The 143,055-nt window shown below is 42.2% G+C and overlaps 9 protein-coding genes and 5 non-coding genes across 16 annotated transcripts; 5 read left to right on the forward strand and 9 right to left on the reverse strand.

The window, feature by feature from the left end:
* Window positions 1-1,898: 1,898 nt before the first annotated feature.
* On the reverse strand, window positions 1,899-7,295 carry LOC128460162 (terminal nucleotidyltransferase 5A). The gene is made up of 3 exons (XM_053445227.1): window positions 7,105-7,295; window positions 6,245-6,709; window positions 1,899-5,218 (listed from the first exon to the last, which is right to left on the reverse strand). The coding sequence occupies exons 2-3, from the start codon at window positions 6,659-6,661 to the stop codon at window positions 4,400-4,402; spliced, it is 1,236 nt and encodes a 411-aa protein (XP_053301202.1). The 5' UTR covers window positions 6,662-6,709; window positions 7,105-7,295; the 3' UTR covers window positions 1,899-4,399.
* A 19,591-nt stretch (window positions 7,296-26,886) lies between these two features.
* On the forward strand, window positions 26,887-29,867 carry LOC128460158 (serine protease 23). The gene is made up of 2 exons (XM_053445219.1): window positions 26,887-27,154; window positions 27,680-29,867. Exon 2 carries the CDS (start codon window positions 27,684-27,686, stop codon window positions 29,073-29,075), a length of 1,392 nt encoding a protein of 463 aa, XP_053301194.1. The 5' UTR covers window positions 26,887-27,154; window positions 27,680-27,683; the 3' UTR covers window positions 29,076-29,867.
* Window positions 29,868-30,238: 371 nt separating this feature from the next.
* Window positions 30,239-53,920, reverse strand: LOC128459707 (clathrin coat assembly protein AP180). The gene is made up of 21 exons (XM_053444523.1): window positions 53,529-53,920; window positions 47,660-47,802; window positions 46,808-46,883; window positions 46,361-46,463; window positions 46,174-46,267; window positions 45,962-46,073; window positions 45,768-45,874; window positions 45,638-45,679; window positions 45,000-45,073; window positions 44,232-44,244; window positions 44,008-44,138; window positions 41,702-41,775; window positions 41,489-41,503; window positions 40,761-40,931; window positions 39,240-39,338; window positions 36,374-36,439; window positions 34,250-34,336; window positions 33,698-33,759; window positions 32,569-32,652; window positions 32,348-32,459; window positions 30,239-31,406 (listed from the first exon to the last, which is right to left on the reverse strand). The coding sequence occupies exons 1-20, from the start codon at window positions 53,656-53,658 to the stop codon at window positions 32,373-32,375; spliced, it is 1,770 nt and encodes a 589-aa protein (XP_053300498.1). The 5' UTR covers window positions 53,659-53,920; the 3' UTR covers window positions 30,239-31,406; window positions 32,348-32,372.
* A 1,188-nt stretch (window positions 53,921-55,108) lies between these two features.
* pgm3 (phosphoglucomutase 3) lies at window positions 55,109-60,684 on the forward strand. 2 transcript variants are annotated; one of them, XM_053445086.1, is made up of 13 exons: window positions 55,109-55,224; window positions 56,155-56,363; window positions 56,517-56,701; window positions 57,072-57,139; window positions 57,283-57,416; window positions 57,535-57,730; window positions 58,224-58,381; window positions 58,471-58,554; window positions 58,655-58,753; window positions 58,849-58,968; window positions 59,113-59,235; window positions 59,833-60,006; window positions 60,115-60,684. In XM_053445086.1, exons 2-13 carry the CDS (start codon window positions 56,157-56,159, stop codon window positions 60,202-60,204), a joined length of 1,638 nt encoding a protein of 545 aa, XP_053301061.1. In that variant the 5' UTR covers window positions 55,109-55,224; window positions 56,155-56,156; the 3' UTR covers window positions 60,205-60,684. The 2 variants fall into 2 exon arrangements, with proteins under 2 accessions (XP_053301061.1, XP_053301062.1); XM_053445087.1 differs by having other exon boundaries at window positions 55,121-55,220.
* A 377-nt stretch (window positions 60,685-61,061) lies between these two features.
* On the reverse strand, window positions 61,062-65,889 carry ngs (notochord granular surface). Its single transcript, XM_053445088.1, is given in 12 exon segments — window positions 61,062-61,305; window positions 61,439-61,732; window positions 61,833-61,957; window positions 62,076-62,186; window positions 62,273-62,383; window positions 62,594-62,728; window positions 63,464-63,559; window positions 63,650-63,769; window positions 63,887-64,036; window positions 64,296-64,461; window positions 64,868-65,114; window positions 65,117-65,889. Coding segments are annotated over 12 exon segments (1,758 nt in total). The 5' UTR covers window positions 65,226-65,889; the 3' UTR covers window positions 61,062-61,211.
* Window positions 65,890-66,211: 322 nt separating this feature from the next.
* ccnc (cyclin C) lies at window positions 66,212-72,739 on the forward strand. The gene is made up of 12 exons (XM_053445089.1): window positions 66,212-66,349; window positions 66,710-66,816; window positions 66,972-67,056; window positions 67,882-67,951; window positions 68,031-68,082; window positions 68,196-68,251; window positions 69,823-69,858; window positions 69,936-70,027; window positions 70,135-70,202; window positions 70,314-70,393; window positions 70,697-70,815; window positions 71,189-72,739. Exons 1-12 carry the CDS (start codon window positions 66,318-66,320, stop codon window positions 71,241-71,243), a joined length of 852 nt encoding a protein of 283 aa, XP_053301064.1. The 5' UTR covers window positions 66,212-66,317; the 3' UTR covers window positions 71,244-72,739.
* Window positions 72,740-73,530: 791 nt separating this feature from the next.
* Window positions 73,531-73,604, reverse strand: trnat-agu (transfer RNA threonine (anticodon AGU)). Its single transcript has one exon. It is a non-coding gene; the product is annotated as a tRNA-Thr (tRNA).
* Window positions 73,605-74,030: 426 nt separating this feature from the next.
* On the reverse strand, window positions 74,031-74,104 carry trnat-agu (transfer RNA threonine (anticodon AGU)). The gene has a single exon. It is a non-coding gene; the product is annotated as a tRNA-Thr (tRNA).
* Window positions 74,105-74,543: 439 nt separating this feature from the next.
* trnat-agu (transfer RNA threonine (anticodon AGU)) lies at window positions 74,544-74,617 on the reverse strand. The gene has a single exon. It is a non-coding gene; the product is annotated as a tRNA-Thr (tRNA).
* Window positions 74,618-74,997: 380 nt separating this feature from the next.
* Window positions 74,998-75,071, reverse strand: trnat-agu (transfer RNA threonine (anticodon AGU)). Its single transcript has one exon. It is a non-coding gene; the product is annotated as a tRNA-Thr (tRNA).
* Window positions 75,072-75,538: 467 nt separating this feature from the next.
* On the reverse strand, window positions 75,539-75,612 carry trnat-agu (transfer RNA threonine (anticodon AGU)). The gene has a single exon. It is a non-coding gene; the product is annotated as a tRNA-Thr (tRNA).
* Window positions 75,613-76,168: 556 nt separating this feature from the next.
* Window positions 76,169-85,036, forward strand: faxca (failed axon connections homolog, metaxin like GST domain containing a). The gene is made up of 6 exons (XM_053445129.1): window positions 76,169-76,428; window positions 79,193-79,328; window positions 79,580-79,776; window positions 79,941-80,158; window positions 80,754-80,870; window positions 81,461-85,036. The coding sequence occupies exons 1-6, from the start codon at window positions 76,169-76,171 to the stop codon at window positions 81,769-81,771; spliced, it is 1,239 nt and encodes a 412-aa protein (XP_053301104.1). The 3' UTR covers window positions 81,772-85,036.
* A 4,567-nt stretch (window positions 85,037-89,603) lies between these two features.
* pou3f2a (POU class 3 homeobox 2a) lies at window positions 89,604-90,980 on the reverse strand. Its single transcript, XM_053445542.1, has one exon. It carries the CDS (start codon window positions 90,978-90,980, stop codon window positions 89,604-89,606), a length of 1,377 nt encoding a protein of 458 aa, XP_053301517.1.
* A 28,997-nt stretch (window positions 90,981-119,977) lies between these two features.
* tmem63a (transmembrane protein 63A) lies at window positions 119,978-130,438 on the forward strand. 2 transcript variants are annotated; one of them, XM_053445299.1, is made up of 23 exons: window positions 119,978-120,148; window positions 121,488-121,668; window positions 121,838-121,917; window positions 122,000-122,066; window positions 122,487-122,524; window positions 122,662-122,804; window positions 123,089-123,140; window positions 123,268-123,376; window positions 123,779-123,849; window positions 124,007-124,087; window positions 124,537-124,654; window positions 124,898-125,031; window positions 125,329-125,472; window positions 126,012-126,165; window positions 126,261-126,367; window positions 126,469-126,555; window positions 126,787-126,852; window positions 127,211-127,373; window positions 127,694-127,799; window positions 127,898-128,065; window positions 128,183-128,298; window positions 128,385-128,429; window positions 128,940-130,438. In XM_053445299.1, exons 2-23 carry the CDS (start codon window positions 121,513-121,515, stop codon window positions 129,129-129,131), a joined length of 2,397 nt encoding a protein of 798 aa, XP_053301274.1. In that variant the 5' UTR covers window positions 119,978-120,148; window positions 121,488-121,512; the 3' UTR covers window positions 129,132-130,438. The 2 variants fall into 2 exon arrangements, with proteins under 2 accessions (XP_053301274.1, XP_053301275.1); XM_053445300.1 differs by having other exon boundaries at window positions 119,978-120,144.
* The last annotated feature ends 12,617 nt before the right edge of the window (window positions 130,439-143,055 follow it).

Here is a 143,055-nt window from a genome sequence, read left to right on the forward strand (position 1 = left end):
GACCTCGTTTCAAGTCGAAATTTTGAATGTTGGGGATTCTGGACACTCGAATGACACCACAAGAGCAGTATTGGGGTATGTTATGTTTTCTTTCTGTTGTTTTTTTGAGTCTGAAGATAGTTCACTCATTTCTTCAATTGTATTGAATTGAATTAATTGGATTTGGCTGCAACACTGTTTACCCCTGAAACTCCAAAAGTCTTTTGTTAATTTTCAATTTAGGGTGAACTATCCCTTTACGCCTTCTTGCTGAGCTTTAGATGACAAGATAGGAGAGGTTAAAACTAAAGCAACAAGATCATTGTTGTGCTGATGCATTTAACTGTTAAGAAATAAAGGGGTTCTGTCTAGGAAGCTCATAGCTGGAGTTCCCGTTTTCACTCGTGTGAAAAGCTAAGCTTGTGTTATGTTATACGTTTGTTATATTTAGGATGAATTAATACTGAAAACAGTCAAATACACTAAAACATGCATAACATACAATTATCTTGTATTTTAAGTCCTTTTGAGAATCACGTTGTTCCAGGACCTTTTAATTGAATTAGATGGTTCTGTTTCTAAGATGTTCTCTGTCTGGGACACCCGTAAAAACTGCAGTGACACACTTCCCCGACTCATCCCACCTGGTCAGACATTATTACTTTAAAGCACCATAGTAGCACACGTCCTAAGCTGCCGGAGTTATTGGGTTAGCTCTTCACCTTGTTGTGCAACACAACTCAATCCCTTGCTCTCAGTTCCCTTCCTAAGCCCTTGATACGGAAGTGGACTGAATTTTCTTCTTTTTTTTGTGTCCTTTCCAGCGAGACTGACCTAAAAGGGAGATGGGGGAGGTATGTGTTACAGTACAATAGCCGGTAAATCTCTCGACAGTAGACACACCAGAGCACTGAGTACATGCTTATAGAGGGAGGCTAATCAGCTTTCTGCAGATGGGTTAATGTCCTTACAGTGGCCTGGGGGGGGGGGGGGGGGGGGGGCTATATTTAGTGTCCACTCTCTCCCTCTTAACAGGGGATAACACTGGCCCTGTTCTCCTCTCTGTCGCATATATCTCTCTCTCTCTCGCTCTCTCTCTCGCTCTCTCTCTCTCTCTCTCTCTCTCTCTCTCTCTCTCTCTCTCTCTCTCTCTCTCTCTCTTTCTCTCTCTCTTTCTCTCTGCTTTAATTCACCATGTGGGCAGAGACAAAAGGAAATCAAAAAGTCAAAGAACGTAGATGTTATGAACCAGTGTATTCACTGTCAGCACAGATACGAGTGACAAAAAAAACCTCTTCACTCATCAATAAGTTTATTAAAATCTGTTTTTTTTGGAATGAGGTTAAAGATGAAGAGAAGGGTGATGGAGCGAAGAAAGAGATGAAAGAGATTATGAGAGAGAGAGACTGAGTAAAATATTTATTCTCAGTGTCGGCAGGGAAAGTGACATCTGGAGGCTGAGGCCTGCGGGGGTTAAGAGTGATCCAGACCGGCAGTCAGTCTGCTCAGCCCATTACCATGAGTCCCTGGAGACCAGTGCTCAACTGGTAGTAAGGTGTGTGCATTTATGCACAATATACCTGTTGTCCAAGTTCACTTTTGGTTAATGAGGTCTGGCAAAGCACGCGATGACGGTCTCTGGCGGATGTTGACGTCTCTTAGAGGGGAAATCCGTCACGTTCAGCTGTCACTCGCTGGCAGCAGCTCTCCTGCCCTCTGGGATTGCGCGGGCACCTCAGGACGTTGACCCGATAAAACTTCCGTCTGTCTGCCAGCGACCGGCGACCTGATCTAAATGCCAGAGCTCTTTACATCATATAGACCGAGATCCAGTGAGGTGAAGCATCCAGGAAACAGCATGTAGGGTGAGTGTGACAATGATGAGGAAAAAGAAAACAATAAAGGGAAGAACAGCTGTCTGAAGGTCTTTTTTGTTTTTAATTATCAAGTCAAAAAACTTTGCAACACAATAATCAGATCATTATTTCCATGTCCAAACAGGATGGCAGTTAAAAACACACGTATACAACTGTGACACAATCTCTTTGGAGCAACAGAAAAACAAAAACATATGAAACAGTTCAGAGCACAAAGTCAAATCTGCATCTCAATTTAAACACAGTGTCCACTGCGCTGCTCCGCCTCACACAGAGAAAAACACAAATGTTCCCCACACCACGAAGAAAAGAAAAATAATATTTTACTCAATGACACAGCTTTTGAATCTGCCTGCTACAACCAGCCAAACACAAACTGTACAAGAATAGAGATCGATAGAAAAATAGGAGCTGTGATTGAACATGCTTTGTCTCTTGCACTTTTAAAGCTGAGAAAAATCCTGGCTCAATTTATTGCCACTCAATTATCAATGTGATTGTGCTTCCTTACACATGTGAAGCTTTTGTATCTGCTGGGTCTTGGACAGGTTTAATACTTGTACATTGCTGAAACGCACACAATCCAACCTCCACCCCTTAACCACTAATGTGTGTTTGACAAACAAACATTAGCATAACTTCCCAACTCTGCAGATATTTGCAAACGCCAGTACAGGAGATCCATGTCCCAAAACAGCTTGTATACATGGAAAGCAATCATTTTTTTTCTATTACAGTGAATATCAAAATGCCTTTGTACACAGAGTATCGAGAAATTTACCATTCTATATATTTGATTTAAAAAGATGGGACAATATTTGTATTGTTTCGATTTTATTAAACCTTTCCTCTGTAAACTACTTAGCACTGTTTCAATATGCATTTCAAATAAGTTGCACGTCTAATTTACTTTCTGTTCAAGATGCATTTGAAAATGTTAAGGTGTCCTGTAGAGCTTTTGACCACTAGTAGCGCTATGGAGCAATGTTTTTGACAAGTGCGTTCCCATTTCATTTGTATTGTGCCATTCTCCAAATACGCACATGCACATATTGAATCAAACAGGGCGTATTTACGCAAAAGTGGGTTTGTAAAACAATGCATGTTTTAAAATATCAAAGTTTTGTCTGACGTTGAGGCTAAAACATAACTTGATGTGGTTCTCTACTCATCTGAACTCCACAGGGCACCTTTAATAAAGGCTGAGTTGCATATTTCAAAGGGATTTATTAATTAGCATTTTAACCTTCTGTATGTCAACATTTCAGCATGTAGCGTGTGTATGTGCATGCTGATTTACACCTTTTAAGAATGACTTAAAACTTCTCTCTGGGATAAGTTGCATGATTGGCTGTCAGGCTGTGCACGGGTCCGTTTCATGTTGCAACAGAAAAGGGCAGTTTATTCTCTCCGGTGACGAAACTGTTTCTCCCACAAGTACGATCTAATTTACTTTAACAAGCACTTTTCATCCCTCCCCCCCTTCCCCGCACTAAACATCCCCCTCCACCCTCCCGCCCCTTCTTTCTACAGATGATGAGATTACATTGTGACTTCCTCTTTGGTAATCAGGATGTGCGTTCGTCCAGCAGGACCGCAGATAAGAGCAGGCTTTAGCGAAAACGTTGTCAAAAAAGAAAATAAAGTTGAGGAAGATACATTTCTCAGTGTAAGAGACCCTTAGGCTACTCAGCTATTGGTAAACTCTCACGATACATTCATCTTTATCAGGTGTCATCGCCGCTCGTCACTGAGACAACTCGGCAACCACAAAAAATATCCCTTCCCTTTAGGCTTTGTCGAGGCACTTAAAGAAACTTATCCCTGTACAGGAATGAAGCATGCATTGTTTTGTTGTTGTTTTTTTTCGGTTCAGACAGAACTCGAGTGTCGAAGTAGATCTTTGGATTTGTAAACAGTATCGTTCCTCTTTTTTGCATGGTCCGCCCTCCTCCCCCATCCCACATACACCCACACACAGAGCAGGGCACATGTCAAAAGGTCAAATGGTCGCTGTTGTTGGATCAAGAATCAATATCTTCATTGCATCATGTTCAATATCTTCAATGCCTCGTGTGCGTGTCTGTTCCTCTCCATGGCTGCCGCCTGTAAAAGTGAGGGTCTGGTTTGTGTTTCTGTCTATTTTGAGTTCGCAGGAGGAAAATATCTTTATATCCAGGGTGTCGATGACTCTGAGGCTGAGCTCGACTTGCGGCCTTTTCCACCAAATCGATCTTAGCCCTGATGAAAGAACCATGAAGCTGATGGTCAGCCTCTGTCATCTCTCATTGTGTGCTCAGCTCCTTCATGCTGTTGCAGCGTACTCCAGGGAAAAAGCCTTTCTCTGGCCCGCTGCCTTCCCTTCTTCCCTTTATTCTCTTCTTTTAACTGCGCCCTAATGTCTGTTTAAATTTGTCTCCAGCATTCCCTCTCTCATTTCCCTTAGTTTCCCATCTTAAGGAAGAGATACAAACATAATTTATCCCTTTTGATTGGGCATGTGGTCCACCAGCTACACAATAAAGGATAGATGCTCACGAGGTTTAGTTACAGGGCAACCAGCTGGCGTACATGGGATGCTGTGAAGGGGTAAGATACGGATGATGCGTAGGCGAGGGTGGACAGGCGTAGACAGGCTGAATCTGAGCTACATAATAGTTGCTGAAGTTGCCATCGCAGACGTAAGGGGCAGGCTGATAGAAGCAGGTGACGTTGGCGGCGTTGGGAATGGCATTCTGCTCGGCCAGGACCCGCAGCGCCAATGACGAGATGAGGCTGAGCGTCTGGCGCCTCTCGTGGCCCATCAGGCACACGGTGCTCTCCTGCACCACGTCGTACAGCGTGGCCAGGTAGTCATACTTCCTGTCCTCCAGGTCCACAAAGTGGTTCTGCAGGTAGGACTCCAGCTTCCTCCTCTGCTCGCTCACGTCGGGAAAGTCTATGAAGAAGCGCGAGCACATGTAGCGCTGCAGCAGTTTCATCTCGCTCTCTGAGGCTGCACGGAAACCCCGCACCAGGAGGTGGCAGTACTTCAGCAAGCCCCCTCCTCGGATCTCCTCGGGACTCCGCGTGCAGATGAGGCGCTTACGCAGGTGATCGAGGGCGGTGGGGAAGTCGCCGTAGACACTCTCCCCGAGGATTGTGGGGTGGAAGGTGGCGGCCATTGGGTGCTCTGAGCACTCGTAGAAGAGGAGGAGCGAGTCCAGCCGGATCTGGAAGGAGTCCACGCTGAACTCAAACTGCCGTCGAAGGGAGTCCACAAACTTGAGCTCCACGTTCTTGCCACGGTTGTTGGAGAGGGAGATGAGACTCCAGCGGTCTGAGTCATTGCACACCTTCACCATCTTTTGCACATAGGCCTCCTGAAAACCCCAAAATGAAGAGTCAGATTCAAATCACCGATATGTGCATCTCATGGTTTTGAATGTTTAAATATGTGAATCAATGAGGGGAAATTTTGCACAAAAGATACTTGAATCCCTGGTAAAACAAGATTTACTCTTCTTATGTAGTTTTGTTCTACTCTCTATACTAATATATCACTTAATTTCCATGAAGTCACTGCAGCATAATAAGAGCAAATAACAAGCAAAACCGAACCTGAATTATTTCATTTCTTGACTTAGCCATGTTTCTGCAAAGAACACCCAACTCAGTCACCCACTCCTTTCTCTGTGTCTGTTAACTCCACCCCCCTGTTTTCCTTCCTCTCAGCACTTCTGCCTATTTCCTCTGAAAATTACACTAAACGTGCTCATTAGACCTGTTTGCTTTCATGGTAATAGGTTAACAAATATTGGGTCTTACAAGCAGATCATCTGGACACTTACATCTGGAAAAGCTTTCTTAGTTTGAGTGGGATCAACAACTGGACATAAGTGTTTTTTTCACCATGATAAAATGTTGGTATAATGGATGGGTAAGGATTTGGTCGGTAGCTCATGATGTTTTGCTGATCACATCTGCTGGTGGGCCATTAGTAGCCTGGGTAGTCTGTTGTATCCAGGTAACTGAGGGCCGGCTGATTAATGTGGATCCGACTCCAATTGGATTAGACAGAATCCTCTTTGAAACTAACCTTTTTACTATTGTACGGCTCATATCTGTGTTGGTTGGGGTGTATTTGTGGAAGATATAAATCTTGTCAAATCGCAAAGGAGAGAATATGCAAACAGTAAATGTGACCATTAAGTGGGAGGTGCACATAACTTCAGCAGTGAAAGATCTGTAATTACATGAGTGTGGATGGAAATGAGAGAAATTTGGAAAACTTAAGTATACAGCAAACTTTCCTGGAAGGTTTGAAAGCCTGGAAAGGTTAGAGGCAAAATGTAAAATTCTGCTATGCAAGTAATACGATCAGTACAGGTAACAACCTAATACGTTACCTTTAAGGTCACTGGTGTGATCTTCTCCTTATTCACTCCCTCTGGCAAGAAGTCTAGAAGAGAGTCCAGGACTATATCTTTCACTATCTGAAACTCCATCTCTCCTTTCAGGTCAGCGCAGAATATCAAGTCCAGATCTTTCCAGCCCAGCCCGCTGTCCTCATGCAGGACGTAGCTGGCAGCGGAGCCGTTGAGGCGCACCTCCCGGACATGGATCCGCCTCTCCTCCATGCGGCTCCGGACCACCTTGACGATATCTCTCGGCTTCACCTCCAGCGTCGGGAAGCTCCAGCGGCCGTGGATGGGGATGGAGCCGGTCAGGATGTTGTCCAGCCGCTGCACTTGCTCCCAGTTGAGCACACTGAGGCTGACGCTGTCCCCGTCCGAGCCGCTGTTGGCCGCAGCGGGCTCGTCCATGCTGATCGAGAGGGATGCGAACCACAGAACTTTGCACTACCTGCCGTCCTGTAGAAAAGAATCGTTGAGACTGAACTGGATCATAACATCAATATGTTGGGCGAGGAGAGTGTCTCTTTACGCATGACGAAGGAGAAGTATCTGGGCGGCGTTATGCTTGTCCTACTTCTCCTACGCACAATACAAAGTAAATTCTCGAGCTTAGCCCAGCATCTGCCGCCCCGCTGCGCGCTGCGCTCCGTTCTATGTCCACCCTCAAGCGATTGTTCACCACAACATCAGCTTTTCACAACATGCCAAAGACTCACTGACCCATCCATCACATCAGAAGGAAAGCGTTTCGAATATTTACTTCTTTCCTCTTTGGCTCACTTTTACGCACGTACCACACAGCCAAGGGCAACTTTTACGCAACGCCGACTGGCTGTCAGCTGCACACCTACTTCCAGAAAGCGGTGGACGGCTGCAGCTCCTTCACATTTTTGCCGTTTCTCCTCTTGTAATAGCTGCGCGATGTCACAGAGATCCAACTCCGCAGCTGCTAGAGAAGTCGTGGTGCGTGCAGTCTGCGAGGCGCACGGGGGCGGGTCGGTGTGACTGACAGTCCACACCTCCTAATAGCTTCTGCCACTTCCTATGCAGACTTTGAGTGGCTGCGAGCCCGGAGACTGAGGCGTGTCTGGAGAATGGGCGGCGCAGGAGAACAGACAGAAAACTCACAGAGAACAGTTGTGTTCAAGGCTGACACTTGACCAAAAAGCCCCCCCTTCGCCCGGAGTTGACTTCTCCTGCACCCCCTTGTTCTCCAACACCACTTGAGTCAACACCTCTATTACTCCAGATATGCAGCCAGCCTCTAAACCCCCTTGTATCCTGTGGGATCAATACGGAAACCTACTAAACAACTGATCCAACAGTTTGCAGCTTATTTGAGTCGACTTTAGAGGCCTGAATCAACAAGTTTCCAATAGTATGGAGTGAAGAAGTGTTTTTACTAGGCAGAGTCATGGTTTAACACTAGGAATGGTATGATGTAGGTGTTGTGTTATGAATACTGAGAACTAAGATACATACAATTCACTCTGGATAACATTAAAATAAATGCTACAAAGACCAATAATTACTTAAATCTTATATTTAAGATTCTCGGGAGCCTCATAATTCACAAGTGAGTCTGAGGAAGGCTCTGCACATAACCCCAACGCCCTCTAGGGGTGGTTTTTCACCCGCTCATCATTTGGCCCTGCAGGCATATATGACTGTTGCATCTCTTCAGTCTGTATAACACTGCAGCAAAATTCCAATAAACCTTTGTTCTGAGTACACAACTGGTATGTATAGCTCTTTAAAAGCTCATGTGTGCTTAATGATCAATTTAAGGGTGGGATTTTACAGCTCACTTAACGCCTCTGATATGCAGCCTGCACAGTAAGCTGTCTGTCAATATGTAGGGTATAGGCCACAGGTTCTGCTCGGGTTAGCTGCCGCGTAGGATCTATATGTGTAGTGCTTGGCACGTACATGCATATCTGCGTCACTGCAGACGAGCCCATAAACCAGCTTACCGCAGATTACCCTGTATATGCAGTGACACACGTTCCTGCAGACACACACACAGACATGAGGGAAGGGACTCATGCATGCACATTCGCATCTCTGTCGACTATGCACTGCCTCTGCCATTTGGAGGTAGTGTTATATGCAACTCACAAGGAAACAGTCAAACGTATGTGCGTGAAACAAGTACAGATGTTGCGATATTTCTTTTCTGAAACTGGACTTTGCGGATCTGCCTGGTACCCTGTGTGGAAGTGATGATTGCTATCATTGTTGTGGCTTATCGTTAGTGGTGTAATTGGCAACAATGGGGCCACTGCCACCTATATCAACTGACATCTTGCATATAGTAAATGTCACCATTTTACTTGAGGTAAATGCTACACTTTGGAAATCACTTCTTCTATTTCGAGGGGAGAAGACAAAGGGATTTCCGGTGTCAGAAAATGACAGTTTTTTGTTGGTGAAAGTAAAACTTGGATGGATAGATAGATTTGCGTATACTTGATGACGCCAGACCCAGGATTTTCCTCCGTGTCCGATGCTGGTCTCTATATCAGAACTTTTCTAGTAACAGACTAAGCTTTTTTAACTTTATAAAACACAAGCCTCAAACAAATGTCTTATAAATATTTGAGTAAGCTGGTGACTGAATTGCAGTGCAACCAAACGGAAGAGTTATTCCTGAAGAAGCCTTCACAAATTATCATGTTTTTTAACCTGTGATGTCTGGCTATAGGTGAAAACATATGTGCTGTATCTCATGACTATATCTGTCAAGCACTTGAACATGTGCGCGCAGACATCACATGCTTTTCCATACATTTACTGTGTCATTTCATTATATGTCATGAGGCCTTCAGCTTCACTGTAAATAATCAGTATAGATGGGATATATATGTAGTGCGTGGGAGCTGTTTTCACATGGTCTTGCTTCATATCTGTGAAACATTGGGTTAACATAGCCACATAGTTTTAGCAATAAGCAAAATTTAAAGGATAATATCTCGGCAATGATTTCGACTTTGAGAGCGTTGAACTGCCAATGAAGATGTTGTGTAAGGATTCATAAAGAGTTACAAAATGGATTCGTGCCAACATCCGGGACGTAACCTGATAACAGTTGGACGACCTTTGACATCCTGCAGATAAATATGTGTTTACCATGAAGCATCTATTCTCCTGAAGTTCATATGCACAGTGTACTTTCAGCATGTTATCACATCCTGAGTCCAGATCAATGATCTATTATTCCACATGTTCTAAACTTACGTCAAGTTTGACTCAAATGTCTGTTAAACGTCTTAATAATGTGAGGATTGCAATGAGAACTTGAAACTTTCATTCGAGTTACAGACATCATTTTTGACATTTCCTGATCGCAGACCATGCAGCTCCAGAGGTTCATACAAGGCAGCAGGTCAGCCACACCTGTCACTTTCCCCATTCACCAAACGGCTCAGTGTCAGGCTTACGGCCGTGGATACTTACCATGAAGCAGTGACTTACCTGATCTCTGACCTGTGAAGTGGATGACACCGGCCTGGTATCAAATGAGTGACGACATCAGAGGGCTGGCGAGGGGATTGTCCGACAGACCTTTTGTCAGGCTGCCGCACCAATCGTCACATATAGACGCAAATTTGTGTGTTAGAATACGTCCATCACTTCATTTTTTTGCATTAACGTGCACAATGCCCATGACTGTTGCGTATTTTTATTTAGCATGGAGCTCTTGTGTGTTTTCTTTGTGGCCATCTCCCTCCATTTATAGAGCAAGCAAAAACCACGGGCTTCATTCAGAAAGTCAGACGTATTTGGGCAGCCTGCAAACTTCACTATCAATCATGCATTCATCTGCACTTCCCCTTTTTTGCTCATCCTCTCTACAATCCCCCTTACCGCCATTCCTACATGTGGAAGTTGATTAAGAGATTACAGTGAGTCCGTTAGCTGAACGGGCCTCCACTCTCCTCCTCTGTACCTTTATCCGCCTCACTCTCTTAACGTGGTTTACAATTTTTATTCTTTGGATTTATATTAGTAGGAAAAAATCCACCTTTGATATTGGGTTGTCCCAACATGCACCTCTCATTTGGCCCTTCTACCATTTAACGCCTCTGGTTTAGACCGGGGAGCAAAGGAGATGTTCATTGTAAACTGAGAATGTAAACCCTCTTTTTGACAAAAATGACACATATTAACACATATTTACACACAATGTTGCTGTAGGGGAGAATATACCATGACAATTTTAATTAAAATCATATGAGTTGTTTTTTGGTGCAATGGACAGTTACCATAAACACACCATGTCTAACAACATTCATGCTAACATGAGCTAATTTGTGTTTTCACAGTCTATCTGATACATTTGGAAGATGCTGATTTTACCTGGTTAAACAATTAGTCACAGCCACTTTATGGAAAATATATCATTGGTGTCGTCATCAGGTTGCTACGACTTGTAAATGAAGACGCGGTCGACATTAGCATCAGCTGTTTGGCAAGCGGAAGTTTGGGCCTTGTTCACTGTGTTTGGTTTTGTTTGTCATGTCCAACCACAATCCAGCTAAATTACGTTTTTAAAGTCCATGTGATGTGTGAGGAAGATGCTTACATTAGCTGGTTAAATTTGGCAATATGGCTTTAAGATTTAGCCTGAGTCATAGCATTTTGTTGTAAGAAGTATTGGGTCGCTTTATGGAAAAAACTATATTGCTCTTCACCAGGTTGCTATGACTTGTGAATAAAGCAGCTAGGTAGACTTAGCATTGAATGCTTGCCTAGCTGGATTGAAAATTGTGCCTTGATTGTTGCCGCTTGTTCGACCTGGTGGTTGCACGGACAGTTTTGATATTGGCATGACTAGATATCTCTATTTTCTAACTCCTGAATAACAGAACACTGAAGTCTGTTTAATACATCTTCTGTATTCCCTTTAAAGCAAACAGAAAAAAATATATAATTTTCATGCATATATATATATATATATATATATACATGTCATAATCAGGGTCTGTCGGGAACACATTGTCCTCAGTTGTTTTGTGTTGTTGTCTGTCTGCTGAGAACCAACATGTGTAGCATCTCAGAAATAATTGTATTTATTCGTCATGCCCACAATAAACTGTTGAACTCGTGATCTTGCACAATCACTCTGGAATCAGCTGCAAGAAATTACCATCCTTCTTTTCCCGGTTCTGTGCAGGAAATTCACATTGTCTGCATGACTCCAGCCCGTGGAGCTTTGACACATAGCCTGCAATCAATACATGCAGTTGTGAAGCTCAAGGTGGAGCCGGCGGCGCTGTATCCAGGCAGAGTAAAACTTCAACTGTGTCTTCAATCAACCTTCCCAGTCAACCTTGACGAGTGCAATAGTGTAAGCCCCCACTAAACTCTTGCACAGCCACTAATGAGATCCGCTGACGTGCCCTGCACTGTAAGCCATGCTGCAGCGCTCCTAGAACCTCTTCCTGGTATCAGTATGTTCATGGCAAATATAAATTATAAAGGACTGTTGTTATGAAATGAATACAGAACAGTGGAATTGAGATCAAACATGTGCAGGGTTGTGGTAACAGGAAAAAACTCATCGTTGGTTATAACTCAAACATGAACCACACGTGCAGACACACACTGTCAATATGAAATGTTTATCAAAGGTTCCATGCAAATATCATAAACCTATAATTGATGTTTACAAGTCGTCGATCATTGACCAACACAGACATTTTTATAAGAACCCTCCGTGGACTGAACTGAACTCAGTCTGTTAATGAAGTCCCAGAGATTCATCCAGTCCTCCTGTTCTGTAAGTCAACACGTTCCTTGTTATTTTAACAAACTGTTCTACCTTCCTGACCTGTCATGACTGAGAGCAACACACTGTTCTAACAAAATAAACAGGAAGTTAATCACCCGATCTGTGACTCAGCTTCCTATCTGATACCGTGGTCAGAGATGTCGAGGCCACATTGATATGCATGTGTGGTGTGACAACAGACATGCAGATGCAAACATCCACAATCATGTCTCCTCTGTACAAAAACTGAAATAAGCCTGAAACAGAGACCGAGTTTGATAAACCCAACAAACCATTGATTACCAACTTGCAGTTTAAGGCCCTTACAAAGTTTAATTTGCAGGGATCAACATTGATCTGCATAACAAAGTAACTAGGGGATTTCCAGCAACTGCTTTGGGTCCTGCACCTCAGTTGGGCCCAAAATCTGAGCCACGTGTTCTGATTTAATTAAAAGTGTTAGGAAAAATACAAGTTAAGCACAATATTAGTAACTGATCTGATAATCTGCTTCATTACTCGTCTGAGGCTCTGTTTCACTTGGTTGTCCAGAATCAACATTTCATTACACACCAAAAAAGTCATTCGGTCAAAGTTGACCCAGTGTGAGTCAGAATAACAACACACCAGTTAGTCAACTTTACACAACATCAACAGGTTAGAGGCTATTTAGTTAATTTGACATTTTGCTAAATAATATGATATGTATTATATGCATATATAATAGATATACATGTTCCTTATCTATGAGTAATGTGTAGTGTTGTAATATGTTAAAAAAAGGTTATTGTTTAGAATACATATATGTTGTTTTCAAATAATTTACCGAAAACAGAGACAATATTTAGGAAAAAGTTGTTGTGCTTATTGTGTCCATCACAGAGTCAAAACCTTTTTATTTTATTATTTATTTATAACAGTTTTAAGATAGCCGTAATAACAAAAGGGTCAAAATACGTATGACAACTATTTACATTTGTCAGAGTAATAAAATAAAAAATAAGCAGTTTACAACCCATACTCGGTAAAGTTAACATTATATTATGAAATAAGCCCAAACTGGGTAATTTGTGACCCTGTTATTTCTAAAGTGTAAATACATTATTTCAGTTTGGTGTCTACGTGTTGCATTTATTATAATGAAATTACCACAAAACAAATAGAGGAGTTCAATCCGGGCCTTCATGTTCACCTTGCAAATGGTTAAAGACAAGTGCACATTGCTTTGATTTAAAGGATCTCAAGCCCACGAGGCTGGGAACCACAGCGCAAACACCAAAGAAACTTACTTCATGTCTCTGGAGCCTGTTTTTTTATATTTTTTGAATTCCTCCTTCCTTGTCAAAAGCCTTTCTTCCAGTTTCATAGAGAACATGGAAAACCCCTCAGTAGTTCCAACTAAGGTCACATTCACACGGCAAGGAACACCACGGTGCCCCCTGCTGGTTGAGAGCAAACAGCCCACGTTCTACTGGTACTGACCTGAAACTTATCAGTGACTCCGTTGAAACATATTTTGACATCTCGCTAGATGGCGCTCTTTTCATGCTGCTCAAACCGAACTTGCACACACTCAATTTCGCCTCTCTCTCATTTCCCACACGCTAGTCAATGTCAACACATATTTGTACAGCTGTGACGTAAAAGCAGTGTCACCCCAGAGCCAACTGAGGTTATCTTATCCTTTAATGCGATGGGTTATGATCCTGTTTTCAAAAGCTGAAGGATATAGAAGGCGTTTATTACACAAATGCACAATGACAAAATCTGCCATATTGGTCATCAATCATTCAAAGCATTTCTCCACACGTTACACTTGAAGGGTGATTCATGGTGAGACTGAGCCCCTGTTCTGTTTGAGATAAAGCTGACATTACATATATTAGACATATTTATGTGCTATGGGAAATCAAAGTCATTACAGTTGCAAGACGGATGAAGTTTGTGTCAGAGCAAATTAACACTCTTAACAATATTTGTATCCTTTATTGTAGCTCTTTGTCAGCACCACCATTTCGCCCTGGCACCAGTTCAGTTCTGTTTCTTGTCTGTTAGGCAGATGGCAGGTGTGACTGTAGTTGCAAATGCTCCATTTCAGCTTTGTTTTGACTCTGCACGTGATTTATGATCTTAAAGGAAACTAAAGTAGGAACTTCTGCTCTGTGTTTGTGTGTGTGTGTGAGTGTGTGTGTGTGTGAGAGTGTGTATTTGATCATATACCCTCCTCAGAAACACGTAAACAACAGAGTAGACCACATACATTTCCGCTGCACTTCCTTTTTAAAGCATCTGCAACATCTTATCTACTTTCACAAGTGAGATAACACACTCTGCCGCCTCAGTAACACCACGATAAAGAATTCAACGCACAACAAACACACACATGCAGCCACACCTTCTTTGTAACTGCAGTGAATCTGCAGGATCAACATGTTACAGCGTAGTGCTCAGATCAGTTGATTTTAGGGAGATGTGTCGTGCTCCAAAATATTTCAATGGCGAGATCTTGTAGGAGATCCATCCACTGTGCGAGCTGCAGGCTGCAGGTGATGTGGCAGTCATTTTGCATGATGATCAGTCATTTGGCACTTTGATCTATCATGAAAGCTTCAGGGTGGAGCTGCTCTCCTCTGCTTGTCTGTCTCGGCGTCTTTTCTTCTTCTTTTGAGCACGACCCCAGTGAGAGGTGATTTGGGGGGAGGTGTTCTTCCCTCGCTCCCACCGCGCAGAACAGCAGTGCAGAGGGAAATGAAGGAGAGATGAAAGATAAAAATACTGTCTGGTGTATAATTGAGGTTCTGCAGGAGGAAGGGAGTGAAGACTGCACGGAGCGATGATGAGTTAGGGAGGGTGAGTAAGAAGGGGGTTGGAGAGCATAAACAAAACATTTGGAGCAGATGTGGACAGATGATGAAGAATCCTTAAATAAAATTGCTAACTCAAGTCTAAGAGGAGGACCACGTCAGCACCTCACATGCAGCATCCAGCCAGCTGCTCCCATCCAAGCCTGATGTCACATACCACAGCTTTCCCCATTTACCTCACAGGAAAGGGCTCTCCTTCCACAGCTCTCAACTTTGCTTGCCATTTTGCACTTTGTCTAACTTTTTCTCTTTGGCCAACTTGCTTGTGTCTTTCATTCCAGACAGTAAATCAGTAAATAGTGTAAATTTAAAAAAGCATCCAAAACACGGCCTCATTCGACCTCATCTCCTATAGACCCAGGTATTCCCAAAACTCCAGGGTCAGAGTTCAGGAATTTGTCCCTACTCTTACCTCCATATGCAAATATGGAAATGAACAGTATTAGGCCAAATGGGGGCAATAACCAACAGGTGTGTGATGGTGTTCTGGGCTTACTGGTGGCTGCAGGCCTTTTGAAGGGAGGCTTCAGAGCAGTTGATGATACCAGTTGTGTCTGGGTACTGTTCTTCAAAGCACTGGGGCATGGTGACACAGATAGTACCCGTGGACGCCACTGAATGTATTGCCTCAGATTTTCTTCCATTAGGTCAATCCTGTAGCTCAACGACGCTCTGAGACCCAGTAAACCTCTTAGCCAAGTCGTCCTGGGGCAGATTAAGCGCTAACTTCATCAAAGTCAACAGGAGCTGGTCTGATGGATCAAGCCGAAAGGTTCCATTGTAGAAAGGTTCACGGTGGTCAGCCACTGAGTGAAAAGCAGGAAGTGACGAGCCAGTACACAGCAAAGCGAAAGCTGTGGTCCTTAGAAGAGTCTCGGTGAGAGGTTCGGCACATTGAGTTCCCAACATCTCTCTGGGAGTACTGCACATCCTGTTCAGCCATGGTCTTGTGCTCCACTCTGGGTGTTGCATTGTCATCTGGAAAAACAGTCAATTGTGTTTCTTTACTTATATGTAGCCTATAAACAAATGAAAAAAAAATCCTGACTGTAAATAAGACAACGAAATTATAGACAAATTTTAAGTGGCAAATGAGTTTATGTGTACTTCAAGATTATGTATTCATGCCCATACTTGGTCCCGCAGACAGCCATAGATGTGCAACCTGTTTCAAAAGAATATACTGTATAAGGGTTAGATCGGCAGGCAGAGGCAGGAAGTAACAGTTATTCAATTGAATCTATTCAATGCACAATATTCACATGAGTTTTTACAGCATATCTGTTCAATTTAAACTATGCATGTTAACAGAATCTGTTCAATGTACAATATTTAGCTTTTAAGTTCAGGAATATGTTCTGCAGCAGGGCAGCTACTGCCAGCATTATGCTTTGAAAATGGCCCTAAAAATGACTTTTCTAGTATAAAAGTAGTCCTATGTACTAAAATAAATACCAGTACTTTAAATACCAGAACATGAAGCTCATTTTCTGCTCCCGACAAATATTTCAAAATAAAAACATTATTTAAACGAATGGATTCAGTCAATAGAAACGCTGGATTGTTTTTATTTTGAAATGGGTTTCAGGAAGTGTTGCAAGCATTTATGATGAAAACGTGGTGAACGATTATTTTCTCTGTTTATTTTGCTTTCAACCACATGCAGCCGCAGTTTCGAGGTTTATGAGGACATAACCGAATTCTCTCTGAGGAAATACAGGCCCTAGGAGAACCTGGGGTGAAAGGACGCTTTCAGTCGCCACCCCCTCTCTGTCAAACTCATTACCACCCAACATCAAAAATGCCACTACACAGCTCACCACCAAAAAGGCCCTCAAAACTCACCTCTTCAGACTTGCCTTCCCCAGATAACCCCCCCATCCCCCACTACATATTTGTATTCATTTTTTTTCTTAGTATACCTCATTCTTATCCTATTCGTTGTTTTAGAGAATATATTGATTTGTTTCCTTATGTTATCCTTCACTATGAAAAGCGTCTTTGAGAGCTTTGAAAATGCCATGTATTATTAGTATTATTAGATGACACGAGCCGTAACTAGCTAACATGACACACATTCTATCAGCTATCGTAGCAGTGATAATGCTAATCCAGAATGGCAGAACTATTGCTTGAATATAATAATAACAAATTTACCTCAGCTCTTGATCAGCTCTGCAGCTTCTCATGCTTGCATGTTTGAAACATTATTTTGCATTTCAAAGTGTGTATTGTACAATTGTAATTTTCAGTCATATTCAATTCAATTCATGTGGCTTCCACTGATCGCATGGATTCCCTGATGAGATTTTCAAATGTGTCTTTCTCCGTTGCTCCAAACATTCCTTGCTGGAATGTGTTTTATCAAAAGAATTTATGGAACAGGATTCCAACGGGCATCAACTTCGCTGTTGCCTCATAGATAATTGCTATGTGTTTATAATCACGTCCTTTCCTGTTTGGAGACACATAAGGTCGATTTTAAGTGTTTGCACTGGTGTCTACACATCTCTGTGGTGGGCTAAAGTTCCATCAGATGTAATATCTTTCATCAACAGTAAGTACTTGATGACCTCAGCATGTTGCCTCTATGTGCAGGAGCTGATTGAATGCAACTCAATGACCCCCCCCCCCCCCTGATTTTTAACTCTTAGTCTGGTCATCACTCACAGAGTAATTGGGTCATCTCTGAGGCTCCAGAACAATTAAAGCAGAGACAGCTCATCAATATGTGCGATACTGGGTCACTCTGAGGCAGAACAGAGTTGCAGAAACTCCGGCCAACTGGCTAAGGGGGCTCTTGTGAAACCCAATCATGGGAATGAGCAAAAAGCCAGATTAGGATCAGCAGCTGCATGTTATTCCTATTCAGTGTTATTCTTCCCAAGAATCTTCGTGCCGGCTACAGTTTAGGTGTCAGCAGAGTGAAGCACACGGAAAATTGTTCTCTCCTCCTACTTTGATTCTGCCTCGTTAAATTTGTCCGATCTCATTTGAACTGATTCATCAGTCTTCTCAATTGACTTTGGCCATGTTGTCGTGGTTTAATTTCAAGCTGAATATAATGGTAAAGTTGACAATAGCTAAAAAAGCTGGTAAGCTAAAAACCATTCAATATTGCGATTTTCAGTCCAAGGGAAAAGGTTAAGCTTGAACATCTGCATTGTCTTGGGCGGCTGTGCCCATGGAGAGGGTCATCCACGAACCAGAAGATCAGCAGTTCGATACCCGGTAACTCCAGTGTGCTTTCCGAAATGTCCTTGGGCAAGAGGCTTAACCCCAATTAGCTCTCCATGGCTTTGTAGAGAGTGTATGAATTACTGTGACAGTAACAACACTGGGAATAGAAGTGCTGCATGGATATGTGGGTGAATGAGTAAATGTGACTTGTGCTCTAAAGCGCCTTGAATGGTCAATGAGACTGGAAAAATTCCCTTACCATTTCGATGGCATCATTTTGTGTTTGGTAATCAGAAGATGTATTTGTATTTAAAAAAGCCAAAGTCAACCAAAGTGCTGAACTGGTGTTAAAATATAAACTAAAATCAAATTAAAAACAGAGAATAAATGGAAAATGCAAAAGTTCTAATACATTAAAGATTACAGATCAGTGGAAATTGCACTGCAAAGGCCTTTATTTCTGTGACTAGATATCTGGACATCTAGAAGCATCAGGTTGGTTGACTTCAGTGCCCAGAATAGAGTATGAATATGCAATAGTCCAATTAAATAAAGTGGTGCCTGCCATTTAAATCTTAAATCTTTTTAATGGGTCCATTATAAACTTAAGAGTTCTGAGACATGGCAAGGATAGAGATTTAGCTAATAAACATGAAATAAAAGTCAAAGAAGACATAATCCTGGGCTGTACCACGAGTTGTACGTGTGTTGTGAAACTTGGCTTCAAACCAAACCTTTCTTTTTCCATATTTGCATGGATCCAGATGTGAGGACGGATGATAAAGATAGAAAAGAAAAACATATAGTGGAGAGAAGGATGATTTATTACTGTGCCATTATGGATTCAGCTTGACATCCTCACCTTGCCAAACTGTCTTCCACTATCTCACATGACTGAGTGCGGTCCCAGAACAGTGGATAGCTCTTATTTAAAGAGGCTGTCAGGGCCCGGCACAGTCGGACAATAGCGCAGAACACAAAGAGTGGAGGGGATGCCAAAAAGGACAAAAAATGAGAAAAGAGGATCACTTTTCACTCAAATTGGATTTATTTATTTATTTACTTGCAAGTTAATGTGATCGTGCAGCACTCAAAGTATGCATAATCACCACAATGGAGTCTTGCTGGTAAACACGTCATTGTTACTTCTACGTGTGCCAGTTCTACAACAACCCAGTTGATTAAATATGCATGAAAACACAAAATGACTGTCGATAAATCTTAACGTTTCCACAGCATTTCACTGAAATAGTTCATTGCAACATGAGTGTCATCCTCCTTGCTCTGGAAAAGAAACAGAAGTAACTTCAGTGTGTGTGTGTTTCTTCAACTACCACCACCCTTCCACTTAGGGCTTCACCAGCTCCAGGGGCGTTGTGTCTGAACTGAGATTATTGTGCAGCAAAGGGAGCTCTAATTCAACCTGATGCTAGTTTACCCTGTGATCACTTTTCAGGTACTGATTCCTCATAATCAAGCTTATAATCACATCTTATACTGCACTCCACCCTGGAGAAGATATTTAGTTTCGCAAAAGTTCAAGTCCAAGAGAAACACTGGCCTGTATCCTGTGTCCAAAAAGCCAAGAACCAAAAGCAACTGGTTTTTATCCCAGATGTCAGGAGCAAGTCAAGCCTGTACCAGTTAATTTTTTCCCCATTATATTCAACTTATTGAACACATTCACTACAGATCCCAATATAATACACATATTTTATTTTCCAAGATGTAAAATGTTGTAATTGCACCAGAACGGGAAAATATGGTTTCAATTATTTTAGAATGTTACCAGGGCAGGAGTTAGTAGATCATCCATCACTCCAGTCCTCATTCATTACATACTGGTCATCGCTCACAGAGCAGTAACACAAGGTGGAGGAGAGAGATATACCACACATGGCCAAAAGTATGCAGACACATTAATATTACTGCTGTGTTTGATTCTATAACAACCTCCTCTCCTTAATATTTCATAACTAGGTCACAGAGGTTCAACCCCTTTCAGTCATAACACTCGTATAACAGCGAGGTCCACCACCGATGGTGTGATCTTCTGCTTTCCAGTTCATCCCAATGGTGCTTGATGGGGTTGAAGACAGAGCTCTGTGCATGCCAGTTGAGAAAATCTATGCTTATGGATCTGCGGCATTGACATATTGACTAGGATTAACCTTTATTAAATATTAACATATTAACATATTACAACAAAACATGGAAAACTACCCCAGTCTGAAAATCTATAAAAGTTTGTTACTGTACATACTTATACCACCACATAACAGAGTGTAGATTAAAATAGTCTTAGAAGTCATATGATGGATGGAAGGATGAAAGATTATAGATAAAGCTGATATAATTCGGTTTTGTTTAATGCTGCTGCAGTGCCATAGATGGTTTCGACTGGAGTCAGTGTTCTGATCTGTGCAGGCAGCAGTTTACAGCTAATGAAAATCCTTCTGTAGCAATTAATCAAACAATCTCCAATACATTAATAGTTTCATGGCTCTGCTGTTGACTGAAGAGCTCCCCGCTTTAATGACAAGCAAGAGTCACAGTATAGCTTACGTGCTAAAAAGGGAAAGTGTTAATCAGATTAAAAAACGTGTAAGTTGGTAAATTCTTTAGATAAAGATCAAAGATTCACAGATCTTGCTCACTTCAGTCTTAAACCTTCTTTTTTTCTGAAGGAACTGTGGACCCAGCTATCAGTGTCCAGGTTCAGGCAAGAATTACAGGTCTCCAACACATGGTGGTCTAAGTCAGACTGGTGATGTGGAGTGTTCAGTGACAGAGGAGTAAACATAACAACAGCACAAGCAAGTGTCTCTTATCACAGCAGAGGATCTGTAAACAGAAAAGTACGCTGGACCACACACACGCACTGGAAAAGAGGACAGAAACATGCACATTAAGCAACAGGACAGATATCCACGTCCCACGAACACAGACTTCCACAGACACACACACACACACATTTGTTTTGATTTGGACTAACAGCAGAGCAGTTATGTTGGAGGGATGGCTGATGACAATCGGCACAAGCGTTTAAGATTAAGATTAAGATTAAGATGCATTTGTTTGTCCCAAACACATGCACAGGCACACTCATGCAAGTAGGGAAATTTAACCTCTGCTTTTGACCCACCTGGTGCAGGACACACAGAGCAGTGAGCGACCATGTATGGCTCCCAGGGAGCAGATGTTGGGGTAGTAAGGTGCCTTGCTCAGGGGCACTAGACAGGATAGGGGGAATCCTCTTGGATTTTTGGACAGATCAATCCAGGTTCGTCTTTTTGTTGTTTCTCCGTGGAGTCGAACCAGAGATGAACCAGAGACCATTTCTGCCCATAGTCCAAGTTTCACTAGTCCACCGCCTCTCCGCCTGTGGCGTGCGGTGTTTATCAGAACTTTTTTTATTATTGTGTTGACTTATGGCTCTGCACATTAAACCTCATCACATGTAATCACAGTCTGTAGTTTTGACTTAAAGGTTCCTGAAATAATTCCGGTGTGAGTTTCACTGTCACATTAGATTCATTATCACGGTGAAAGTGGACAAATATACATAAAGACCACTGGATTGTGTACAAGGTTTACAAAACGTATTGTAAATGTGTACACGTTATTAAGTCATTCAAGTAACTGTAAGTTTACTTAGATTTTACTGTACATTAGAACATGTTGCTATATCCCTGCTGGATAAAGCAGACAACATAATTCAATGAAGTCATCAATCCTTTAATATCTGTTTATATGTAACACACATTCTTTTCACATCAGCCATTGACTAAGTTGCCATTAACTGCAGGCTTTGTTTTTATTATTACAGTATTATTAAATATCATACATATTGATATAATGCTTTTTCATAATGATCAGCATTTTTTACATATGAAGACAAATAATTGGTTGCTTATTGGTTTTCTCTAATCCTATTGGTTGCTAAAGTTAATGTATTGCCACACGCTATGATGTCATAGTGATGTCACAATGATGACATTCCTAGGATTATGAATTATTTACCTTCACACAAACATTTTGTACATGCACAGCACAGACAGGAGCAAAAGCATAATCCTGCTTCCTGCTAACAATGGTAATAATATGTGGTTTGTTATTACATTGTTGTTGTAACACCCTTCAATCTACAATATATAGAACTGGTATAGAGGATTTCCAGTCCCCATCAGAGAACTGTTCCACCCCAGTTTGTACCGAAACACAACTGTACTCTGACAATTGGGATCTTTACTTGCCAAAACACATAGACCTATTTCTAGAGCACAGCCCTTCCCTTGGCATGAAGAGTAAATCCTCCACTGAGGCTGCAGAAGGCAGAAAAACACAGTCAGCTCAAATTATCCATAACGCTGATGTTCTTAATTCATTTCAGAGCTTTGGTTGATTTGTTTGTATCAGTCTGAAATGAATGAGGTAAGTCTGTTTTGTATCACTGAGGAACTCAACCTGGATATCACTGAACAGAGACATTTCAGCTTTCACAGGGAGTTGGCAAGTTTCTGTTATCTGGACTATTTCAGACTAATGCAAACTTTAACTCAGGCCTTTTTCTGTTTCTTTTCTTTCTTTAAGCCTGTCAGACATTTAAATATGCATCTTTTTACAGTCTACTATAAAAATAAGAGGGTTCATCAGCGGATTTAGTCTTAGCCACTGAACTTTCAGTTACAGAATAGTTGGACATTTATACTTTAGTTTCCATAACAAATGAACAGGTGTAATAGTCTTAGTTAGATGGAGCATGCATGTACTGTAGCTCTAAAGGAAGCCCACATGCACAGGTATAAATTCATGTACATGTGCACTGTGCATCACATTCAAAAACACTAGACTATGTCCTGAGTGGAGGAACTTAGAGATTGTGTATGCAGATTGAAGATGCATCTCCACTTCCTCCCCTTTTTCCGAAATTAGGCCGAAAAAGGAGTTGGTTTTGGTGTTACGTTCCAATGCAAGAGATGGTGGATGGATATGGCGAATAAAGAAAATAGGTTTGACACTGAATTTGCAGATTCTAGATGGGTAAATATTCATATGTTAATACCAATCAACGCCAGGTAACAATAGCAAAAACTTACATATGTCCCCATTAATCATATGTCATATGTGTCATCTTTTAGTGGCACCTGCTTGAAGCCAACACAACATGTTGTAATCGTATTTTGTGACTTTGTGGTATATTTTGTAGGGCACTGACATACCTGGCTGTTGCTAGGACTCTTGAGCAAATCGCTCCGAGTCTGAATATCAACAACGAACCAAACAAGTATACAGGAAAAGTCTCAAGAAGCCAGTGGGTGTGTACTCACTGGCTTCTTGAGACTTTTCCTAATCGCTTCATCTCACAAATATTTCTCTCCAAATAAACCTTGGAAATGAAGCCGAATTTCAATCATGATCTAAAGGCCTCTGATTTACAGCAGCTCAAGCTGTATTTACATGCGTTCGGTGATTCATTGCTGCAGCTAGAGGTACCGGAGCGTCCCAAGGCCACGTTATCAGAAAGGTCACAAGGCAGCGGGTTGAGGATGAATATTCTCATTAGTTCAGTGCTGAGGGAGAAGCTTTCCACTCAGTATTATGGTTGGAAAGGAACGAATCAAGCTCTATGACACAGTGAAGTACAAAGCCAAGATAAAAACTGTCCGTCTTTTTATTTACTCTCTGTTGCCTCCTCGCTCATGTCTCTGCACCTGGCCACTCGTCGTGTGCCGCCAGCTGGAAGAAAGTTTGTCGAGCATAGAGACAGAATACGTGAAGTTAAGAGACGGAGAGAAAGTGTAGAAGTTTAGGATGGAGTGACGGAAAGAGCAGGATTATGAGGAGGGGGAAAGGGCAATAAATCTGAGATGTGTGAGAAGAGAAAAAGGAGCAGGGGAAAATGAGTCATACCATCTTTCTAATAATGCTGCTGTTATCTTTACTTCTCCTTTGACTTGGCTGAGATTATTGAAAAAAATCAGGTTTTCTTTCCACTCGTTTCTGATATTTTAAGAGCTAATGGGCCACGTCTTTGCATAAAGGAACTGTTTGCTGTGTTTGGGGATAGGCTTATTTGATTTCTCACTGAGATAAGATTGATACAGCTGTGATGCTAAGCAAAAAACTTAAGCTAAGCAGTGTTGTCACAGTTAATCGGCTGTTTCAACAAAGTGTGCTCAGCTAAGCCGACTTGATATTTACTGAATAAACAAAATATGGGCAAAGTGCTGTAAGACACTATTATAGGTGAGTAAGCGAGTCTTACTTAAAGTAGCTAGTTAGTGTGCAGACTATCCCTTTATCATTGCTGTTGCTGAGTGTCAGTGTTAACGGCTACTCCCTTAGACGGATGGAATTCATCATGGTGCAGTCTGAGTGACTAAAATCTTGCACAGGGCGCTGGATGTGATTTAAAGACAGACATCACAACCACAATTACACCGTGTGACTTTACACTGCATCTTTTCCCCAAGCTACATCTGGTGCACTGGAACGATAAAGGTCGGACATTAGGGTCATTTTATGATCACAAACACACCAACCCACAAGCATTACATGTAGTTAAAGTGATCAAGCTTCATATTGATTCTTCCTATATCATAATAACCCCCTGATGATTAAATGTGCGTGTTACAGATAATAAAAAACTGTCAGCGAGCGTCTTGGCAGGAATGCATACGCTGAAGTTACAGGAGAGTTCATCCTTTCTTTGTTGAGAACTGGCCAAAGAAAACTCTGCCTGGGCCCAAAGGACCAGCTGGGGGAAATGAGTCACACACACAAGAAAGCACACACTCTCCCAGCAGCAGAGTAGATATCAGAAACATGCCTAAAAGTGGTGTCTAGACGGAGTTCAGTCCGTACAGGCACACAAGCTGACCCATGCTGCTGACCACGCAGCTGGATAAAGAAAAAAGGCCCTAACACAGAGAGGAGGAAGACCCCCCCCCCCCCCCTTCGGACCTCCTGGTCCATATTGAGCTGGTGTCAGCTCCAGTGCTGCAGGAAATTAATGAAATGAAAGCTCAAAAGATGAAGACTTGAGAGAGCATAAGGTAAATAAAAAAAGATGCTGCGATGGATGAACCGACTATCAGGAGACACATCAGCAGAAGAACAACACAGAGCTTTATTGTTATTTACACAGTGACTAAGTTTATTCATAGAGGCTGTGAAGTAAATGATTTAACAATAACTGAGAAGTTCTCGAGAAGTTATCTAGTTATCTAGAAGCTGCTGCAGGAGCAGCTGCACATCTGCCATGGGAATGAGATTATGATATGAAAACACAAACATAGATCAGACTGTGTATAAAGACCGTCTGTCCACTTCCTATAACTATCCTGAAGCATGTAGCTAAATTATCACAGACACTAAAGCTTTTGCATTTGGAGTCTGTGCAGTAGTGATCAGGGGGTTGAGCCTCTGTAAAGGTTCCGTCAATACACCTGCACAACCAATCAGAAGTCAGTCCCACTGTTGTGGTGTTTCACCTCGTTTGTATATCAACAAATAACTCGTCAAAATCAAACTTGTCAATCAAACTTAATTTATGTGCATTTTTCAGATAGGTTAATGCTACTTGAAGGAATATTTAAACTTTTTGGGAAACGTGTTTGCGTGACCACTTTCATTTCTGGATGCCAAATATGATTTACTGCGAGAAGCTAATTAGCTTAGCTTAGCATAACGGCCACAAACATGGGTGCGAAAACAGCTTTCCTGGATGATTCAAAGAAAATCTGCCTCCAAAAACCTCTTCAGATCCCGGATATTCAAATTGAATCTGAAATCTGTCCATAGGAGAAAAAGATTCCCTCCTCTTCATCTCTCCTTTCCCTCAACGTCTCTTCGTCTGTTGTTAAACAGTGGAGACAGATGCTGACTCCTCTCTCTGGCTGAACACCAACACAAACATTTATGCATTCTTATCCTGGATAGACCGGATCCTTCCTTTGACTGAATCTCACAGAACCTAAGATGCATATAGAGACAGTTTCATCATCAGTGAGGATAAATTACAAACAGGACGTAACAGTTTGTTAAACATGTCAAAATAAAAACTGGATTTTTCACTGTTTCTTCTCCATCCAGCATCACACTGAAATAATAACAACTTTAAGAACCATCAATCAACAGCTTAAATGTTAAGAATCACGACTTTCTGAATTAAATCTCCAAAAAGCTCTGACTGTTGTTTACAAGACCAACTATGACCTTAACATCTCTATTGTCATATTTTCTCAGCTGCAGAAGCTTTAAGATGCTTTACTCAAACAAAATCCTGCAACATCACAAATACACAGAAACTACCTGTCAGGATGAGAACTATTGTGCCTTTGATTCATGAACCTTTGATTCATGTGTATGTGTGTGTGTGTAGGTGCATGTATGTGTGTTTTCTGTTAAAGCATCTAATCAAGGAGAGAGGAGGCATTGCTGCACTGAATTAACTCTTGTTGCACCGAGCAGAGAGACACACACACTCAAAATAAACCAACATTGGCCAAATACTGGTTCCTTAGATATGAGATGTGTGTGTGTGTGTGTGTGTGGGGGGGGGGGGGGGGGGGGGGGGGGGGGTGGACACACTTCAAACATCACTTGACATAAATCTAAAAGCACCAGATAAACACAAACTCAAAGGCAACATTTTTCTCTGTAAATAGCTTTACATCTAAATTAATGTCTTTTAACTCCCTGTGTTGTAAAAATATTTGCAGAGTCCAGAGGGGGGGGGGGGGGGGGTGGGGGACCAGGATTCATATCCACAAGGCTCCACTTTTGACCTGAACTGTTGTCACATGATAAAAACCCTCCTTCATGCTCGCAGCCTCCAGCCTGACTCCCACCTCACACACTCCCCTCCCTGTCTGCCCGGCCGTCTCCTCTCCCGGCCTCACAGTGGGATGATGTCGATTTCTCTGAGGATCTTGCAGCTTCTACTTGTTCTCCATATTGTTATTCTTGAGCCGAGGGAATGATGGAAGCCCGTCTGCTGGAAGCTGTTTGGACTGAGGGGATTTCTTATTGTTGAGGAGAAGAAGAATATTGACCGGAAGTTGCAGGGTTGTTTTGCAGGTAGGAAAGTTCGTTTAATTCATATTTCTTGCTTCATTTTTCTTTTTTGTGTCATTAATGCACAGAAGTGAGAATCCTTACAAAATACAATCATACACCAGCAGGCTCTAATGTTCTAGATCTATTTTTTTCTGCACTATGATCTAAATTATCTTTGACTTCTGGCTGTCTTTTCCTAGATTAACTTCTAATAATAGCATTATACTTACAGTCATATTAGTTATACTTACATTACAATCATAATTATCTGATGTCAGCTGTTTAAATAGGCTGTTGCATGCAATAATGTTACCGTTTCGTGTTTTATTCAGTTGCAGACACATTGTCAATTTATAATCAACTGTTTTGCCAGGAGATTTGCTCAGAAACTGAGCTTGTGCGCCCTCTGCTGGCTTTATTAGTTATCATAAAGAGCCTGCTAGAACTGAGGGAGTCTGTGTGCTGTTTGTATTTTTATTTGTTTAAAACACTTAACTCTTTTTAACAACAAGTAATATTTCCTCTTCTTTGTATCATTCTCTCCAGTGGAATGGACCTCCTATACTGTCAGTATGTGCTGCTCTGCACGGCCGCCCTCACAGTTTCTGTGGCATTTACCAAAGATGGAGGCAGCGAGGCCGACAGGTGGCCCAGGCAGAGCCTCCCGGTGCTTCTGGACACGCACACACAGCTGTTAAACACCCTGTCGTTCAGAGGGCAGGAGGAGGATGAGGAGGAAACAAGTGCAAAGACACTCTGTGGGATCGAGTGTCAAGAAAAGTTACCAGCTGTTGACCGGACGGAGCAAGAGAGGATTCTGGGATACGAGACAATGTATGAGAACGGTACACGCACGCATACCGATATCAGCTTGCAAGGTTTTGACAACACGTCTGCAGGAAGGCCAGCCCACTCAGAGATCCACACGAGAAGGAAACGACAGGTTTACGGAGCAGATGGACGCTTCGTGATCTCCGACTCACATTTTATCACCAACTACCCGTTCTCCACCGCAGTTCGCCTCTCCACCGGATGCTCTGGAGTCCTGGTGTCCCCCAAGCACGTGCTGACGGCGGCACACTGCATCCACGACGGCGCCGGCTACCTGGAGAGTGCCAAGAGGCTCAGAGTAGGAGTGCTGCAGCTCAAAGCCAAAAGAAGAAGAGGAGGAAGGAGGAGAGGGGGCCGACAGAGGGGTGGGAGGAGAGGAGAGGAGAAGACCTTGGAGGAAGGTGACGAGCAGAACGGTTTAGATGGAGATGTGGCAAGAGGCAGAAATGGGAGACGAAGAGGAAGAAGGATGGAAGGTCAAGTGGAAGCTGGGGCTGGAATAACTGGAAGAGGAAGGAAACGAAAAGGCCCCAGCCGCGTTGGACGCAGCGTCGAACCCAGAAAGCAGCCCGTCTTCCGTTGGACTCGGGTCAAACAAACCCAAATCCCTCAAGGATGGCTCCACGGCAAGGACTCCACCAACTCGGCCTCTTCTGACTACGACTACGCTCTTCTGGAGCTGAAACGACAAGTCAAGCAGAAGCCCATGGCGCTGGGAGTGGCTCCATCCACTGCTCCACTGGCGCGGATCCACTTCTCAGGCTACGACGCCGACAAAAGCCTGCTGGACGGGCACGGAGACGAAAAGGTGGTTTACCGTTTTTGCTCAGTGACAAAGGAGTCCGACAACCTGATGTACCAGCGGTGCGACTCACAGCCCGGGGCGTCCGGCGCTGGCGTTTATGTACGTCTGAGGCAGGAGGCGGGGGATGAGGGCGGGAAAGGGAAGTGGGAGAGGAGGGTGATCGGGGTGTTCTCGGGCCATCGGTGGGTGGAGGTGGAGGGAGGTGAGCTGAGGGACTTTAACGTTGCCGTGAGGATCACTCCGGCCAAATACGCCCAGATCTGCCACTGGATCCACGGGGACCCAAGTCTCTGTAAAGAGGTCTGAACTTCCAGAGCAATGGAGCTACAGCGAGAAAAAGATTTGACGTCACTTTTAAAAAGACTCTAAGATCAAAGAACTGCTCTTAAGAAAGTTCTGCAGGTATTTTTCTTTGGTGCTGACTGCAGCGTTTTTTTCTAATTGTTGTAAAATTAGGACATGGATAGGACATCATCAAAATGGAAACAGCCAATAGAGACGCCTCCAAACCAAACCTTGTCGTATCTCAGCCTACCCATCATTTACTTAAATCAACATTTCATCTCTCTCATTATGTTGCAAAATACAGGAAGAAAAAGATTTTCAAATATATACCTCCTGTACAGTTACACTAAATAATATCAGTAAGTGCTTTTTGGGATATGCATAAATATCGTAGTAAATGTTGACCTGAAAATAAAACCGTTTTCTCCCTTGTCCAAATCATTACCCACAATTCCTCTCAACCAGCGACAAATACACAGGTCAGATTGTTTGGGTGTTATTGGTGGACTACGGAGGTCTGGTTCTTTGTGACTCAGCGAACCAAGAGATTATTTCTCTTCGTCTCTTTAAGAAGTTTACTGGCAACTTTGTTCCTTTACAATAAGTTTAATTTATATTTTCTAAGTTGTGGCATTCATTATCTTCCATCTTTTTTACCTACAAAATGCAAATAAGGGTAAAAACCTCTAAACACCAACATCCGAACAACGAATTGTACTATGTTGATAGGACAAAGATAACAACTTCCATAATTTCAGTTTATGTAAAAAAAAAAAGACAAATTCTTATTGTTGTGTGTGTGTTTTTGTGTCATGTCTTATGTTTGATAATTCAAAAAAAAACAAATAAAAGTGTTGAATCTGAAAGACCAAGCAGACCAGAGATAAGTGATGAGCCGTGAGGATGGTTTGGATCAGTGTATTTCTCTTTTATTGCATCTCATTTGGACTCACATGCAGGTGGGGGCGAGGGAGGGAGAGAGGGCGATACCATCCATAATAACCCAAAATAAAATAAAACTTAAAAAAAAAAACACAAAAAAAACATCACAGCCTTCATATGAATACTCCTCAAACATTATTTACCCACATTCTTTTTGATTTCATGTGTCAGAGTCGTCTTTATTTTTCTTTCAACACGTCGTCAATGCCACAATGGATTAAGATACAGTCACTTTTGGAAAGAAACAACACACAGAACAGCCAGCGTATACTTGAGTACCCAAGACTTCCAGTGACAGTGTATGAACAGATGCACCAGGGAGGACTGAGGCCACGTTCCAATCAGATGCTTCCTTGTCTCTCTTTCGTCGTTTCATAAGGAGACTGAGAAGAGGAAAGCAGCTCTTAGAGAGCACTTTGCAGGATGCATCCCAGATTGACCAGTGCTGCACGCTACAATGCAAAATCACTCCACACCAGCAGAGGGCGGAACAGTAAACACTCAAAAGTTTCCATTCAATACTGACTCTGACTACAGATTTAGAGATATGTACAAAGAAGGAGGGAAGGTTTATTGAGTCTACTTGCCTTTTTTTCTCAACCATATAATTTGACATAACTAAAAATATATGATACGCTTTTGTATCTTCTCAAAATAAAGAAAATATGTATAATCTATCATTTAAAACATGTCGATTTGAACACATTTGACAAACCTTTGCGTGTTCGTGCGATCCCTACAAAACGATAAAGTCAAAACGAAACCAGATGTGTTCAACGAGAAGTCCGGAATTAGATTGCAAGTTGTGTTCAGGTACATTTTGGATTAATAACAGGTGGGAGGATGGATGGCCGAGCAGGAACAACCAAGTCTTCAATGACATCAACATAGCTCAGTATTAGTTTGGGTGACATGGGTAAAGTAGTGGGAGTGGGGGGAGGAGGGGGGTTGGCCAGTGAAGTTACACACACTGAACACAGTCCACATTTAACAACACAGTCCTCTTCTGGGAGATGCGCAAAGAAACCAACATATATCCACCATTCCAAGTCAGCTGATATGCAGATATCCAGAATGAATCTAAATACACATCTATTAATTTTTTTTGTTCGTTTTTTTCCAGTGGTATATTAAGTAAAGGTTAACACTGAATAACACGCACACCCACACACACATAAACTGAATTTTGTTTTCTGTATCTAGGGTTCACATTCACAGTTGTGCTACAACATTAGATAAGGAGGGGAGGGATTTTGTTTTTTTTCAGGGGGGGTCGCGGCTGGTGGGAGTTCAGTGGGCAAAGGTTCTTGATGTGATGGCTGGTTGGCTGAAGGGGCCGGGGCGTGATGGACGGGGAGGCAGTGGGGAAGTGCAGACGACCACATCCACGGAGCTCCAGATACAATAAACCTGCAGAGACAGAGAGAGAAGCAGAGAGATGGAGGATGGAGAGTTCATTAAAAACGAGGGGTCTCAATAGAAACAGGTGAGCTCTAAGAAAGTTGGGGTCCAAACAGGAGCACGCCCACCCAACAGATCAAATATTAGATTATAACAATTCAAAAACATTTCCCTTTGGATCTCTAAAGTTCCGATGGTTCTATTCTTTATCTTGTACACGCAAGATATCAATTGTTCGAACACGATAAATATATTGTGCGCACAAGACGATTTACTAAATTAAATTACGACTCCAGAAGCATGCAGACAGCCACAGTGATGGAGACAACAGCTAGTCAAGATTTATTTTCAACTTTGAATGTCAAATAATGAAATCTTTGCTGCTCTTTAAAAGCTATAAAAGCAGCTTACTCCATGAGCCAATTATGCCTTAGCTATGCAAATATTGACGTGTTCCCACAGGGTTATAATTTTGTGCAAACAAGATACTTGTTCATTTAGCAGAATGTGAAAAGAAATATCACTTGTCGGGGAAAGAGAGGGCTCTGTAATAACACAATCAAAATAATGTGTTTTCATTCTCCCTCTTCTGGAGTTGTGTGTCAGTCCAGTCACTCAAATATCCAGTCTTCTGCATCAGGTGCACCACAACATATAACACTAACACAATGATCTCTACAGTAATTTATTGTTTCACTTTCAAGAGACAGGGCTGAAGATAATCTTACTTTAACTTGGGTGAAGTTTTTTTCGTGATGTAGCGAAAAGGAAAAGGCCCCTCTTAGATCGTTTCATAACAAGTATTTATAGAGGCAATTGCATCCAGTATTTCACTTTAAACATATTCTCCTTTTATTCATTTAGTGAAACATGTTAATTGTAGGAACGACATTAAACCTGTTAGCTCAGCATGATACAATTTACTACATGTAGGGAGATGCATTGTGTACCTTGGGGGGTTTCGGGTCAGTCCGTCTACATGAAGTCTTTAATATTGAGGTCATCCAGAGCGTTCCTCTGAGGTGGAGGCTTTCTGGGGCTCTGGCCTGCTCCAGGAGACATCTGCAGACACAATTACTTTCAGCACTTCAATTTCTTTGGTTACAGCAGCTGCCTAGATATGAACGGGTCATTTATGTGTGTTTAACCCATTCAAGAGTGACTGTGTTACCGGTGCTCCGGGTGTCGCTCCGGTGGCTGGGAAACTTGGCCTCGCCATGGGCATCATGGGAGCTCCGCCACCCGGTGCTCCGGACTTATACACAGATACGGACAAAAGGAGAAAGAGAAAATGAGACACAGGGTCCGCCTTCAGAGGAGAGGGAGGGACACCTAAGGGTTGGGGGGGTCATTGTCCATCAGTGTCCAGTAATGTCCATGTAACTGGTGTAGGAACATTACTGGACTGGACTGGTGGTCTTACCATGCTGTAGCAGGGGTGAGTCCCCATAAAAGTAGGGACACCCATGGGTATAGTCTAAAGGTGGGGAGGGAGGGGAGGAGAGGGGAGGGAGGGGAGGAGTTGGGATGTTACAACACTACATATAAGACAGACACACACTGCAAGGCAATGTATACACACACTTAAAACCAAAGAGTACACAATTGACAACATATAAAGGTAAAGCTGAAAACGGACGAGCACACCAAATGAAGACAAACACGGCACAACACAAACCCTATTTGACCTATGAGCTCTCATCTTCTATTTACACATGCATGGAGTTGAAGTGCAGAAAGGAAGCTGGCTGCAGGAAGCCTTCACACGAGTGCACTGTGGCCAAAAAGACGATGGAAATTTAGAGAAGAAGCAAATCTGTAGATGGAAGACTGAGTTCAGCGATGAGGGGAGAACCAGACGGTGTCTTTCCTGGACGCTGTCAGGCTTCGGCGAAAGTACTAACTCAAGAGAAGAAGAAGCTGTTTCCAAGCAACAGCTTCTTAATTTGCCACTTCATCACTCTCCAGTAGATATTCCAGAAATATTAAAGATTTTTTTGGGGAGCAGACTGACTGTGATTACTCAAACTAAATATCTGCCCCTGCTTTTAATTTTCTACCAACCCATGTGATCTGTTAGAGATTCAATGAGATCTGTCATTTAGATAAACTCCTCCAGAGTTTTGCTACACGTCTCGTTTCAACTCCACACCTCTCAGTGTCCTAGAGCTCTCTGATAAGGCACTGGAACCTGGAGAGCCAGATGAAGGCAATGCTTTTCGACTGCTGCTACAGGCTACGCCCTGTCTGTCGCTGCCATGCGGCTCCACTCCATGCTATAAGACACAGACAACATTTACCATGGGAGCACCCCAACTGGGGGGAGCTACCTGAGGGGCCGCTGCGGATCCCATTGAGAGATCTGAGACAAAGAGAGAGAGAGAGAGAGAGAGAGGGAGAGAAGAAGAGCGGTACTGCAAAATCACTGTTTCATTTACTGACATTATTATTAACACACAGGAATTGATGCTCAAGTTAGAAGTGAATTAAAGAAGTCGTTCAACATTCGAATTGTTTACTCATGTTGTATCTGAGAGTGAGAGCAGAAGATCAATACCAGTCACGTGTAAGTTTAGTGCAGAGCTCGAGCCAGGAGACATTAAGTTTACTGTAGCTTAGCATAAAGTCTTCATTAGTCTGACTCTTTCTCCAAAGTCTGACTTATTTCGCAACCACTCCAAAGCGGATAAATAAACATATTGTATCTCTCCATTTAATTCATTCAAAAATTCCACATTTAAGAAGAGACTGGCTTTTATTGATCTCCTACCTTGCTCTCAAAAACAAAACTTTCTACTTTCTTTCAATCAGTATCTATGATATAGACTCAGGTCATCTAAATGACTACTTACTACTCGCCATGTTAGCCATTGAGGTGTCAACATCGCCTGCTTGAGGGGTCAGAGTGGGCTTCATTACATCCCCTAGGCCATCAAACACTACGGGAGGGAAGAGGGTGGGGGGGAGGGAGACGGAGGGAGATATTAGGATCCTTCAATGCAGGCTATCCTCACACTCAGCAGCACACTACTTGGCATTGCCATGACAACCAATAGGTGTCTCCATGACAACAGCGAGAGGAGAGGAGCACTGGAATGTGAACTGCTGTGAGGAGTAAGTGATAAAACGTGAAGTATCTTCGAAAGAAATCTGTGAAATTGCCAATTTAACCCTAACCCTAACCCAAAAAACACCATTTGAGTACAGATTCTGTACAAAGACTGAGAGTCAAATGGTTGTAATATTTCAAATGGTTGGATTTGCTGCTGGAGACAAGTGTCAGCTCCTTGCTACTATTGTAATTTCCAATCAAAAAATATGAACAGATCTAACTCTAAAAGTGTCTGGTATGAATATAAAGTAGAATATGTTACCACGTGTGACAAACAGATCTATGAGTCACAATCCTAACATCATGCTCATGATTTTCAGTGGCTGTGGATAAATATTAATATTTTCATTGTCTGTGTATGAGTGCAGGCGGAATTGGGGCAAAAGCACTGCAGCTGAAATGAAGCTAGAGAGGTGCTAAATATCGCTGCTACTTCACAGTCACTTTGTTACCATCACGCATCCGATGGTGGAAGGGACAGTGCAGCTGAGCTTGCCGTGCTGCAATGCAGCAGTGCACTGTGGGAATTTAGCGTGTTAAAGAGCAAGGGAAACTCACCCAATCAAATGGCAGGAAGCAAGCAATGAGCCAGCCCAATAGCCAGATGGAGAAAGAGAGGAAGAGGGTGAGAGGGAGAGGAAAGTAAAAAGCAGAGATGCCAGAGAGAGAGAGAGAGAAAAAAAAATGCAATGAAGTTTTAAAGGAGCGGGTGATAATGAAACAATGAGATGTTATTGCACCAGTGACAGAGAAAGGGGGGGAAAGAAAGAGTTACGCCTCAGAGCAGTAGTATCGCAGACCATCAGTTACACAACATGGAGGCCGGTGGCACAGGACAGGAGATGACCAGGAACCAGGTGAGCGGGGCGCATGTTGCAAAGGTAACTGTTACCATGGTTACCGGTGGAACAGTCCCGTAATGTGGGGAAGACCGGACGGAGTTCCCCAAAGACTAACAACAGTGGGACGATGATGCAATGATGATGCTGAAACAACCATGTATGGACAAAGATCCATGGGACTTTAACAACATAACACAGAACTAGCAACAAGCAGTCGTTCTCAAGTTTACTATTGAAAAAATATGGAATACAATTTAATTAGGGGTTAATGAGGGTTAATTAACCACAAACTATTCGATTACCAAATATAATAGAAACAATAACTACATGACAACCAACTTGTTTACAATCAAATTCATGATTGTCAAGAAACTGGCTGTAAAAACTATACCTCATAAGAATGTAAAGACAGACGCACAACCACGCCGCATGCGATTACTATTAATATCTGCAGTGGTGTGTTTCAGTGAAATGGAAATATGCAACATGGACACCAATATTGCGACATTTAACCTTATTCAGAGAAAGCCCTTATTTGGATTTTGCTGTTAACATGAGGTGGTAATATAACTTCATACATAATATTCATAGTCCTGTTTACATGCTACAGAGCATACAGTCTATGACTGATTACACCAGTATGCCCAAACTGAAATAGTTATGTTCCATGCGTACACCATTTTGGGTGTGTTCTTTCTAATTTTTCAAAAACTCCAAGTCCTTCTTGCTGCCAAGCTGTTGGTTACTGTCGTATGTCGATGTGGCTCCGAAACTCCAATGTGACCAATGTCAGAACTCTCCACGTCTTACTTTGATTATTGCTTATCTCGAGTATGACTTCTTTCAGCTTAAGGTAATGAGAAAAGTCTGTTTACAGGGCATTGATACATTCCGACTTGTAAGTTAATTTAGTTAGTATGGGAATATTGGTTTCCATGTTAACATAGTCATGTTGATATGACCTCAGATGTGCACTTATACATGCAGGCTGGCACTTTAAAGCTGAGGTGGGTTTTTTTTACCTGACATGAGCTCAGCACCGGGGGCAGCAGGAGCGGCAGCAGCTGAGGCGTCTCCTCCTGTGGACTCTGGCAGGTCAAAAACCAAACCAGAACCGTGGCAGGGCAAAGTGCAGTTTCCATCGCAGCATGAGGGCAAAGAAGGGGTATTAATCAGCCTCCAGCTTCACACTGGTAATGCCAAACAAAAGTGTGTAGAATTAGAGAGGAAGGCAAAAAGGATAAATATATGAAGCATCACATTTATTTTCAACACATAATATTGCTTTTGGAATTGTACACACTCTTTCAACAGGCACAAAAGCTTTTACAAACATACATCTCTGCTCCTAGTTTTTTTTTTATCATCATAACACTTTAAGGGAGGGAAGAAAGAACTCCTGAGTCATTACTTGCATCTCATAAATAATTCAACTATGTCAACATGACCAAGCTCCATCTGCTTGTTATACTTCCATGATCCACAGAGAAGGCAATCTACAAGTTAGTCTACACTAAGACACAACTATGGTTTTAATCTCAAATGTCAAGTCCTCTTCTCCTTTGATGATGCGTTCATGAACAGGGGGAGTATGGCATGGAGCGGACAGTCATGAGAGTTACCCACCACCAAACAGGTTCATGATGGCTCCCGTGTCAGGTTTGGATGAGGGAGCGGAGGAAAAGAAGGGGTCAGGGGAGGTGAACACATCTGCTGGGGAGGGCAAGGTGGAGATGATGTTTAAAACTCTGACAAACACTCACACAACCTCACACAAATGTACACACACATTATGATGCACATTCATCAACCGCAAATGCAGTGCACGCGTCTCATGCTGGAGAAAGGGAGAGGAGGTCGGAGTGATTTAGTGAACGTTTCAGACAGCTCAATAGCTTTTAGCTGACCCATACGAGGGTAGACTCATTTTCCTGATCACAGCCAAGGACAAAGCTGGAGAAAACACACAAACACACACACACACACACCAGACACACACACTGCAAGACAGGATATGAGAGCGGGAACAAACATGAGATGTTCAGACTGGGTGCAATACCTGCTGTAAACAAGTCAACACTAGGAGCGGGGTCAGCTTTGGTGAAACTTGTGTTTGGCATGGAATCAAAGAGATCTACAAACCCATGCGCGCCCGGAGACAGGGATATTAAAATTCACAGACACTTTCAGATGAAGGTGATGATCACACACAGCAGCAACGGTGAAATGAAAGAGGCCTTCAAGATGTGCACATTAGTCGGATGAAATCAATAAAGAAGAACCAAAGAGGGGGAATGAGAGGGGAGAGGGTGGCAGGCAGGCTAGAGAGCCAGGGAGATGCCAGTCAAGGTGTCCAGACAGTGAGATCAGAACCATACACACGTCGCTAACATTTACCGCTTAAGAGGTCAGCCGTAGGGTTGGCGGCGCTGGGGGCTACGGGAGCTGAAATGGTGGCGATGGTGGTGATGGTGCTGGATGTGGAGGTGAAGCGCGGTGATGGAGAAGGGGAGGGGGAGGGGGAGGGCTGGGGCACCACCGAGCTAAAGCAGGCCTCCAGCGAGCTACCCAGGTTATTACTCTCCACTGTCATCATGCCGAAAAGGTCTACACCCGCAGACCCTGCGCTGATGTTACCGTCTGAGGGAGCGAAGGGGTCTTTGGGGAAGAAGGGGGATGGGGTGGCACATGAAGAGGGAGGGTGGAAAGGTTAGACAGTCTGTTGAATAAAAAGTCAATGTGTCATATGATGATGATGAAATACTGCTCTAATCATGAAAGCTGAGGAGAGAGGAATGAAAAAGCAAATGAGGGGACTGAGAGGAGGAGAAGATGTGCAGAGCTCCAACAAGCTGCTGTCAGTTGGAACGGTTGAAGCTAAAGGGGCTAAAAGATTTAACGAAAGACCAAAAAACTGAAGCAAGTCCTTCACAGTCCATGAAGCTAAGAAACAAACCACAACCTAATAACAACTACAACCACCAACTGCCCTTGGCAAAGTTCTCCGTTAGAGAAAAAGCACAAATCTTCTGAGGCTGAAAGATAAGAGGCAAGAGCCCTTTCCAGACAACACCAGCAGTAATGAAGAGTGGATCTTGAGCCACAAGCACACAAACACACACACACACACACACACACAAACTGTTCTGTAAGTTATTAAGCATATTTTTGTTCATGGTTGTGATACTAGTTAAATAAGTCCCACATTTAAGTCTTGCTCAAGTGAGCTTAAGCTAAAGCTAAATGTATTTTAAGGAATTGTAAGAACAATCATATTCTTATTTTTTATTTGTGTTATAACTTTAAAATGTTTACATGCTCTAGTGTTCAGTACACTTCACTGTCCTCATAGTGTCCTTCGCTGCAGCTCCTCTGTTCAGCCTCTGTCTGAAACACTTGGTTTTAGCTCCCCTCTTGATAAAGCCCAGTCTTCTGTGATTGGCCAGCTGGCTCAGGCCAACATGTGTGTGTCTAGAAAATGTCAGCCTTCGCTCTTTACCTGGCATTTAAAGGGGTCGTGCCAGACTAGCCGCTAGGTGTGCATAATGCTAATTTTGGGTATTGTCACGAAATATCACGGGAGTATCGGCCACAGCTGAGGAGGCATATCAGTAGCAGAGCTTTCTGTGGGGGAGAGGAGCTTTTTTACTTTGCAGATCTTTTCCATTCAAAAAAAACTTAACTAACACTCTAGAGGAAAGAGAGACTGAGAAAGTCACCTTTATATAAAAAGATACCACCAGCTGCTGGTTAGCTTAATTTGCACAAGAGGAAGCAGTTTTTATGTTATCGCTGGAGATAACCACGTCCATGACAGCAACTCGACTTTCCACCACTGACTCAAACACAAAGTCTCTCACACACACAAACAGATTCTCAGTCACCCACCAGCTCCGGCGTTGGTGGCTGGGGCAGACGTAGCTGCAGCCCCACCTTCGGCTGCTGCTGCAGAGGCCTCAGATGCAGGAGCAGGTGTGGAAAAGGCGTCTGAGGTTCACACCAAACCCGAGCAGAGGACAGAGATGCCCAGATAGATAGAGACAGAAGAGAAGATAAAGAGAAAACGGGGAGCAAAAGAGAACATCAGGAAAATAAAGGTAAGATTTCAGTATTCAAGGAGGAAACAGAAAGTATTGAACTGTAGCGCACAGCAGCATTGATACATGACATTAATGACTGACAGGTGAATGGACAAATGGAAATACAGACAGGAGGCACTACAGCAAAGAATATTTTAGTGCACCAAGAGCAGACTAAGCCTGGAATCTACAAGTGTTACAGCTGCCGTCTGTAGCTGTAGCCATGTGACAGGGTTTGATAGAATTGCTTTTCACTGAGGTCGAAGAAAAGCATGCCGGGCTATCAAACACTAAGCATGTGGAGAATGAGTGTAGCAGTATGCTTATGTGTGTGAGCAGGCATAACCATATAATTTGTGAAATAATTTAATAAATAAATTAAACTCAAGTCATTATCATTAAGTCTTATTTACCTTTCTTAGTTTCACAGTATACATTTTGGAATCAATTCCACACCATTTCATCAAACATTTGCTGCTATTTCTTAAACCTATTTTCCCCAATGACACTTTATATTATTGTAACTTTTTCAGCCAATTTTACAGCAGTCAGCTCCATTTGGTGTTTTCTAAAGAAAGACACAAAGACAGAGTCTTTATCGGGGGTCACTCTGGCTGTTGTTTTGTGTTCTGTTATTTTACGATAATGACCCCAAGTCTCAGAATTAGAATATTAGAATAGAATTAGAATATATCATTGTCGTCAACCAAGGTATAAATTTGTCTTTGGCTCACCTAACTAAAGTGAAAAACAACATTATAAAAAACGAACCAAGCAATTAGTGAAACAAACAAATGGACAAAGTTGTCTTTGGCCTTGTTTTTGCACTAGCTAAGAGGAGCTAACTGCCAAAATATGGCGGCTCATGAAAGAGAGGAAGGCGATATGAGCTTAGTTGAAAAGGTGAGGCTGTCGTGGCTGTTGAGAATACCACTTTCATGAAAAGTGACAATATAAAATAATAAAGGACATACAATTAAAATGTTATTGGGGAAAACCAGAGTTTTGCAACAGACATTTTCTAAATCGACAATCGACTTTATCTTTTTAAATTTTACACAATTTATCAAAAATAATGATTCTATTACTTATAACTGTTGAGAAAGTTGAGAATGATGGATGTGTGCATCAATGCATCTGTAAGAATTGGCTGGTTTTTGATAATGTAACTTTGCTTGCAGGATAAAAATAAAATATCACCGCAAAGTTCTGTCAATAAACTTTTTGTGTTTGTACATGCATGTCTGTGTTTTCATATTGCATGATGGTTTCTAGGGTTGAGCTTCCCAGAGTGATTCTTTCGTAGAGAATTTTCTGGAAGCTCACTGACCTCCCAAAAGATCCATATTGGCGGCACCAGTGGAGGTGGCAGCTGCTGTGCTAGTGGGAGGAGCTAGAGAGACTCCGGGTTCTGCTGCTGCAGGGGTGGGCGTTGCTGCTGCAGAGGAGGGGGTGGGCTCTGCTGTGAGGGTGGGTTCAGATAGCAAGGAATCGCCCATTTCTGCGAGTACCAACGGAGTGTGCGAAATCCCCAAAGAAAGGCACCAAAATTAATCCCCCAAAAAAGCAACAAAAATAACCAATCGAGTCACCGTTCAGGACAGTGAACGAAAATAGAACCGAAACAAAGGTCAAATCCAAATCAAACCCAAATCAGATCGTTTGGAATCGACAGATCAGAGCAAAATCAATTATTAACCAAATTAAAGTTGAATAAACACCATCCGGTCATAATCAACCAATAAAAAACAACCAACCGAAAAAGCCCCCATCGAAAACCAAAAATAGACAATGAAATATGCGAAGGGAGAGAGGAGAGAGGAGAGGGAAGGCAGAGAGAAACAAAGACAACACTCAGACTAAAGAAAACAGCTTGAGGAGACAAACAGGGAGGTAACAGTGTCCCACTGGTACATTCATGACTATCTGAAAACTCAGAATTTTGAAATTTATGGTGTTTTCAGGCTACGTCATTAAAGTTACTTGAGAATGAGAATCAACTACATTGAGATCTATACTAGAGACTGGAGGTGAAGTGAAGCAAAGAGTGACACTCACCTGATCCAAGAAGATCTATGGAAGCAGAACACAGATAAGAGGAAATACATATTTTATTCAACTTGGTTAATTTGAGAGAGTTAATCTAAATGTAAAAAAAGTTACAAGACAAACTCATCCATCAAGATGGAATGAAATAAAAGTAAAATACTATTGATTACATCCACAATACAATGTAAATGAATGTGATTTGACGTGAAGGGGAAGACTTACCTCCCCAAGATGTAGGGGCAGCTGATGGTCCTGAGGGACCTGAGGAGGACAGAGGATCCAGGTCCAGCAAGGAGCTGTAGGGTTGGGAAAGAAATACAGAGAGAAAATTATGTTAGGTTCTTTCTCTCAATTGTACTTGTTTCAGCTTTGTTCATTTTAATTGCACTATTAGTTGGTTGTAAACCCAAGTATTGGAGCCTGAAGATGGAGCAAAAGTTAAGGGATGACACAAGTTTAGATTTATCCTAGGAAAAAATCTATTATTATTTCAGTTCAGAACAAAGTGGTAGACTCAGCAGCCTTTAGTCACAATAACGTACACAAATAATCCTAGAAAGTATCTGCTACTACCAAAGACTGTGTATAAACACGCCTACATTTCCTCTTACTACCCAGAAATGAAGCAAAAATATCGAATATATAATACAAATGCGTTAATCTTGCTCATATACAGTGCCTTGCATAAGTATTCACCCCCTTTGGACTTTTCTACATTTTGTCATGGTATAACCACAGATTAAAATTTATTTCATCGTGAGTTTATGTAATGGACCAACACAAAATAGTGCATCATTTGGAAGTGGGGGGAAATATTACATGGATTTCACAATTATTTACAAATAAAAATCTGAAAAGTGTTGAGTGCATATGTATTCACCCCCTTTACTGTGAAACCCCTAACAAAGATCTGGTGCGACCAATTGCATTCACAAGTCACATTTGCAAGTCACATAATTAGTAAATAGGGTCCACCTGTCTGCAATTTAATCTCAGTATAAATACACCTGTTCTGTGACGGACTCAGAGTTTGTTGGAGATCATTACTGAACAAACAGCATCATGAAGACCAAGGAGCTCACCAAACAGGTCAGGGATAAAGTTGTGGAGAAATATGAAGCAGGGTTAGGTTATAAAAAAATATCCAGAGCTTTGAACATTTCTCTGAGCACCATAAAATCCATCATAAGAAAATGGAAAGAACATGGCACAACCGCAAACCTACCAAGAGGAGGCCGTCCACCCAAACTGAAGAGTCAGACAAGGAGAAAATTAATCAGAGAAGCAACCAGGAGGCCCATGGTTACTCTGGAGGAGTTGCAGAGATCCACAGCTGAGGTGGGAGAATCTGTCCACAGGACAACTATTAGTCGTCTACTCCACAAATCTGGCCTTTATGGAAGAGTGGCAAGAAGAAGGCCATTGTTGAAAGGGATCCATAAAAAATCCCGTTTGGAGTTTGCCAGAAGCCATGTGGAAGACACAGCAAACATGTGAAAGAAGGTGCTCTGGTCAGATGAGACCAAAATTGAACTTTTTGGCCTCAATGCAAAACGCTATGTGTGGCGAAAACCCAACACTGCCCATCACCCTGAGCACACCAACCCAACAGTGAAACATGGTGGTGGTAGCATCATGCTGTGGGGATGCTTCTCTTCAGCAGGTACAGGGAAACTGGTCAGAATAGAGGGAAAGTTGGATGGAGCCAAATACAGGGAAATCCTTGAAGAAAATCTGATGCAGTCTGCAAAAGACTTGAGACTGGGGCGGAGGTTCATCTTCCAGCAGGACAATGACCCTAAACATACAGCCAGAGCTACAAAGGAATGGTTTGGATTAAAGAATGTTAATGTCTTAAAATGGCCCAGTCAAAGCCCAGACCTCAATCCAATAGGGAATCTATGGCAAGACTTGAAGATTGCGGTTCACAGACGGTCTCCATCCAATCTGACTGAGCTTCATCTTTTTTGCCAAGAAGAATGGACAAACCTTTCCATCTCTAGATGTGCAAAGCTGGTAGAGACATACCCCAAAAGACTTGCAGCTGTAATTGCAGCGAAAGGGGGTTCTACCAAGTATTGACACAGGGGGGTGAATACTTATGCACCCAACAGATGTCAACTTTTTTGTTCTCATTATTGTTTGTGTCACAATAAAATTTATTTTGCACCTCCAAAGTACTATGCATGTTTTGTTGATCAAACGGGAAAAAGTTTATTTAAGTCTATTTGAATTCCAGTTAGTAACAGTACATAATGGGAAAAAGTCCAAGGGGGGTGAATACTTATGCAAGGCACTGTAGAGTCTGCACAGTAATGATTGGGATGTTCTGACTTCACTTCTGGGGGGCTGTCCACCTTTAAAAGCTCTATGGTTACTACAAAATTAGCTCTGGTGTTGTGAAGTTGCAGGGACCATTCCTTGTTAAACATTTATATTTAAAAAAGATTTTTAAGTATTCTGTGAAACAATGTGTAGCACAACCGAGATGACACGACACAGAGAGGTCACAGAAAACTGTCACTTACTCTTCCACTGGTTCGGGAGCGGCTGAAGCAGCGGCACCAGCACTCTCCCCGGGAGGAGGCTGCAGTGTGGGAACAGCGTTTGAAGATTTGGATGGAGTCGATGTTGGAGACACGTTGTTTGTCGGCGATCCCTGAAAGATAGACGAGGGAAACCCTGAGTCAGTGCTACATCAGATCAGAACAACTTAGAAAAAGGAAAAGGCTATATCAAAGGTGTATCATACCTTGGTTGGAGACCTGAAAGAGTAGAAGATAAGGAGTTAGTGCTTGATTTGAAAAAGACAGATATTTGTGGGAAAGGCTGGAAACTATTTGATGGATCTATTATTATGTCTAAAAACCTAAACTGAAGAAATCAAACAAATATGAAAGACGGATTGAGTAATATGTGATCATATGAAGAGAGTTTATATCCAAAGCATCATATTGTATGTCCGATGCATACACAATCATTTGATGCAAACAAATGTTCAAAGTATTCTAATTTTGTTCCACTTCAAACTTTGGAACAAAACCCTTCATATACCAATTCACACTGCATGTCAGGATGGGCACACACATGTGATGACTTACTGCTCATCAAAACATGTGTCTCTTGCCGAGTTCAGACACGTGATCACACCAATGAACACATTTCCACATGTGAACTTATAGTTACAGTAGTTGTGGTGCGTAATTCACATGTGAATAATGTGTAGGTTTACTTTGGGGAGTGAAATGGCTATAAATACACAGTTTTCTAGGTAGTATGTAAACTCCCAACAAAACATACAGCGTATGCTCACCCTTCACTGGTGATTCCAAATGAACATAAATGGGGAATAAAAGAGAGGAAGGGTTAACGGAAAGTATAGAAACATAGCAGCCTATGCTATATGCTCGGTCTTCAACATTACTCTCACTTAATCAAGTTTGTAGTGACACAGCTCATGAAAAACAAGGACTGAGTTGGCTCAGTGTCAGCCTTATTTACTCATTTAACATTTTCTTACCCCTTCTTTCCACTCTTTACGTCCTCCAGACCATTCATGTGTGTTTCCAGAGACTCCAGGATACTGCTGGGAGCCTAACAAAAAAATCAAACCGGGAGTAATGAATAACTGATCCTCCCTACATGAGTCCTGAGGCACACTCTCGGTCCATATGTGTAGCCTACATTTCTATTTCCATAGAAAAACACGTGTTAAAGCTTTTAGAGTAAGAGGGCGCTGGAGAAAGTCACTGCAATGCCCACATGCATGTACAAACACACACACACACACACTCACACACACACACACACAATTAAGATTTGTTGTGTCTAATGTGTTTGTCAAATTGAATTAAACATGCTGACACTCCATCTTGCAAACACACACTCAACCAAGGCATTCCCAGTATCCATGGTTACCGGGTCCTCCAGAGTTTTAAACGGACAGTCTTCTTCATCTGAGTCTGCTAGATCCACCACTACCCCCGGGTGGAGACACTGGGTTGGGGAGATGGTGGTGGGTGAGATGGGGTGTGTGTGTGTGTGTGTGTTTGTAAGAGAGAGGTGGATTGGGTGGCATTCATGTGCATCATAGTCTTATCCCAATACTTCCAGCAAGCAAACAATGATCATGTAGAGCCATTACTAGTGTTTACTTACATAGTTAATGTCAGGAATGTCATTTTTGTCGACTCCAACTGTCTGTTGAATAGAAAAAAGAGTTAATAATCTGAAGAACCACAAAGCTATATATATATAATTATGGATGTACTTTTAAGGGCTTTCCTACCTCGGCCAGCTTCATGAATTCCCCAATCTTCGTCACCCTGGTCAGGAACCTCTTATAGATCTCCAAGGCCTCCTTACATTCGTTCTTCTTCATCTTGAAGTATTTCTCTGTGTAAAGAGCACAGGAGGTTTGCGGGTTCAGATTCATTGTCATACATGGGCTGCCAAGCAAGAGGGACTCGTGCCCTTACTGACCTAATAGGTTGATGACGCCATCATTGTAGGAGGCAAACAGTTTGACCAGGTCCTTGAAGAGAAGCAAAAATGCAGCATTGATGATCCCATTGTTCAGCTCCTTGGGATGAATCTGAGAAGAGAGACCAATGACAAAACCAGTAAATAAACCTTCACCAACTAACACTGTCCATTCAAATAAGAGCAGATATCAAGCCAAAAGCTGTACTCACATCAAACTCCATGAGTGTGTCAATCTCAGTCTGAAGAACAGGCATGCCTTTCAACAGCTTCTCAGTGGTCATGGTCCTCATCACGCCCTCAGCACTGAGAAAAGATTAGATATTCCTCACAGATAAGAAAAGCCATGGGGTGTTACAGGTATTTCAGCACAGACAGGGATGGCCATGGTTAACATACCCCTTCTTGACTCTGGTGAAGTCAAAAGCCATCTGGCGGTAGGCGAAAGCTTTCTCATTCAGGTATCGTCCATACCGTCTGATGAATGTAGACATGTCATAGCCTAAATACAAAAATATTTTCTGTTATATATTTCTTTTACTGTACATTTTTTATATATCAGCCTATATCAGTGCAAATCCTTTAAGAAACTGCAGTACACTCTTTGCATGTAGTCTTAGGACATCCAGAAAAGCATGTATATCTGTTCTTTGTATGCTTTTTTTAATTGTCATAATGTAGCTAAGTGTGTGTCCCTCTTGTGATTTGTGTGTATCTCTTGCTGTGTCTTTTCGCATTGCCAAATAATAAGAAGGATTATACTCAACTGGTTACATACATTATGTGCACACACAAGCATGCACCTACCACCACACATGCACTATCAGACTTGGGTCTTGTTCTTACCGTGAGAGCCGGTTTTGTCGATAAAGTTGCTGAGGTTGAACAGGGAGGTCCTGGAAGCCAGGTACTGAATGAATCTCTGAGAAAGAGACAAAAAACAAATTAAAAAGTATCTGTCAAAAGCAGTGAGGCAAAGAATTGAATCCAAGCCCCACAATAAAGAAAATACATTAACACTTTACTTTTCAATTGGCATTTCAACACATCATAGTCGCCTCACTGCAATAATGTTAGAATCTTATCTTTCTGTGTGTTTGCCTGATCTACTTCATTCCTCCCACAATCCAAAAACATGCTGATTGGGGCTCCATTAATTAGAGGCTCTTAATAATCCATTTGTGTGTATGTCAGTATGTTATCCCTGTGATACAATGGCAACCAGTTCAGGGTGTACCCCGCCTCACACCCAATGACAGCTGGAATTGGTTCCAGCTCCCCCTGTGATCCTCAAAGGATAAGCTGTAAAGATAATGGATGGCTGGATGCATGGATTGATGAATGGGTGGATATTTCAGCTTTTAGTGGTTCTGATTCCATTGACAGCTGCTTGCACATTGGACCCACGGGACTCACTTTGTTTCTTGGAATAGTTGTGGTCACAGCTGTGACACTATCAGCACAAGACCTTTACCACAATCACACTCATAGGACCAATTTCCGCTCTCCAAAGTGGTAACCTCAGTTATACATGTGGTTAGGACAAGGACAAGCCCCCTTCATAATCAGTGCGTTTACATACTCTAAAAGAGTAACAGTAACTGTAGATTTCATACATGTCTGGCTGAATTCAAATGGAATCGAGTAAAGCTTGAGTATTTGGTCCAGATGTGATTAGTCTGTATCACGCTCGCTCACCTCATTGCCGTGGACACACATGTGATGGCTGGTGACGAGGGCCTTGAACACGACCACCCAGCTGGCATTAGTGGCCCGCTCAAACAGCGTGTCAGCCATCTGAGGGATGTTCACGTTGGTGGTGTTGGTGGCCGACACCAGGTCTGCAAAGTGCACAGTCACAGAGAAATGTTAGTATTTACACAATGGTTCGATAAATCTGTCTATTGCTGTCTGATGGCATTGAGGGGTAAGCTGATTATGGAAGTTTCATAAAATTTGGTATGTAAGAGGAGTCAGTTTATTTTTAGACCTATGCGTACATAATTTCAAAAGCTGTGATTAAACTTTGATTAAGTGTGAAAGCTAAATGTTCACTGCAGAGCTGCTCCAGAGACCCGTGAGAATATTAAGCCAGGAGAGGGACCTGACGCAAATACAAATTGATGTTGGTGCCCACACACACGCACCCACACACACGTTGGCACTCGCTGACAATGCAGAGGGAGCGAATAGTGCTTTGTCATCTCCCCTCCCTGGTTGCCTGCTCAGACACTCAGACAGATAGAGAGGTCTTCTAAAGTAAAGTGTCTGAACCACTGCTCTAAGTGGAACACTATCTGTACAAGTGCAGTGGGTTGTTAACACGTATATCTTCTTTTGTGTTACATTGACTGGTCACTAATGACACAGATTCAAACACTGAATCAAAATTTCATAAATTGCCCAGAGATTTTAATTTCAGGAATACACGAATCATATCATATATAATTTCGACACATTTACCTTTGGTCTAAAGTAACATGTATGTTGAATATTTCTTGACCTCACATCCTGCTTGGAGGCACAAATAATATTCTCAAACATGACAATGTCGGAATTAAAATGACAAATATAACAAAACAAAACAATTTTGAAGAAGCTGGAACCTGAAAATGTAATGGATTTTTGTCTTCTTAAGAAAACATATCTGCCAACTAAATTCCAGCTTATCCACTGTTATAGAATTATTGACGATAGTCATGTGAGCTCGTAGCTACAGTACAGGCACAGTTTTGTGCAACCGAGGTAAATTTCACCAACATTGAGGCCACAATTGGCAACACAAAATATCTTTCTTTCCCTCATTTTGACAGATGTCACTGATCAAATCAAGACAAATATTACAAATTTGCAAAAGGGGACACGAGCAGCACTCGTGATGAGCATGTGAGCATACATAGGCTTCATAAAGAAGGACCCTGATCAGCTGATGATGACACACAATCTCACAGCTTTATATCAACTATTTATGTTGAAAATATCCACATATCTAACATTTTATTTGATCATTCTCAGAAACAGAGATAGAAAGGCCACAGAAAGAGAAATATAAACTTAACTATATAAACGCAACAAGAGGACTTGGTCAAGCAAGAAAAAAAGTTGTATGCGAATAATGCTATATGCAGTACTCAAGGTCCTAAAATATCTGTAATACATGAAATTAAAGTATTCAAGGGCAGACATTGCAGTTGTTATGGAAGTGAAAAAAATGTAACAGCCTGCCCCCTTGACATTGACAAACAAGAGCAGCACTGAGCACACCCGGAGAGGAATGCAGCAAATATTGGCAGGTACGTCTAATAATGGAAGGAGAGGAAGGCCAGTGTATTGAATAGACCTTGGCCTTGCCTCAAGCAGCTAGATACCAAACTGTAGACCCAGGACAGCTGGGTGGGGCAGAGCGAGGGAAGAGAAAGTGCAGACGCTCAGAGGAACAGCAGGGAGTCTGCTGAGAACCAGTTATGTTGACATGAGAGATGAGAGTTAGAGCAGTGAGGCTGCCCAAGGTCATGAAAAGGTGGCAAGCTGGGAAGGTTAGGGTGGTTGGGGGGGGTTGTAAACAGATTATAACTAATCACTGGTTCTAGCCTCACTGCTCCGCCCCCGTACAGCACATATACATAAACACTTATTCTCCTTGTTTTCACACCCTCTGTTTCACACCAGCAGTGTTATCTGCGTTTTGTTACCAGAACTGTTGAATATAAAGACTCTGATTCATTTATATTATCAGTACAAAATTGGAAAAACAGTAGCATAATCGTTTTTTTTAAATGTCTTTTGTCTGTATTTTAATAAAACTGATAATTATCTGTACTATATACATACAGTTTGATCAAACGGTAACAACAGCTCTGCTCATGTTGCTCTTGGGTTTAATGATGACTGCAGTACCATCAATCTGTTGTCCCTACACCACGGCCTCTATTACTGTAGAGTCTTTTCAACAAAACCTCTTACCCATGCTTGAGTTTTTTATTCTGAAGGATCATTACTCTCTCTCATTCAAATCTCCATCCACCATCCCTCAGTTAACTCCCTTTTTTCTTTCTCTCCTTTTGCCTCTTTTCTCTGTGAAATTGCAGAAGATGCATGCACACGCGCATACACATAGACATGGTCAACAAAGGCTGAAATGTGATTATATAACATTATCATGTCACCGGCGCAGCGACAAAGTTATTACTCATACTGACATCGTAAATACAGAGCTGTCCACTGCTATTTTCTGAGATTTTAACTCAGGATATCCACTAATAACTGTGTGTGCAGATATAATATATGTTTACTGGTGTTTTATTGTGTTGCCATATGGGCCAAATCATGGGTAGTAATCTAGTTGTGACACCATTATGGGAAACATACACACACCCATTTACATGTGCATATGATCGTGTGTGTGTGTGTGTGTGTGTGAGTCTAATTAGGATTGGCTGAGCTAAATAAAGACTCTTACTGTAATCCACGGCCCACAGGAGAGTTCTAATAATGAACTGTTAGGTGTGAGGGTAAGTTTGTGTGTGACTGTGTGTAAGGGAGTCTGTCTGCTATCATTGAGATTTAAAGTTACGCAACAAACTACTAGCCCGATTACTCCAGATAAAATTACACAGAACATACACGATAACATGATTTCACACTTATTTACTCCACATGTCACCAAAGTAAACCTTCTTCACTCAGTAATTGTTGCTTACTCAACTACACACTGATACTTTTTCAATCTATACAGTGTGAATAATTCTGTTGTGGAACTGTTAGCACGATGCTAACATTAGGGCAGCATACACCATTTAAACTTCAGGCAGACCCATAAAATCGCAGACAATAAACAAGAGCGCTAAAGAGTGTAAAGAACATGCAAATGTTTAAATGACTTAAGCACATAAGGACACATCAATAGGCAGAAATATCATAACTTAAAACAGATATTCACTAAACAGATTTCTGTACGCTAAATAAAAGGTTACTGCTAGCTGGTAGTTAGCTTAGCTTAGTCTAACAAAAAGACAGGAAACACATGTTAACAGCTAGCATGGCTCTGTCTGAAGCTAACGCTATCAGTCTACTAGCACTAAGGAGTCCGTCACATTAGCCCTTTGTAAATAAGCATCATAGCTTGTTTGAAAGTGAGATGGGGGATATAAGGCAGTTTTTGCTAACTTTAATAGCTAAGTTTACAGCATGTTAATAGTGAGGTATTTGGGGGCTATTATGCAGTTTTTGCTAACGAGCTGTATTCACCCTGTTTTCCAGTGTTAACGCTATAGGCTAAGCACAGACCCTACATTTTGTGTGCGCTTCACTATCAACTATCAAATTTGCTTATTCTCAGCAAGAATGCCAGCAGGTTTTGCCATCATGACACAGATGCTCCAGCTCCCGCTACAGTGATTCACAGACACAGCGCCCTACACTTCTGGACACATGATGTGCACCCATTTCTACATTTCTACATCCCATTTCTTCATCCAGCAGGTAATAACGTGATGAATTGTATCTGTGGCCTTTGGTGGTGAACAAACCCCAGGGTCTTTATTTGCAGTTGACCTTGTATGTACCACATGTTTCCCCTGCAAATTTGGAGCAAACACTTGCCCTCCAGCGCTGGTTTCATTAAAAAGAGAAAAACACAACTAGATAAACAAGAATATGAAATTCAACAGAGGGTGTTTTACAATTCACGATGATGTTTTATTTCCTGTGTGCACTGTGGGCCTCATTTTTGAAGAAATCGTGCACATGCATCAGGGGCAAAAGAACATTAGATGTACCTCTTCACACAGAATAAAATCCTCCATAGATATAGAACCTTTGCAGATTTTATTTTGGAGTAGAAATTAGGGTGAAAAGGCACATGTGATTTTGAAATAACTATGATCACACACAATTCCTCCTACTACGGGCTGCTCATTCTTTTAAAAAATCCACAATGAGAAGACAATCCCAAATATTCATTAAATTGATTTGATTGTCTCTGCACTCTCGAGATGACAGTGCTGTCATTTGCCGTCTTCCTTGTCACAATCTCCCTCTGCCATTACCCTGCCATTGACTGAATCTCACAATCTGTTGACATGGCAACCTCACTGCACCACCACAACCCCATCCATCCACCCAAGGGTCAAAGTCTGTGTCACCAAGATAAAGAGATACATTTGACAGGTTTTTGTCAAGTGAATCTAAAATACTGACATAGGTGACTTATAACTGCAGTAGCATATACAGCCCTTCAATTATTAGTTTATATTTCAACCTAAATTGCTATATCAATATAGACAAAAAACGTATTATTATTTGAGTGTATTTCACTGATTTGATGTTGGTATGAGTGGAGATGATTACAATTTTTTGAGGTTAGGGATTTCCTTCAGCCAAGATACACGTGCTAGAGCAACACAGTTGCCTACATATAGGGAGCTTGTTGAATCGCCCCAGAAATGGATACAGCATAACCTCACAGTCTAAAAACCTTCAGGGAGACAACGTGTTCATGTATGTACAGTATATCTTGTTGAACTGGCTTGGCAATAAATCACAAATTTCTAAGAATCCGTATCTGTACCGGCAGCTTAACAAATCCAAGATGGCACTGTCCCAAATAAGACAAAGACACAGACAACAAACACACAAGAGCAGCAGAAAAAAGGGGGAAACAATGGTCTCTGGCCATAGTCCGATAGGGCCATAGTCTCTGGCCCATTCTGGCATTAGGATTGTCACCTTTGGCTGTGTAAATAATGCAAGACAGTCATTGGCTGATTTTTAAATTATTCAGCAGGGTAGCGGATCGCAAGATATAAGGTCCCAGCCCAAGACACAGGATCAGACCGGCACATAGAGCGACCAAACACAGACAAACCATAAGCCATACAGCCCAACTTGACTACACCCATTACCATGTGTGTTCAGCACCACACCACTGCTTTGGTCTGACTCATTTGTGGGAGATGATGGTAATTATTCATGATTTGTCATATGGATTGCCTGCTGTCATGTGTAGATGTGTCAATAAAGCTGTGAGGTTTGATAATTTCATTCAGCTGGGATTATATCCAATGGCCCAGTGACCTATATGCAACTTTGCATTGAATTTAAATAAATGTGTAGACTCTTATGAACATTACTATTTATACCTTTAGGCCTTTTGTGGTTTATGCATCAATAAAGCTTTAATGTGAAGTTAAAGTAAAAAATGGCTTTGCAGAAGCGCAGATATTCAATAAATGGGATTACTTGTCAGTCCACTTTAAAATATGGCCTTTTCTACTGGTACCTAACTGTCTCCTGTCTTACTCTCTCTCTCATGCACGAGTGTCCATCATCTTTACTGGAGGCTGACACACAGGGTCAGCAGGGGGTTCACCACAATGGCTGCATCAATTCATTATGGTACCACACCCAGTTAAGCAAAGGGGAATTAACAAGTGACTGGTCTTAATGGCTCTTATGGCTGTGATGGCATGTGGCCTGTGCATGTTTCTGCACGTGTGTGTGAATAGGGGCCTGTTGTCTCTTACAGGCCTGCAGTATAAGGTATAAAAGAGGAAATGAGAGCACTTACAGTCCAGGTGCTTTTTCTTGGGCGCCATCACTTCATGAGTGGTGGCTTTGCAGACAGCTCGGGCCATGTCTGATCCCGTTAGCTGGTACTGCGCAGCGGCGATGCGATCCGTGAGCGTTTGCCCCGACATTTTCTCTCTCCCGCTGAATGGACCAGCTCAGGAAAACGCGTCTCGAAGCAGGGGATGATACAATGAAGAAAGATGAATGTGAATAAAACCCAGGTGGTGCGGTTGGTCGAGCCGATCCCGTGTGTTTCCTCCCCGATGTAGGCCTGTGACCTTCTGTGTGGGCGGAAAAAACACGCACAGGATGAGATATAAACCTAACGGTTATTACCGAAAACCTAAAACGGTTATTCTCGCATGAAAACCGTGCGGTCACGTTGATCGCGTGTGTGGTGACATGATTAGACTTACGCAAGGTTGTGAATCCCCCCACGGCTTGTCCCGACCCCAGGTCCGGACCGCTCGGTTCAGCACCTTGGACAGCTCGAGCCACCCGGTTATGTAAGAGTCAAGTGGCGGTGGAAGCTGCTCCCTCAGCCCGCAGCAATAATTTCTCAAATGGACCAATGAACGATGCTGCACCACTGAACCTCTTCTGGTCGTTTATATATATATTTAGAAAAATCGTCTAATGCAAGGCCGCGCAAAGATCCAGTTAGGAGGGCGCATCAGGTTTGGCTGCTTCCCCTCCTCCTGCAGGAGTGCATTCAAATAAAGACAGGTGAAAAAAACGCAATGGTTCCTTCTGTGGTCAGATTGCGGTGTTTCCTATCTTCTGCTCTATTCTCCTCACTGATCTGTACGTTCCGGCTCAGAAATGCTGCTTCACACACGGAGAAAAATTGCGCACCGCTCCCCCAGTGGTGCTGCCGCGCAAGATACTCGGGAAGAGGAAGAGAAGAAAAAAAGGCAGATGGGAATTTCCTATCACTCCTTCCCCCTCCTGTCGATTTTTTATTTATTAATTTATGTTATCTTTACACATGACCAGCACCACCGGAGGCTCCTCCCCCCGCCAGAGGGTGCCGCTTGGTTGGATGACACACGTCGCATGCACGTCTCTTCAAGGGGAGTGGACATGGTGGTGGGGGGGGGGGGGGGGGTGCAGAAACCCGGATCACGATGCGTCAAAAGGGTTAAAAAATACGAGCGTGACTGTGGGTCCTGTGCATGTGCGGTGTGCATCACGCAGGTTTGCACACGCTGCATGCACAGTGGCAGATGATGGTCGGGGGGGGGGGGGGGGATACTCCTGATGAGCAGACCACCCCCCAATAGTCCACATAATGATCAGCGGAGGCTTCATATGTGGACTGAGCCTCATATAGCTACGACCAGAGCAGTAGAACATGTAATCTCACTTCAAATTTGCACTGCATCGGCCCAAAAAATAGCATTTTATTGTTTTTACGTCATTTAGGAAATGCCTTTATCGTATGTGTATTCACTGAATATGTGCCAAGGCAGATTTTTAAGAACATGCATGTAACATACTAAGTGTAAATCATCAATCCGCTGCATCATACTAGTAAAAACCATCCGTGCAGAAAAGCGCACTGTCAGACGCGGCGGACGTGCTTGCGTCACTTGACGTACGCGGAAGTGAGGCCACGTCGTCAACAGGGAGGAGTGGAGGAACCGGAGAAACGGGAAGCTGAGCATTCAGAGCCCTGCAACACTTCTCTGTAAGTAAGTGAATTAAAAACAAAACTCCACTGCTACTTGTTTACATTGAGCAGCATTCAGCTCCACTTTGTCATGCGCATCGATGTGTTATTGTTATTTTTAGCAGGCGACAGACTGCAGCTGCAGTTTGCTGTAAACATCTTGCCCTCTTCTTGTCTCCTTGTTGTTTTGACATGTTGTATTCACTCGCTTGAGGATAAGTTAATTATTAACTTTGCTTGGACTGTAGTGTGTGTCTGTCTTTGCTGATTGGGTGTCATCGATTTATCTCAGAAAGAAAGATGTATTTTCAGGAGCCATTTCTGTTTTGTTTATCTCAGGCTGCATGTGCTCTCAATATTTACAACAGCTTTCATTTCCCAAGAACTGTTACTATAAACGTTATGATAACTTACATGATTATATAATACTTTAAATGACTATTCTGTCACAATATGATACCGTTAATCTGAAAAGGAAATTTGATTCACTTTGGTTAATATACATGTTCAGCACTACTGGCACTGGGTGACTTCTGATAAGGATTACGAAATCACGTCAGCTAACCCTGGGTTGGTCAATAATACGATATCAATAATTATCCCACTATAACTATCATCGTTAGCAATATAACTATGACAATATAACTAAAGTCCATGATATATCTCTACATTGCTCATGCATTCTGTTGGCACAGTGAGGAGGTTAATCGAGTAAAGTCTTTTGTTGTTTATCAAACAACAAAACCTTCACTCAGATAATTGACCATATATCGCCCAACCCTAAAAAGAACCTGGACAAAATCTAAATCATGTGACCTAGATTCTTTTGACAAATGACAACTTGATTGGTTGAAAACCTTTGATCAAGCTCCCTACAGTTTTTCTAAAAGACAAAGGTGTATCCTCCACCACCACCTGCTCTCTGTTTCACGTCTGTTATCATGTATTTCAGTCATGGCCGAGTTCCCGAAAGTATCACAGCTGTCCAGTCAGCACAAGAAGCCTGTAGGGCTGGTTTTGCAATATGGCACCGCCGGCTTCAGGACCAACGCCGAACTGCTGGACCACATCATGTTCAGGATGGGACTTCTGGCCACGCTCCGCTCCAAGAAGACCAAGGCCACCATTGGAGTGATGGTCACTGCATCTCACAACCCAGAGGTGGTGTAAAAATAATTTTGATCAAAAAGAAATTATTAATTAATTATATAATTAATTACAGTTAACAGTTATATTCTCATCCATTTGAAATATTCATGTTTCACGCCGCCCATTAAAACATTCCTTCAAACACATCATAATCACGATGCGTAGGAGGACAATGGGGTGAAGCTGATCGACCCCATGGGAGAGATGGTGACAGCGGCGTGGGAGGGCTATGCCACACAGCTGGCCAACGCAGAGCAGGACGATTTACTCACTGCTTTGAAAGACATTATAGAGAAAGAGGCCATAAACATGAGCCAGGGGGCAAATGTGTTTGTGGGCAAGGACACCAGGTAAAATGTTTTTACAGATTTGTTGAGTACTATTTAATTTGATGATATGTAGCAGTAAATAAGGGCTTTTAAGTTCTGTTGTGGTTTTCTATTCATTGATTTCTATTGTGGTCTCTACTACACCTAGAGACATACATTTTTTCAAATCTTCGATAAAGTTTTTGCCTAACAATTAAAAAATAACTGCACTGGTGCACATGGTAATTTCTCTTGTTTGACTTGACTTTTATAAAGAGGGAAAATATTCGTTCTTCTTTATAATATCATATTAATCCTACAGATTGTCCTCTGGGTCTGCACAGCTAAACCTGCATTTAATATTTGAATTAATCCTCCTCATTCAAATTACATATTTGCCCTTGAATTACAGGAGCAGTAGTGCCGCTCTTTCACAGGCAGTTCTGGATGGAGTGAGTGCTCTTGATGGTCAAAGCAAAGGTAAGGTTAATTAAACTATTAGAATATTCTCATTTACACTTATTTCATTGTTTGCTTTGCTTTGATTAATTTCCAATTTTGTTCTCTTCTCACTTCTTTTCTCACCTTTTCTGTCGTCTGATTCTCTCCATCTCTTCCATCAGACTACGGCTTGGTGACCACTCCGCAGCTCCACTACATGGTTTGCTGTCTGAACACACAGGGGAAATATGGAGATGCCACCGTGGAAGGATACTACCACAAACTGTGCCAGGCCTTCATTCAGCTCACTAAGAATGTAAGAAAATAGGGCGTTTCTTGTGTTTCCTGACTTTATTAGATCACACGTTTTTTTTTTTTTGCTCAACAAGCCATCGCTCCTTTCATCCTTCCCTTCATCTTATCCTGTTTGGTAGGCGTCCAACTGCACTGATGACCAGAAGCACCTCTCTGTGGATGGCGCTAATGGCATTGGTGCTCTGAAGGTGCGAGAGATGGAGAGTCGCCTGAAGAGGGAGCTGCAGATTTCTCTCTTCAACGACGGCAGCAAGGGGAAGCTCAACCACCAATGTGGAGCCGACTTTGTCAAAGTGCAGCAAAAACCTCCAACAGGTAAAACACAGATTTAAAGTCGGCCATTAGTGTAGAGACACGTCAGGAAGGGTTTTTAATGAACATCATCTATTGATCCAGCAATACATTGGCAGAACATTTTTATCAACTTGCGAAGTATGATACCTACCTGGGGTGACTGATGTGATCTGCTGACTTTTTCATCAAGACGCATGTATAATGATTTTGTTTCCCAGAAGTCCAACAACACCATCTACACATGTCAATATCCGTCTCTACAAGCGTAGTTTACTAGTGCAATGTCCTGGAATGGGCTGTTTGCTCGGTCTGTGGTGATGCTTGCTGTTACTTTCTTTTTTGAATCTTTAAAAGTGACCTGCAGTAATTGAGCCGTGGTGAGTGAAGATCGACTGCAGGACCAATGAATCTAGTTTTGGCCTCAAACTCATATGACAATATCACTAGACTTATCCACTCACTAGTGTTAATATCTGTCTCTACAGTTTTTCTGAATTCACCACGTCTTTTGAAGGTTTAACGATTAACCCGGGGGAGCGTGGCTGTTCCTTCGACGGTGACGCTGACCGAATCGTTTATTACTACACGGACTCTGAGGGACAGTTTCACCTGCTGGATGGAGACAAGATCGCTACTCTCATCAGCACTTACCTCAAAGAGCTGCTCACACAGGTTCTCTCTCATATAACAAACATTAAAACAATAAACAGGCCCATAGACGCAAACTCTTCACAAGTCATTTTTTCTCTGTGGATGGACAGGCTGGTTTAGACTTGAAGATAGCAGTGGTCCAAACCGCTTACGCTAACGGCAGCTCGACACACTACCTGGAGAACACTATGAAGGTGAGAAAACACCAACAGGCACCCACACACACATACGCTGCATTACTGCTTTTTCCATTTTCAAGTTGGTGCTCATATATGCTGCTGTCACCCTCTGTAGTTAATAGTAAGATGTGCTAAAACTGGAGTGAAGCACCTTCATCATGCAGCCCAGGAGTTTGACATTGGCGTGTACTTTGAGGCCAATGGTCACGGAACTGTGAGTTTATCAGACACACAAACAACCGCTCTAATAATCCACAATCAAGCATCAATGATTCTAGATGATCTAGTAACATTATGTGTTGTGTTTAGGTGTTGTTCAGTAAAGCAGCTGAAGAGAAGATCCAGCATCTCACTGAGGACCCCAACACCAACGACGAGAGTAAGAGAGCAGCCCTCCTGCTGCAGAGCACTATTAACGTCATTAACCAGGTAGACACACATGTACACACACGTACACACACACGTACACACACACGTACACACACACACACACACACACACACACACACACACACACACAAACACACATGTATATATATATATTAATGTTATTTGTGTTTATTTCTTTCTAAGACTGTAGGTGATGCGATTTCTGACATGCTGCTGATCGAAGCCATATTAGCCATCAAGGGTATGACTGTCCAGCAGTGGGACGCGATCTACAGTGACCTGCCAAACAGGCAGCTCAAAGTCAAGGTACTCATGTTTTCAATGTATTACCATGTGTAATATTTCTGATAGTTAATCCTGGCTTACCCTAAACGGAAATTGCTTTTCTTGGCCCCTCTCGAAGTGTGACGTTTACTGCAAAACAGGCCTTGACTTTTACAGAAAATATTTCAAAAGTATTGAATTTATTTTGTTGTAACAAGAAGTTGTTTTGTTGTATAGTTCCCTGTATTATGAGTAGTCCTCACTTCTGTCCATTCTTGTATCAACATGTCACCTCCAGAATTTCATCTGAGTGATGTTTCATTTTTGTATGCATTATTCAAAGATACTCTTTTGATTGAAGATTATGAGTAAAAAAGAATTGCCCTTATTGTCAGATTTTAACCGACGTCATGTCTTAACCACAACATGACAATCATTGCGAGTCCTTAACAAGAGCATTGTAGTCAAGAAGAAGTGCTTGGGTTTGATACAGTGTCCCTGCTAAGCTTTCAGTGTCTGGTGCGTGTATCTCTTTTGCTGTTTTATATAAATGTGCTACTCTCTGTACCAGTTCCACACTGTAGTACACTGTATATGTATCTGTATTTGTACATGTTTGATTTTGTTTTTCTTCTGCAGGTGTCTGACCGCAGAGTGATAGACACGACAGACGCAGAGAGGCGTGCAGTGAGCCCCGCCGGGCTGCAGGAGGCCATCGACAGTTTAGTGAAGAAATACAAACAGGCCCGTTCCTTTGTGCGACCCTCCGGCACCGAGGATGTGGTCAGAGTTTACGCTGAGGCAGAAACACAGGTGAGGAATCTACATCCTGTTTGAGAGATCTTTGTTTCCTTGACTAAAAACTGATGCGAGTGTATTGTGTGTAGTGATGTCACTCAACATATTCCGTGTGTTTTTCAGGAGAGTACCGATGCCCTCGCACATGAAGTCAGCCTCGCTGTTTATCGCCTGGCGGGGGGAGTGGGAGATGAACCCAAACCATTGCAGTAGACACACACCTACACCCATCAGCCACAACATTGATAGGTATAGATATTGATCCACGTTTTAATAGGTGCTTTTTGAAAGGAGTCTCAGTTGATAATGTTTTTATAAAGCTGTGATATATCAACACAATCTTATTTGGTGAGGTGCCAAATTATTTTGTACTGCAGATTGCACTTGGTAATTCACTTTACTCTCTTTTTAATTGACTTTCATTATTAAAGTGGGAAACACTGGTGGAGACAATGAAGGGATTATATGCAACTTTAGGTAAAACACTTGACTTGTTATTGTATCTCCAGCAGGCAACCATGTGCCTAATTGTGGGTTTCTATGTAAGCTAATATAAATCATCAACTTAACAATATATATATATATATAACGTAATTAACACATGTGTTGTCTTTTACAAACAAATTCAGAAGGTTGTCGAGAGTTTCAGTTAACCTTTGGTTATAGCCTCCAAATAAATCTAATCTTTCTGAATGATTGCTCTGAGTTCTTTGCTTTTTAAAACAGTGAAAAACATGTTTACATGGGGGATGGGGGGGTTATCAGTTCCTTTAATGTTGCTGTGAGCAGACTGTGCTGCTTTGGGCCAAATAAACTATGGAAAAATGAAAAAAAAAGAAGTGTGTACCTGTATGATTTTTTTCTATTACGCAGGACACACAGGGGAAATATTTGAATTTTGTCAGACTCAAGTTATGTCTCTACTCTATTTTATTTCAAATGAAAACAACAACTATGCTTGCATGCAGTTTATTTTGTTACTTTCAAAGACGTGTTCCCATCACACAGGAGGGTTAAAATGAGCACAGAGGCGGGTAGAGGCTGAAAGAGTTAAGAGCAGGTGGAGCAGCAGAGTGACAGGACACAGTGTAAAGTCTCAATGGAAGATAAACACAACCACTAAATGGGCATTGCAACATGCAGTTGGAGTTGGAATTCCTTTCACTGCAATACAGTGTGTTTGTAGTGGTGAACAGCAAAGTCAGCAGGTGGGACTTGGATTATTCTTCATCTGTTTCATCGGCTGCTCCAGAAATGATGAAGGTGCGCTCCTGTCTGTCGCTCTCGTACGTTTCACCATCTGTCTTAACTGTTCTGGGGAAAAAGGGAAAACGGGTAGAAGAAAAAGATTAAGAAAGTTTGACAGTACCGTTTGGCTACTTAAGTGTATGATTGTACACTATCACAGTTAGTTGTTGTTTGTTTTATTTTTGTGTCACAATCCTACCTGATGAGAAGTGTCTTCCTCTCAGACATCTCTGTGGCCTGGTCCCCTAAGTCACCATCTGTCTGGGTGTCCGATGAGACCACCTCCACTCGCGGTATGCCAGCGTCTATTGGCTTCTCAGCCCCGCTGCTGCTCTTGTCACTGGGGACTTCATCCAGCTTTGAAATCGTTACTTTTGGATCTGGAGCTGAGGCCGCTTGCATACTAACACTGGAAGTTAGGCACAGGCCCCCAGTCAGGGACAGGTTACGCACCATGGTGCTCAGACGGCTGTCCTCCCCTTCAATCAGCTTCCTGCCAAATAGATAATGACGTTATATAACCCTGATAAAGAAGGATATATAGATAATTCTTTATCACTAAAAACTTAAGTGTATGCCAATGTTTTGTACACCTGTAGGTTGTAATCTCGATCTCCAGAGCCATCTTTACATTCAGCAGTTCCTGATATTCCCTCAGCAGCATAGCTATCTTCTCCTTCGTCACAGTCAGATCCAATTTAACAGATTCTATACGCCCCTGTTGCAACAGATAGAACAGAACAAAAGTATTTCAAGGTGGTTCAGGCGTCATGATGACCACAAAGTAAACATGATTTAAATATATGGATAGAAATTAAATTATTACTTCATCCTACCTCTAAATCCTCCTCCTCCTTTTTGTATTTCGCAGCTGCATCACGGATCTGAGCATCCAAATACTCATTCCTTGTCTTCATTGCTTCCAGTTCACGCTCCTTGTTGAGGAGCTAAATTCACACAAATACAGGCAGCTTTTTTTTAGGCTGGGAAAGGACAGTGCCAGCCACAAACAACAACAGAAAATCCGACTCACATCCTTCTTATAGCCTGCGATTTCCTCTCTCACGCTGCGAACACTCTGAACATGTTTGGTGGTGGCGCTGGTCAGGTCCTGAAACTTTGTCTTGTACCAGGTATCCATTTCCTGTGGAGGAACAAACATGAACAGCAGGTTTATAAAGTAAAATATCTCTGTATAGTCCTACATGATTTCTACATGTGCCAGAGACATCACAATTTTTTCGAGAATTCCCTTTGGCTGAGCGTGTTTTGGGCGTAGAAAGTGCACTGATACATGATAAAAGCCAAATCCTCAAAAGTCTGAAAATATTGCAATTTCACTGTTGCACCATACCTGCAGGTTTTTGGCGGCGATGCTGTCGTACTGAGACTGAATCTGTCTCAGAGCAGAGGAGAGGTCTGGGAGGCCAAAGGAGATGTCCACCCTGGAGGTTACCGAGTAGATCTGCTGCATGAGCTCCTCAATTTCCTTTCAGTGCATCATAAACAACAAATACAACCAGAGTAAATAGAAAAGCAATGAACACTGCAATGAAACACTGTAATTTCTGTATTTAGGTCCCGAGAGAGGCACTGACAGACAATGAGGCCCTAATGAAATTGGATTCATTCATCAAAAGGATTACTATTATTATTCAGGCAAATGAATTGGCTTTTTGAGGGCTTTAACATGCTCAAATTCTGGCTTAATTAATTTTTTTATTTTTTATTTTATTTACCTCCTGCGTAGAAGTGGACCATGCAAAGACACTAAATCATTTAAATGTGCACCTTACTCAATCAGGAACTGTATATGGATGTTGGACATAGAATCGACCCTTCTTTGTAAGTCGTGGCCCCTGTATGGCCCCCGATTTAGAAAAATTCTAGATCCGCCACTGGGCTTGGATTACAAAAGAATGTGAAATAGAATGGTGGTTCATATAACATTTCACAAGAAATAAAACAGAGAAATATTAAAGAATAGCTCTGAGGAGGGTTAACTCCACACTACAGGCTCGTCACAGCTTCCCCCTTCAGCTTCACACCACACTCATAAATACCATGAGCATGGTCTTACTCACTCGATCCATCAACAAGACCTCGATTTGAATGTAATCTGTCATTGCAATAATTACCAGCCCATTAAACCAGTAATGACAAAACTGAAATCATGCCAGTCACCAGACACTGACTCATACACAGTTCATGGACAGACTCGTACCTCCTTGTGAATTCTCTGCAAGAAGGCCAGCTCAGTCTCCAGGTTCTCCAGGTGCTTCTCCAGATTGATCCGGGCTGAGGTGGCTTTATCCACATCCTGGGACACAACATGAGGATTTGATGGTTAAGTAAAATTAAAAATAATTTGTTCTGTTGAATTACAGCTTCACCCTCCGCTGTGTCTTACTGGACGTAGTGAATCGATGTCGTGCTCAGTGTTTTTCCTGGCCTCCACAGCTTCGTCATATTTGGCCTTCAGCTGGTCCAACTGGCCCAGCATTGCATCCTTGGCTGCCACAGACATGTCCTGTAATAGAGCAGAAACACACCAGACAAACTGTTGTTAAAATGAACAGAAGGTGAAGTGGACAGGAGCACTGAAGAGACATCTGAACAAAGCATGATCAGCATCAGCCTCACTCACCCTCTGATTTCTCATCTGGGCAGCCTCCCTGTTGAATTCCTTCAGCTGAGATTCGTACAGCTGCCTGAGGCCCGAAGGGCGGAGGTGGCGACCCTTCAGGGTCTCGATCTCAACCTCCAGCAGATTGTTTTGGGACTCCAGCGTTCGCACCTCAAGGGGGGAATAACAAACAGGCAAATGTCATCATCACAAGTTGGAGGGTCAGCAGCTATATTACTCGTCCTTTTACTGCTTTAGATAATTTCGTTGGCAGTAGTTGTTGTAAAAAGGCAAAATCCAGTCAGATTTCCAAATTCATGTGCCAAGACAAGACAGAGATAACCTAATAAGCAAATCCATGTGTCTGAGAGGTTTTGCTGAGACTGTCCGTATAAAATTGTGTCTATGTATCTGACGGGTGGCCTCTTGCCTTTTCAATGTAAGCCGCCAGGCGATCATTGAGGGCCACCATCTCCTGCCTCTCGTTGGTTCGAGTCGCCATAAAGGCCTGGTTCTCTGCTGCAACTGCATCCAGGTCCAGTTTTGGTCCGAGCCCCATGGACATACCAAAGCACAGCGCTCCCAAACTCGCACTGCTGCAGACAGGAGCAGAAGAAATATCCAACACATTATTCATTGTTTTGATTCAATAGATTTGTTCTATTTCACAAAGGTTGATCGATCGATAAGATGCTTAATATTCATGGGAGAAGCCCAGTGTGAAAGAGAACCTGTGAAAGTTTGGACTACTGTAAAGCATATGGTGGCCTGCTTAGAGAAGACCCGCTCCCGATGTAAATCTAAAGCATTTAAATATGAAGGGCACATTCTTGGGTAAAGAATACAACAATTCATACAATTTAGATGAAACACACTGGTGAAAACATCACTAGGATCATTTCATATTTTATATTCACTTTTAGATCCCTTATACCTAAATCTTACCTTATTTATAATAAAATGTGAATACCATGTAGAGTTGAAATAGTACAGATGACCTACCTGGTCATGCGGGTCTTACTGGAGAGGCCCCTGCGCCCCACCGCCCGTCCACTCCGGGTGAAGCTGACGGACCGGTGGCGGCTGTCTCTTCGGCTGGGAGAGGGACTGGAGACCCGGAGCTGTTGGACGGACGAGGCGGCCAAGGTGCCCTCAAAGTGACGGCGGTACGAGGACATCCTCTCTGGACTGCGGCTCATGTTGACCTCTGGCTGTAGCTGTTGAAACTTCAAGAAGACTAATCTGGTCACTCACACCTTGGGCCTGTGGTGGGGTCTTTATATCCTCCTCAACCCCGCCCTCAGCAACGCAGAGGAATGTTGAACCTCCCCAACCCCAGCTTGAGCGTCGCCACAAACATTTATCACAGTTATGCCAAGAAATGAATTTATTAAAGGGGGTGTATGAAGGAATTTTATATAAATGTGAAATCCTCTCCACATGATGTCATGCAGTATGTTAGGATTTCAATATTTTAGCTATAGTCTGTGTCTAACTCAACTCTAAATGAATAAAGATAGAAGTAGTTTGAGCCAGATAAGGCCTTCACGCAAATGATTAATAATAACCCTTTCCTTCCAAGTGTTTAATCTTGAAAATTAGAATGTGTCTGCGTCACAATGCTGTTTCGTTGTTTTGGTTAAATTGTTTTGAATGTCTGTACAAACAGAACATTGTTTTGATATAGCAAGAACACAATAATCTTCTCTCCAATTGTCAACACCGTTGGCCCACATGCCATCAGCTGTGTCAAGGCTGGTCAAGAGATGAACATTTTGAGACTTGTCACTTCCTTATTCCAAAGCCAAGAAGGAGGGGCTACGCCTGAGGAGGAAGAACCAAGATCTACTGTTATAAAATAGACAGGCGCCGGCTGTTTGATGCGTTCTGATGGGTCTCGTGTTCTGATGCGACTTGTTGGATGCCCATTGCTTTGCTGATTGTTACCTTTCATTGCTTTCTAAATAAATACTTGATTGAACAAACCGAGTTTGGCTCATCTTCTCATATTTAGGATAAACGAACACGCTTAACAAGTACTTTTAAACTCCAAATATGACTATACAATTACTCATTATGGTGTAGTGGGTGTTTTGCTCTTATAGCTTCATTTAATAGCACATCCATCACTGTCAGTGCACCCACCCACCAAACCACTAATCTGTCCCTCCATCCTTTTATGAAACACCGACAAACACATTTCCGTTTTTTACACAATTCAAATAACTTATACTTGTGTTTTGAATTTATTTAGGAACAAGTCAAACATGAATTAAAACCTTTTTATTTGTAGGGTGCGGAAATAAAATTCCGGAACCTTTCCGCTTCGATTCCGGACACGTTTCACTGTTGCTCCAGTGTCAGCTCAGCTCTTTTCCGGTGGTGTTCACTTTCTTTGTCGGAAAGAAACAATCATTAAAAAAGTGTTTTTCTCCGCCGCGGCTGCTGCAACATGGCGGGAAACTTCTGGCAAAGTTCTCATTAGTAAGTTTTTTCCGAAAACTTTACGCGTTAGGCTTTTATCTCGCCTGTCGTCATGTTTGTTGTGAGGCCTAGCTGTTTGTGTGTGTGCGGCAGCGATAGCTAGCCGCTTCCTTTGAACTCCTCCTGTTGTTGTTATTGTTTAACACACACGAACATAAAGAAACACACTTTTATCTTAGTGTTTTAAATGCTTCACCAGATTATCTCCCTGTTTTGGCTTCCATGCTACGCGATAGCAGCATGTTTGGCTAGCACAGCGGAATCGATAGTGATGCCTCTGTGCTACCCGCTAGCTCGGCTGCTCACGGGTTAGTGAAGTGATGAATAAAAAGTGATGTATATTTATTGTGTCTTGTACAGTTTGCAGTGGGTTCTGGATAAACAGGACCTGATGAAGGAGCGACAGAAGGACCTGAAGTTTCTCACAGAGGAGGAGTACTGGAAACTGCAGATCTTCTTTGCCAATGGTACATGATTATCTTTGTTTACGATAATGTCTTGAGGTAACTAGCTCAGGATGGGTGATATGGTTTCCACAGAAGTGACAATCACGTGTATTAGATGCTGTGCTGTTAATATTTAAAGGTAGAATCACTTTTACACATTCTTCCATCTCTCTCAGTGATCCAGGCTTTAGGGGAACACCTGAAGCTGAGGCAGCAGGTGATCGCCACGGCAACTGTCTATTTCAAACGCTTCTATGCCAGGTAAGAGAGAGGAAGAGCTCACACACTAATATCTCAATCTGACTATATGTATTAATCATGGCAATATGTGGAAGAGGATGATGTCGGGATGCCCAAATATTATATCAAGGTTCAATGTCAGTTATTGATGATGAATATCGCATTATTACTTCTGTTAAGTTTAAAGGCTGATTTTTGCTTCTGAGGGAAGGTTGTTGTTTCAAACTCTTGACTGACAATCACATGATAAATAGCAATTCATCTGATGCAGATCAATGACATGATAAGCCTCCTCAATGTGCTTGCCAAGTGCATAAGCATTATATTATAATGCATTTGAGTTATCTGACATTGCTATTGATGAAAATAATGTGATAATTATTCATATTGTTTTATTTTTCAGCCCTAGTTTGATCTTGTATGTTCAGTCTTCAGAGCATCTAGAGGGGAACATTATCCAAACAGTGAACAACCTCATTTGATTGGTCTTTGCTCACTTAAAACATTATATCCCTAAGTGCTTTATATAACTTTATATACTTAAAAGGATGCAGGTCATCATTAGCCGTATTAACTATACCTATTTTCCCTCTATGATATATGCAGATTAATAGTAAAATGTCTAATAAAATCAAAAATGCATCACCATATTATCATCTGTAATATAACATTATTGATATTACCATAGCCCCAGTTAAAAGCTTGTAGGCACCTTGCCGTTCCTCTTTATTTGAATGTATTGTTGCTGTTGAATTCCAGTGAGATCTTGTCTCAGTTTGTATTTAAGACTTTCTTCATTGGATCTATCCTATAAGTCGATAAACGTTCATCTATTCTTTTTTGCAGGTACTCCCTGAAAAGCATAGACCCAGTGCTCATGGCGCCTACTTGTGTTTTCCTTGCTTCCAAAGTTGAGGTATGTGTTGATAGTACGGCCACAATTTTATGCTTTTAAGTTTTGCTGTATTTAGCCTAATAAGTTATGCTCCTTTCAGGAATTTGGAGTTGTATCCAATACCAGGTTGATCTCTGCAGCGACATCTGTGTGTAAGTATTAACAAGTATATTTTATAGCACAACTCTTCAGATCTTTCAAAATGTGTTTTTCACTGCAATGGACACTATTATATTATAATGTTCTTTTGTTTTTTATGAAACAGTAAAGACTAGATTTTCCTACGCCTTCCCAAAGGAGTTTCCTTACAGAATGAATCATGTGAGTAAAACTTCTTTGTAGCAGGTTGCAATTTTGGGGATCGGTTGTTGTTATCTGGAGCGAGTCACTCTAAATACAATGTGCAGCTATTCACTAAAAGATATTCATTTAACATGAAAAATACAAGATGATGGTAAAGTAACCACCCTGTCAGCAGTTTTGACAAAACAATGACAAAGTGATGTGCCTAATTAGTCTGTTTGAGGGACCGACATCTCACTTATTCATGATTGGGTGAGGGTGGGGCTTGAGTGGAGGTCAGAGTAATAACAAAGATAAAAGATGGTTTCGTAGACTGCTTCAAACCAAGGTTTAGTGCGCACACACTGAAACAGAGACAAACTACAAGGGCACATACCTCCACCAAGGCTAACACCCTATGTCACAATGTCAAAGACAGCGGATAAGAATCTTCTCTATATCTGCTCCAAATCTTAATGGGTTTGTCCTTGGCCTGTACCCCACCCTTCCACCAAGTTTCAACAATAGTGGTTCAGTAGTTTTTGCTTAATCCCATCATAGACAAAACAAACTTCAACACCAGTTAAAATATTCAAATATGAATGGATGTCTATGCTAGTTGTTTTGTTTGCTTGATTCCTCGGCAGGGTTATTTATGCACCGGTGTGCTACATTACAGCATACCAGCACAGTGTTGCCACGCTGGTGTCTATCATTATGTGAGATTCCACTGCTAATGTTCGCAGTCATGTGATAAAACCTCTGATGCTTCGACCGTGGCCCCCCCACGTACAAGTGTGTGCATAAATCTGCTCTGCGCAGCAGCTCTCACTTTGGTGCAAAGCGCAGGATTTTATTTATGAAGCATCTCCACCAAGTTGCCAGGACGTCACTAGGGCTGTCCCGACACGCTGCCTGTCCAGAAAGCTGTGTAAATGATTATTTATAGAGAGCCACCATGCAGTGATACAAGGAGGGGCCGGCTCACATAGTAGAGAATGAGTTAGCGCAGTGCTGCAACTACTGAACATAATATTTCATGTCCACTCTGCAGATATTGTTAAAGCAAACACTGGTTGCAATCAGATTTACAAAGGCCAATTCCACTTGGATAGTCACAATAATACTTTGTATAGGATTTTTTGTGTCTCTTTTTGTCATTAGATGGTGAGATTGATCTTATCTTATTGTGAAAAAAATGTTTACTTAGAAAGACTCTTAAGACTTTTGGCTGTAAGAACCAATGCGGGTGTTGATGCGCTGTAAACAACAAAGTTTCAGCAGCAGAACTCAGACATCATGTCCTGTCTCATCTCTACACCTTGCCTGAATGTTCCACAAATGTCCCTGTTGTTGTGAAGAACTGACCCAGAAAATCCCCTGTTACATTCTTCGTTTGTCAAAGGCAAAATGTCCAGATGCACCTTTCCAGACCTCTTACAAAGCTCAGCTAATGTGACACAACATCACAGCAGTTTGTTGCATAATATTATGTTTACCTGTGTTGCACAATATGAAAGAAACATTAAAAAAAAAGTCAAATGTTCCTCGTACATTTTTAACATTGTTTACCTGGTCTGAAAATACACATTTATTTTGTGTTTGTACAGATATTGGAATGTGAGTTCTACCTTCTGGAGTTGATGGTGAGTAGAAAAAGATTTGTATCGTTGCCCCTGAGTTTGTCTTCACCACTGATCACTGATATAACTTCCTGTTTCAGGACTGCTGCCTGATCGTGTACCACCCGTACAGACCACTGCTGCAGTATGTGCAGGATATGGGACAGGAGGATATGCTGCTGCCTCTGGCCTGGTACGACACTCTCTGTGGTCATTGATCTGTTGCTGAAGTAATGTCTTTATCTGGAAAATTCAAAAAGTTCTACATGAACTCACTGTGCTGCCGTGTTTCTGCACCAGGCGAATAGTGAATGACACGTACAGGACTGATCTGTGTCTGCTCTACCCCCCCTTCATGATCGCCCTGGGTAAGATCTGTCCCCTTGCATTTCTCATTGCTGCTGTGTAACAAAGTTACCGACTTGAAATTAGTGTTATCAGATGCAATTTCATCAGATGTTCTTCCTCTCTGCACACAGCCTGTTTGCATGTTGCCTGTGTGGTTCAGCAGAAAGATGCCAGGCAGTGGTTTGCTGAGCTCTCTGTTGACATGGACAAAGTAAGACTCTCCTCTGTTGTATTGTAAAAGTCGCCTGTTTTCATTTTTTTTCTAAACAATTACAGCCTTTTAATGATGATGTGTTCAGGTTCATTGATGTTCAATGTTGCATATACAGGAAACGGACGGAGCCTTCTCTCTGTACTGAGTTGATTGGGTTCATTTCATTTGTATTTTTATACGTCTTCTGAAAGCTTGCAGATACAAGTGAATCAGCAGCACCAGTGGAAATAGTGGGTGGGCAGTGGAGACAATAGTTCAATAAAGATGTAACATTTAGTTCGACCTGTGTTTTCTGTCAAGATCTTGGAGATCATCCGTGTGATTCTGAAGCTCTACGACCAGTGGAAGAACTTTGATGACAGGAAGGAAATAGCTGCTGTGCTCAACAAGATGCCTAAACCCAAACCTCCTCCTAACAGGTAAATCTGATGTGACCATGTGCGTCACATCTTTTGTTATATAGAGAACATGCATATTTTATTTGATGTAGTATGGCCAGATAGACTGTGGATACCCGACTGAGCCCGATAGGTTTGCAATATAACAGTTAATAAATCATTAGTAAACAGCATAATGCTGCATTGACCTGGTTTCATGTTGGATCGGAACTCATTGTAATGTTTTTGTCTACCCATAACCCGAAATTTTATATTTACTGTAGAATTTTGAATAAATTCAGGCATGCTAATGGCTTTAAACTTTTTTGGTTCCACCTCGCTGCAGTTATATTTCATCACACTTCCATGTCTCTCTCTCTCTCTCTCTCTCTCTCTCTCTCTGTGTTGTCTGCAGCGAGAGCGACCAGAGCTCCAACGGGAACCAAAGCAACTCTTACAGCCAGTCTTAGCGCGGGTCTGCGTTTCCATGGGCATCAAAAGGGTTTGATGTCGAGAGGGGCGGACCTTCTTTTTTAAACAAAAAATGTCACACAGCACAAACTTTTCAATGTCCGTTTGGAAAAATCACTGATCGAGATGTCCCCTCATCCTCAGCGGACACCCGTGACAGGCCGTGCTCCTCTGCTGCAGACTTGATATAAACTGAAACTGATGAACATTTTGTGGGAGGGGGAGGCCACGAATATGGGGCTTTAAACTTTGTCATTTTGATGAGCCTGACGTCCTTGAATAGCCCAGGAGAGCAAGTCCTAATATACGCTGCCCCCCTGGGTTTAGAGAAACAAAACTTGATCACTTGTACTGTGTTTGTGAGTGTCTGTGTGAGTGTGTGTAGAACACGTCAGCGGCCAGTCTGTGTGGGTTTTCATTCCTCAGGGACTATAGTGCAGTAGTCTTCTCTGTAAATGTATTGGATCCTGTGCTGTTGGGTCTGATTTGGATATCACCCTGTGCAACTGTGGTGTGATTGGACGGCCCTGTGCTTCGATGGTCGATTGTGAAAATCCCCAAAGCGGCTCGTCTTAGACTTTACTGTTTTGAATCATGATGGCTCAACCTCTTTCCTCACTTTTGTAAATAGCTTTGTAATCCTTTTATTTTATCTCTGTCATGTCTTTGCCTTATTAAAGACACTTTAATGGAAATCATGTGGCGGTTTAGCTTCGGGCTTGCGCTTCAGATGAAAGTGTCCCAATTAATTTCACCATCATGATTCACTAATTAAAGCTGATTATTTGTATTGTAAATAATTGTCCCTTTATTCTGCTTTAGCTGTAGAACTCTTTGAAAGCTATCTTTTTTTGTTTATATTTAGCCAAGGCCTTTTTGGGTGGATAAATGCAAATTTCAATCGTTTTAGATTTGTCTATAAACTTTGGTTTGTGCATTGTTATTTTTAATTTACCTTCTGCCATTTATTTAATCACTGAGTTGTGGCAGTGTGTGCGTGCGTGCCTGTATATGTGAGTGTGTGGCTGCGCTCGGAACAAGGTGCTCGAAAGCCTAACAAAATACACGCTGCTGGTCACAGAGGAAACCCTTTATAACAGCACATTGTAAAATGTAATTAAGGATTCAAGTATTAATTTGATTCGCTGTCATTCTTTCTCCTGTTTACTTGTCCCACATTAACGGGGATATCTACATCTTGTTAAAGGCCACTCCCATGTAACTACTGAGGAGACAGAAGTGACAGAGAGAATCCTTGAAGAGAGTTCGATCCCGCCTTCATCTGACATTTTCCTCCCCTGCGGCATCCTCCATCTGTTACATGAGTGTTCTCGTGAATGGGCAATATAAAATGTAAAGGGCTCAACCCAACTAAAAGAATACTACTATTTCTGATTTAAATTTTTTTCCAAAATTAGTTTTACTTGAAAGTCTTGTTGGATCATATTTTGAGGATCAATTATGATAATAAAATGTAAGATGTGATCAATTAAAAGCTGTTCACTGCTGTTATTCAAGCGCTTATGTCATGCTCGCACAATATGTAATGGACTTTGGAGAATCTTCCAGGATGTGCTCAATGTCACTTCAACACAGTGGCTGTGGTAGGACCTCTAGTGGTCATCTCAAAGAATGTTTCATAACAGTTTTCACATGAAAAGCCTCATCTTTGAATAACTAAAAACCATGAGGTAAAGTAGAAAGATTACTCCATTTAAATTCAACATTTTCCCTAAGTTAGGATTTAGAACTTACAAGTGAAAGGGTTGAGTAACATCAGAGGATGTATTTACCAGTAGCTGCCTCTAGGTGTTTGTACTATGGGGTGCTGCCGTTCCCTCGTGACGTCACTTCAGCTGCATGAAGCAAACAGAGAGCAGCGGAAAAAATAATACAAGACACAGGGTTTCCTTCAAAATAAAACCTGTAACGTTCACAGTGAATGGAGAAATCAAAGCACTAGCCTGTGATAAAACGTGCAAAATCCGGGACGACATTAGATTAAAGTAGGAGAAGAACGAGAAAACTGGGGGATGAGACCGCATACATTAATGTGAATAGTAATAAATAATCTAAATAAATGATGTTCCTTGAAATATGAGTAATTTTTCCTGCATATGCTGTGGTGTTATATGTTTTTTCAAGAATGTCAGTGTCTGTGTGACTATTACACTCCTCTATTGATAAACTACAAATATAATTTTCACTCATGTTAATATTTGTTTGTTTGTCTAATATTAATTGTAAATGAGATCAGCATTATTATTGAAAAAGCATTTCATTGTGAGGCGCTGCTGGGAGTTGAACCCAGGATCTCCTGTTTACTAGACAGGCGCTTTGACCAGCTAAGCCACAGCACCTTGGTGTAAGTAGTTGTATATCTGTTTGTAGACAAGATGACAAAGATAACAGAACGGATAATCCCGAAACTACATGAATGTGGTATGGGTGAGGAAAGAACTCATTGAGTTTTTATGAGAATCCAGAGCAGGAGACAGATGCACGGTTTTTCCTTTTTTCCTTTATTTAACATTTTGAATTAGCGTGTTTTATCATATCTTTCACTATTTCCTCAGAGAAAAACGTGTGGATCCTGATGGATAAAATCAGGCACATTTAGAGAACTAAAATCAGCGAGTGTGTGAGATTTGATGCAGCTCGATAACATTTAAAGGTCTGTTTGTGTTACACACTCAAAGTGCCATTGTAGTGCCTTGTATTTCACCAGTGTAAATGTTTGTGTGCTTTAATTAGTGCAATAGAGTAATAGAGTTTCGCTCCATCTGAGGTACTGCTGGGATTTGAACCCAGGATCTCCTGATTACTAGACAGGCACTTTGACCAACTAAGCCACAGCACCTGGATGTGGGATTAGTAATAGTAGTTTCTGTATTGGTTTAATTGCTAGTTTGATTTTAGGTCTAATTACACAAAAATAACGAGGTAGATTACCATGAAACCTGGTGGAAGGTTGTGGTTTTGGTCAGGGAGGAATCCATTAAATGTTAATGCCTGTATGGATCGGGGAGCAGATTCTTTTCTGATATTGTGAGATAAGACGTTTCTCAACATTTTCACTTTCTTCCAAGAGAAACATTTACTGATCTTGATGGATAAAATCAGGCACATTAAGGAAAACTAAAATCTATGACTGTGAAATTTGGTTCAGCTCGATTACAGGGACTGTTGGTGGCAATAATAGTTACCTGTATTGCATTTTCAACAATGTAAACATTTGAGTGCTTATTAGGTGCATGTGATAATTAAGAAAGTCGGTACTAAGAGATTGGTTCTATCTGAGGCACTGCTGGGATTTGAACCCAGGATCTCCTGTTTACTAGACAGGCGCTTTGACCAACTAAGCCACAGCACCTTAATGACAGACGTGGTGTTAGTAATACTTTGATTTGAGGTCAAATTGCCCCGTAACATGGTGGAAGGTTGTGCTTTTGGTCAGGGAAGAACCTATTCAATTTGAATGCAGATCTGGACCAAGGGGCAGATCCTTTTCTAACTTTGTGAGATAATAAGTGTTTCAACATTTTCACTGTCTTCTCAGAGAAAAATCGATCCTGATGAATAAAATCAGGCGACTTAGGAAACTAATATCAATGAGTTTATGAGGTTTGGTTTAGCTCAAATTAGTGTCGGGGGAAATCACTCGAAGTGCCATTGTAGGTCCTTATATTTCACTAATGTAAATATTAATAAACTTTAATAAGTACATCTTATAATAGAGATTGGTTCTATCTGAGGCGCTGCTGGGATTTGAACCCAGGATCTCCTGTTTACTAGACAGGCGCTTTGACCAACTAAGCCACAGCACCTTTTGAATAGATGAGGCATTAGTAGTACAATGTGTATTGGTTTAATTGCTAGTTTGATTTTAGGTTTAATTACACAAAACTAACGAGGTAGATTACCATGAACACTGGTGGAAGGTTGTGTTTTTGGTCAGGGAGGAATCCGTTCAATTTTTGATGCAGTTCTGAATCAAGGGGGCGAATTCTTTTCTAACATTGTGAGATAAGTGTTTCAACATTTTCACTGTCTTCTGAGAGAAAAATCGATCCTGATGAATAAAATCTGGCAAATTTGGGAAACCAGTATCTATGAGCGTGTGAAATTTGGTGCAGCTTGGTTTAAGGAGCTGCTGGGCGCACACACTCAAAGTGCCATAGTAGTGTCTTATATTTCAACCATGGTGCAATTGCATATAGCGTAATTGTTTGAGTGCTTTAATATGTACATTTTATAATTAAGATAGGTGTTACAAAAGAAGTGGCTGTATCTGAGGCACTGCTGGGATTTGAACCCAGGATCTCCTGTTTACTAGACAGGCGCTTTGACCAACTAAGCCACAGCACCTTATCATAGTAGAGATGTTAGAAGTTATATCTCAGTATGTAAGTAAGTATTTATGTAAATGTGTATATATAAATAAGCATAAATAACATATATATATATACATATCCATCTGTCTGTCTATCTATCGTTTATTTATTTATTATGAATTTATGCATTTATTGTTTTCTTTACCATAATGCAGTTTGTATTATATCTAATTCAAACTCTGAATAGGACATCGTGCATTTATTTTATTTGGCATTTTCTCCATGATGTTGCAGAACAGGACCTTTACACCCACTTTTATTTTGTAGGCTGTGACCGGAACCTGCGTGTTTCCCTTCGTGTGACTTGACGGTGAGAGCGGCGGAAGGGAGGCCACAACCAGCGAGCTCCAAGCGGGCTGCGGAGGATGTCGACCCCGCTGCGGGGACAAGTCCCGGGCGAGACGCTAGTGTCCGGCCGGCCGCCGCTCACCCCGTCGACCCTCACCCGCGGCCCCCGGCGCCCATGAAGCCGCGGCCGATGACTCCCCGAGCAGCTGGAGCGAGGCGGAAAGCGGCCGGAGACAGAGAGTATGTACTGGCGCGTCGGGTTCGCCTGGACGCGGTCGTGTGTGGTTGATCTCGGCCAGAACCAGAGCTTCTTCTGCGGCCCGCTGGGCACCGGCGAGGAGCTGTCGTTTTATGGGTGCATCATCGCCTTCCCCCTGCAGGACCACAGCGGGATCATGTCCGCTCTGGGCTCGGACTCGTGGTGGAGGAAGACGCTGTATCTGACCGGAGGGGCTCTGCTCGCTGCCGCTGCCTATCTGCTGCACGAACTGCTGTCCATCAGGTACCGAGGCTGAGAGAGAGGAGGCTGCGGAGCATCAGCACCGTCAGGCCGCTGCAAACTAACTCACCAGCCGCCGTGCTAATATTATTCACATTTCACCCATCCTCTGCTGTCTTTTCACCGGGGGGCTGATATTACTTAATCTGCTCAGGGTGGGAGGGGTAATGAGAGGAGTCAGCGGAGAATAAGGAATCGTGAGTGGAAGGGTTGTGATGTAACCCCCCCTCCCAACATCCTCCTAACAAACACGCACCAGGAGATACACACCTTTATTGGCTTATTTTATCTTAATTATTAATGATGAGAGCCTCACATTACAAAGATTTTTTTTATCTAGTTGGATTTAAAATAGCTGATAACACCTTCAAACGATAATAGCTCATCGTCCATGTTGTTTGTTGGTGATGTGTGTGGGCCTATTACACACAGCTCCCACGTCACGTGAATGGACATAGACCGAGACCACAGGTCACTTTCAGTGTATTTCAAGGACGAGGTGACACCAAATATATGGATTCACCTTTGGTCTGCTTTATTTTCCGGTTTTCAATCGTTAAGAAATCCCATCACATCCTCTGATGTGAACAGTCAAACCTTAACGCCCAAACACATTGCAGTGGCAGCTGTGACGGGATATAGCTTGTAGAAGTCTGTAAATCTTCATTCATTACTATTGATTGTGTATTGGCAGGAAGCAGGACTGACCTAGTCTGTTGTCGTCTGTAATCTCGGGTTTCGTGCCGGCCAGGCCCTCAGCTGCACAGTTTACAGAAGGACACTTCACAGTCCGCATGGATGACACATCTATGGTCTCTTAAGGGAATAACACGAAAAAGGACATTTTGCTATTTTATTTTATGTAATCAAAGCACAGTTGTGTTCTTAGAAATGTTGATTTTTAGACGTTTATGGTTTAAAAACAGGTTTGTTGTGCAGTGAAATATTCGTTCAGATGCATGGTTTTGTCCAGTCTAATGTTAAATATTGCATCTCTCTCTCTTTATACATCTCCTTATCTAAATAGGTTCCATTTTACGACACCCTCCTCCCTTAAGTAGCGTTGCCTCCGTTACATTATCCCTACACAGACTCGGCAGGCATTTCAGCACCAAAGAGGAATAGACAGCTCTTCAGCTGCCGAGCGTCTCAAACGTGATGCACGTGAACGCACCACAACCTTTCGGAAGGAGTCGGCCTGTGGTATCTTTACACTGCAGTTTCCTCCTCGGCCCAATGTCAATGGCCCCGGGGCCGACAGTCACTCAGGGGCCAGTTAAAAGGGTCCCTGCTGCAGATCATTTCATTGATCCAATCAATCACAGCCACTTGGTTTGTCTTATGATAGACAGAGTAGGCTGAGATAGAAATAGAATAGAATAGAATAGAAAGCCTTTATTGTCCAAATGAAATGATATGACATGTGTGGTCCTTCATTCATATATCACAGTGGCAAGATTTCTTAAACCCTGATTTAAATCTAATATAAACCTTAATGTTGTCCTCACATTAATTGATAAAAACTGAAATCGGTTCTTAGATAGATAAGAGTAAAAACCCTCACACACACAGTAACTTGCTTTGGACATCTAGGAGTATTTAATGTTAACATTAATTTACTACATGGAGAGTTGACCTTATGTCTTGTTTAGGGTTGCAAAATTCTGGGAATATTCAAACCTGGAAACATACGGGAATTAACGGGAATAAACTGGAAATTGTGTGGGTAATTTATACTAACTGTATTTACCTTGTCATATACAGACATAAATATAAACATTTTGTTTTGTCATAGGCTGATTTGAGCCCTGAGGAAACTTTGGGCACTTGACTATATGCTTCTGCATCTTTGTGTCATTCTTAACATAGGTCTTTGCACAGTACTTGCAAATGTACACAGCCTTTCCTTCTACATTGGCTGGGGTGATATGTCTCCACACAGGAGATAGTGCACGTGGCAATGCTCTGTAGAATATTATTTTACAAGCTTTTTTCAAAAAAGCTTGTAAAAAAACACTAAAGCAATGCAAGAGATATAAATAGTTGGCCAATTGGAATCGTCTTTAAAAATATTTTACAATTGATGGATAAATGAATAGAAATAGGCTAGATGAACAGATGAACAATCCTCAATCAGCATGCTAATATATTTTCCCTGGTAATATCCTCAAAACTTACCTGACTAGTCCTGCACACTACAGCAGGCCTCAATAGCCCTGCTGTAGTATTCAGGATGCTGGGAATTATCTGTGCATGTGATGGAGAAATGTACAGTGGAGGGTTGAAATTCAACGTGCACCGTGTGCTGCATTCCATACATCTTTAAAATAGAGTTTTGAATGATGTTTTTATTGCTCAGCGTTTAATTTATGTAATTTTTTTTTTTTTTTCAAAATTCCCAAAATTCCCTAGCTGAATATTCCCATGGAAAGTTTCCGGAAAGTTTCCGAAAATTTACCGAAAATTTTCCACCCCTTTGCAACCTTAGTCTTGCTTTAGTAAAATGTATTTCTTTTGGGGACCTTAAGAAAAAAAACACCTATTTCTGCCTTCGACTTCTCATCAGTGAAAAGGTTTTTTATAAATCAGGGGCCACAATTTATAGAGAGGCGCCAAATGTCCAACATTCATGTTTAGTACCTGATTCAGTAAGGTGAACACTTCACGTCAATATTTGTTTACTGTTTGCTCTATAGCTTTAAGCAAAGCCACATATCATTGAATATATTTTCTTGACGTCCAGCCTTGTTCCTTTTCGCTTCCACAGAAAGGAAGAAGAGCTGGACTCTAAAGATGCCATCATACTCCACCAGTTTTCCAGGCCCCAAAGTGGCGTTCCGTCCCTGTCCCCTTTCTGCCTTAAAATGGAGACCTACCTTCGCATGGTTGACCTGCCCTACCAGGTAAAGAAAAAAATATATAAACAGAATACACCATATACACCACCTCATCTGTTTAAAAGAGCACAAGTTGATTGTGAGGAGTTTTTAACCTCAATTTCTTCACCCATTACAAGTTTCTATCGATCTAATTATTATGTAATTGACCCGATTCTTAACCTAAAACCAACCACCTTCTCTTTTCTGCATTTTTTCATCTTCCCCTCTACCATTGTTTTCCTCCCTCTTCTTCTTCCCCTTGTCGTCTCCTGCAGAACTACTTTGACGGGAAGCTTTCGCCGCAGGGTAAGATGCCGTGGCTCGAGTACAACCAGGAGCAGGTGTTTGGCTCGGAGTTCATCATGGACTTCCTGGAGGAGAGGCTGGGCGTGAACCTCAACAAGAGCCTGACCCCACAGGAGAAGGCCATGTCCCGCGCCATCACCAAAATGGTGGAGGAACATTTCTACTGGTGAGGGACCTGTGGGTTTGCTGTTGATGTTGTGGTTGTCCTATGTTATTTCCTTCTATGGAGTGTTGTACATTTTAAGCGAAAGACGTTCTTGTGTTTTTCCTCCTTCTTCTTCATCCTCCTCTTCCTCCTGTACAAATGCACATGTATATTTTTTGTCCCAGGACCATAGCTTACTGTCAGTGGGTGGACAACCTGGAGGAGACCCAGAAGATGCTGTCGGTGAGCGGACCGCTGAGTGACCTACTCAAGTGGATCCTGAGTCACCTGACCGGCGGGATCGTCAAGAGGGAGATGTACGGCCACGGGATTGGCCGCTTTTCTAAGGACGAGGTTTACGCCCTGATGGAGAAGGACATGCGCACCCTCGCCACTATTCTAGGTGATGAATCAAGACGCCATTTTTAAAACTTATAAATCATAACGCTTATGATTTATGGAGTTAGAATCTTGTATAATATATTTGTAAGAGTTATTATGATCCACTGGGGCAATTCAGATTTCAAAATATAAACACACAAGTGCTGCACAGAAGGAATTTATTAAGTACTTATGAGTCCACTTTGTAAAAAGAGATTGTTCCACCTGGAAGCAGCTCAACATATTTATTAGTTTTTCAGTGTGTACCTAGAGAGCCACAACCTATACAACATCTTGTTTGTGGTTCAGTGGCTGCAGAGAAGGAAATGATAGCTCACTATTGACCTCCTGTGGTGAAATGTAACATTGCAGTCTAAAAACCTGTCGTTTGGCCATAATAAGAAGTGCTTGCTAAGGTTCATGTTTAACAAACCTAAAGGCATCATCTAATCTCTGATGTCTTTTACTTTGTGGCTTGAATTTTTCATTTAATGTCCATTCAACGTCTTTAAAAATACAGCAGGTGTTTATATGTGTGAGGAAAATCCTGTTTATGCAATTATAATTTTTCTGTGTGCTTTGATAAATCTGACGTGTTTCCCCCCCCCCCCCCCCAGGTGATAAGAAGTACCTTATGGGCTCGCGTCTTTCCACAGTAGACGCTGCAGTGTTCAGTCACCTGGCTCCTGCTATGTGGACGCTACCGGGAACACGTCCGGAGCAGCTAATCAAAGGTGAGCTCACTGTTTCAGTTTTAACATCGGTCAATAGATGGTTTATATCAATAACAATTCCTATTAAGTGTGAACCTCTTGAACCTGTTGTAAATTTGTATTCACTCTTAGGTCCGCACATGTTCTGTGCTTTGTCCAATATAACTATTGGTTGCCTCTTTTAAACACACTAACACAACTTCCCGTTTTGGACTAGCTTACTTTATTATTATTTTCGCAATGTAATAAAGGAATGAAAAACTGATTGAAGGGTAATGTGAAAGAAAAAGGATGAGTCACTCAAACAGGAATGTTTTTCTTTAGCCATATCAGTTTGTAATTAATAAATAATGGAACTTGAATACTTTCTATCTAGTAGGCTCTATAATTATTATTGAGGTATATTTGTATTAGAAGATGGAGAGATTGTGTCATTTAAGACATTTTAGAAAAATGACTCATAAACTCAATCACTTGCCAAAATTGTAGCCATTTATTTTTCCGTAAAATGACAAATCAATTAACTGATGATGAGCTGGTGTTTTGTTCATCAGTAGGAGTGACTGCTGTTTTCAGAGCCCGTCACTGACTCTATTCTCTGTCCTGTCCAGGGGAGCTGATCAACCTGGCCATGTACTGTGAGCGTATCCGCCGGCGCTTCTGGCCCGAGTGGTTCGTGGACCTGGAGGACTTCTACTACAGCGACACCGACGAGGGCAGCGACTCGCACTCCAAACTCCCTGACCTGGGTCTCTACTCCTGCACGGACACTTTCCAGGAAGACACAAAAACACACACCTCCCCCGCCCCCAGTCCACAGGACGCCCCGTCGCCGTCCCCGGACAGCGACCCCACCGGCTGCTCGCTTTATGACTCTGACATGGACACAGAGTGCTCCGAGATGGACCAGCTCAAGTGTTGACAACACTTACACGGCTACATGCGCGCACACCACAGGAGGGCGCTGCTTCCCACCTGCACACATGCCCTCCCCCCTACCTCTTAGAACAGTGTATAACTGGGGAGTGCTTCTGGTGTGGAGAAATCGAGGATGTACAGGTTTAACTGTAGTGGAGGAATGATCGGTAAAGAGGGAAAGGGAGTGAAGGATAGTTTAAAAAGTCAGAGATGGACGGAAGAAAAAAGGGAGGCAGCTGTTAAAGGAAAGGAGAAGAGATTCAGAAAATGACTGAGAAGTAACAAAAACCAGGAGTGAATGACGCTGCCGCTGAGAAACTCCTCCACGTGGTCCACATCATCTGCAGTCACAACCTGTCATCCCGTTGCTGTAACCTGTGTGTGGCCCCCTCTTCCCCCCCCCCCCGTAGCAACTTGCACCGCCCGGCCTTGTGTGAGTTTTCGACCGAACCGAACCCTCAAACGCCTTGTACCCGATATGTCGTCCACTTGTAGGCAACTGTACAGGATTCACGTGAACCCAGACGAGTCAGTGTAAATACACAAATGGATCTGATTGGATTCTCAGATTTAATAGATAGAATATTTAATTCTATATGAGTATAAATAGTATAGATAGCTTGCAAATATAAAAACCATCCCCTCTGTGATATGGTGTAAATAATGTCTGTGTTTCCTCTGTGAAAACCATTTTGTGTTGGACACAAATTGTCTCGTGATAGTCTCCATGATTACCCACTCCGCTGGTCTAGGATCAGAACATGACCTCTCGTGTGTATGTCCTTCTACACAACTGGGATATTACAGTCATTTCCGTTGTCCATATTTAAAGAGTCTAGTTGTAGATAGTGGATATATTAGATTGTAAAGCACTTGAAAATTTTATTTTGTCTTATTAAGATTCTTATTTTGCCAAAAAACAACAACAACCACATCCTTAGAACAATATGGCGACAAATAAACTGTGTCTCAATTCAGGAGCAGCTGCATTCAGAGGACGTGGTCTGCACAGCGCAGGAAACCCACCTCCTTCATGGGCCTTGTATTCCCAGCTAGTCCCGAGACACGAGGAGAGAGTTTTAATGACACTTGCTTTGTCTTAACGTTTCGGTTTCATTGACCTGTGATACTTTAGCATTGCACCTCTCCTTGTCATTACCACATGGTTTGTCTCTGAATCGCAATGCATGCTGGGATAGGTTGTCCCGGGAGGGGTCCACTCGTTGGAGCCTTTGTTTGTTGTTTGCCGCATTTGTAGGAGCCTTCGAAATGGGACAGGCAGGTCGCGCCGCTTGACCCCTGAGTCGAGACACAGCTTTACTGTCATGCCCCTGTGTTGATGGTCTTTCAGGACATTAGTCACGCAGACACTTACATGCATTAAGAGCGAGTCAAACAATCACGTAGGAACAGATGTAATAGATATATAAAAGGAATGAAAGTGCATGGCTGGCGCGTCCCTTTACACTTCATGTGGATAGTCTTATCTGCATTTCTAAGCTGGCCTGTCTGAGTTTGACTTCGTGAATTAGTTTGGGTTTTTCCTAAATCAAAGATGTAGCCGATGGATCGTGAAAATTACTTTTTATTTAAACTCTGCTAGCAGTTGAGTTTTTTTGTGTCACCTGCTTCACATTCCAAAGTGATGGATTGCTCAGAAAACGTTATGTAAAGCAATAAGAGAGCGAATCTGATGCTAGACTGCGCTTGGTGGGCGGCCTGTGCGATTGCGAGGTGCGGGTTCGATGTGTGTTTGTCATTCAGCAAATGCACGTGCCGACATGTTGCGTGTTCAGGCTGCTTGTGCGGATGCAAGCAAGGGGTTCGTTTCTGTTTTTATTTCAATCCTGCAGGCGAATTCATTCATTTCAGCAAATGGAATAAAGTGGAAATTAACATAAAATTGCTGTGACAGGCCGTAATGCAGAGATACTTTGTGCATATGTTGGCAAAATTAGGTAAAGCGCAGAACAGTGAAGCCAAAGCTATGTTGGAGATCAGTTAGGAGAGTCTCTATTACTTTTTTCCCAACTACTAAATGTCCTATGTTAGTCAATATCGGCCAATGTTTCATTTGAGGATCAAATATCTACAACCGATCTTCAAGATCAATCATTGGTCGGCCCCTACTCGTGTGGGTGATGCACAAAAATAATACTTATATAACTTAAAAATATGCAGCATTAATATTTAGCGGTGTATTGTGACATAAATATAAATATATAATTCAGCACATAGCGAATAGGTTGACGTGTGATAGGTCAATAAGGGAATATTCTGAATCTGATGTGTCAGTAGAACCAGGGTGTTGATAATGAGGATTGTCAGCAAAGCCTTTGTGTGTGTGTGTGTACTGCGGTTTATTTTTCAGTACAATAATACAGCCTGAAACGTAAGGAGATGAATTTTGGTTTTGTGTCTTCAGACCCCTTTGCCTGCATGTTCTTGCCTTCTCTCGTCAACAGTCAGATCTAGCCTTATGATAACTAACTCCTTAAGCCGTTTACTTTATGCCAGTGCCAGCATATATTTTTTTATACGTCGTTATTTATCATGTATTTATTTTAATGTGTGTGACTGTGATGGTGGGTGTGTTTGAATTTTTAAAGAATATTGTTATTTTGCACACTTCTTCTTCATTATGTTTACATGTGTTGTCTTAAAAAATGATTTTATTGATCCGTGGGTTTTAGTGCAATACTGTGGATTTTCGCGGACTTCCTGTTGACGCGGAAGAAAATGCACATTTTAACGTTAACGCCAGTCATTGCATGTTTGTCCACGTTTGGACACGTCATTCGGTAAACGTAGAATACTCCTGTCATGACGTCATAATGTTCCAGCAGTTTTGTGTTAGAATAGATGAAATCGTAAAAGAAGACATTAACTACTGAGGTAAAACACCAAAGGTTACTCCTTCCAGATCAGCGTCCGTGGGCAACTTCATCTGTCTCAGTGTTCCTCACCAGTTAAAGGTCAGAGGTCGTGTGTGTCACGTTCCCATTGAGATCTCTGCTTATAGACTTTAGAAGCCATAACGTCTCCTAGGGTGTCGTATGTGTGTGTGCTGAAACACTTGTGGATTCTCATCAAACTGTAAATAAGAAAACTGGGGAGGGGGGTTCAAATTGCTGAAATTACCCAAAAGAATAAAGCTCTATCACATTTAAAAATAAAAGATTCTTATGAATGTATCATACCTGGAGATAAAAAGCTGTATGACAATGGATTACTCATAATATGTCATTAAATATAGCTGTGTTATTTTCCTCTGGTTTGGCCTCTGTTACTGTGTTAACAACATATCTACCGTAGATAAAGTCTTTCAGGAGAAACTGCTCTGTATCAACACTTAGAGGTGGGTATACTCTGGCACATATCTGTCTCATAATCCCTCTCCCTCTGTGCCTGCTACTATACGACAATACTAAGCCCACCCAACAATGCTGGAGGATTAGCTCTCTGCCCTTTTCTTTGTGCTCGTGCTGGAGCTTTGGAGGAGCGCGGAGAAAAAGGAGGGCAGAGGAAGAGAAAAAGCAAATCGTGGGAGCACCACTGTGGAGACCAAGCGTGGGTTCGGGTGAGGGAAAGGTGCATGAAATGAGGGAAAGAGACAAAAGCACTGGTGGACCGACGACTGGTGATCTGGTTGATTGCGTGTGTGTCCCCGGTTCGCAGAATCCCTGGGAGACACGAGACAGAGGAGACAATTCAGAGCTGCCATTGACACCAGAGTCGGAGACGGCGTTACAGTGTCAGAGGTAGCAGCTGTGCGTGCACGTGTGTGTGTGTGTGCGGGGCTCTCTGTATTTCTATGCATGGTGTGTGAGGTGGGATGCTGTGTCTCTGTGTGTGTGTGTGTGTGTGTGAGTGTGTGTGGAGATATGAATAATGCAGAGGATGCCTGTAGGAGCGTGAGGGCCAGGAGGAGGGCAGATGGCCGCCTGCTGATAGGACAGAATCCAGGCAATAGGGTCCTCCAGAGAGCTGTGTTTAGGCCTGACTTAACATGCACACACACACTTTCATTCTTTTTTTTCTTTTCTCCCTAAAACGACACACACTGGCTCATATTTCAAAGTTAAAGCTGAGCGGAGGCTAGGAAATCACACAGTGGTAAACAGGCCGCTATGACAGAAAACTGAGGCCTGTCCCTGCTGTTTAGAGACTCACTGAAAACAGATAAAAACATAAAGATGGAAATATTTTATAAATAAATACGAAATGTGAATTACTCATGTTAAGACAGACGCAGATAAGGATCATCATTTATAAGAGGGGCGGTGGGCAGGTTTTTAGAAATGCTGAGGGAATAAATCAGGGTCCCCCAACACCAATCAATCAGCCCTTCAAAATAAAGCTCTTTTTAATTAATTGGATCTTTGTTGGACATGTTGTCAATACATGTCTGTGTTTTTGCAAGTTTTGTTTACATGGCACAGTCATGCCAAAAAAAGAAACCCCTGGTAAAGATGACAGCGGCTTGCTTATTCAACACAACGGTAACTAAACTCTTTAACCTTTTAAAGAATTGAAATATGAACTTCATCTTTATTTCCCCTCAGTGAAGCTATCATCCCGTCCAGAAAACCTCTAAGCAAATTACTTTAAATTTGGGACCTGAAAAATATAGTTTATAGAATGTAAATATAGAACAAAATTTGTCATGGTGAAATGAATACAGGATCTTGGCAGCAAAATATTCTGTCCTAAAAATCCTAGAATCAGAATGAATCGGAATGGATTCCTGCTCCGGTGGATTTTTTGAGAGTGTATCTAAAAACGCGGGAAATAATACAGAAGACATGAGCAGTTACACGTTATAATCTAGAAAGAATAATAAATAAATAAAATAAATGTATAAGTGCATCCCTGACTGCATAAACAGTCCCTGTCCATGAGGTAATCATCCTACATTCATCTCCAAGCCTTTAACCACTACTACTGCTAACATCCACTAGGTGGCATCAGCACACTGATTCCTGAGTTGGCCAATGAACCGCTCAAGCTTATAATAATAATAATAATTATATTAAGAGGAATTAAACATGAAGTAAAGACAAACATAAGGAAACAGAGATACGGTAAAAAAAAAACAACAAGAAAACGCCAAATATAACAGGTGAAATAAATAATAAAATAATCGAAATAATAATAATGAAATTAATAACAAAATCTTTCTGCAACAAAATCCCTGAAATATGCCAACGCTTCCCTTTACACTGCGCTCACCTGCTTCCCATGTATTAAAATGACGTTTTTAATATTTATTATAAATGATATATTGTGCATTCACTGATATTTTCCATTAAAAAAAATATTCTATGTGTCAAAATGATAAATAAAACTTGTTTACAATTATTTTATGGTGGACAATAAAAGCAAAGGCCAATTTGTTTTCCATATAACTCAAACCAGTCTGATTTATATGGTTTACATTGGTCCACCTTGTGTCCTACACCTTGCAGTTGGGCCCACATGACATCTCCCCTCCTTGATTCATCGCCTACACACAGGCCTGTGTACAAACTGCATTCATTATCCTGACATCTTTTTGTCATAATTGTCAATTAGCTTTCATATTTGTCACTGATTAAAAATATTAGACTCATTAAACGCCATGTATTTCAATTTGAGGCCCTCACACACTAGCTGTGTCTGTGTGAGCATCTTCACGGATTATAGCGTCTCCCCACACAACAACATCAGCGGCAGGAAACACACAAAACAGCTGAAGGACAATTTTAAGCAGCCGAGACGGATTGATAAAAATCCATCGTCACAATGCGAGGCCGCGCACGAGGAAACAAAAACAAAACAGAAAAGCTTTGTTGCCAGTTGCGTCTCGTTTCTTGTCGTGGAGCTGAACAAACGTGCAAAAGACTGAAGTGTTGTAGAAAACAATTACGATTTAATGACAAAAAAAGCATATAGAAATTGTGCAATCGTTGATTTCTTTTCTCCACGCCTCCTTCTTGGTTTGATCACAGATTTCAGGTCAATGCGATTTTGTTTTGGTTTGGTTGAGTTTCCGTTTTTTCCTCTTTCCGCCTCAGACACTCAAATTCAGCTGAAGGATCGAAGTGACGTGTTCAGAATTACACGTATTGTCTTTTTAGGGACTAAAACGATAGCAGGCCAAACGTGAGTTAATATTATAATTATGCAATGATTCCTTGAAATGCGTTTAATTGTCAAAACATCTTGCTCTGCGTAATTTCTATTAATTCGTGATGATTGTTTGGTTATTGATCCACTTTGTTATTGTTACCTGGGCCTTGAGTTCATAAAGTTTTTGGAAACGCAAAAAACTTCTTTAACTCTTCTGTAATTCACATAATAATTCATTTCAGATATTATATTTTTCCTCCAGTCATGTACACCCTTCAGTGGAATTTGTGTGTCTGATGAAAAAAAGCAAAAATCGATACTTTATCTTTGAATTTGAGTCAGAGAATAAAATCTCCAACTTCACTGCTGGATTTCCCCTCGTAACTCTCCACCGTCAGATCAGGTTCATAAATCACAGGATTAAAGTGGCACAAGAGCACGTGTCTGTGTTTGTGCTTTGGCACAGACTGACAGAGAAAACGGAACAAACAAACAAACAAATATACAAACAAACGAAGCCATACGAAAACGAATGGAGATACATCCCACAAATTGTCTTCTCAGTGAATGAATGAGTCATACAGTAGAAGTAGTGGAGCCACTGCGGCCAGAGCTGGTACCAGGATATATTCCCTTTTTTGATCTTTTTTTGTAACCATTATTTTCATGTTTTTTTTGTTTTTGTTTTTGTTTTTTTTTATACTTCTGTGTTGTTTTTTTCTTCTTCTTCTTCTTCTTATAGGAAATGAAGGCAAATTGGGCTGAACTGCTTCGAGTGTTGCAGCCGGACAGTCTTGGTCTTTATCGTTTCACAGCATTTTGGAAAAGTACAGAAATAAGATAATAAACAGCAAAAAACACACTGTAAACAGGCGCCCAGCAAAGTCTGCACGGAAAGAAAAGCATCAACCAATACTCACTGCCATTATCATTCATATTATTATTACTATTATTGTTATTATTATATATAATTTATTGCAATGTCAGATTGTTTTCTTTACCACATTAAATAAATAATAAATATACTGATGCATTTTGACATTAGATCAACACATTTTGATTGGTCATGATGATGACATAATAACAACAATAATAGTATTAAAATAATCATAATAATTGGTTGATATTGGCCTTCATTTTTAACATAGCAGGCTACAGCAGGTGTCTGCCATTTCAGCCCTCTCTCTCTCGCTTTCTCTCTCCCTGTGTGTGTGAATGAAGAACCCCTGTTGCTCTTGTTATGACGGAAAGATGGCGTTTATTTACCCACTCTGAGTCTGACTCTTGCTGCGACTCTTCCACATCACGCCCGGAGCTAGTTTTTATATTTCCCCCCTGTGGACAACCTCGTGTCCACATCAACACACACACCCTGCCTCTGTCCCCTTGTTATGACACCTTGAATAATGACACGCCGGCGCCTTAAAGGTGTAGAAAAGCCGATTTGTGATTTCTTTTCTTTTCTTTTTCTTTTTCTTTTTTTTTGGTTTTCACACGCCAGTCGTATCCCAATGCGCCTGGCAGCCCCGCGCCATGAACCCTCTCCATCATCTCCGCTATGCGTATTTTCTGCGCCACTGTATCTCCCCGCTGTGTCAGTCAAGGGTCCAACATTACAACTGGCTGGGGTCCAGTACCGAGCGGTTCCAGCACAGAGTCAAAGAAATAAGGAAGGACTTATACCTCCGTGATGGGGTCCGTGTGTGGCTCAGGATAAAACTGAGGTCACTGCACAGGAGTCTGTGCTCCGTGGTGAGGAGGGGTGTCCCCGTACATGTCCTCTCCTCCCGGTATCTGTCCCCCAATGGGGGTCATCCTCTTCTCCTTCTGCCGCCGGTTACAGAACCAAACCCTCACCACCTCCTTCTCCAGCTGCAGACTCTCCGCCAGGGAGGTGATTTCCGCCGCTCCAGGTTTTGGACATTTGAGAAAATGGGTCTCCAGAGCCCCCTTGACGCCCACCTCGATGGAGGTCCTCTTTTTCCTTTTCCTCCCCTGCGCCGCGATTTTATCCAGGCTGGTGGGGCTCCCCGACGTGGAGTCCGCCTCCTCCAGCCACTTGTTCAACAAGGGTTTCAGTTTGCACATGTTTTTGAAGCTGAGCTGAAGCGCCTCGAACCTGCAAATGGTGGTCTGAGAGAAGACGTTTCCATACAGCGTCCCCAGAGCCAGTCCCACGTCCGCCTGGGTGAAGCCCAGCTTGATGCGCCGCTGCTTGAACTGCTTGGCAAACTGCTCCAACTCGTCGGAGGTCGGCGTGTCTTCGTCTGAATGGTCCTGGTGGCCCCCGTGCTGGTGATGGTGCGAGAGAGACTGCTGGTGGGCCCCGGGGCCGCCTCCGTGATCGCTGAGATGCGGACTGAGGCTGTGGTGGTCCTCATCCCGGAGGGGGTGGTGATGCATCCCGCCTTGCTCTCCCCCCGGCATCAGGCCGAAGCCGGACTGGGAATACACCAGGCTCTGGCCCTCAGATGTCGCCATACCGGGGATGTGCGTGGTGGCTGTGCTGGTTCGCCATGCTCTGGCGTCGTGATGCGCCTGCTGGTGCGCTAGGTGAGGGTGTCGCTGTTGCTGCTGCTGCAGACTGCTGGAGTTCTGCAGCTCCTCTCGTTCACTGTCGTGCAGCACGGGCTTCACGTCCTGCTCTCCGAGGGGACTGGACGGCCAGGGCGCCCCGCTGTCACCGTGAGACAGCGCCGTGATCCACTGGTGCGCGTGGCTGAGCGGATGTCCACCGCCCGGTAACGTGCTGTAGTCGTTCTGGAGCAGGGTGTGCGCGTCCCTGTACGCTGCCGCCTGCTGCATGCTCCCGGACTCCGAGTGCGGCGGCGGCGCGCTGCTGGGGGTGGTGAGCACGCTGTAGTGGTTGGACGTTGCGGTCGCCATAACTATCGGAGCCAGAGTGATAGCTGGAGTTAAAAGGAGGCTGTCTTTGACAGTAACTCTTTTGCGCCACGGGGCAGCTCGGCGTCTCTCTCCAGCATCTCCCGGGCGCTGTGCCAAGGGGACGCAGAGGCGCGCACCTGTGGTCCGCCTCGCTCCGCTCTTTATTGGCCAAGAACGGTTGACAGATGTGGTTACCCCTGACAGCACCCCGCTCATTGGTCACGGGAGATTGTACAGAAACCCCAATCACTCTGCCCAACAATACAAGCAGTCCTGCAGCGTGCTGGGGCACAGAGCGGAGGGAGAGATCGCGCAGAGGAGACCGAACGAGTTCAGCTATAAGAAAAGGAAAACACACTTCTATTCGTTTGAAAGTAGTTTATTACGCTTGATGTGGGTCAGTGGGTCACATTCATTGGGTCCGTGCGTCAACGGTGCGTAAAAGTTGCACAAGAAACACATGCATCGATGTTGTGGTCACATCTTTGAGAACAAGAAAAGAACGTTCATGGTCCCAATTCTCAAAACTGCTTAAGTTGATTTAACCACATTCAAGTTAGTTTAAGGTGAGATGCAATGGTTGGGAGGTTTTGCGCCATGTGCGGTGATCATGAGGAGAAACTTCCAGCTGCCTCTTTGCCCTCAGGACGGCGTCTAGAGAAGAGGGGCTACGTGCTTCCAGGGCCTCGGCCCCGTTGCCATGGCGAACGCGCTGAATGGAACAACGACGCCCACGTCACAGCTGCAGCTCGCTCCTTCTTTTCGTTCCGTTCCAAAGGGCTCATTGGGGCCGCGCGCTCGGCCGCCAGGACAAATAATGGGGGGCGAGTGGAGAGGGCAACTCGGGGCTAAAGAGAGGAGGCCGCAAGAATGGATCCTTTGCGCCCGCCGCGCCCCCTTCCACCTGCTTGTTGGGTAAACTTTGAGATGGAAGCACCCACAGTGGCACTTGAGGTCTGGTTTCCCTAAACTCCTTGGATTTCAGTATTTGGATGAGGAAAAATGATCTCCAGCTTTCAATGCACAGAAAGCAGAGATGACTAACAAGAGTTTGATTTGTTTCCATTATGAACAGTCCCACAATACAACAGGGGTGGAAATAATTGGAACAATTACTCAAGTATTGTTGCTTCTCAGATTCCACTTCATACATACACAAACAGAGACAAATAATTTTGGAAAATAATTCAAGATTTTCATTTCAAATTTAAAAATAATTCTAAAAGTCAAGTGAAAACATGTTTTAAGATGATAAGACATCTTTGCTGTTTCTAAATTCAATGCTATTTTCCCCCACGTCCAGTTGGTTTATATTCCTCTCTTATATACCTCTCCGGCCAAACCCACAGGAAGTCTTTGGAAAAATATATGAAAGTAAGAATGAGAATAAGTTACCAGCAGCCACATTTTAAGTAAATACAAGATTTTAAGTTTTGCTAAATTAACTTAACCTAATAAGGTCTGTATTGAAATAATGAGTTTTGTTGGTTGGTCGTGCTCCAGATCCTCGGGGCTGTGGGTAATAAGAGGGCCACAACTTGAATCCACAGGGTTTTATTCTTCTCCTGTCTTAATTTAATAATCACCCTACACAGCAAAACACTGGATCACTCTCAGATTCACAACAGGCCGATATCGCTACTCTAGCACGAGGACACTCCTCCCTGATACACTCATACCTGTTCTACATAAAGCAGCAGCAGGTAGGAACCAATTAACTAGTTGGCAATGGGACACATAGAAGCACCTTAAATGTTATACGTGAAATATATATAAATGGAATGAAGTGCTACGAATAATAATGAAACAATGACACGTTTAACAGTCAAGTTAATTCTGCAAGTGCACAATAATGCATTGGAATTATTCATATTTTCATGGTGAACTACACAGTTAAAAAAGAAAGATACAATTTGCAAAGTAAGTGATTCAGTAACTGAAAATATAATGTGTACCATAACTACGATTACAGTTTGAATGGCCTTATTCCTTAAGTTTCATTCTAAAAAAAAAAAAAAAATCCTGTGTTCCAACAGATTTTAAAGGAGCAAAGTTCTGGTTAATTAGCACTAAACTTGCGCCCACGTCTAGTGTGGTCTGTGATGTTTTTGTTAATGTGGGCCTCTATTGTATATTGTGTTTGTCACCTTTTTATTCCTCTGTATTAGGTTTATTAATCTCTTTCAGGAAAGCCCCTCTAGGAACACTATGATACTGACACCGGACAGCTGTTCTTAGATTTAGTGTGTCTGCTCCTTACAAATAAACCAAAAATAAATTGACAGACAACATCAATAAAAGGGAGCTGCTTTAATTGGATTAAGCAACATTCGAATCATTTTGTTGATAACACTTTGCAAGACTTTACCTTTGCATCAACATTTACATGTCGACCAAGAAAATAATAGCATCATGTTCTCCCTCTCTGTAAAAAATGTATCATGGCACTGCTTTTGCACTGTCTGCCGGTCATGTCTTCAAATGAATGGGATGATATTGCAATGGAAATAATCCTCATTCTGTTGAGGTCCCTCTGAAAACCTAGGGGGGGGGGGGGGGGGGGGTCCCTGGACCTACTTTTGCAACTGCTGTTATTTAGCAGAAGTGATTTTATTGGTTCAAAGTTGGACAGCAGCTGTAAAACCTAAGAGCTATTTAGAGGTTAAAGGAACCTCGAAAGACAACAAATAACATTATGGATGTTTCAATTTCAGACAGGGATTCTGTGCAACATCCCATGCATCCAATGAAATATAGGGAAACATTTGTCAAATTCAAAGTCACATGCAGATAGTGTCTAAGACCATGCTGCAATTGAATCCTAAATAGGCAGTGGTAGCTTAATCAATAAATCTCATAAAGCTGAGGAAGTGTGTACACCAACGCACCCTGAATTATAGAGATTGAAAGAACACTGGTTTATGATTAGGGTGTAATTCTGAGAATTACCAAATGTGTCGCCAGGGGCTCTGGCAAGGCCGTGTTTTGAGAGAAGCAAAACATATTACCCTAATAGACTAATATGCAAACTACTGGCTGCCCAATTACAGGACCTAATAACGCATAAACGATGCGAGTCCTGTTCTTACAAGAGGAAGAGGTCGCTGTTAATTCAGTCAAAGGGCCGGGTTGCGCTGTCAACACAGGCTCTGCAGGCTCAACACATGCACTGTCTCTGTTTCGCCCTGTAACTCGCTCTGTATTCAACAGTGAGAGTTAATGATGGAGAATCTGAGCGTTAAATTAACAGTAATTATATGGCCCCAGTGCTGTAAAGATTCAATTTCTTCGCAAGTCTAATGGGCCTAAGTGTCCCTGTGCGCGGGCGGAACTCTCTGTGAGATGTTTATGATTGGAAGGCACGCCGACAAAACAAAAACACACAAACACCCACAAGTGGAAACACCTATAGAATAAAGGCATGAACATGTTTATCGGAAGAGATTTTTCACTCTGGTGTAACCAGTGCCGCCCGCTCAACTGCATTACTTTGAGAAAGAGTGGTTCAAGTGCGAGGTGAGGCCATTTGTCTGAATTAATGTTTGCCAGGGAACCAGTGTTCTTGTTGCTTTCACTTTCTCCAGGCCAGTGTGTGTGACCGGCCCATGTCCCTCCCCCTGTGGGAACCCTGTAACGCAGGGGTAACCAGGGCGGAGAGGGGGGGGGGGGATTCTTTATGCTGCCGGACACAGGGAGATAATGGCCATTCCTCCACAGCTGGCCCACACAATCAAAGAGAGAGGGGGCTCGGAGGATTCCAGCTTTAACCAGGCCATTGTCTGGGCTAATTACATCTGAATGCAAGACCCCAAGAACCCACCTCCCCCCTGAGCAAAACCTGCACAGAATACCCCAAACAACCCTTCAGGGAGGAGGGAGAGTGCACGGACATGGGCGTACACACAGAGAAATATATAAACCATGGACTCCTTCATTACCCCTAAACATAAGCACACAAGCATACATGCACACACTTGTTCATTACACACACACACACACACACACACACACACACACACACACACACACACACACACACACACACACACACACACACACACACACACACACACACACACACACACACACACACACACACACACACACACATCCCCAGCAGGCTCTCATCAAAGTGTTGTGTCTCTCTCTCTCTCTCTCGCACCCACACACACACACACTCACATGTGGCACTCAGCATTAGATCAGATCTCAGCTTGCTGCTCTCAGAAGAGATGAGGAGATCTTAGAGGACTTAAGTTGAATAGAAAACTCACTGAAGAGCCTTTCCCCAGTGCACCTCCATAATCCCAATCTATACACTCTCTCTGCTCCCGAACCGCCAGCGCCCGGCTCCATCTGCAGCCTCAAACGTGCAGCCTCAGTGCACTGTGCAAAAGAGAGCATGAGAGGGATGTCGGGATGCCCTGTTTTGGTGCTCTGTGGTTACAATACACATCCAGCTCGTTCCCTCACAAACATGCAGCAAAAGATTCTAAATAGGTACAAGAAAACGGCTCATATTACTTTAATACCACAAGGAGTTCTTAACTGGTAATAAAAACGGTCTCATTTTATTCTTGCTGCCTCCTTTTGACCTACAACAATGGAGAAATCAGGGAGAAAAATGGTCTTTTCTATAAAAAATATTGCAACAAGAATATTGATACTTCATTGCTACGCATTCTCCAAACATCCCAAACAAATGCACATGGTGGGCAGACGGGGACTGTCGACAGGTGAAAGCATTACCGCTTATGTCCACAGGCGGCAAAATCAACGGAAATCAAAGGTTTCTTGTAGGTGCTTTAAAGAGCGGTTACTATGCTGACAACTGCAAGTGCAAACACTATCAAAATGTAAATCATGTGCATCTGAGAAGTTGAATGGGTCCCACTTCAAGTACCCGCTTTAACAGTTGGGAGTTGAAGCACTGAAAGAGTTTGAAGTGTCTCTTTCAGGTGCGATCGATGAAAGCGTTTGGGTTTTTAATTTAACAGTAAGCCGACAGTTGCAGTGTGAAAGATGAAAGCAGTTGAACTGTCGTGTTCAGAGAAGGAGATGAAAGCAGTTGACATTGGCTGTTGTGGAAGTGTAACATACGTGTAATAACGTGTGGAGGCCGATCGCTGACGACGAAAACGCCGGCAGAAGTTGAAGTGGTGGTGATAGATGAAGTGTGTGCACTGTAAAAGGTTGACGCGTCCGGAGTCCGGAACAGTTGGTGAGGATGTCATCTACTCTGGGTTTGAACGATAGACTGTATAAAAAGATGGACGACATTATAGCTTCAAAAAAGTGAAGCCAAAGCATCTTTATCGCCCCCCTGGTGGCTGGCTGCAGTATAGCCTCCTTCAATTTGGTAGATATGATACAGGCCAAGCTAAAAAGTCAAATACATTTTTCTCGATGATTTCTTGTCATTTTAGGTTGTTATCACAATAATGTTTGTTCAAGTATTTTTTTTTTTTTGTAATTTTGGTTTTAATTAGTTACTTGATGCTATAAAAACAGGGTGAAATGTCATGATTGACAGTTAAGACTGACTCGGGATTGTGTGTATTGGCGGTTCCTAAATACTTCTATACTATGAGTCAGGCTCTGAATGACGTCATTGCCGCAAGCTATCAGCCTTCAACAATAGTAACCAGGATATCTTGGCTTCATTTAATAATAATAATAATAATAATAATAATCATAGTTATAATAATAGTAATAATAATAATAATAATAATAATGATAATAATGGGAGGCAGTCATGTCTTCGATGTTTATATACACAATACATTTCACACCACTACAGAAATTACCCGATAGCCCTTTCTCCTCCTTTATCTCGACTTGTGTGTGTGTGCGTGTGTGTGAGTAGAGGTTTTGTGGCGATATATGGACTCAAACACCATTTTCCCCGGACACGTTTTACATTTTGCACGCGTGTGACAGTGTCAGGGTTAGGAGGTCTCCCCGGTGCTCAGTTTAGCATTGATTTATTCTCTTTCTCCAATTTATTCCCCCTTTCGCCCCAATCTGCCTCTGGGAGGACAAATGGAGGAGAAACGGCAAGCCCGGCAACCATCCCTCACACACACACGTTCCCACAAACGCTCACACACACAGTGACAAATGTTTCCACCATGAAAAATGCTCTCAGATTCATATGTCTGCATGGGACAGGCAGGCAAACGCACACACACAAACACACAGTGAAATATATCTACGTGACTTTAAAAGCCAGGCTCTCAATTTCCAGCGTTATTGTGCTGGACCAATCAGAGAGGTGACCATTCTGTGGAACTATAAATTCACAGCACTACCCAAGTCCCAAGGCACCAGGGCTCCTATAAGACTCCCATGTTGTCCCATATAACTGTCTTCAGAGGACCCATAAAGACATGAGTCGAAGCTCCCACCTCTGGGTGAGTGGTCATAATTCATTACCAGGTATTTTTACCGTGACATTGCTGTCGAGCTGCCCAGATTCATCTTGTCTCCGGCTTTATTATGACCTACACAAACTCAGGATAGGAGAAGCATGAGTGCAGTCATATTTTAGAGGCGGCTCGCTGTCACATCCTGGTTTAGTGTTGAAAAAGGGAGCGTGTAAGAGGAGTGTTTGGGCTCGCGGGTCCAAGTTTAACACCTCACGTCACTTCTGCTTTGGGTTGTAATAACAAACCTCTGCCGCTCCCGCCCGAGTAGAAAAAGAGCACATCTGAAACAGGGGAGCAGGGGACAGGAGGAGGGGCAGGTAGGTCGTTAAACCCACTTGAAAGCTCAGCGCCCTGATCGATAGTCTCGGGCAGAGCAGGGATTAAAATCAGTCTAAGTCTGTTCTAATCAATACTGATGGCTAACCCCGGGGTTAAAACTGGTGTAAATCTCCATACGTCCATACACAAGTCTGCACTATGGCCTACAGTACAGATAAATGTGCAGCTATCCATGCAAATGGACACACAATGGGCTGCAGTGCATGCACAGTCGATATGAATGAGTGTGTATAGGCATTCAGCAGCAACATATTTAGTTGTGTCTATGGGAATATACACTCCGGTGTCTGGTTAAGAAATGGAGGCAGTAAATCTGGACTTCGATGGAGGTGAGGAGAGAGAGTAAAGCTCATAAACGTGTTGAGTGTGTGAATGTGTGCGTGTGTGTGTGTGTGTGTGTGCGTGTGTATGTGTGTGTGTGTGTAGATGTGTGTGTGTAAAGAGTCAGACATATTTTTGTTTTGTCTGTGCACAGCAAAGCAATGAAGGAAGATAGAATGACTTAGACAGAGAGCTGACATGCATGATTGACTGTTTGACACCGTAATGGTGGACAGACGTCGGTGGCTGGATGGATTTTACAAGCACAGGTCTGCCTATCAATTACCTATACTGATCAGTGTCGCTATGGACAGACAACAGCAGGGAAAGAAATGTTGCACGTCTATATTCTGATCAGCTTACTCCCCCCACACCCAGGTGTAGAGATTTGTGTCTCTTTCTTAAATGGTTATCTGTTTCCTCTAATCGCCGGGGACAGATCTCTGAGCACAGAACCGTCCTCACAAGGCCGAAGGGACATTGACAACATTGGAAGTATAGTTTGACATTTTGGGAAATGTGCTTGTTTGCTGTGTTGCAGAGTTTGATGAGGAGATCGATGCCACTCTTGTGGCTGTGCAGTAAACATGAAGCCAGTTAGCTTAACTGAGCTCAATAAGGAACAGTTTTCTCAGATATCTGCTTTTTGTTAAACCAAAGACTGGTAACAGTTAGCATTGCATAAAAGCCCAACACGTCAAATTTGAGCTTAAATAAATTCGATATGAAGTTAAATAATAGGTGCAGTTTGCTGGCTGACAACATGACAGCTCCCCGAGAGTAAAACCCAAAAATCTGAATCGCCCCCGGTGGCTGGCTACAATACAGGTAATGAGCCCCGCCTCCTCCATGTTAGCAGAAAAGACAACGACAAAACCAGAAAATCAAAGTACAAATTTAATACATTTTTCTCAGAGATGGTTTCTGTCATTTTCGTTAGTCCTATTCCCCCTGAGGTTTGTTCAAATGTAAATTTTCATCACTGTTAACATCATGATTGACAGCTGAGACTGCCTCGCGATTACTTGAGTACATGTACCAGCAGGACCTCAATACAACTCTTCATTATGTGTAATGTATTTCTGGCAGTTTCTCTTTCAGAATTTCTCACCCTGTCCCGAGTTATAAAAATTTGTCCTTTTGTGATTTTGTGATTAAATCATTTCACAGTGCAACAGATCATTTCTAAACCAAAACACTTGCCACAAATAATAAGAAGACTTAAGAAAATTCTCGTGTTTATTTTCATTAACTTATCTTTTTCCTTTTCCAGATGTTACTTCATCTTACCGTGTTCCTCCACCTCTCCTTTATGCTTGGAGACCGGGCAGTCGACTCAATAGGCCTCTTGCTTTTGTGTCACCCTTTTACCCCCCCCCCCCCCCCCCCCCCCCCCCCCACACACACACACTGCAACATGCATCACCCCGAGGCAGGCCCAAATGCAGAACATAGAGTTTGTAGAAAACACGTCTCCTTCTCCTAAATTCATCAGAACACTTAAACATGTCTCCTCATCTCATTGACTGTTAAATTATCCTGCACTGAAATTAATCACGGCTCTGCTAAAGCTCTCAAACATCAAGGTCAGGGTCAGACTGCGAGTCCTGCACTACACCAATAGTGATGTTGCAAGGCTCGACTTAAACCACGACCACATTTAAAGATCCTGTCCGAAGACTGAGCCAAGATGAATGTCCAGGGATCGAACCAAGATGGATGGGGAGGGACCTCTGGGAGCAATAGCGCTTGTTCTCAGTGTGGTAATCAAACTAATCTCTGTCTTGTTCTCTTACTTGTTTTATGTCTGTAACACACAAGCACAAACACGGTGTCTCTTTCTTATCAAGAGTTTTTCGTTAGCTGCTCCGAGTGTATCTTTGCTTAGCAGGGACAGATTTCAGGGCATTAAAGTTTAAAGGTAAACCCCCCCTCCCTGGTGTTTCCTCTCGGTAGTCACCATGGGTTACAGATGTGCACAAGTTCATTACAGTGTCTCTCAGCATGTGGAATTTGTGCGGCTCCTAATGAACAAACAAATGCACCTTCAAATACAAAGTCAAAGCAGAGCGGTATACGGTGAAAGGAGATGTTTCCGGGGGTGTATCTACTATACGGTACTCAGAGCTGCACCCCTGTGGGTTATTAGTCTATATGTTCATGCAGAAACACATACATGGAGATGTAACCCCTGCTCTATTTAAATGAGGGGCAGGTACAAACACTGCTTTTGTGAGGAAACACAGATTTACACGTTTTCTGTCCTCCGTGCATATCAAATGTGTGTCGGCTATTGGGAAGCATAATTCGGGGTGAAGGGAAAAACCGAGGAACTACTCTTGGAGGCAACCTAGCCAATTAATTTGCAGCGAGGATCTCGGAGCCTCACTCGTGAGGTGCTAGGCTACATACCACTGGGCTAATTTGTGTGGCAGGTCTGTATTAAATATATGCATGAGGCTAATTCAGTTAGTGTCGTCGCCCCCGTGGCTGTGGTGAGCACGGCGCTAGCTCCCATTAGCGATGTTTCTGCCTCCAGTGGAAATCCACACAAGTCGAAGGCGATGCCGCTTTTTTTATTTTTTTTGCATGGAGCAAACAAAATTAAATTTGCTTCGCTAAATCAAAGTGCAGTGCACAAATTCGGGACCCTCTCTTTCTCACTCTCTCTCTCCCCCGCTGTCTCTCCCTCTCTGTACGTCCGTCCGTCTGTCTTCTTCTCTCTCTGAGGGATAAATTACTCCGGAATCATAAAAGAGTGAGGAAAAAAATTACAGACAGAGAGGAGAAGAGAGATTTCAGTCAAGTGGGATTCCCCCTCCCGAACAATCCCAGCATGCACTTACTGAGATGTTGGCTCTCGTGTCTGTCGGAGCTTGTTTCACTCTGTCTTTTTGGTTGTACGACGCATGTTTTTACAATATTTGTGTGTTTTCCTCTCGCAGGGAGATTTGAACCTGTTTGTGCATTAAAATAAATGTCATGTTGTACGTCTGATATGTACAAACATGGGCTCAGATATGTTTTGGTTTCTTTTTTTTACGGAAACAAAAGACTCTGTTGTGATTGGAGTCAAGATGTAACACTGAAAACTGGTGTTTGGAAATAATGGAGCCTTGACAATGTTGCACCATTGTGCAAATATTTGTGTGTTATCTTGCGTAGTTTAAATGTCAGGTTAATTATGGGTTAAAAGAATAGAGAGAATGTGTATGCATGTATTTGTGAACGTGTGTCTGTGTGAGAGGGAAAAAGAGACAAGGAGTGAGAGCTCCTTGCAGTCCACTGCAGAGCTGCTCTGTTTAAAAAAAATAGAAAGAGGGCCGCTTGGCTGTTCCTATTGAACTTGACCTGCGGGCCAGATCAATGTATGTGTTAGTGTTTATGTGTAAGAGACACAACCTTGCGTGCGTGTGTGTGCGTGTGCGAGCGCGTGCTGCCAGATCAATGTGTCTCCGTGTGCCACGGAATGAGAGAGCACACTGATTACCCAGGGGTGGCGGCAGGGAGGAGGGCGGTGGGAGGGATGAGAGGATGGAGGAAGAGGATGATGATACAGCGAGGGAGGGAGGGAGAGGGAGAGGGTGATGAGATTGAGCAGAGGACAGAAGCTGAGACCGAGATCAGGGGAGAAGCTCAGCTCATTTCATTTTCATTTTCCCTTCATTTCACTGCGAGCTGAGCCGTGTGTGTCGGGGCATTCCACACGGATGGGGTGCCAGAAAATTTCAGATCCACAGCCAGATGGCACAGATCAGTCGGGAAATAGCAACACAATCTGAATGGAATGGGGCGGATGGGGGTCAGTGATCCGTGGTACTTTCTTTCCTTCATCTTCCCCCTTCTTTTTCTGCAGAGTACCTGCACATTAATAAACCGAAAACACTGACATTACCAGGGACGTTTTGTAAGGTACTGTACATATAAAACCCTGGCAGCCTCAAGGCCTCTGACAATATTTCTTTATGTGTGCACGTGGATGTTTGCTATCTGTGTCCTGACTTGCTTTTTGATGTTTCCATCGTCGAGAGCATGAAGGACTGTGGCCCACTCCTCAGCTCTGCAGGGGCTCCTCTCATCTCTCTCACTCAGTGTATTTCCAGTCACTGGCAGCTCTGTTTGCAAACCCCTGCCCGTGTCCAATCAGCACGTAGCCAGTGTAAAGTGTGTGTGCGTGTATGAGTGTGTGTGTGTATCTCAGAGAGGGAGGTATGAATGGAGGTGGGAGGCGTTCCTCTGCTGTCTTTCTGAGGGGCTATATTTCATCTGTGATGTATTCTGTATGTGTATTTACATCCCATGAGAATTGCACACCTCATCCCAATTGTATAAATCTGTAATGGTGTATGTTTGTATGTGTGCATGAATGAAAGAGTCCAGGGACGGTTACAAATCCTTTGCCAATTCCCCCAAGTTGTGGGAGGAAGATTCATTTGCAGATTTTGCGTTTAATTAAAGCAGTGTGTGTGGGGAGGTGGTGGTGGTGGTGGGGGGGGGGGGGGGGGGGGGGTTCACCAAACACTGAAGTACAGAATGCACACAGGGTTAGACCCTTGTACTTTCACTGGCTGTGCATCTGTGGCAAAAGATACTGCAATATTAGTAAACTGAACTTTGACTCGTAAATATGGTGCAGAATACCGTTCCATACATTGACAGTGTGTGGAGCAGAATGGAGGAGAGTTATGTAATTCTCCTCTCCTGTCTCATATGCTTAGAGATTCTTGGTTTGAATAATGATGGTGAGATCATTAATATTTTAAGGGCCTGGAGTTACTTCACTAAATGCTGCCAAGAGAATCATACACACCAATCCCAACTGATGAAAACATATTTAATATGATATGAATGACTGGTTGACACCATAGACTGTTAGTCTGTAACTGTAAGTCAAAGTACATGTCAAATCACAAATTAATTACTGTCATTTTAGGTGTTATTCACGTTAAAGTTTCCCCCCTTATGGTATAAGTTAATTATTTGATGCTGAGTACCACATCATTATAAACAGCTGAGACTGACGTACGATTGGTTGAGTGTCTTGTTGGGACCTGCCTACCACTGCTCCATCCCTTCATCACCACTGCAAATGCTCAAGATGGCAGCGTTTGTATCTGTGATATTTTGGTGTAGTCCATCTTTACATAGGGTTATATCATATACTATATTTTACAGCCTATGGTTAAAACCTTAAAGAGCGAAAACCTAAGATGAATCACTGAGTCCTTTTTAAGTGTGTGAAAATGTGAACATGTGAAAACACACATTACTGGAGGATTGTATTACTGTATTGAAGCTATTATGACCATTCCATTGTGTACATAAGTGAACACACACAAACACACACAGACTCTAACCCTTGCCTGTGCAGCTCTACCTCAGGAAGAAATTGAATTGGATAGTTGACCCTACCTGACACAAGGCAAGCACCATTGATTTTTATTGAAACTTGAGCCATCGATACCGAAATTGCTTTTGATTTGCGGTGTGTCTGCTGCCGTGTGTTTGTTTCCCCGGCGAGCGCCACAACCTGGACCTGATGTTCACTCCGGTCATCTTCTTGCCATAATTTGAGCTGTGGCACAACTTATCTTGCAAATATTTCCCACCCCTCACAAATACCATAAGCTAAACCATTTCGGGCTCATTTAAATGAATATCAGATATTTAGAAAATAAAACTGGGTTTCACTGATAAAAAGCTATTTTGCTGAAAGAAAAACTGAAATGGAATTTGACACTCATAACCAGAGTTAATAGTGATACTATTTGTGGGTCATGTAGGTTTGTAATTATACATTTTTGATACCAAACAAATTCTCAAACATTTTCATAGATTCAAAGTTATTTTTGACATAAAAATTCAGAAATCTATAAAGCTCCTCCTGATAAAGAACATGCAATAATATCAAACGTTACAGAATAGCAATCAAGGGAGTTTCCTCAAATCTAAAACATGTGACATTATAGACTTTTAAATTATTTTAATTTTATTTATATGCTTATATTTTATTAAGATACTCAAATATCTTCTTTATGGTTAAAAAAACATAAAGTAGTGTTGGTGTAAAACATATATACCAAACTTTACATTATAATACTATATTATTACTACATTTTTACTATTGTACTCTTATATTATATGCTTTAGTACTATTTTAGTCATATACTATATCAAACCACATTGCATTATTGTTGTGTAGTGTGTTTATATTATATACACTGTGCATAAATCATAGGTAACAATATATAACGAAGAACATTACTATGTATATTGTATTATTATTCATGTAAAAAAAATGGTACACACATTACAGCTTACCAACACACTCTCGCACACATACACACTTGACTGATGAAAGCCAGCATGGAGAGCCTGTGGTGGTGCATACTGATGGCCAGCCAAGAGCTCCCTGCTGGGCTTAACTTGATCCCGACGCAACCCTGGATGGCTTTGTAACTCTGGAGACCTCTTCTGTGGTTAACCTGCAACATATACACTCAATCAAACACACACACGGAGCCAAGCGAACCCTCTGCTCGGCTGTATTTTATGAGTCGGAATCTGGCTTAAAGCACACGGCCGCAATTCACTGTCACCAGAAAACAAAGCACAGCGACCTGTGTGTGCACCTCCACACATACTGTATGAGACCAGTGTGTGCGTGGGTGTGTGGGTGTGGGTGTGGGTGTGTGTGTGAAGCTGTCAGTGCTGCTCCTTGCTGGAGCTTTCACTCTTTCCCCCTATAACGCATGCTGATAGACACTCATATTTCCTGTGGTAACAAGCGTGAAAATGGCCTCATAAATCCAAAGTGGTTTTACAGAGACCACATCAGTGGCCTAAAGGAGATGTATTATGTAAATAAAACAACACGCCATCAGTAATACTGGCTCGCCACCAGATCATAATGGCTCAGTGGGAGACTTTTAGTGGAATACAGCAACAGTTCAATTAGGTGTGTTGTCATACATATGTGTGTGTGTGTGTGTGTGTGTGTGTCTGTGCGTGCGCGAGCTCCCACACAGACACACTCCTTTGCAACATAATTTGATATTTCATCGCAAGTCTCTATCCCAGCATGGTGTGGCTCTTTGCAGCCTGCCACGCTCCAACGATCTGTCAGCAGTGCACAGGGAAGGCAGGGCCAATCCACTTCCTTGTTGCCACACACACACACCCACACCCAAACATACATACAAACCAGTCACACTGTGTATTAAGGGTGAAGGAAAGTGTTTGTGTGTGTGTGTGTGTGAATGCGTGAATGCGTGAGTGTTTGTGTGAAAGCATGCACACAAACACAAAATGGACAGGGTGTTTAGTGTGTACTAGAGCGGGACTTAGATACACGAACACAACAGGGACTCACATATTCAGTCCTTCAAATGCAAATGCACAAACACGCACACATCCACACAACCGCACACAAACACGCACACCCATGCCCTCACGGCTTGCCTAGCTGCGACCCCTGATGGATTGGCTGCACTCCTGCCGTGACAGACGAGCGATGGATGGAGAGCTGAGAAGATGAAGGAAAGAAAAGGATGGAGGGGTGTGTTGTGTGTGTGTGTGTGTGTGTGTGTGTGTGTGTGTGTGTGTGTGTGTGTGTGTGTGTGTGTGTGTGTGCGTGTGTTGGAGGAGAGAAAAGAGCTGAGTGCAGTGGTCTTGGTGCCAGGGAGGGTCTCACATGGGGCCAAGCAGATCATTTCCTCCTCGGCAGCACGTGTCATTTCCTCTAAACAAACAACCTTTCTGTGAACAGGAGAGCGGCTACACACCTCCATCTCCCTCCGTCCTCCTCTGTCTCCTCTACATGTGTGAGAAGGTGTATGTCTAGGACTAAGAATACAACAAATGAAAGAGTAAGTACAGTATCGGTGCTACTATTTCAGTCGTCTATGCACTTTTGGGCCTAATTGTTTGATTGGCAGATAATTAAGCAAAACCATCATTCAATTGTTTTAAATGGCCTTCCACTATTTTTCTTATCATGAAGGTCGGATTACTTGTCCTGATCAGTACTTATTATAATCTTTGCTGTTGATCTAGGGGGGATTTTTCAATGTCTGAGAAAAGAACCCTCTGATGACGTCATGGTGATGTCATCAGCCCAATATATATGTTTCCTGCTGCTGAGGGACTCGGAAACTGGACGAAAAGTCACTTTTGATGCTTGTGACAGAGAGCCGCTGACAAACCACATGAAATGATCTGATTACAATTAAATCTGGATTTATAAATCTGAATTTCTACAATTCAACAAATGATATAGAGTGGAGCAGCATTTTTTCAAAAAGCCAAATGAAGCAAAAGTTGGATTCTTTTTTTATTTACTTTTTAAAAATGTAACAGAAAATTTGTTACATACACTGTAGGGACTGTTATGAATGATGAATGATGAGGCATTCATCCTAATGAAAGGTCCGATAATTTATTAGTTGCATCATGGGAAATGTAGCTTGCAGCCTACATTTCTGTTGATTTCTGTTCAGTGAGACTCGTTTCCAAACTTTTGGAGGTGCAACATCAAATTGCTAATTGAGTAGTCCTTTAAATGTTTAAGGTGTTGTTAAAATTCTTATGGCGTCTTCTCTCAGTTCAATGGAAATACTGCATTGATGCAACAGGTTGCAGACACAGAAAAAAATGCTGGATTTTCTGGCAAAAAGAAGTTAAACCTGGATAAAATTTTACCGCCAATGCAGCGTCACCCAGAAACACATTGTACTAGCAAATCAAATACAACAAACCTGCATTCCTCTGTACATTTAGCAAAGGTGTAATCGGTTTCCTCTGGGCGTTATAAACCACAGTGCAGCGCTTTGCTGATGAGCCTCCCAACTCAATAATGGGAAGAAATTCTTATATTTTAAAGACTAAATAATGACATCAAAATTTGACAGCTGGTGTGTCCTTTCAGACAGGCACGGAAATCAAGACATTTCCCGGAAATAAGCCCCGTGAGAATACCAAAAGAAAATGTGTAGAAACGTTCTAGCGAAAGTGCGAACATGTTGAGGATCTAACACGACAGGCGCAAAACTGAAAAAACGGTAGACAATTATGTCAGGATGAAAATGAGGTACCATTCGCGTAGAAGACACCAACAGGATGCCAAAATGGAAAGAGTTAATATGTCATGTCCTGCCTCCCTCATGTGCCACCCTGACGCCACCCCTCGCCTGAAGGTTCCACACATTTTCCTGTTGTTGTGAACACGTCTGACCAGGACAATCTCCTGCTTTGTTCTTCTTATGTGAAAAGGCAAAAGAAAGGAAACTATCTGGACCCAATTATCCAGACATTAGCCGGGGGTTGTGTCTGAAAACAGTTTAAGACAAACACCAAGTATCCAACAATGTCCTTGTTTTGCAGTCGGAGAACTTTGTTTTGCAATCATCATGTTGCGGACCTATATAAAACACAAATACTGCATATGCAGCTGTATGCATGCGTGTGAATTGTGTGAATGTGAACAGGAAGAAATGCAGAGACCACCTGTCGTTCCCACAGTAAACAGTCATGTTGGGCATTGAGTCAGACATAATTTGTGTTTTCCAACCAGGAGTGCGTCGTGTGTACAAACCACCAATTACGCTTGCTCCTAATTACACACTTAAAGACGTAATTAGGCCTGTCTCTTCCATTGCAACACAAAGCGATATCACACAGCACACTGAGGCACTCTGTGCGGGGAGCGGGTTCACACATGGAGAGACAAGCCCGCACACGTGCATTTTAATTAACATATTAATCGTACACACTTAACATATATGGGAAAACATCTTGGGAACAAATATAAATGACTCTTAATGGATCTATGTGCTGTGGGTTGACTTCTACAGTCGAGAGAGCTCGTACCGCAGGTGGAGAAAACACATGCAAATGAGCAGAGACAAAGAAAAATGTCTTCTCTGCAAGACATATGTCAGATTAGAAAAAAGATCCCCGCAGATAAAGATCCACCCATTAACTGTAGCACTTCTAATGAGGGTCGGGGGTGGGGGAGATTACATGGGACAGAGGCCTCATAGGCAGCCAGTCTATCGCAGGGCTGACACATTAAGACAAATAACCATTAATGCTCACTTTACACCCATGGTCAATTTCGAGTCTCTAATTGAACTGAATGTGTTTTGACTGTGGGAGAAAGTACCTGCAGGACAACACGTAATCCTGCCTCCTCCATGTTAGTGGATGGGACATGGACCAAACTAAAAAAGTGAAAGTCATTTTTTTCTCAAAGATGGGGTCTGCCATTTTAGGGAGTTCTTACCGCACCGATGTTCTGTGTTTCTGGAAACACAAATAATTATTTTGATTACACATGTTCAGCCCTGATTTTTGATGTACCATTGACTGACGTGTATTTTATTCTTCATAGTGTTCCTCAGAAACGTCTGTTGTAATTGCATGGGGGTTTTGTTCAGTATTTGCTAATTTTGCTAACTGCGTCCCTACTGTGAGTGGTGAGAGGGAAACAGACAAAGGGTCTAAGAGAGGCTAAAAACCATCACAAGTCGCGACCACTTTCTCATAACACAGGGTCATTCCAGCCAGTATAAATATACAAATATTGATTGAAGCAACTTTAAAGTACACTGTGCTCAGCTCTTTTAACCTCTGTAATTTCTAACAAATTGTATCAGTCAGGATGTCCTTGCATGTGCAGTGCCAAAGCTACACTTTGTACCTCCAGCATCCGGCTCCTCCATCCCCTGCTCCCCTCTGTTTATAATATACTGTCTAATAAAAATGTCCCCGCCTTAAAAATAACTTTAAAAGTCGATAAATGTGATCAAAATAAAGAGATGAGGCCCCGGGAGATCAGAGACAGAAGAGCACAAACACACCTAATCGTTACCTTAACAAGCATGCTGAGGCTCCGAGGCACCGAGCTACAAGAGGAATGAGGCACAAGCCTTCGTCTGAACCTTGAGATATGAGCAGTGTCTCAGTGTGTGTGTGTGTGTGTGTGTGTGTGTGTGTGTGTGTGAGAGCGTGTGTATTTAGCAGCCCTCACTCTCTAGCTGGCTGCTTAAGAATCCAGTCACATCTCTCGCTAGCAGGCAGGCAGTAAGGCGCTTTCACGCTCACAGGTTTGCTTTGGTTGGGTCTAATACCCCTTTCTCTCTCTGTATGTATATGTGTGTGTGTGTGTGTGTGTGTGTGTGTGTGTGTGTGTGTGTGTGTGTGTGTGTGTGTGTGTGTGTGTGTGCGTGTGTGTGCGCTTGTGTGTGCTTGTGTGTGCTTGTGTGTGGTGTGTGTGCATGCATGCATGCACATGAGCACATGCCTGAATTTGACTCTATGTGTTGCTAACTCCCCACTTCTTTGTCTTTTTACTTTAAGTTTGTGTGTGACAGTTCTGTGTTCGTGTTTGTACTGTGTGTGTGTGTGTGTGTGTGTGCGCGCGCGTGTGTTGGCTCTCGGCAGAACTGATAAACCCACTTAGACTCTCCCCTGATCTCTTTGCTCAGGGCTGGTAGCCCCCTGCCTTGGCTCACGCACACCCACGCACGCACATGCACGCACACAGCCCTCTGCTTTAGCTGCTAGCTGATCTGTGACGGCCTGCCACTCAAACGCAGCTCTGTTGAGACACTGCACAAAGGAGGAGAGGAAGGCTGGGAGTGGAGGGAGGAAGAGAGGAGGAGAAGGCGTGGTGGGGGAGAGGGGGAGTAGGAGAGAGAGAGAGAGAGAGAGAGAGAGAGAGAAGAGGGAGTAGGGGGTATCAGTGTCTTTCTTAAGGGTGCCTGCTAGCTCCTGCTCCCTGGCTGTCTCCTTATCTCCCTACTCCTCACTCTCCTCCAACTGACTGGCTTTGGCAGCTGCTCTTCACTCCCTCGACTCCCCCAGCCCAACACCACATAACCCCCCGTCCCTCCCTCTCCCTCTCTCTCTCCCTCTCTCTCTCGCTGCCCCATCTTTATTTCCTCTGTTATTTTCCTATACCTGACCGAGCGTCAGTTCATCTGACTCTCACTTGCTTCTCGAGACAGGAAGACTTAGCGAAAGATGAAAGAGGGAGAAGCAAAGGGTTTAAAGAGAGGCACAGTCTGCAAAGCGGTTTCTGAATAAATCTACCGTGCAGAAGCGAGAAAAACATGGTTTGTCGGGGAAATGTAGTGAGTGCACCTCGAGAGAAACATGAGGGAAGAGGAGGTGGGGAGCAGGTAAAACAGCAGTGCTCCATACCTGCTCACTTTTTATGAGCCGGGCCTGGATACAGCAGCGAGCAGTAATAATCTATGACCAGCAGCTCAGGACTAGTCGCACTGTGCAGCTACCAGTAATTGAATTTCGCCAGCGAACCCCACACATATACTCAATTACCATAAACTAACTACACAGATAATTAAAGGATAGGGTTGCCCAAATTATGAATACAATGTTTTACTTGTTTTTCTTGCCTAATTTAAATTAGCCACGCAGCCTGGTTTGGTTTAATTTATCCAGGACTTGACATTATCCACCTGTTCTATTTCTGTGAGGAGAATTTTGTTGGCAAGATTTTTCTTTGAAAAATGTTAAATTAAATAGCGACATATTTCTCTTGTCACTGTTATTCCAGATAAAACAAAAAACTGTTTTCATAGGGGCTATTGTTTTGATAAGTAGCTCCATTGAAAAATGTCCATAGTGATGACAAATAAATCTGAATCTATTTGCATGATGAATAGACGCAGGTGATTATCTATTTATTTACAATTTCCTTAAACAGATCCTTAACGATTGTGTTCCTATTTGTATGTTAAAGCTGCACTAACAATATTTTATTTGAACATGTGCGGAGGTGTCACGCATCGTGATGAACCTGCAGATGATTTTTATCCAGATCTGCAGTCCCTTAGACAAACAAAGCGTTTTAGGATTCTCTCAGCTTATTGAGGTGGTTATTGAGCAAGTGGCAATGCACCATGAAGTCACGTTTGTTTGGAAACTGTCGTGAAGCCTGTCATCTTGGGGGAGGAGCCTGATTGAGAGCTCAAGAACACTGCACGACGACCTGGTGACCTGCACACATTGGACACTAGCTAGCTTCAATGCGCGGTATGGATGGTCTTATTTCACAATTTTTACTGACATTGCAAATCAAGGGTAAAATAGGGACACTGTCTCTAGACTTCCATAGAAAACTGACCTCATTTTGAAACCAATACAGTTTTCGTGCACTTCTGTGGACCCTGAGTTTTTCATTTTTATACAGTTGATGTTATTAAGGGCCTGAACCTTAACAGTTCTGGTTCGCTCTCTCTTTTTCTTATGCAGCTGAAGAGACAGATATTAACCTCAGAAGGTGGAGACCAAAAAAGAGCTAAAAGCAGAGTGAATATTCGACTCAATCTTAACCCACTCAATGAAATACTAATGTTGTTACATGGATTAGTAAATAGGCATGTGTTGCCAACCTTAATGCTATGTATATGTGCTGTGTGCTGCCCATTGTACTGCCCCAAGAGGCCAAACAATTAAATTAATTTAGGTGTAAGGGAATAGAAAAAGGTGCCACTGAAAAAGTAAGCCAACACCACAACAGCTTCTGCCACTGTGTTTCATTAAGGTGAAGATTGTGTGACAGTGAGAAAAACAGTGTGGGACAAAACAATTGGGATGGTGGAAGCTTCTATAGCGGACTGAAGGAAGGAAGATAAAGAAAGATGCAGTGGGACAGGGCAGAAAAGCAAAGGACAAGTAAGAATTGGGAAACCAAAAAAAACTAGCGGAGCCCTGATCTCCAACAAGACAGACAACAGCAACAAAGTTGGCAATAAGGTTGAGGTGGAGTGAGGAGACAAAGAAAGGAGTTTGTGGTGGAGAAAGAGCGTGCTCAGCATTATGGATCCATAGCCCTGGGTTAGTGAAGACAGAGAACTCTTCATCAGCACCTCCACTGCTGCCGATATCGCTGAGTCATCATCACTCCGATACACAGCTGCAGGATAGGAAAAAAAGTCCTTCAATATCACCACCTTCATCATTATCACTCATCAGCCCTGTCACTATCACTATACAAGACAAAACCCATCATTTGTATCATTTAACACGAGAGACCTCAAAAGTGTTGACTTTTAATACATTTTAAATGAATCCTCTTCAACTATTCCTCCCAAAGCCTTGTGGGTAACGCTGGAGCTGCTGGGCATCTTTCCCGGTGCCAGCCTCGCACCTGCCCCTGGCAAAAACAGAATAACTATGCAGAAACTCTCTTTCACTCTTGCAGCCTCCCTCGCCTTCCCTTTTTCCTCTCTCCCTCTTTCAGTTTTTAATTAAACAGAAGCAGAGGGCTGCGAAAACCTGCTACTAATTACACAGCCGCTGCTTGTCTCTTCTCTCTCTCTCTACCTCTCCGTCTCTCCTCTATTTGCTTGTTTCTCTCCTTCCTCTTTCTCTCACTGAGCTGAACTGGAGCTCTGCCAACAGCCTGTGGAATCACTTACCAGCTTCCACGACGGGGGCGAGAGTGTACGCTTGTCAGGCTCCACACACAGACACACAGACACACACACACACAACTGTGAGGAATTACATTCACAAAGATGTGTTGGCACAAATGTGTTCATGTACAGTTGCAGATGAACCCATTCACAAGTCAAAAATGGCTAAATGCAGACTCGCACACACACACACACACACACACACACGTAAGGAATCCCATGCATGTAGATCCGTTGGCACAAATGTTTCTGTGAACAGATGCAGACAAACCCATTCACAAGTCAAAAAGTGCTAAATGCCAACTCAACACACACACACACACACACACGTACATGAGACATCCTGACACACTTTTGGTTACACCCATTTAGCACCTCTGCTTTCACACTGTAACTGTGTGTGTGTGTGTGTGTGTGTGTGTGTGTGTGTGTGTTTGTGTGTATGTGTGTAGTGGATCACAGGGGTTATCAGCTCCCTAATGAGAGAGAACACTAATCATATTTCACACTGACAAATACACAATCACAACATCTGTATCTGCGACGGCCCACCCTCTCATTCCCTCTCTCCCCCACTTTTCCTCCAATACACAGCAGCTTCCCTCCCCCTCTCCTCCATCCTCATCCTTCACCTCAATCCCCTGCTTCCCCTCTATCCTCCACATCATATTCCCCACTTTCTAGAACTCCCCCCCTTTCCCCCATGCTCTGCCGTCCCTCCTCTCTGGAGTGATCAAGCAGACAGTGAATACACAGAGATGGCTGGAAGCTTGAGGCTGACACCCCCCTCTCTCAACCTCCTGTCTCTGTCTCGCTTCATCAAACTATGTATCTCTTCTTCTTCCATTCCTCCATCCCTCCTTTTCCATCTTAATAAGAGCGAGCTCTTATATTTAAGCTCGTGCTCTGAGCGGGATGGCAGCTATGTGCTGTAATTTAACAACGGGCAGTCCAATCCATCACGCAGACACTGTACACACACTGCTGCCACGCATCACCTGCAGGCGTGTGTGTGCGTTTGAGGCGGCTGGTGTGTTGAGTAAGTAAATCAGTGGGAAGCAAGGGAGGTAAAGGGAGGGAAAGGAAGGAAATGATGGCAGAGACAAGGCAGAGTGGGATATAAAGACAAGTGCAGAGAGACCTGTCCACAGAGGAAACACACAATACTGGCTCTGAGCAGTATTTGACGGAGCAGGGAGTGATAAAAACAGGAGTGGTGGTGGCTTGATGATAGGCGGGAGAGAGAGATGCTTCAGAGCTAAAGTAGCTGGACAGCAGGAGTGGGCGGGACACACAGAGCCCCCTCTGCTGCAATCAAGCCTCTGTCACCATCTGGACGCCATTTTAAAACCATCAGCTCTGGCTCCCCATGTAAACAAGGGCGCGACCCCAAACATGCTCCCCTCACTAAATGGGCTTTTTTCTGGCAGCTGCAGACCCCCCAAAATGGCGGACGTTGAAGGGCGAGAATCAGAGCCAGAATGGCTGACCGAATGTATTACTGAGGCGGGCGTGATGCTCTCGATTAATGCAGCAGCTCTGACTGTGTATAAAACATGCGATATTATCATTTATCCCAAATGTGTTGGTAGTGAGTGGTCTCAGTGCTCCAACACCCCCCATCACTGATGACAGTGAGGAACAAGGGACGCAGGGTGTCTGGTTCAATTGAATTTCACATTTGTTCCGGTCTGCAGACAGACGGACATGATAATGACAGAGGTGCAAGCTCATCAGTAAATCACTGTTCTTTTAATGTAGAACCAATGGTCATGGGCAATAAGGTTCAAAAGCAAAATCTAATCTTAGATGTTACATACAAACAGTGGAGAAACTGTTCACTCTGTCAATGTACAGTAGCTTTTACAGACAGTTAAGACAGCATCTAAAATTTATTTGATTCATTGATTGATTGATTTATGGATATTTGAGTTACACTGATGATTTTCTCAGTTTTAAACAGAAAACAGAAAAGAAAAAAGGTGAAAATGGTCATTAGAGTTTCAAAGCTCAAGTTGAAGTCCTCAGATTGTATATTTTGTCCGACCACAATTAATTGATATTTAGTTTACAGGCGTTTAAGATTAAGTAACCTATAAATAATCATTCAAAGGCCAATAACAAACACAAAGCACTCACAGATCTTATTTGACATTAATTTACCCTTGACAACCCTGTGAGTTGTCTCCTTGTCTGTGGTATTTCTCTGTACAAAACCGACAAGTCAGCAAAAAACACTTTTAAATAAAATACATTTTAGCCGTGAGAATACAGGACGACAGAACATGTCCAGCTCCTTGTCTAAAATAAATCTATTGTGGGTTCTCCATTGACAGGTTAATTTTAATTGGCATTTAGATTAACAAGGATCATGAATGGTAGATTATTGAGAATTATGATGCGCTTACATGGATATGGGACAGCGATAGAGAGATAGTGTCACTGACAGAGAAAAACAGAGGGCGCATGTCAGGCGGATGTGTGTATTCCTGCGGGGGATTGTGTGTGTGTATGTGTGTGAGCATTTGTGAGTGTGTGTGCGAGAGAGAGAGAGAGAGAGAGAGAGATAGAGAGAGAGAGAGAGAGAGAGAGAGAGCAACATAAAGAGAAACAGTTGAAGATCTGATGCAAAGTTGAGACACGTGCACACACACATGCACACACGCAGACAGACACATATCGCAGGCTGCAGTATGATAATGACATGGAAATGATATGGTAATGATATGGTAATATGGCAACATTATTCTGCCCACCAGAGACTGGGAGGGAGAAGAACCTGCCACAAACCACACGTGCGCACACACACACACACACACACACACACACACAGGTTTGTAATTCTATGTTAGTGAGGACACTCATTGACACAACACATTCCCTACCCCCTTACCCTAACCTTAACAATCTAAACTAAATGCCTAACCCTAACCTAAAGGTAATTCTAACCCTAACACCAAGTCTTAACCCTCCTTCAATGTTCTCCCTTTCCTAAATGTCCTCACTCTGTAGGATCTATGCTTAAAATGGTCAGATATAAGTCCAGGAACACACACACACACAAACACACACAAACCAGTGCACTGGGATAAGGTAAAAACTATGAGCTGACATGGTTAAGAAAAGTTACACGAGTGTGTGTGTGTGTGTGTGGGGGGGGGGGGGGGGGGGGGGGGGGGGGGAGGGTTGGTCGTTGTCAAAATGTTGGCGGTGAAAGAAAGTATATTTGATGACACACAAACACACACACAGACTGCAAAGATCAGCACTTTTCTGAAAGTACAAATAAAAACCAGTCCTCGGCTGTAGAAATAAATGTTAATCTATTTACTTACCTCAAGGACTACATACTAGAATTCTTCCAGGGCTTTTTTTTGTCTTAACACCTGAGATAACAGCTGCCACAAGATAAACTCCAGAAGAAGACAAGCATGAGTTAAGAGATTATTTTTGCGAAACTGCTTCTTCCAACATCTAGAAAAAACTCAAATATAATGCCACTTAATTCTGTATGTATATCTAATGCAACTGACTATCAATACAGTTAATAATAACTTAATAAAACCTTCATGCAGGTGGGGTTTATTGTTGAACACATTGAAGTAAAAGTCTAAATAAATCAGACCTAAACATAAAAATAGAGTAGAACATAAAGCACTGGCCTATTAATAGACCATTTATTACACAGGCTGAAACTGTTTACACTGTATACAACACTGCCACCCTCTGGATAATCCTACACACTGCAATATTCCTGGAGTATATGGCACACACTGTATGTACTGGCTGTATCAAAGTGGGAAATATATGATTGATAAACAAATTAAATTAAAATGTTACCTAAGATCACATGTGTATCCATGTGTATGAATATTGGCTTGTCTGTTGAAAACATGTTTTGCAATATCACTGATATTTATGTGTGTAACTCAAATGAGAATCACTATAATCTATATCCGCTTTTCGTTTTGGTAAGGGAGCGTTTATACGATGCAACAGTGAGATATATCGTCCATTGGATTCTATTGTTTTGTGATCATGTTTATATTCTTCATAGGATTTTAATAGTAAACATATGTAATAGTCAATACATAGCAAAAGCATACAGATGATTTAAGTCAAACTTCATAATAAAGGGATAGAGGTGTAAAGTAAAGTAAATATACTCAAACAATACCGACCGTGAGATTTCATATCTAAATCAAAAGAAACATCATCTCATCTCCATCTTCCTTTTCCAGAACTTTCACCAATATCTTGTGGTCGTCATTCATGGATTGTGCTCAATTCAAAATCTCTGTTTCTCCAACAGTGTCTTTACTGTATAATTGGTTTATTGAGTTTGCTGTGGGATACACAACACGCTTAGTAAATAAATAGCAAGTGAACATCGCGAGAGGAGTTTCTATTAGATGTGTAACATAATGCTGTATCCAGATGTAAACTGGATGTTTTTAACCAACACTACTCTTTCTTTCCTTTCCTTCCTTTCTCTCTCTCTCTCTCCATCTTCCTCCCTGGTTGTCAGTGTTTCCCTAGCTACTCCCCTTTAAGTGGCTGTGATTGACAGGTGGGCTATATCCATGCAATATCACCCAGCGCACGTTCCTATTCCCTCCTGGAGCCTTCATCCGCTGGTCAAATTAACCTTCCGTGCCAACGGGAGGGGGCCCTGCGTGGGCCAATCAGCAGGTGATTAGGCCAGGGGTGGGAGGGGTGAGGGGTCACCGCGATGGGGCCATCGCAAGCCTGATTGGTTTCAATCAGCGGCCAGTCGCAAGGACAGCTGGGAGCTGAGCCGCAGTGAGCACTAATCAACGCGTCCCACAGTGAGGCATGAACAGTCACTACACACACACAGAGTCACGCACGTACACACACACAAGCAGATTGATGTTGGCATACACACACTGACAACACGGACATCACTGTGTATACACTTTCACACAGAGACAAGAAACACAGACAAACACACAGCACGACACAGGAAGCAAAAAATGAACAGTCAAGACCACAACAGATAAACAGAAAATCCCTTAATGGAAAACCAGAGAGAAGCGAGAGAGTACGAGAGAGAGAGAGACATGCTCAGAGCGACCACAGAATCCCACAGTAAATTGAATGACTAATTGCATTGGATTCGTTAATTTGACCAGTGGCACATCTGATAGGGGCCCGTCACGTTAGTTATCAATGCTCTGTGCTACAAGCCACAATAACACATCCACTGTGATGTCTCACAATGTGGAACAACCCGAATTCTCTCTGCTGTGTCTCATGTTCTGCTCAATTGATTCTTGTTAAAGCGCAACATTGACTGATCACCGATCAGATGAAATGAGTCACATAAAAGCACATTATCTTTCCTGGAAAAGACACAATGATCTCATCTGGTTTATAAGTGTTGCTGATCCTTTCTAGCTAAAAATATTTCTATTAATTATGTACGTTACTAACTATCGTGTTTATTGATTCCTTTGGTATGCATTAGCCTGAAAATCTGAATGCTTTCATCCCATTTTTTTAACATCCTATGTTTTGTCAATCGCCTGTAAAGCACGTTGAATTGCATATGATATGTTGGAAAGTTGCTTTATACATAAAGTTTGATTGATTGATGATTTTAGGTGGGATCTTTGAGAGGAATGGCTGCATATACACAAGGGGAAGTTGGATCTGTTTTGACATGAATTTGGCACCAAACCAAACAATAAATTTGTCAATGCATTTAATAAATTGTATAAATTAGGAAAATAGTTAATCAGTAGGGGAAACGGTTTGGTGCTTTTTATGAGCATCTAGATTTTGGCCTACAGTTGTTAATATTTTCACAGAATTGTTCCCACTATTATTCCGCAGCCAGAGCTCATGGACGGGTTTTGGATCCCTGCAGAGCTAAATGGAGATGAGACCCAGTTACAATCCTCATCATAGATTTGACCCCAAGAGTAACTCCTAACATCCTGCTGGAAAGTGTTTACTTCCTGCTTAGACTGTTTCATGTAGCACTTTGTTAAGAAATGACAGAACAGGATGACAACCACCTGGCAGCTTTGTGCTCATGAAAGCAGCCACCAAAGCTGATGAGGCTCGAACACCAATATAGCTTAGCACGGATCCAAGGCAGGAAAAGGAAATATCATGTCAAATGTGTTTTTCCAACACTGATTACCATTTGGACATTGGATATTTGACTGCAAGCCACAGGGGACCGACCAGCACTACCACGTACACTGCAAGGATGATGTACTGTAAAATGTTCTTAATGGAACTGAGATGTAGGTGACGCTCAAGCCAAAAAGTACCTGCCGTGTTTGGCACTACCAGTGGTTATTTACCCATAATGTCACACCCAAGGAAGAGGGGGATGCAGATGGGTCCCACAGATGCATGCACAACAGGGGTATGCAGGTGTGCAAAGAGGACGATCCCAGCAATATTAGTAAACATTGCCCTTAAAGTAGTTAATGCCAGCAGCACATCTATATATTTATCATAATAACTCAGCAAAATACGTTTTCTAACCGGAAACGGCTGTCAAATCGGAGGAGTAATCGCTCTCAGTGTCACACTGATGACACCCAGTGGAAACAGCCAACAGTACATACAATATTGAAAGGTAAACTGAAGCATGTGGCGCAGATGGTTACTTGAAAAGATCCTCAGTCATTTTTGTGTTATAGACAAGAGGTTATAATATATCCTCTAAGTGGCGCTACTTCTTGAAGGCAGACTTGATTCCATGGCTAATATAAGGAGCAAACAAGTGATAGAAACACGAGTTAACACTGGTGCTGCATTCTCTCTGGAAACAGCTCTAAAGGGAAAAATTTCATTCTGAGCTCTATATCATTTTTGTTCGGTTGTAACTTTGGCTATAGTAGCGAAAGCAAAGACTTTACAGAGCCTTTTTAAGTATAGTATGTTTTTTTGAATTAGCATTGTTTCTTAGATTCTTCTCATGGAAATAGTATGTTTTAAAGTATTATTTTTACATTTCCCATGAAAGTTTAAAAATATATATTTTAAAAAAGCTAAAGCAAATAAAGACGCTTGCTCTGGTGCCCTCTGGTGTATAAAAGTAGGCTATTTATCTGTCTCAGTGTTTCTGTAACTTACCTGTGTCGCAAATACAGTTTAACATGTCAGATATTTTAATATTTCTCATTTATGCAGCTTAATACTCCAGAGTGAAATATACTTTTTTGATCCACTGAATTTATTTGGCAGCTGTAGTTTCTATGATTTTTCTTTCAGTGTTGGAATTATCAGGAATTTGCAGTGGAAGTTACACACAAAAAAAATCCACTAATAAACCCTGTATGAAGTGGATCTTATTAAAAAAATCCCTTCCCTTTCCCTTTCCAGACTTTGAAGGACTGAGGCCCCCTCAAAATTCAGCAAATCCTCCAAGGCACAACGTGGAAGTGAACACAGTGCTCTGTTATTTAAATCTGAGAGTGCAGCGAAAATAGTTTGTCTTTAAAAGACCAAAGAATAATCCTGATAAATAATCGGGATCTCACTATTGATTAAAAATAGCCAAGATTACTATTTTGACCATAATCATTCATAATGATTTGGACCCAAATGCAATGATGGAGGATCTACACAGAGGATGGTCTACTCTACAGAGTCATAGTGAAACTCAGGGAGGCTCCAGAAGCGACTTCCAGCCTCGACACTACAGCGCATGCGCAGAACTGCAGGGTGCTAGGGAGCAGTGACAGAGCTGATCTCTCAAACACAAACACACATAGCAGGTTCGTACTGTACAGGAACATGTCTTCTTCCTCCCTGACGAAGACTCCCCGCGTGTAGGACTTGTCATCACCTCCCCAGGCAGCGGTGGGTGAGTACTCTCCACACAGGCAGATCCGGGTTCGGGCTCGCGGATGTTGACATTTGTCTCCTCTCCCGTCGCCCCCGGCGGAGTTGGGCTTCGCTAACTTTCCTGTAACTTCTCGCCGCCGCCGCTGTCGCGCTACGTGTCGCCCGGCTCGGCACGTTTCTGTTGAGCTCAGCTTTTTGTTGTGAAACTTTCTCCTCGGTCGGGAAAGCGCCATGACACCTCCGGCTTGGCCGCGGTCTTTCCTCTTCTTGTCAAAATATCCTGACAGCTGTTCAAACAAGCGACGAGGTGTCACTCCCAGGGAAATGTGTTAGCCCTCAAAACCGGAGAGGACAACACTCATCTGTATGCTTTTTAAGTTTTCCCACCCGGAAATACTAATGTCACGGGTTAACGCTTTTATTTAGTTATTTTAAACCGTTTTGTAAGAACGTACAGCTGCGCCCTCGTGACATCCGCGAGCGTGGCTCATCAATTTGCGGACGGGTGGGGCCTCGCTGATGATCGTGACCAGAGGCATCGGACACGGACTCCAGCGTGGGGACCACACAGTCCCTCACTGTTCCCCCGAGCTGTGATTGAGTCCCTGTCACGCTCCAAGAGAAAACCCTCAAATCTGTGGTCAGTCTCGGGAAAAATTAAAAAACAAACAGTCGTTATTACCGTGTACAGAAGTGTCAGACAGCTACTGTTTATGACATGGATGCATGTTCTGTTCTGAAATATGTGATAGGACAGGGGCTTCAACTTTTGAACTGCCCAGAGTGCTCAGGCAAACATGCAACAGGTTCCTAGGTGACAGCTGTCCTTTTGAATGCACCATGCTTTGTTTGGTTGATTTGCCAAAAGGAATAACAGGAACTGACAGATACTTCCTGTATTACTTTTGCAACAACAACAACAACAACAAAAGGGAATCACTCATAAACGATAAAAGACTGAGACACTCACAGTAAATAATTGGATTCAAACCAAATTCACAGGTCCACTCTTATTAAACCTGTCAATCTTCAGATCATTCTAATCCTTCTGTCGATTTTCATAAGAACTAGCTGAGACTGGAATGACTTTTCCCAAGTGGTACAGAGCTGTTCTTCCATAATATGTTACAAAAGATGCTTAAAACATTTCCAATTAAATATTACATCTTTTTTAACCAGTGCTTAGACAAAGTAAATTTAAAGATTCAGTCTTGGACTGTGTGTCCCACATTTAATAGAAAAAAGAGTTACAAATATAAAAAGAAACAGTAGATTCAGTTTTTAATCACACTGTTGGAGAAGCTTTGGCTCTGGGAGGTCATTTTTCAACATTTCCCTCGTATTTCTGGTCTCTGCAGACAAACTGCTGGTTCCGCTCCGGAGATGGCGTCCCTGTGGGGGTCGGGTCCAAACGTTGGCTCTTCCTCTATCTTCCTGGACAATAGCACCTGCTACAGAGACACAAACAACACCGTCCTCAGTGGAGTCCCATTTGGAGGAGTGCCGGTCGTGCTGTTGCTGGATTTTTCTGTCTTTCTGGTAGGTGTTTTACTTCCGATGGGTCCTGTGAGCCCAGTTATCTGTAATTCCTTCTGTCCTGTTTTTAGAGGCAGCACATTTTCTTTCCCAGTAAATACACCTTCAAGTATAAAGATAAATGAAGAAAGAGACAACAATGAGCTATAATGACTTTTATTATCATCTACAGGTGCTGGTGGTCATCTTCTCGATTATCAGGAGGAAGTTTGGGGACTATGGGCGATTAGCTCTGGTCGCAGACAACGAAGGGTCAGTTCACAACTTGACAAAAGGTGTGGCAGACACCATGAACAATAAAAGTGCTGTAAACCAATTGCACTTTGTGTTCCAGGCTCACAAAGGGAACGTACAGTCGCAAAAGACTCACGTCATCATTTGCGTCTACTGAGGATGAACAGGTAGACAAAACTTGTTTGTTTTCCCATCTCTGCCATGACTTCTGGGGCAAACAATATATGACAAATGGATAACACACACTGCTAGACAGTTAGGCAGTCGGCTGTTTTTTTTGTATTTGTCACTCCAAATAGATCACCATTATTAATTGCTGTTGCTTGAGTAAAACTTTATTACATAAACGCAGATAGTGAATGAAAATAACAGCTCCCTTGATCTGCCTCACGACAATATCATACTAGGCCTTTAGTTATTGTTTTGATCGAGGCAGAAATTGTGTATCGTACATTTAAGATAACTTACATGACATCCTACGGTGTAAATATGATGTTATTCTCAGTCTGCATTTGGTGAGAAAACGAAGAACATACCAAAGATTCTTTGTATGTTGGTGTGATTAAAATATCTGTCTTTGTCTTCAGGGATTCTGCTCTTGGCTTCCTTACATCATCAGCATGAAGTGTGTGACTCTGTGGTTTGATTTCTCCTTTGTTGATTAATGTTTCTTAACTAGTGGCTCATGTACATCTTTTTTATTATGATTCATATACAAGATGTGTTGGTTTCCTCTAATCAGTGTCTCGGTGTGTGTTACAGTGATGACAAAGTGAAATCCAAAAGTGGCCCGGACGCTGTTCACTACTTATCCTTTCAGCGCCATCTGATCTTCTTGCTGTCCATCATGACTGTCATCTCCCTGTCAGTCATACTGCCAATCAACCTGAGTGGAGACCTACAAGGTGGGTTAGACATCACCCTCTCTGATTACAGATCAAGTTTACACAATGATAAGTGACGCAATGATAATAATTGTATAATATGTTATAGACTGATTCAGGTGTGTAATTACCAAATAGTTTCTGGTGGCTTCAAGTGAATCAAGCAATCAACATGGAGGGGTTGAACTGCGTCCACTTCATAATCAGTGTGTCTCTAGATTGTGGCTTTTATTTTGTCAGTGGTTCAGTTCACATTCTTGTCTGAACCAGGCTTATATTTAAAATGTTCTGTTTATCTCTTTCAGGTGATGACCCCAAGAGTTTCGGAAGGACAACTATTGGAAATCTTTCAAATGGGTAGCTACTGTATTAGAGTGTGAAATAAAACAATGAATGGATATATGAGTAAAAGCTTTGCATTGCAGAGGAGCCTTGTGTTCGGCTCATACCTAAATCTTTCTCTGTGTCTTGTGTTTGCTTCTAGAAACAACCTGTTGTGGGCGCACACCGTGGTTGCAGTTGTCTATTTGATCCTGACAGTTCTTCTTCTGCGACGTCACACATCTCAAGTACAAGACATAAGCAGAGAGATGGTGAGTCTATGACTACTCACGACTTGAGTGTAAGATTTGATATTATTTTGTATGACATTTTGATCATCCACATTTGGTCTGGATCTCACTAATACTATTTATTACCTCCGCAAAGGACTCTTTATGTGAGCTAGGCTGTGTTTCAACATTTTGGTTGATTTCCTCTTCAAATGCAAATTGGGATCTTGTGAATTCAAATGTTATTTCATGAGGGGGCTGTTGTGCCGAGTCGTAGGTATGCTCTCTACTGAATGCCATTCTAGTATTACATTGAATGACACCTGTTTATGAGGACCCTAAGTGTAAGAATAAAAGCTATAACTGATTATAGTGTGGTGAATCACATTCATTTGATGTCACCGACTTGTGAGGAAACCTGTCTTTCTGCTTTTCACTCTGCAGACCAGAAACACCTTGTTTGTGCGTTCGGTTCCTAAAACAGCGAAAGCAGAAGATGTTAAGGCCCATTTCATGTGAGTGGACTGAACTGATTCCTTCCACCGTCTCCATCTTGTATATAGTTTACTTATACACTATATATACTTTATATGTTGATGCACGGAACTTGCATGTTACTCTCAATAGTAGCCTCCTGCTCCTCTCGTCAATGTTGGTACTATTTATCTACAGAGAGGCGTACCCGACCTGCGAAGTGTGCGCTGTGACCTTGGGCTATGACGTGACCAAGCTCATGAGCCTTGATCGGGAGAGGTAAGAAATCAGAAGTAACTAAATAGAAGAAATATCGTGACTCTTGCACTCTCTATGGCAATGAGAACGTACTAGCATGTGTAAGTGAGAAGGACACAACGTCATACAGGCCTACAGAACACAATTTCCCCCCTAATTGTTGTTAGTTAATCTTCCTTTAATACATTATTACCTATATTATAGATTTTTATAAAGAACGCAATCTCTGTGCAGTGTGAAATTAGTGGCTTGCAGCTACAAACCCACAGAGACAATTGTACTAGATTCTTGGAAACACTGCTGAACTTTTTGGCCTCTTAAAATGAATTTGTGTAGATTTATGGAGCACAACTTCACTGTATGTTTCAGCCTCATGTTGTTCAATATTGACATATAGGCAGGAGTACATGTATAACATGGTTAGGCTTCATATTCACTCAGTTAAACCAATTATGTGTTTTCTCACCCAGGATTCGAGCAGGAAAAAACCTGCGCTACTATGAGCGTGTCCTAGAGAAAACAGGACAACATGAGGTGATTAACCCTCGTTTGTGTGGACAACTCTGTTCCTGCTGCAACTCTGAGAAGGTGAGATGGAGCAGATGATACAATTATGATGGAACAGTTTTTTTGTTCTTCTGCTTTTTTTTATGCCATGATTTATGGTAAAAAAAACAAAAAACATCGGACTAAAGACAGTTTTTGTTGGTTGTAGCATTGTTTATTATTTACAGGCATAGTAAGTGAAGCAGGTGTGCAAATTATTTAACAGCAAGAGATTAGGTAAAGTTGTCAGCATTTAAATCATTGTGTCTGTGTGTGCTCCCTCAGGTTGATGCCATCAAGTACTACAGTACTAAAGAGAAAGACCTTCTTGGAAAGATGAGGGAGCAGGTGGAACTGGCACCAACGCACCCCCTGGGGATGGCCTTTGTGACCTTGCAGACCGAGGCCATGGCCAAGTTGTGCGTAGCTATTTGTTTGTGCATATGTCTGTATTCACAGGTGGAAGAAACAGCAGCAGCATCTGTAATATTTGACGTAACACCTGAGAATTGATGATGTAATCAAGTAGTATAGTTATACAACTATGACTACCAGCAGTATAATGTGAGCTGACTGTGTTTTCCCTCTGGCCTGATTGGAATAGTTTTCCCTCAGTTTTATTGCCACCACAAGGCTTTTTAGACCACAGGGCACATGTCAGTGTCGAGAGCTGGTTAATGTGTATCACCAACTGTGCTGTTGTTTACTCCCCGTAGCATTCTGAAAGACTTCAACGCTATCAAGTGTGTTGGCACAACGTTCTGTTGTGGGAGTGAGCAACAGCCCTCGTCCTATAGTGAACTTCTGAAAGTAAGCAAGTGGAGTGTCAGCTTTGCACCTCATCCCAATAATTTCTACTGGTAAGGTCCGACACACCAACCCCTCTCAGTATTTGTTCCATGTTCATTATTAGATTTTGTTGCCAGTAAGGACATTGATTGGTCTTCAGGTTTTTTGTCTGATGCATAAACAGTGGAGCACAATTCATTATATCTAGTAATAGGTGGATTATTATTTGATTTTACTCCTGTTTGTCATATTGTGTCACTATTGGAACCATAACAATATTCCTGTTTACACTGTGACATGAGTTCCAGCCATATATAAAAATGTATTGACGAGGCGCAGCAAGGACAGTAGTTCATTATGCAGTGAAATTGATTATTTGTCCCACTCCAGTGTAAATCCTGCTTGTGAATTGCATATCATCTGTTGATGCACTGTGAATAATGTCATCTGCAAATGTCTAAATCATCTTTAGCTAAATATTAACATTTAAAACATTGCGCTTTCGTTGCCTGATGAAGAGAAATGGAGAAGAATAAGAGTTGAGCCCTTTTCTATATGTTGTGCTGCGTCTTTGTGTGTAACTGTCCTGTTGCTTGTGTTCGTAATACAGGGAGAATCTGTCAGTGAAGGGTTTTTACTGGTTCGGGCGCTTCGTGATAATCAATCTGTGCCTCTTCACCGGGCTCACCTTCCTCACGACTCCCACCATCATTATGAACACCATCGACAAGTTCAATGTGACAAAACCCATCAGCTATCTCAACGTGAGACTTGCACATGTACACACACTTTTAATGGTCACGAGTTTGGGATAAAAGCTGAGAATAAACAGTTTGGTGTGTGTTTTTTTTCACCTTAGAGCCCCATTATCAGTCAGTTTGTCCCAACTCTGCTGCTGTCGACCTTCTCTGCATTGCTTCCCACCGTGGTCTACTATTCCACTCTAGGAGAAGCACACTGGAGCAGGTATCACACAAGCAGGCACACACACACATGGAGGCTGTGCAGTGATTGGTTCCTGTAAGCCGAGAGGAAAAGGTTTGAATCCAGCTGCTTCTGTCTCTCAGGTCCAGTGAGCAGCTGAGCATGATGCGTAAACTCTACATATTCCTGCTTTTCATGGTGCTCATCCTCCCCTCACTCGGACTCACCAGGTAAGTTGTGTTACCATCAGTTTTCATAAGAAACAGTTCCCAGCATCCACTTATAATATATAGTTCATAAGTTAGCTATGACTGTATATTAAATACACAGCAATAAACCGGGAGCTTACACACTTTAAAATTAGTGAGTGTAAGATGACGTTAGTATGTATCTACAGTAAAATGCTGCATCGAGGAGGAACTTGGCTCAACTTTTTTTGCAATGTTATTTTTTCTTTTCAGTCTCGCAGTTTTTTTCCGCTGGCTGTTTGATCAAACGTTCCTCATGGAAGGGACACTGAGGTTTGAGTAAGTAAAATGTCTCTGTTCTACTTTAAACTTTAATCAAAAATGTTGCCGTTAATTTTAGGCATACAGCAAGATCCCTTTCCTTCCTGTAGCGGTCAGGTTTTGAATCAAGTTTCATATTTTACATTGTCTTCTCAGGTTTAGTTGCTCATTTACAACAGTTCTTGTACAGTTTTGCTATTCACATGATCAAAAAAACATGTTTTTATTGAATTTGTACCTGCTGCTTATTATATTTGTAAACATAATTCAAGTTTCTTACATTTTCTCGTTTTCTTTAATCCATTTTCCTCGTTGGTTCTGTCATATTGTCTTCCTTTCTCTTATTCATTGGTTTTCCTTTCCTTCCTTACACCAGGTGTGTGTTTCTACCTGACCAAGGGGCGTTTTTTGTCAACTATGTGATCGCAGCGGCTTTCGTGGGCTCTGGGATGGAACTGCTGCGGTTGCCAGGGTTATTGCTTTACATCATCCGTTTAGGATTCGCACGCTCTGCTGCTGAAAGGAAATATGTCAAACAGGTTTGTCACAGTATTGTCCACTAGAGGAATGTATTACCTGATCTCTTAGTGAAAACACAAAAAGGTATAATTTAACTATAACTTGTTTTTAATTGTATTGTAAATGGCTACCATGTTCAGAACATGCTTTTTCCATGAGAACATATCGGAGAGTAGACAGGTGTATATAAGCCAGATGGTCAGTATGTGATAAAAACATTCGAAATTATTAATATTATTCTTACTAGACAGTTTAAGGAAGTATTTCAATGGGATTTTTTTTTGGAGTATTTATCAGTAATTTACTTTATTCTCCGCCTCATTTTGACTTTCTCTTACAGAGCCAAGCCTACGAATTTGAATATGGAGCGATGTATGGCTGGACCCTCTGTGTGTTCACCGTTGTTGTGGCTTACAGCATCATTTGTCCCATCATTACGCCTTTTGGTGAGTTTCACTTTTATGCATAAGACTTATAGACAATGTCACTACCATGGTGGGGTTCTTAATGGGTGTGTGATTGTGTGTGTGTCTGACTCCATCAGGTCTACTCTACATGCTGCTGAAGCACATGGTGGACAAACACAACCTGTACTTTGTCTACCTGCCTGCCCGCCTAGACCGCCGTGTCCACCTGGGAGCCGTCACTAAAGCTATGGCCGCGCCCATCCTCTGCCTAATATGGCTTTACTTCTTCTCTGTCCTGAGAACAGGTGAGAAACAAACATGGGCTTAACCAGAAAAATAATAATGTGCTGATATGACATGCAGCTACATTATGAGAGAAGTCCTCATGTCAGTATTTCTAAATGCCTGTGTGGTGTTTTTAGGCTTCTGGACTTCCACATCTCTTTTCACACTGGTGGTTCTGTTTATCACCGTCTTCATCTGCATCAGCTACACGTGCTTCGGCTGTTTCAAATACCTCAGCCCTCACAACTATACGGTAAGCGTCTGCTTGTGTGTGCATATACCGGAAACATCTTCACCATTGACCGAGCCAGTCCTCATATTGTTTGTGTTCTTCTGCAGGGGAAAGAAGATGACGAGGAAGAAGTGGCTGAAGAAAATGCTCTGGTACTGTACTTGGTCGATATAATATTCCACAGTATGAATGAATATATTGGTTTATCTTAAACTTAAATAATAACTACAGTACAAACAACAAGGTGTTAATACTAGAAGAGTGCTCAGAGGCGCCATAGCTCTACCAGGGCTAACCTGCTATCTTGTCATGTCAAAGAAAGTGAAAGAAAATCCACATCTGTTCCAAAATGTAATGAGTTCTTCTTTGGCTCATCCTTCCACAAAATGTCACAAAAATGTAATTCAGTCATTTTTTTTGTTGAAGTCCTGACTGATCTCACCAGTCATTCTTGCTGTTCCCCTCTGATGCATCCTAGTTTGCCTAACAAGAGATCTTTCCCTAATCATAAGCATTTGTATCAAAGTCATACTTACACCATGACTTGCAATAATGCATCAAACAACGCAGGGGAAATAAAATAAAAAAACAGAAGTGAATGTTGTCTTTTGGAACCTTTTTGTTTGTTTTCAAAACTAATTTCTCTCTTTTGTATTTTTTAGTTACAGGTCTACCTCCCCAGAGTGCTTAATCCAGAATCACCTGCCAGCACCTTACAGGGGTCCAAACATAAGTCGTATGGAGCCACAGACAGCAGCCTGACCGGCAGCTTCAGCCCAGTAGAGGGAAGCCTGTCAACCGATCCAGTGCATTTAATCACAGATCATCAGAGTCAAGATTTCCGCGACTCCTGATTATAATATCTTTTCATTTGCAAATAGGCCTCTATCATTGCATCCATGATGCAGCATTACGCACAAGTGTCACAGCAGTATATATTTACAGGGGGATTACTACACACCTTGAAAATTGATCACGACAATCAGTGCATTGGGGATCCACTCTGGGAAATTATTTGGGAATGGAGGTTTAAAGGTGAACACAGTTTATGTATTTCTAAGTGGCTCTGTGGGCCTGGCAGCACTGTCACGTTCACTGCAGCGCTATATGAAAAGTAATGTCATGTCTTGTTGATACATACAGAAGGTTAGAAGACTGCTAAAACTGCTAATTGCTTTGTTGTGCTATTTAATGGTATCTGATTGCAATTTGCTCTTGGTTGAGTTATATCTTTTATACTTGAAGGTTCTTATGAAACAGTTATGTTTTAACAGCACAAATAACACTGCTGGTTTCAATGTTTATGATAAAGTGGAGCGATGATCTGGCATCAATTCACCACCTTACGTCTGCATCACCACTTTCCTGTCCCCAAAATGTTCCTAAATATGGGTCAGAGCTTGCGTACAAGTTCACACATTTTCCCGTCAAGTTTCTTTATACCCAACTTTAGAGAGCCCACTACATGCATATGCACCAGTTATAAATGAGGCCCCAGCACTGTCCCAATCCACAAGAGTCCAACGTGAAACCTACCTGCTCTTAATCTTGTCACAAAACACATGTTGTATGTTTCTGTACGAGATCTCTCTCTGATAAGGACCAAGTCACCAAGGAATGTTCAACCAAAACCTGCCATTTAATCAAGCCATAATGTTTGTGGGGAAAAGCACAGAAATTGATTTCATTGCACATGAATTGTAAGAGGCGAAAAATGCAATTAACTAGATAATCAAGCTACTGCCGCTGACGCCAAAGAGGAGCTCTCTGTGTGTCTCCACATTTCTCCACAGTGCCTTTTTTGATGCTACATGATGACATCTCCTGCCAAGGGAATCATTTTTGACCTAATTGATAATGCACTTTTTGGATCTCTTCTTCTGTGTAGTAACAATAGCTAAATTTCTTCTTTAGTAAGACAAGAGAACAAATATTTGTATCAGTATTCCAGGCATTTTTTACCCACAAGTGAATATTTAAGCTACATATTGCCATGGTTAGAGGTGTTATTTTCATTGGGGTTCAAGGTAAAAAGAGAATGCTGTATGATGAATGAACGAATATTTTTGAAAAGGTCAATATTTTTTTCTATTTAATGTACTATGGAGTCATGTGTTTGCAGCTTTGTGCATTTTAACAAATAAATAAACCCTTAAAACTTTTTTTTTTATCTTTCTTGAAAATACAGGAGCAACTGTACCGTTCTCACTGCTTCTTGTCATTTGGGGGCTCTGTGGAGCTGCAGTTGAGTAGCTTACCCTCTGATTTCATTAGGTTCCAAATCTCCTTTTTCAAAATCTTGTTTACGAAGTATTGGGGTAACTGTAAAATTGGAAAAAAAAAGTCTGGGCCCATCACTTAAATTGCTGCATAACAACCCCAGTGTGTAAGGTGAATAAGAAATTAAGGTTTAGATGGTCTCTGCTATCACTGCTTACACTGGGATTTCCATGCATTTTCTTGTCTTGACTACATAACTCCCTCTATAGTGGTCTTACTCAGAAATCAAACCACAGTCTACAGTTAGTCCAGAATGCTGCCGCCAGGGATTCTAACAAAGTCCCCCAAATTTAAACAAATAACACCTGTTTTAGCATCCTTGCACCAACTCCCTGTTTATTAAAAGGATATAGAAAGTTTACCGTGAGGACCCTTACACACTGGAACAATTCACCAGAAGAGAATTGGTTATCTGTTTTATCTCTCTTCTTAAGACAAATCTTTATTTAAAAAAAAAGCCTATCTCATATGATATCAATGGCTTTTATTATTTGCATCTTTATGATTATTATTTCATATTGTTTGTTGTTTGGAAATAGAGTTGTTGTCGGTTTGTGTGTCTGTGAGAGAGAAGTGAGCAGCCCAGTCTCTGTGTGTGTGTTTGGTGTGTATTCTCCTGTACAGCTATCTTTTAGAGGACCACACACAGAGTGAGGACAATTGATGTACTGTTTGGGGGTTAAGACTTGGTTGTAGGGTTAGGGTTAGAATTAGGTTTAGTTTAGGTTATGGGTACGGTATTAAGTTTGGATGGTTAGGGTAAGGACCAAGGGAATGCATTATGCCAATCAGTGTCCTCACTTAGATCGCTTTACAAACGTGTGTGTGTGTGTGTCAGGCAGGGTAGGTAGGGGGGCACCGTTGAGCCATTTTGCCACGCCCATTGAAAATGTCGCCAGAATACGTAACTTGTCACCCCTTCCAAATTTTCCGCAAAGTTTGGTAAGAATAAAAATAAATAATAATAATAGTAATCCTTACAATTTCAATTGTGTCTGTGAGTGCCTGTCAGTGCCCGGGCCCTAATAATATAGCTTAAACATTCTAACACGTATTTACGAAAAGCCTGAAATACAAATACAAAAATATCTGAAAGTTAGATGCTTACTATTACTATTTGATCACCAGCCATAATGAGGTTACTCTCCTCCACCTTATACAGCTTTTGGGAGTAAAGTTAAGACGAAAGTGAGTGGAATAAATACTGAGAACAAATAATTCCATTTTAGAAATTTTATTCATTTTTATAAATGTGGGGATAACAGGAGCAAGTGGCAAGCACCACTGCCACACTGGAGCCCAACGTGAAAGTGAAGCTATCGGCGTGACATCATCCACCTATTATCTCCCGAAGAAGGAAGAGATGCCTGCTCTGAAAGAGGAGAAGAAGCCAGGCTTTTTGCACAGGCGTCTTCTCAAAATGGAGCTTATTGATAGCCCAAGTCCTGGATCTCTTCCAAGAAGGGAACACAACAGCATCTCTGGACAAGGCCACTTCTTTAACAACTCCTTGAAAATGGCCTCGTCAAGGATTCTTTTAGGGAGGAAAGTTGAGTCAATGTCTTTGACCTCGGCCCAGATTCTCTCCAGCAGTCGACGCCTTGTGTCATCATCAGGACAGTACATCACCTTTGCCTTTTTATAGATTCGGGTGATGAGCTTGTCCAAGAGAACACTGACATACATTTTATATCTGGCCTCTGCCTGGATCTTTTCAGTCTTCTCCCTGGCACTGCTTTCTGAAGATGCTGAGTTCTCACGTTCTTGGCTGAACTCTGACGATGAAGACTGCTCTGTTTCCTCTTCAATGCTGTTGACTTCTGATGATGAAGACTGCTCTGATGTTTCCTCCTCAATGCTGCTGACTTCTGATGATGAAGACTGCTCTGATGTTTCCTCCACAGTACTGCTGAGCACTGATGATGTTGACTGCTTCTTTTTTTCCAGTGAGTCGATGGTCATTAAAGCGTCTGACACTCTGGTTGTGTGGCGCTCAACTTGGTTGTTCAGCCACCAGCTTATCAAGGACAGAAAACAAAACACCCTGGTCTGAATGTCCGCATATACGCCTTTCTGTGAAGTAGGAACACAAACCTTTTTCACTGGACCTGAACCCATGTCTGAATACCTGCAAGGTGCGATGCGCGAATAGATGAGACCTGAAAGCGTTTTTGTGAATTCAAGAACCTTTTTAGATGGAGGCTTTTTCAGTGTTTGGAATGCAGAACTTTCATCTCCACCTCCTGGCTTCTCCTTCTCCAGAAGCACAGCGTCAATGCTAGCAATCAATGACTTTATCGCCTTCCTGCTAGTGACTTTGGGATTCTGATTGAATTTTTTCCCGACCTGCGTCAGTAATTGGACCGTCGCTGCTGCGGAGAAGGTCTTGATGAAAAGCCAATGGAACTTACTCATTCCTTTACCAATTGAGAAGTTTGGCTCTGGAGATTCCTTTCCATTTGTGCTTTCCTCACTGATTGCCTCAATTATTTCATCTAAAGCCAAATCAATCTCGGCAGAAAACAATGAATTGAGAGAGAGGCTGTCCTTGAACTCATTAAAGAAGTCTGTGATGTCAGTCAAACTATTGTTGACTGTGTCCTGGACAAGCCTCTTCACACTGTCCATACTGCTTGCATGTAGGAAGAAGTCCTACATGCCAGAATGGAATCATCTGAAGGATCCTGTTCCTCTGAAGAAATGGCCCGACTTCGCTTGCGCGATTGACACTTGACCAATTGTTCGATTTGTGTGTCTGTCTTTAACGTCTCGCAGGCATAACAGATCATCTTCTGGACTTTAGCGGGGTTAATGAGGCGGGTTGATGTAGTCTTCTTAGAGCTCACACGGATGGAGCTTGCAGACAAGGTGGAGTTGACAGTCTCCGTCACCTCCTCTACAACCAAGTCTGTGAGCTTATCCAAACTCTCAGACGTTGTTGTGCTGCCTGGTGAAAGACTGTTTTTGAGAGTGTCGCCCAGAATGGAACGAACTTCATCCTCAGACACGGGTGCACAGGGACGTTGCTTTACAATGGCATTTGAAACAAACGTCATTAAGTTCAGCAGAAGTTCTGCCAACATAAATTTTGTTGCATCATCTGGTTTGCTTGACTTCAACAGCTCCCACTGCTCTGCAGTGAGCTTCGTAAAAAAGTAGTTGAAGTAGGGGCGGACAGTCTCTGCATTTATATCCATTTGTTTCACTGTCTGAGTGAACTCCATTGCGACTATTCTTTGTTTCAATGTGTGATAAGAATTGTTATTTTTGCTGTTCAAAATGTGTTTTCCATTAAAAATCTCTACCGACTGAAACTACAACAATTGAAGCAAAGGAGTTTAAAGGAATTGAAGCAAAGGGGTTTAATGAAATTTAAGCAAAGGGGGTTAAAGGTTTTGAAGGTTATGAATTATATCCATTAGTCTGGTATTAAGCTTTTGTTTCACAGACAATATGTGTGCTTGCGCTTTCCTCTTGGATCGACCTTGTATTGCAGTACCTCTAGGAACGGTTCAGTTACCTGATCCTTAACACAGATTTGTAAATGCCTAAATTACATTTCTTTTTCCTTTTTTTTAACAACCATGACAGAAAAGTCTGAAGTCCGGCTAATAATATTCAAATCTTGCCAGACAACTAAAACGAAAAATATAAAAAGACAAAACACAATAAACAACACAACAAAACAAAAACATAATCAACCTCCTAGGAATTATATTTACAGTTATCTAATGGGATCACATGATCAAAGTCCCTTTCCCAACATATTTTGAGGCCCTCCAACTTTGGCAATTTTATATAAATATAATCATAGAATTTAGATGCTCCTTTATTTTTGTGCTCCATCTTAGGCCTACAAAATGCCCACGAAGCAAATAATCAAAAGAAAAATCAAACCAATTTCTCTAGTCAGAGTTACATTGTAGATACCTGAAACTGGAATTACAGTCATAAGTATGTGGCAGGTGTTTGTAATAACAGGCGATTTAGATTCTCTGGAACTGGATCCAGTATAACAAACTGAAGCAACGTAACTGAACCATCCTAGAACACAGCACATTTGGGAATAACATAATTCTGTTAAATTCAATAGTTGAGGAGTAGTACTCAGCTATCCCTGCGTTTAATAATAGTCCACAGTTCACTTGAAAAATTATGTTTGGAAACTGAATCATCTGAGAGATTTGTTTATTAGAAAATCCATTTGTTTTCAGTTACAAGCTGGGGTTTTCAGGGGTAAACAGTGTAGCTGATTAGTGGCCTATCTTCAGAAGTAATAGAACAACAGAAAAAAATAACATGTATCCATACTACTCGTGTGGTGTCATCCAAGTGTCCACAAGCCCCAACATTCATATTTCACTGAAACGAGGTCATTTAGACCATGTTTTATGCTGTACACCACAGGAGCAGAATAAAGGCATGTTATGTTTTTACTGTTGTTTTATTACGTCCGAAGGTTTGACCATGTCCTGGATGTACACTGACGCCATCCGTTCACAGCACGGTACGCAAGTACTCGTGTTTTGAAACAAATGGAGGAGCGGAGTAGTGTGGGTGAATTTAGGTTGGTTAAAGCCCAGTCGAGCTGCTGCATTCTGGATGAGCTGCAGGGGTCGGATGGCACTTGCAGGCGGACCAGCCAGGAGGGAGTTGCAGAGGTCTAGGTGTGAGATGTCCAGGTCCCAAATCAGAGCCTGCTCCGCCTTCTGAGTGAGAAGGGGACGTATTCTCCTGATGTTGTGCTGCATGTATCTACACGAACGGGTTGTTACATTAATGTTGGCACTAAGGGAGAGTTGACTGTCGAGTGTCACCCCCAAGTTCCTAGCATTCTGTTTAAACTGTTGGTATCTGAAACTGGAATTATCATCATATTTAAGATTACGTCTGTATAGAAACAGCATTGTGCAAGAAGACAAAGATAAACTACTGTAAAGGCTCAAATCTAGCTTTTCGCTTTTTATTAGATTATTAATCGAAGAAATGATTGACAGAGTCAGGGCCTGTTGGCTGCTGAGCCATGGTCCCGAATCAAACCACCCCCAATGAGCAGGCTTTGCCAGCTACACGTGTGCAGTCACTCCATCAAACAAGTCAACTTGTGAATGAGAGGTACAGGAAATACATTTCTTATTTGAAAATCTCTTCTTCGACTTACTTCCTCAAACCTTTCAGTGTAATGAGTCAGACGTCATGTTATGGGCTGCCTTTGTGGGAATGCTGTGAGGTGCAATGTCAACACCAGATGGCAGCAGTGACCACTCACAAACATACAGCGATGCAGCTGGACTGTGTTCCACAAATTGGGAAGACGCAGGCATTATAGGAACTTTTAGACCATCTGGGTATAATGTCAAGACTATAAGATCTCTGCCCATCAAATTGATGCGCAGTAATTAGAAATACAAATGAGTGCTTTACTGTTAAATCAAGAGTAGAGGATAGTGGGCAAGTAAAGGGCTCTGTAACAGTCATACGGTTGAAGAGATGGCTCATCATCCTTCTTATGGGCCTGAGGACAATCTTTTAGCCAATGTCCACATTGGCCACACAGATGACAGACATCTGGATTGTATGGTCTCCAGTAAGCTCTGAAACAGCAGTCAATGAACACAATGCTCATGTATTTAAACATAACGGAGAAACAAACGATCAACATTTCTCTGCGCACACTAAATTCACCTACACTGCAGCAGACTAAATAAGTGTGATGGTCAGTTTGTTTGTGAAGAGCAAGCAGACACACACACACGTACACAATGAACACAATTCCAGAATGAAAAGTATAATTTCTCGCAATAATAAGAAAATATATCATCCAACAAAATGTATTAATGTCAATAGCCTTCCTTAATATATTTAATAATGCAATGAAATTTAATGAATTCCTCGAAACTGATTTTGAATTCACATTCGCTTTTTGCGAGAAGATATGATTCCATTGATGGGAGTGATGGGAAAATGTCTCTGCCTAAATAGACCGCCTAATAGGGTGCGTGTTTATTATAGATGATTGTGGAGAGTGAGGTATGTCACATGATGTATGTCCCATGATTGGAACAGCGCAGCTCAAGTTGGCTGCCTGAACTAGCTCGCAAGTGTCACTCCATATCTGGCGCATAGTTATAGAAGGGATCTATCAAACAACATTAATAATTTGACCTTGTCACGTTTTCTCTTCTTTAAATTCATCCCTTGTGTTTTTGTGTCGTATAAGTATGATCCTCCATTTAGCATAATTTCTGTTAGAAAACTTCCTACAAACTTTTAATAACAACCTCCCATTGCAGTTACTTTTACTTTTTTTTGTTTGTTTGACTACAATAATATATTGACGCAACATGGCAATGAACGTGGGTAATGTACTGTCACTGACCCCAAAGGGGAGCTTTCTGTTTTTCTCCAAAAAGTGCCTTTTTTCTATGCTAGGGCAAACTTTATCGCCCAATTAATAATACACTTTTTATATCCAGAGAGGTACATCGTTCTGTGTACTAACAAGAGCAAAAATATTTTTACTTCTTTAGTGAGAAAAGAGAACAAATATTTGTATCAGTGTTTCAGGAGTTTTGACCCCAGAATGTCAACCTTATTTTCTATTTAATGTGCTTTTGCAGCTTTTTTCAAATGTGCATTGTATCAAAATTGTATTCGGTAGTAATAGGATTTATCTATTACTGCAATGTTGTTGTGTCCGATGAACCAGACAATGTCCTGAACAGACTTCAGTATGTGGAGAACTCTGCCACCAGGATTCTCACACGCACTAAGCCCTGGCAGCACATCACCCCGACCCTAATCCACCTCCACTGTCTCCCGATCAAGCCCTGCATCAACAACAAACTCCTCCTTCTCTCCCATAAATCCCTCCATGCCCTAGCCCCACCATACTGACCTCCTCCACCCCTACAGTCCGCTCCAAAAAGCTGCGGTCCTCAAACACAGGTTTGCTCTCCATCCTCAACAGCAGACTGCAAACCTTTGGAGACAGAGCCGTCTGTTTTGCAACCCCCACCCACTGGGATTCTCTCCCAGCTGAAATCTGCAATGATGCATCTCTGGACAGCTTCAAGAAACTCAAAAACCACATGTTCCCTTTGGCCTTAGTTAAAGCTCCACCCTGCCATTAGTGCTCAGTCTATTTCTGCCCTGTTTTGTGTGAATTATTTTCTTTTCTATCTTTTTGTGCCTACCGACACATGTAAAGTGTCCTTTAATTTATTATTATTAAAATACAACAGGAGCTAAATGCACCATTCTTAACATTTGGGGGCACTGTTGAGCTGCAGTTGAGGGGCTGAACTTCTGAAATATTCATAAAGCAGCAGAGGGGGACAAATGCACAGTGTTTGATGAGGATTTCTAACTTGCTCTGACATTGGTATGAGACAGTTTACTGGGCGACAGTTCCAGTAGCTCCACCTTCTCACCTGATCTTTCAATATTGTCTCCCTCTCGGTTTCCCTTTGCTTCCTTTGGTTCCTGCCCTTTTCCGCTTTCTCACCACGGTACCTGCCTCAGCTGAGAAAGACCTCTATAGTATTTATATTTTACCATGACATAACTGCAGTGTATGCTCTGAGTGCATGCAAAGGTTACTGACTGTACTCAACCCCTACTGTACCTAACTTGTCGACTCTTTCTCAAGTATGATTTCATTGTGTCTCTGATGTGTGGTTGTGTGCTTAAGCATAAAGGGCCTACGCTCAGTGTTAAATGATCTTCAACATGCTTGAAGTGGTGGCAAAACTCACAATATGGCACTGGTTCCTTGATGAATCACACACACATACACTGCCTGACTGCTATACGAAGAGAATTCAAGACAGATTTTGAAAAGACTGTAACTCAACAAAGTCACATGAGAAAGCTGTGCAGGGTCTGGATGCGGGGGCACTAATAACTTGCAGATATTCCCATGTGGCTCTGAGGATGAGCTGGGAAAGAGATGGAAGTTGGATATCAGACACCTGATATACGGCCTGTTGGTTGAATCTATTTAATGTGCATTTAATAAATGCTCGCTGCTGGACACTGCCTTCTGCTTGCTCAGTGAACACATTATGTGGCTGTTAAGGTTGCCGGAGCCTGGGAAGCAGCCTAGTCCCAATGGCAGCAGCTACATTGCACAACTCTAAAAAACACACACACGCCAAAGTTTGGATCTGATGGAAAACACCAAAAATTCACTGGCTCAGTTTCGACACACGTGGCTCTGGATTTCTTGAAATGGGTGTGTGTTTGATCTTAAGTCTGATCTAATTCCCTGCAGACTATCTTGTTCAAACAGCTTGATCACATGTCCACATTAGTCATATTTGGTTTTGCACAAGGTGCAGTGCAGCACACAATACAAAAAAGAGTTTACATATTTACTGGTCTGTGATTTAAGGAATGAGTTAGTAATGGTTAGTAATTAGTTAACTCATAATTCATAATTGATTCAGGCAATACAGGGTTAATGTTTTTTTAATGAATGCATTGCTTTTGTATTAATTTATTTACTGGTATGTTATTTTCTAACAATATCCTGTTAATTACCCAGCTGTTCTACTTGCTTTGCTGAAAATACCGGGAAATAACCATTAAGTCCATAAGAAGAAAGATCACTATAAACCCAAGTAAATACTGATTCATTATGAAAAAAAACGTTTCTCCATATACGTTAAATTGTGTGTTCATAATGTGTTTTATAAGATTTGCTCTCCAAAAAATGACTCAATTTTATGCTAACACCTAAATTAAGTTCACTGTAAACAAGTGAGCACCATGAGTAGTTTCCTTGTAATTCTCTTTGATCCAAATAACAAAGCTCTTTTGAGGAAATGTGCAGGTAACTTGTAAAATATTTGTAGCTATTAGATTTTTTTAAATAATATTAGCTGTGTTTTTTGCCAAGAGTTGGAATAAAAGATGGATTTTACTCTCGAACAGCTCACGTAGCTCACTCAGTCACATAGCCCACTGTAAAATCACAATATTTTCTTTATTTTAGAACATAGGACAAGATGGAGAATATCCCTTTGATGTTTGAAGGTTTACCGCACTTGTTAAGATTTCAACCATGAGTTGATAAAACATGCTAAACATTACATCTAGATTATCAAGCTTTAGATGTGATCAGACTAAGCTAGGGTAGTTGATTGCCCCTAGCTCGAATCTTTGTGCTACGCTAAGATAAACTAATAACGCTACCTGTATCTAAACGATTAGAAACACGAGAGTGGCATAAACCTCATTTATTTTTTGGGGAAAAAAGGAAATACGAGTAATTCCTTAATGTATAACTATTTATTTGCCCTGACAAGATATAAGACAGAAATGTAACTTAAAAAAAATATAGCATCAGCGCCCTCTGGTGTTTTTTTGTTGCAATTTTGCACTGGAATTCTTCTTTGGAGGACATATAGGCTAGAGTTACACATAATAGTATATCTCAAGTAAGCTATTATTAGCATATTAGCTTCACCAATCAGTCTATTTTTAATCTTAGTGTAGATACGAATTAGATTTAGAAGATACGGACAAATAATAAATGAGAGTAAAAGAATAATCTTTGAAATTTGAGGAGAACAGGAAAATCCTATTAATTATAATAATTACTTTTTTTCTAACAGACTGTCGTCACGGCCAGTCAAATTGAACGGCAGTGACCTGAAAGTCTGTGAGGTTTTACTAGTTTACCCAACACGCCCTTACAGATCAAAATATTTATCAAGTCTTAATCCAAAACCTCTGTGACAGTGGTTTTTGTTTAGGTGTGCAATCCACTGAACCCAGTGCCCTCAATGCATTCTTGGTATTGTTGTCGTCTGTGCTATTGTACAGCACAGACACTATTATTTGGTCACTTCACTCCCTCTCTTTCAGTATTCACTTAATACTGCACTCCCAGGCCACTGGACTTAAAAAAGAGCCGCTGTGTTTGTGTGCATGTGCTTTTATGTGTACGTATCAAATAGGAATTAAGCCCATTTAGAGTTCTGAGGTTTTGGGGTCAGGTTTCCTGCATGTCACCACCAAGATCGATGGATGTGACCTCTGACTGCTCCAATTTGTATATAAACATGGCACTGGCCAATCAGTGCATCGCGTGGGATCATGCCAACCAATGAGAGCGTCCAGCAGCATCGTGCTCTGTGGCACTCCCATCTTTTGTCCGTCAGGATTAGTGCCGTGGCAACGCTGGTCGCCTGGGAGGTGAGTTTCCCAGAGCAGCGGGACAAGGACAGAAACAGGCCGCTTCATTCCAAGTATTACTTCCTTCCCGGCCAATTGGGAAACACAAATGGAGTGCTGTGTATGTGTGTGTCACTCTGTGGCTTGCAACTCCAAAACTTCCACCTAACACTGCCAACTCTAATGAGGTGCCATCCTGAGCAACAAGCTCAGAGTGTGTTTGTCTGTGTGAGTGAGTGGAGGGGTTGGTGAGGGGCTGTCCTTGTGTAGTCCCTTCTGTGTGGGGTACTTTGTGGTGAAGTCACCCCACTCTCCCTCCCGTTTCTGTTGGTGGACTACATTAGCCATGAGGGGGCAGAGGGCCAGGCAGCTGAAATCACCGCTGCTGATCAAGCATGTGACTCCAGACCGAGCCCTTTTGTTTAGACAATTGCAGCCACCACACAGAGCCCTGCAACTGCAGTGTGGCATGGGAATAGCCAAGCATGGGAATGAATAGACATTAAGAATTATTAAAACCTGCCCGTGTTCTTTTCAGATTGCAAATTCTTGAGAGGACTTGCCTGGAATTAGTTCTAACCCTTAGCTTTTCATTAAAATCCGACCCTCTTTTTTGATAGTTATATAGTTATCGAAGTTATTGTTGACATTTTTGAAGGCAGCAATTCAATATATCTGTACCCTCGATAAAGTTTCACATCCTACATGGTCACATATAGCCTAAAGTAGCTGTAGCAGGAAATGATGTTCAGTTAGCATTGGCAGTAACTTCACACAATACTCTGATACAGCTCAAAAGGTTATCTGAATGATATCAATGATATCAAACTAACACGTAGTGCAAACATTCCTGAATTCTTATGAATCGCCTGTGCATGGGAAGACAATCTGAATCATGGAAGATAGCAGTAATCTCCAGTGAATATGACTTTCCAAATAAATTACAGTATATTGCAACACTGTCAGGATATGACTGAGCAATACGAAACGCAAATAGGGTTTAATGCACTGAAAATCTCATGGGTTATAACTTTAAATAATAGGCACCTGATGTGAGAGTAATTAAACTGTCTTCCAGCATGAATGAGAACTTTTTGTTGTCTTCCTACATTTAAATAAAGTTTCCTGCATGGATTTCAGGATCTGTAAAGAAATTAATACAGTTGAAACCAAGCGACCAAAACGGGATCGGGTTGTCTACAATCATTTGTTGGACAGTAGCCAATCATGCTTTTCTACATGTAACTTAAATAAGCTTTACATTGCTTACACTGACCACAACTAGTGGATCTGTTCCAGAGTAAACGAGAAAAAACAATGTCTGCTTAATGTCTTATGATTGGGATTCGCAGGATACGCTTCCCTATTTGATTTGCAGGATACACTACACTACATGCCCAGAGCCACTATAGATTTAAGCACTACTTAGTCTGCCTGAAATCAATCCACTGGAAATGAAAAACAATCCTTTCAAGAACTAAAGAGAGAAGGGACAATGGTTTGGGCTGTCTTAATAAACTGCAGACGTAAAAGGGGTTTGACCTTTTGAGCCGACACACTGAAACTGGTGGACGATGAGCGAGCTGCATGTTCATTTCCTCTCAGGGATAAACAGATGGGAAAAAAACAAAACACACAAAAAAAGCATTATTCACAATATATTCACACAATGACTAAATCACACAGAATATACTGAAACTCAACACTATCCCATTCTTCCTCCTCCACTCCTGCTAGATCACGTTTCAGCTATTTCATTTGTACCCAGAACACCTCTACATCCTCAACCCTAAAACAGTCTCACACACACACACAGACACACACACACACACATGGTGCCTCATTTTCCAGTACTAAATCTGATTCATGAAATTGCCATAAGCCTCAAGGACTACAGCCTGTTGTGTTTGCTGTGTGACTTTTTACCATACGCCAGTCAGTTACTTTGACTTATGGCCATGGGAACACATAATAAATTTACCTCCACGACATGTCATTGTTTATTAAAGGTTTTTTCTATTCTCTGCAAATACACAATGATAGTATTTAAATGGAAAATACATCCTGTAACTCTTATTCCCATGTGCCATGCAGTAATATAACATGGATCTGAGCATGCATCCTGCCAGCTGTGCAAAGAACTTAACCCTTTACTGTCCTCCACACACTTTGGCTGAAACTGCCACTAAACTGATCCTTCCCCTCATACCAACACACAGAGCCAACAATCAGCACTGAGGAGCTCAGTGAGAAACTATGTGAGATTTTCTCTGTTAGAAAGATGAAAATTACAAACTTAATCCGCAACTGCATCAA

Source organism: Pleuronectes platessa, chromosome 17 (genome assembly GCF_947347685.1).
Source record: "Pleuronectes platessa chromosome 17, fPlePla1.1, whole genome shotgun sequence".
Taxonomy (NCBI): domain Eukaryota; kingdom Metazoa; phylum Chordata; class Actinopteri; order Pleuronectiformes; family Pleuronectidae; genus Pleuronectes; species Pleuronectes platessa.

Bases quoted from the DNA above. Each gene is read 5' to 3' on its own strand.
- ccnc (XM_053445089.1), top strand. From the start codon at position 66,318: ATGGCGGGAAACTTCTGGCAAAGTTCTCATTA. The intron at 66,817-66,971 runs GTACATGATTAT...CATCTCTCTCAG, and splicing joins GCAGATCTTCTTTGCCAATG to TGATCCAGGCTTTAGGGGAA. The intron at 68,083-68,195 runs GTAAGTATTAAC...TTTATGAAACAG, and splicing joins CTCTGCAGCGACATCTGTGT to TAAAGACTAGATTTTCCTAC.
- LOC128459707 (XM_053444523.1), bottom strand. From the start codon at position 53,658: ATGTCGGGGCAAACGCTCACGGATCGCATCGCCGCTGCGCAGTACCAG. The intron at 41,776-44,007 runs GTAAGTGACAGT...CCAACCCTACAG, and splicing joins GCTCCCGAACCAGTGGAAGA to CTCCTTGCTGGACCTGGATC. The intron at 33,760-34,249 runs GTAAGTAGTCAT...TCTTTGTCTCAG, and splicing joins AATGGCTAACATGGCGAGTA to ATCTCTCAATGGGATCCGCA.
- faxca (XM_053445129.1), top strand. From the start codon at position 76,169: ATGTACTGGCGCGTCGGGTTCGCCTGGACGCGGTCGTGTGTGGTTGAT. The intron at 79,329-79,579 runs GTAAAGAAAAAA...CGTCTCCTGCAG, and splicing joins TGGTTGACCTGCCCTACCAG to AACTACTTTGACGGGAAGCT. The intron at 79,777-79,940 runs GTGAGGGACCTG...TTTTTGTCCCAG, and splicing joins GTGGAGGAACATTTCTACTG to GACCATAGCTTACTGTCAGT.
- pgm3 (XM_053445086.1), top strand. From the start codon at position 56,157: ATGGCCGAGTTCCCGAAAGTATCACAGCTGTCCAGTCAGCACAAGAAG. The intron at 58,382-58,470 runs GTTCTCTCTCAT...GTGGATGGACAG, and splicing joins TCAAAGAGCTGCTCACACAG to GCTGGTTTAGACTTGAAGAT. The intron at 58,555-58,654 runs GTGAGAAAACAC...CACCCTCTGTAG, and splicing joins ACCTGGAGAACACTATGAAG to TTAATAGTAAGATGTGCTAA.
- pou3f2a (XM_053445542.1), bottom strand. From the start codon at position 90,980: ATGAGCGGGGTGCTGTCAGGGGTAACCACATCTGTCAACCGTTCTTGG.
- LOC128460158 (XM_053445219.1), top strand. From the start codon at position 27,684: ATGGACCTCCTATACTGTCAGTATGTGCTGCTCTGCACGGCCGCCCTC.
- tmem63a (XM_053445299.1), top strand. From the start codon at position 121,513: ATGGCGTCCCTGTGGGGGTCGGGTCCAAACGTTGGCTCTTCCTCTATC. The intron at 121,669-121,837 runs GTAGGTGTTTTA...TATCATCTACAG, and splicing joins TGGATTTTTCTGTCTTTCTG to GTGCTGGTGGTCATCTTCTC. The intron at 124,088-124,536 runs GTAAGAAATCAG...TTTCTCACCCAG, and splicing joins ATGAGCCTTGATCGGGAGAG to GATTCGAGCAGGAAAAAACC.
- LOC128460162 (XM_053445227.1), bottom strand. From the start codon at position 6,661: ATGGACGAGCCCGCTGCGGCCAACAGCGGCTCGGACGGGGACAGCGTC. The intron at 5,219-6,244 runs GTAACGTATTAG...TGGGGTTTTCAG, and splicing joins TCACACCAGTGACCTTAAAG to GAGGCCTATGTGCAAAAGAT.